Raw genomic sequence first — 144,179 nt, 5'->3', positions numbered from 1 at the left:
GCCTGTTGCTGTCTTCATCTTCTGGTGAGGTGAATTACACAGGGATGTGAAGCAGGGCGGGCTCCAGAATGTGTGAACGGCAGGGCATGGGAGGAGGGATGCACCGTGGAGAGGGAAGTGCAGCAGAGTCGCCAGTGTCCATTTTTCAGTGGGAATCCCAAAGGCTGGCATTCTTACCTACATCCTACACTCCAGAGGCCCAAAGTCTTACAGGACATCACAGAAGCCTGTGACCTTCTGGAAGTCTTATCTAGTCCTGACTGTCGAAAAGGAAAATGAAAGCCACTCTTTAACTCCAGACACGAGGCTATAGAAAAAGTGGAGTCCAGTGTGAACCTAGAATAAGAATGAGTGATGCATTTTTAAAAAAATCTGTGGCAAAAACAACAAAGAAAAAGGCCTTTTAAAAAAAAAATTCCTTTTGCTTACCACATAGTCAAAAAGTGGAAACAACTCAAGAATTCATCAACTAACTGATGGATGGATAAACAAACTCAATAAACCCATATAATTTGGCCATAAAAAGGAATGAAGTATGAACATATGATCCAACATGGAAGAGTTTTGAAAATATTATGCTAAATGGAAGAAACCAGAAACAAAAGGGCACAGGTTGTATAATTTTACTTACGTGAGATGTCTAGAATAAGCAAATGAATTGAGGTGGAAATATCCTAGTGATTGCCGTTTGAGGTGATGAAAATGTGGAACTAGGTAGGGGTGATGACTGCACAACACTTTGGATGTACGATAATGTTTACCTTCAAGGTTTTAAAAGTGAATTTCATATTATATCAATTTTATCACAATTTCAAGAAATATTTTGAAGGACTTTCACTTGGGAAATCTGATGAAATTTATTCTTTTGAGTGGAAAGGAAGTTGAGTATGAAAAAACATTCAAAATCTATTGACTGACAAAACAATAAAGCCAAACAAAGAGCAAAAATTATCAACATGCCAGGTGTCTGCGGATGGTAAATTAAATAGTGCGTTCCCGTGGGTGCTGGGCTGCACGACTCTGGGACAGGATAAATGAATACACAATGGCGAACATAAGTCATCCCCCGCTCATTAGCCAGGTGCATTGTTCTGCCATCCCCATATTTAATTGTTCCATGCAGTTTCATTTCTCTGTGACTCAGAGAGAGTGGAATGCAATTACGGTCAACACCAGCCTTTGGCAAATCAGGCTTCCTGTCCATCAGGGCGCTAAGATCCTCCCAAAGCAGAGCTCCACCACTGGCATCTGTGCGTCCCCAACCCTGGAGTCAAACCTTGTCTCTGGATGGTCCTGGGGAGAAGACAGAGGGTCACGTGATGTCATCTATGAAGTCTGCACAACACTTAGCAAAGAGAACAAGATCTGGGATGAGAGACCAGTTACCTAAACTGCAGTGTGCTTCCTACACAGAATGAAATCACGCTGGGGACCCCTGAGGGCGTGCTCAGACTGAGGACGAGAAGGAGAAAGGCACAACCATTCTAAAAGGAGGAGATTCTAAACGAGAGATGGTTGAAGTGGGCTGGGAGGAACTTCCCATGAGGGGCAGTACAATTCTGACCATTGCTTCATTTATTTGACATGCGCTTAGCTCCCACCCTCCTGTGATTGATTGACCCTGACCTTCACCCACACACTCCAGAATCTCCTTTCTTTTCTGATGTCACTGAGAAGGGCTGACTTCAGCCTTCCAGAATGTTCCAGCTACTTGTCAATCCCACAATCAAATGCATAGGGTCAGAGACACTGCGGGGCTGGAAGGGTCCACCCCAAGCTGCTCTTTGCAAAGGAGGACAGGCGCGTCCAGACGGCCAGACTTTGGACAATGTTGCTCCTGCTCATTTCTGTCCCTCAGTTGCATGTGGACATGTTCTTGGCTTTCGGCAGTGTTAAAAGATGAAATGAAGCATCTTAAAATTTTTGAGAGTTTGAGAAAAATTGGTTTGAATCAGGCAGCCTCCAATCGAGCAGGAAGGCAGGAGCTCTGAGGAGCTGTACAGAATGAAACACTTTCATAGGTGGAAGGAATGGAAACAAAGATGTTATTCTGGGGAAAAAAGAAAGAGAAAGCAGGTGGGTTGTTGCCAGGTTACTTTCCTTGAGGGGATGTCAGGCTCCACCAGGCGGATTCCCTAACCAGCGCTGATCAGGAGACCTGGTTTAAGCTTCCATTTCTGGGAGAGACAAAACTGTAATTAAATTGTCTCTGTTTGGGGCTCAGCTTAAGCAACTCCCTTTGGGACCTGTTGCCTTGTTTTTAACAGCAGACTTGGGTGTTTTCTTCCTTGATTTGTATCAGGGTTTAAAAATCACCATGGCCAACCTGAAGCTTTCCAACCATGAAGAAAAAACCAATTTCCATTTTAGGATTATTTTAGGTGCTGAAATGGGTTTTGCTTTCAGTGTTCAAACAACAGCATAAGGCTTCAATAAAATTGTAAACAAAAATAAACTGACTATAAAGTTCTGAAAACTATGAATTGATTTCTAGGCTCCTGAGGGGTGGACCCCATATTTGTCTGGAGATACGTTGGGGGGATACAGAGGGCCACCTACCCCTCTGGGCTGTTGGGTGGTCACATGGTCACATAAGCAAAGCTGTGGGCCTTCATTTTATTAAACTCCTGGGCCTCTGTGCTTGAGGGTGAGCACTCGTCCTACACACGCCCTCCACCATCTGTACACACCCTCCACCGTCTGTCCACACCCACGTGTCCACAGGAAACTTCTCCCCAAGTCTTGTTACTTCCCCCTTAGAAACCTCATCTATTTGGTTTTTTACGTTGAGTTGTTACATTATATTGGGGTATAGTTGTTTTACAGTGTCATGTTCCAGGTGGCACTAGTGGTAAAGAACCTGCCGGCCAGCGCAGGAGACAGAGGAGACACAGGTTCGATCCTGGGTTGGAAAGATCCCTGGAGGAGGGCACGGCAACCCACTCCAGTATTCTTGCTGGAGAATCCCATGCACAGAGGAGCCTGGCGGGCTGCAGTCCCTGGGGTTGTGAAGAGTCGGACACGGCTGAGCGACCGACACACAGTTGTCTTACTGTGGTGCGTTGGTCTGAGGTGTACAATGGAAAGGTCCATATGTATCTATCTGCAGATTTCTTTCCCATGTAGGTTATGGTACTGAGTAGGGTCTCCTATGCTATACAGTGTGTGCTTCTTGGCTACCTGCTCTATATACACGTGTGTATCTCAATCCCAAACTCCTAATTTGCCCCCTCCCTAGTCCCCTTTGCTAACCATGCGTTTGTGTCCATGCTTGTGGGTCCATTTCTGTTTTGTGTGCGAGCTCATTTGTGTCATTCTTTTCCATTCCACGTATCATTGATACAATATAATATTTGCCTCTCTGTGTGCGACTTACTTCACTCCGTGTGATAACATCGAGGTCCATGCATGTTGCTGTAAATGGCATTATTTCATTCTTTTTATGGCTGAATAATATTCCCTTGTATATATGTACCATGGGTTCCTTATCCATCCCTCTGTCAATGGGCAGTGAGGTTATATGTCCTGGCTATCATGAACAGCTGCAATGAACACCCAGCTCTCTCCTGGCAGAGTTGGAGTGAGGGGATCTCCTCCAGGGAGAGGACAGGACCACAGCAGCGCCCTCAAGGAGGCCCTTGCTGGGGGCACAGTCAGCCCACCAGGGCTCTCATCTCACTCGAGTCTGTTGGGAGGGTGCATGCAAGGCAGACGCAGGAAGAGGCGGGGTTTGTGCAAAGGCTGGGGCTGCCTAGGAATCCAAGGCTGCTGCTCTGCCTCGGTGAGGGAGAGCAGAAGGATTGCCAGGACTTGGGATGTGGCAGGGACACTGTGGGAACATTCTATGTTGGAAAACTCCCTCAACATGTCTGCATGTGTGGGTGGCTCTCATGGATGACATATTTAAATACATATAAACATGTACATATGTAAATTAAAAGACATTTGCTCCTGGGAAGAAAAGTTATGACAAACCTAGACGACATAATAAAAAGCAGAAACACCACTTTGCTGACAAAGTTTCCTATAGTCAAATCTATGGTTTTTCCAGTAGTCATGTACAGGTGTGAGAGCTGGTTCATAAAGAAGGCTGAGCACCAAATAATTGATGCTTTTGAACTGTGCTCCTAGAGAAGACTCTTGAGAGTCCCTTAGACTGCAAGGAGTCTAAACCAGTCAATCCTAGAGGAAACCAACCTGGAATATTCATTCAAAGGACTGATGCTGAAGCTCCGATACTTTGACACGCTGATGCAAAAAGCCAACTCATTGGAAAAGACCTTGATGATGAGAAGGATTAAACGCAGGAGGAGAAGGGGACGACAGAGGATGAGATGGTTGGATGGCATCATAGACTCGATGGACATGAGTTTGAGCAAACTCTGAGAGACAGTGAAGGACAGGAAAGCCTGGTGTGCTGCAGTCCATGGGGTCGCAAAGAGTTGGACATGACTTAGCTACTGAACAACAGCAAACACACTCAAAGACGGATGTGCGTATAAAATGCATAGTGTGCCTGCCCTAGTCAGCTAGGACTGCTGTACAGAGAACCACAAGCTGGGCAGCTCCAACAGAAGTGTGTTCTCTCACAGCCTGGAGGCTGGACGTCCATGATCAAGGTGTCAGGGGCGCTGGTTCCTGTCTTCTGAGGCTGTGCAGGAGGATCTGCTCCAGACCTCTCCTCTGGTTTCTGAGGGTTTGCTAGACGTCTTTGTTGTTTCTTGGCTTCTAGAGGCATCTTCCTGAGCTCTGCTTTCATCTTCACATGGCCTTCTCCCTGGATGCCTATCTGTGTTCAAACAAGGACAGCAGTCATATTGGATTCGGGGCCCTCCACTCCAGGGGGACCTTGCGTATGTGCATTAGTCACTCAATCATGTGCAACTCTTTGCGACCCCATGGATTGTAGCCTGTCTAACTCCTCTGTCCATGGGATTCTCCAGGCAAGAATACTGGAGTGGGTAGCCATGCCCTTCTCCAGGAGATCTTCCTGACCATTTCAAGCAGATTCTTTACCATCTGAGCCACCAGAGAACCCCTAGAGGGACCTTATCTCACTAAATACATCTGCAAGGATGGTATTGCCAAACAAGGGCACATTCTGAACTCTGTAGGTTAGGACAGAAGCTTATGAACTCAGAAGGGATGTAATTCAACCCCTGACTGTAAACACACATGCGAGCACAATACACACTCAGACATATGCAGCCCATATCCTGCCCACTTTCTTTCTAAAGAGCACATACTAATTCCCACTGTGGGCACATTTCTCTTCGTGGCCCTGGGGGCCTCTGTGCCATGTGGCTACAGACACATGTCACAGAGATGACAAACCTACGCAAATCCAGAACACACAGCTCACCCCTCGCCTTCTTCACTGCCACGTCTGTGAGTAAAACTGCCTCCCTGACCCAACCGCCAATCCTGGCGTTTCAGCCACCCCAACAATTCTTTATTTCCATGGTGATGGGGGGTTAAGGGAGGCAACTTCCAGCATTGGAGGGGGCCGAGACACACACTCTAAGTCTATTATTGATTAACGTAAAGAGTCACATTCCAGCGCTGCGCCTTGATTTCTTCACCTATTTGTGCACTGAATGGAACTCATTCATTCTGTTACATGCTCAAAAAGCTCTGACGCATTCACTACACGCCAGTTACTGGGCAAAACCCTGGGTGACAGAGAGAAAGGGGAGGCATCCTGGGGGCATCAACCTTCCATGGTTCTCTGTCTTCCGAGTCTAGTAATTCTGAGCTGGTGAAGCGGGAACAACGGGTTTCAAACAGTCCCATCGTTTGGTGGATGTGGCCACAGGCATCCTCCGAGCTCTGCTGCTTTAAAGGCTGCAGGTGTTTCTTTCAATGCCGGAGCTGAGCTGCAGCTCACGCCCTCCCAGGGACCTGGCAGAGAGACCGGATTCATGGGTTTCCGAGAGGAACAGCAGAAGGACACGTGTTCCAGGCCTATGGCCAGCTGGAACCTGACGGCCACACCTGTGCTGGTCTCCCCTTGCTCCCCCATCACCAGGCCCTCTGGGCTGCTTCGATGGGGCCCTCTGGTGGCCTGGCTTCCCCTCTGAGTGCAGCCAATGTGTGGCACCAGCAGGGGACTGGAGCGGGCAGCGGGGGCAGCAAGCTGACCCTTCTCCACTCTCTGTTCTCGGCCACGTGTTCCGGCAGGGACTGCAGCCCTTCCTTCACAGCTCCTGCTCAGATTGGATGAAACCCCTCTCCCTTTTATTAGGGAAACATTTGTTCAGGACACTGTTAGGCAGCCTTTGCTCAGAGCGACTGTGGCAGTAGCGGTAGAAACTACCCAGCGGGATTTTGCAGTAGCGGTTGGGGGAGGGTCAACTCTGAATACAATGTGGGAATTTATAGCCATGGAGTTGTTGTGGTTGCTGTTATTGAGCTGTGTCTGACTCTTGTGACTCTGCCAGGCTCCTCTGTTCATGGGATTTTCCAGGCAATAATACTGAAATAGCTTGCCATTTCCTTCTTTAGGAGATCTTCCCAACCCAGGGATCGAACCCACGACTCCTGCCTTGGCAGGCCGATTCTTTACCCCTGAGCCACTGGGGAAATCCCATAGCCAAGGAGTGGTTCTGGCTAAACTAAGCTGGTAGGATTCCTGCTGAAGGCAGGCTGGGGGCTCACTCATCACTTTGGAGTGAGGAGCCTGATCAGACAGACACCATGATCAGACAGTGGGGTGAGCCATTCCAGATAAACCAACCTAGCAGAATTGCTACTAAACTTGGGTGATGTTCAGGATCCAAAGGTCAGGATTCAGTTGGGAAAAGGGCTCTGAGAACTCTACCTAGAGTTTGATTAAAGAGAAACACTCTCCCACACTCTCCCACACTGGCCTCTGGGTCTGGGAGAGAAACAGTAATCTTCTTTTTCTGTTTCCTCCCAACAAGCCCACACTTCTGAGATCAGACCTTTCCTTAAGGTCTCTTGAATCAGCCGGGTCTGAGTTTTATCTTCTGTTAAGACCCCAGCAGACACAAGCCTTCAGTCTGGTCCCAGGCTGTAAGCACCATCAAAATTCTTGCATCTCCCAACACAAGCTAAACTGTTTTGATTCTGATGTCACCCTTCAACAGAGACCTCTCCAACACCTCCTAACAAGACACAGATCCCACCTTCAAACTGGGGCGCGCAAAAGGCACAAGCTCCCCCTGCTCTGCAAGGTGCTTGCAGAGCCTCTCAAATGAGCGGCGTGTCTGCAGGAAGGCTGTGCCACTGTCAGTCCTGCCATGGAAACAACTCTGCACCTTGCATCAGAGAGCCCCAGAGAACAAAGTCAGATGAAATCAGATCGTGAAGACAGCTGGAAAGGTGGTTCCCAGCCGGAGTGAGGGCTGCATGCGTTCTCCCTCTGATGAATGCTGATTGCTTTCAGAGACAGCCTCTCTGTTCTACACAGCGGTGCCCACACTCCCATTCCGAGCCTCTTTTTGTTGCTGAGAACAATGAAACATGAGCTCACTGCAAGCAGTGACCCATCTTTTCTTGCTGAAAGGGCCCATCAGGAGACACGCGTTAGGTAAATCTGAATTGGGAAAAATGTGAAGTTAGATGCTTGCTGGTTTTCTCACACCCAGAAAGTAAAATAACATCTTTCTTCTATTAATCTCTTTCTTCGTTGACTCCAACAGCTGAACCAGGTTAAATACTTTTCATTATGTGTGTTCAAAAGCCACCAAATGTGCCTGAAATTTCATTATATTTGTTCAAAAGCCACCTAAGGTGCCACCTGTATTTCACAGCCTGGTGTGAACCCTGAAGTTTACTTTCTTCGGAGGAGCCAGCGAGGATCCAGTGTTTTGTCTGTCCGGCCCTTCCACGCCCCATCTGTCCCTGACACTCGCTTCCCCTGGGTGGTCTGCCTCATTTCGCTTCACTTTCTGTAACTCAGAGTCAGATGCCTCCTTCTCATGATGGCAGCTGCAGTGGTTGCCAGACAAGGAGGCACTTAGCCCCCACCCTCCCTCTATGTTGAGTGAGAATTTATGCTGAGCATCTCAAAGACCAATCACCTTGAAAATAAGGACACTTGGAACCCTACTGAAGTTATTTCACATTCTAGAAGTCAAAAGCAAGGCTGAACGAGGCCTCTACTAAAGGAAAAACATGTTTGTTTCAAGGAAGATTTAAGATTTAAGTGACTAAGAGCCTGACGCTCTCAAGCCTACGCACGGTGTTGACTAGATATTAAATATCTGTGTTCTGGAGTTGACCCTGCATTCATGTGTATGTAATGTGTATTACCACAGTCAGAAGATGAAAGCATGCCAGCTCACGTCAACCATCCTCAAGAATGAGGGAAAACGGTTTCCCGTTTTTGCAAAGAAAGTTTTATTGGAACACAGCCACTCCCCTGGGTCTACGTTTGTCTGTGGCCACTGTCCCACACCAGCAGTGGTGTTGAATGGTTGTAACAGTTGTATCTGAGCTTCAAGGAAGCAAGGGGGTGCGGTGGGGGCAGAGCCTGCAGAGTTTACAGGGCAGATGGGGACACGGGAGGGGCGGCCGGGGGTCCACGCTGTGTTTACAGAGCGACCATCTCCATGCCGACTTCACAGACCATTAACACAAAACACAGCTAAGGTGGCAGGACATCCAAGTGCCCTGAACACTTCAGAGCAAAGGGGCTGCAGTGCTGAGAAAGGAGCTGTCTTTTTTAAACATAATCACAGCAGTGGAGAAGAGGTTGGTGAGAAAGGATATTAGCTTGGTGGGTAGATTTAATTACTTTCTCACACATTGCATGCAAAATTCTCATGAAACAGATCTCTCTAATATATGGTGAGAATACTGCTCTACAGGCAAGTTCCAGCTCCACTGGAACCAGACTAATCCTTCCCAGTGAAAACCCCCGGAAGATCTGAGAAAATATTGTTGAGATGTAGTTAAATATGTCAGGAAATTAATACAGCAATAAAAAAAAATTACAGAAACTAGGTTTTATGAAAAAAATAAAAAAGTGAGTCTGGCATATGTGGCCATTTTACCCTCAATGCTCTTCTTCAGCTGAAAGGGGCTGTGGAACTGTTAGAGGCGGGCAGAACCTTTGCCAGCTGCCCAGAGTGGACACAGAAGCCAGAACTCAGGGCAGCCCAGCAGGAAGGCAGTTCTGCTAAACTGAGTCCGAATGTTAGAGGGGGTGAACCGAGGAATAGGAGGAACCAAAAGTAGATAGATCCTCAGAGACAAACTGCAGTCAAGATCTTGGCCATGCTCGTCCCTCTCAGAGACAAGGTAATCCCAGCTTTCTAACCCCCCTGGTCTAGTCACCTTCCAGAAGTAGACAAACACCCTGTGTAGGAAGCGAGGTCATCCAAAGCGTTAAATTATCTCTGAAAGTGAAAGCGTTAGTTGCTCAGTCATGTCCAACTCTTTGCAGCCCCATAGACTGTTGCCACCAGACTCTTCTGTCCATGGAATTCTCCAGGCAAGAATACTGGAGTGGGTAGCCATGCCCTCCTCTAGGGGATCTTCCCGACCCAGGGATCAAACCTGTGTCTCCTGCATTGCTGGCAGATTCTTTACCCCTGAGCCACCAGGGAAGTCCTATGACTTTTCAGATACAACACATACACCCAGTGAAAAATGACCATTCATGGGGAGAAAAGAAAGCATTATTTAAAACAAAGAGAAACAGTTGACTTATAAGGGATTCAGACACAGGCTTTAAAATAACAAGGCTTAAGATGTTTAAGGGGAAAAAAAGGCCAGACAGAAATTTTGTAAAGAACAGGGAAAGATTTTGGTCCAGAATCTTGTAAAGAACTAGAAAGTATTTTTAAAAGCCCAGCTGGGCATGCTAGAACTGGAAAACCACAATGATGCCATGGTAATGGATTTGACACAAAGTCATAGAAAGTTGAAGATGAAATCAGTAGACTGAAAAGTAAGCCAGAAATAATTATCCAGACAGTGTAATGAAAACAGTAGAAAGAGCATAAGAGACACCAGGGTGTGGGAATATAGTCTAAATTACCTACAGCTGAAGTCCTAGAAACAAGAAAACAGTAAGGAGGCAGAAAAAATAATGGCAATTTCCCAAAACTAATGAAATACCTAAAGCCACATAATTCTATAAGCTTTACAAACTTCAAACAGGATAAATGCAAAAATACCACACCTAGGCACAAAACAGAAAAATATTAAAAACAAAAAAAGAAAGCAAACAGAGAAGAGACAAATTACTTCCGAAGTGATGTCTTAAGAGTTAAAAGACCCTTCCTCCTTGGAAGAAGAGCAAGGGGCAAACCTAGACAACATATTAAAAAGCAGAGAGATCACTTTGCCAACGAAGGTCTGTATAGTCAAATCTATGAGTTTTCCAGTAGTCGTGTATGGATGTGAGAGTTGGACCATAAAGAAGGCTGAGCACTGAAGAATTGATGCTTTCAGACTGTGGTGCTGGAGAAGACTCTTGAGAGTTCACTGGACAGCAAGGGGGTCAAATCAGTCAATCCTAAAGTAAATGAACCCTGAATATTCACTGGAAGAACTGATGCTGAAGTTCCAATCCTTTGGCCACCTGATATAAAGAGTTGACTCATTGGAAAAGACCCTGATGCTGGGAAAGATTGAAGGCAGGAGGAGAAGGGAGTGACAGAGGATGAGATGGTTGATGGCATCAGTGACTCAAAGGACATGAGTTTGAGTGAATTCTGGAGATGGTGATGGACAGGGAAGCCTGGTGTGCTGCAGTCCATGGGGTCACAAAGAGTTGTACACTACTTAGTGACTGAACAACAGCAAGAATTAAAGCTGACTATTTGCTGCTGCTGCTACTGCTGCTGCTAAATCGCTTCATTCGTGTCCGACTCTGTGCGACCCCATAGACGGGAGCTCACCAGGCTCCCCCGTCCCTGGGATTCTCCAGGCAAGAACACTGGAGTGGATTTCCATTTCCTTCTCCAATGCATGAAAGTGAAAAGCGAAAGTGAAGTTGCTCAGTGGTGTCCGACTCTTAGCGACCCCATGGACTGCAGCCCACCAGGCTCCTCCATCCATGGGATTTTCCAGGCTAGAAGTTATGAAATCCAGGAGGAAATAAAATTACATCTTCAAATAACAAAAACAACAAATACAAGAATTTAAGTTTCTTTTAATTCTAGAAAAGTGTATCTCAAAAATGAAATAGAAGTGGAAACATCTTAAATCAAAATGAAGAGAATATTCAACATAAGAACCACAATAGTGGAGATGCTAATGGCAGTTCTTCAAGTGGAAAAGGACTCCAGATGAAAACTGAAAGAAGCAAGAGTGCAAGCTTAAATGTGTGACTAAATCTAAGCAGAATAATCTGCAAAAAATAACAATAATGTAGAATGCAAACCAATGACGACAACAACTCATAAGGTTTATCATTGTTCAGTCGCTCAGTCACGTCCAAGTGGACTGGGGCCCACCAGGCTCCTCTGACCATGGGATTTCCCAGGCAAGAATACTGGAGTGGGTTGCCATTTCCTTCTCCTGGGGGTGTTCCCAACCCACGGATCAAACCCACATCTCTTGCATTGGCAGGAGGATTCTTCACTGCTGAGCCACCAGGGGAGCCCAGACTCATATAGCAAGAGGAGACTACATACACTGGAGGCATTCTAAATCCCCTGCATCAGGTAGAAATAGGTAAAAGGGCTGATTTCTATTAGACTTTGTAAATCAAGACTGCCTGCTGCATTCCCTAGGGTAATCACAGGCTTAAAAAGATTACACACCTATGAAGCTAATATGGGCAGGGAATAGAACGATTTATAAATATTTAACCAGTCCAATAAAAAAGACACTCTTAAGAAGAAAAACAAGAACGGAAACCTTCTCTTCCAGACATCAAGACTCACTGTAAAGTGATCATAATTAGCACACTGGTACTGACAGGAGGGTAAACACACCTTTAGAAAATGGAGTCATTATCTTTGGAAAATTATTTCACGTTGGCAGCTAAAGAGGTTCATCTGCTGGATAACAAAATGGTACTAAGGGTAGTGGCGGGGGGAATAATGGTCTTTTCAATAAATGAGTCCATTGGATGGACACACATGAAAAACAGTGAATTTTAACCCCTACCTGACACAGTACAATAAAATCAATTCCAGGTGATTACAGTCATACCTGTGAAATGCAAAACAATAAAGGTTCTGGAAAATGACATAGAAGAAAGTAGGAAAAAATAAAAACAAAAAGAGTGATAAAAAGAGATGCTAACTTAAGATAGTGTTTTCATCCAAATAGATACAACTAAGGGAGTAGTAATGAAACAGGAGGGACCGGCCCAGGGCATGACGTTTAAAAGAATGACAGGGCCACTGGGTGTGACAAAAACTGGTTAGAACTAGCGAGGTCCAGAATGGCAGAGGGTTCAACTTCCAGGGGACCTTGAGCCTCACTGCAGCCTCATTGTAATATATTAGGTAAATGACATACCCACAGGTGCCAAGACAATTCTGAGACCAACCATAAAAGGTCAAAAAGTGGGTGATGGCCCAGTTCCCAGAAAGCTCTGTCCCTGCCCTCAAATAGTTGGAATAAACCTCCCACTCATCCGCCTATGAATTTACCCAGCCCACAAAAACTAACCACACCATATTTCAGTGCCCTTGCCTTCTGAGGTGGCCCACAGTCTGTCTGTGGAGTGTGTTTCTCTCTAAATAATTCTACTTCTTATCTTTCACTTTGTCTCCCACTGAATCTCTATGACGAGACGTGAAAACCTGAGCTTCATGATATCCGAAGATCAGGTGTGTGACCTCAGTTAAAAGGGCATGAGTTTGAGTCCCAGTCCGGGTTTTGGCTGAGTTCAAGTCCTGGCACGTGGGTTCAAGCTCCAGTCTGAACTGCACGGTTTCAGTTTCAACAAGGCTGGAGTAGTACCATTGTTGTTGTTCAGTCACTCAGCCGCGTCCAGCTCTTTGCGACCCACGGACTGCAGCACGCCAGGCCTCCCTGTCCTTCACCATCTTTCAGAACTGGCTCAGATTCGTGTCCATCGAGTCAGTGACGCCATCCAACCATCTCATCCTCTGTCATCCCCTTCTCCTCCCGCCTTCAATCTTTCCCAGCATCAGAGTCTCTTCTAATGAATCAGCTTTTTGCATCGGGTGGCCAAAGTATTGGAGCTTCAGTTTCAGCACCAGTCCTTCCAATGAATATTCAGGATTGATTTCCTTTAGGACTGACTGGTTTGATCTGTCAATCCTAAAGGAAGTATTATCACATAAGCTCCTCATTGTATTATATCACATATACTATTTATAGCCTATCTAACTGCTAATGACCTTCATCCTGCACTCCGAGAGGATAACAAGGAAAACCCCAATAGGGGGAAAAAATAGAGGAGAGATTTGAACAGGCAATATCACACAACAGCATACCAAAAGGGTTAATAAACACGTGAAAATGCATTTAATCTTATTCAGTTCAGTTCAGTTCAGTCGCTCAGTCGTGTCCGACTCTTTGCGACCACATGAATCATAGCACGCCAGGCCTCCCCGTCCATCACCAACTCCCGGAGTTCACTCAAACTCATGTCCATAGAGTCGGTGATGCCATCCAGCCATCTCATTCCCTGTCATCCCCGTCTCCTCCCACCCCCAATCCCTCCCAGCATCAGACTCTTTTCCAGTGAGTCAACTCGTCACATGAGGTGGCCAAAGTATTGGAGTTTCTTAATCTTATTAGACTTCTACAAAAATATATATTTTAATACCACAATGGAACACCATGATACACCCTCCAAAACAAATTCCTGGATTGACAGTAACAAGCATGTTGCTGGGAAATGCTTGTGTCTTTTGAACAAATGCTTGTCCTATGTCCCAGCCTCGGTATTCTTTGGTTTGTATCCAAAGACAGGAATGATAATACTTGTGCAGCCTTGTTCATAAAAGCCCCAAACTGGAAATAACTCTAATAGCCATCAATAGCAAAATGTAGAAATAAAAGGTAGAATATTAATACAATGAAACTTCACAAAGCGATGAAAATAAGCAAACTACATCCACATACCGCAGCACAGCTGAACCTTGCAAATGGAAGTTGAATGGAGGGGAAAAGTACTAAAACAATCACTCTGTGTGATTCCGCTTACATAAACTCAAAAACAGGCAAAACTGATCTGAGATATCAGAGGCTCATGGCGGTTAGTTGTGATCAAGAGGTAGCGTGAATGGTGTTTTTGGGTGCCTGGCAGTGCTCCGTATCTTGAACTGGATATTAACGACATGGGGGTATTCAACTGGTAACAATTCATTGGCTGCACATCTGTGACTTGTATTTTATGGACATGTGTTATCTTTTATTTAAAAGGGGGAATTCTGTGCTTTCAAATGTCAAACTTGAAAACACAAGAACTTTAAAATTTCATAACTGGAGCTGGCAGTATGTTCCTTGGAAGCCTCTAACTTACCCTTTTGATCAGATTTTGATATGTGATTCAAAACAGGTTCTGTTTACAGTTACCAGTATTTGGTACTCTAAAAGACATGAATGTTTATGCCATAAATAAATGGAACCTTGAACATTTAATGAAAGCAAAAGAGAATATAGCTATTCTTTTGGAGTAGAAGGCGGATCCACACCAGGGAAGATTCTGAAAAAACAGGTCCTTTATTAAATCAGCCCTAGGACTAGTACTGAGCAGGACCCTGTGGGGCTCTTGGGCACAAAGCCTTTCTATGCCCCCCATTTCTTGGTTACAGGAAATAGGCTTCATTCTGCCTCCATGATCTTCCTTGAGTTCCAATGGGCAGGTTCAGAGAGTTGCTAATTAGAGAAGGGAGGGCTGCAGAGACAAGGGAGGAGGAGTCCAAAGACACAACAGTGCACGCTTCAGGTAGGGTCTTGGATCTCCCTCAAGGGACATATGTGATAATGTCTTTGAGTTATTTTGCAGATATCGAAACCTACACCAGACAGGAAGTTAACCATGCACTGCCCACACAACTGGTCTGTAGACCCCAGACCAGTTGGAACCAGAAGATTGATGCTGACGCCCACTTACCTCACCACCAACCAAATCAGAAGAACGTCCATGAGCTGATCACACCCTCTGAGAACCACCAGTATGAAACCTCTCACTATCCCCTCCAGGTGGGGACACAGTTTTGAGGGCATTAGACCACTGAGGCCCCCTTTGGCTGACAAAGCAGTATAGCTATTCTTCTCTATTTCACCCAAAACTCTGTCTCCAATATGTAATTCGGTGTTGGGGCACAGAGGCTGGATTCAGCTACAGGACCTTGTAGATTGCAGAACAGGTGTATCTTATGGCCCAGAAGCCAGCATCTGGTAAGAGGATCCCAGGTCCCTCATAAAACTGGACTCTTATCTTGACCTCTGCTCGAGAAGGGTCATCTTGAACTATGATATGAATATATATGAGAGGCAGATTTTATTTTCATGGGCTCCAAAATCACTGTGGATGGTGACTGCAGCCATGAAATTAAAAGTCTCTTGCTCCTTGGAAGGAAACCTCCAATACTTTGGCCACCTGATGCTAAGAGCTGACTCACTGGAAAAGACCCTGATGCTGGCAAAGACTGAAGGTGGGAGGAGAAGGGGATGACAGAGGATGAGATGGGTGGTCGGCATCACCAACTCAGTGGACGTGGGTTTGAGCAAACTCTTGGACGAGGACAGGGACACCTGACATGCTGCCGTCCATGGGGTCACAAAGAGTCGGAGACGACCTAGCAACTGAACAAATGTGAATATATTTATTTTTTTCATGAATTAGACAAAAGAACATGGAACTTGAAATCAAAACACCTATAGTTTAGTTTTAATGCAGCCATTAAACTAAATTTTTTTAGAAGACCTAGAAGGTAAAATATATATTATTATATTATTCTATAAAGCAAGTATGAAGCAATACAATTCCAAGGCCTTTATCATATAGATTTTAAATGAAGCATAGATGGTTGTTTCATCAGAACTCCCACTGGTGTTGGGAGTGAATGAACCACAGAACTCAAATCTGATAAAGAATCAGATGGGTCAAATGTCCCTCAGCAGTTGGTCCAGATGAGGCGTTGCTGAGATCTGGAGTGATTTCAGGGGGTCCCAGTGCATATTACAGCTCCAGGCTCTCAGAATAGGTATGTAAACCTGGCTCTGTTGGTCTATTCTGGAGAATAAGTGCCCTGAGCTCGGACCTCTCTCTGGTCTGTCAGGAGAAGCTCTGCCCGATTCAGGGAACATTAAAATCAGGATCAGCAACGATTCCTGCATCAGCCCACATCCTCACCGTAACTCTGAGTGAGCCCATCTAATCTCGGACGGCATAGAGCACGGTGAGACTCTGGCAAAGGCTGGTGTGCCAAGCCCTTTCGTCCGTCCTCAGCCTCCTCTGAGCGGTTTGTCTTTAGTCTCAACCTCTGTCTCATGGCCTGAGTGACAAGAGCACATCCTGACCTCAATTCCACACACGTGAGGGCAGGTCCGTGTGAGCGCCCTTCAGAAAATGCCATCACGGCTTCTCCAGAAGAATCATCCCACACAAGAGGAGTAAGACCTCATTGAGGAGAATTTCCAAGCCAGCCAAACCAGGCCAATAATAGGAACTGTCCCCCAGGGCTTGAGGCTTACGTTAGATTAATTCAGAGGCAGGTGCCTGAGACAGAGCGTTCTCTACACATGATGGGCCTCACCGCCAGCAGCACTGTCCTCATCACCATTGTCATCACATCACTGTTACCCTCTCCTTCGCCAACACCGCCTTCATGAGTGTTGGCAGCAGCAGCGCCACCGTCATCGCCACCAGCATCATCACATCCCCGTCAGCAGCATTAATACCGTCGCCACCACCATCGACTCCATCCAGAGCTGGGAGATCGCCTCTGCCTTCCCCATCCTCCTGGTGCTCCACCCCAGACCTGTGGATCCAACGCCGCCGGCTACGCCCATCACAGAGGCACTGGTAAAGTTGTGTGTCCTCCCTCTCCGACCACAGGAAAATGGCAGGGATACACGTCAACAGCCAACGGTGCGCTGTGCGGGACAGAAACCAGGATGCACGGCTTTGCGTTCAGTGGACGCCGAGCACGAGGGCCCCGGTCCCAGGGGCAGTGTGACTGGATGGCCGAAAATAAAGATATTAAGGAACTGGCTGCCTGTGATCTGGAAAGCACAGTGACTTGTGGCCTCAGGGAGCCTTTCGGAGACTCTTCTGCCTTGATGCTTTGAATGAAGCTCATTGTGATGCATGCCTGTTCTGCTTATTTACAGCGATGAGATGAAACCCAGGTGAGTTATTTGGCAGCAGGGAATGCTGCTGTTTTTAATCAAAGCAACTAAAAAGACAATCTCTTTATTGAAAAGATGTACCCTCAAGGCCTTTTACAGACGGCAGATGTGTGCACCTTAATCTAACATTCCTTTGAAAAGAGAACTCTCCTGAAAAGCAATCTGTATGTTCCTAACGTCACGATAAAACACTCAAATAGGCCTGTCTTTCTGAATCAGGAAAGAAAAGAAAGAAAAAGAATCATTTCTCTGTGACTCAGGAACCACTGAAAAACACAGGCCCTTGGAGTTGGCAATGCTGGTGTTCAAGAGTCAGAGTTGAACTCTCCAGAGTTTAAGACCACCAAGTCTGACACTGCTAAAAGGCAAATTTTATTTCACAACTTAGAAATGAGAAGCCAAGGCAATGAATAAGACATGCGGGCACGAAAAGATGAACAGAGGAGCAGAGCCCAGCGTGTCTGAGGAGGCGTAAGTGTCCATTTACTCAGTGTGCCGAGACTTCCCTCCATAGTTCAAGGAGAAGTCGCAGGCCACCTGGGGGATCCCACGCAGCCACAACGGCGAGTCGAGGCCAGGCCTGAAGACCAGGCAGAAACACTTCCACCTCTAAGATTTCTCATGCAGAAACCTGAGAAGACAAACGCCCTGAGAACAGCTCCTTCCCAGGCTGCAGTGGACAGGAACCAGTAAGACTTTTCATACCAACTGGGGGAGAGAGATGATCTGTTTGGTGACATTGCTAAAGAAAAACATTTGTGTTTTTAAAATATTCAGGTCACATGATTTTATAGAAGACAGATAATGTATGGAAAACATACATTGTCTCTGGATTTCTAATAAGTTTTTTTCAGACAACTAGGTGAGGAAAAATAAAACATTTGCAAATTACTCTTTGTTTTGTTTAAAACAAAGGGTTTTAACACTCTTTTATTTAACAAGTTTTAAAACTCTTCTGTTTAACAGAGTTGTTTTGTTTAAAACTGGTTTGTCTGAGTGCAGACATAGCCTGGCCTTCTTCAATTGTTCTACTATTTTCAAATGACTCATGCAATAAAACCTATTAATATTTCAAGGAAGTATCCAAAACAAAAAGAATAATTCAGTCAGAGAAGAACACAGCTGAGGGGCATCAGAACCTGAGGTCTGAGCTTAAGAAGATAAATATTTATAAGGTATAGACTGGGTAGGAGAATGTCTCCCTAAGAGCCCCGTCTGCCCTAAATCTCCTACTGTGACTTTATTTGAGAAAAGGGGCCTCTGCAGATACACTGAGCTAAGAAGTCATTCTGGCTTAGGCTGGGTTCTAGCCCAATGACTGCTGTCCTTGTTGACTTAAAAATCAGTCACAATCTGAAACCAGAGAGTTATTTTACTTGGTAAGAAGGTTGAGGACTCTGAGTCCCAGAGACAGCATCTCAGTAGCTCTGAGAAAACTGATCCAAAGAGGCAGGAAAGGAAGTCAGATTATATACAAGCTTGCAACAAAGCAGGCAGGCAGTCTGAACACCAAAGATTGTTATTAGGTAGTAAGGAAAACTGACAGACAATGAGATGGTTGGATAGCACACCAACTCAGTGGACATGAGTTTGAGCAAGCTCCAGGAGATAATAAAGGATAAGGAAGTCTGGCGTGCTGCAGTCCATGGTCACGAAGAGTCAGACATGACTTGGCGACTGAACGACAACAAGGAAAACCAGATATCAAGCTAAGGAACTTAGTGAAGATGCAAGGCTCTGGCTTCACTGAATTCATTCTTTTCACATGCGTCTCAGGATGGACTGGTCTGACCCCCTTGCAGTCCAAGGGACTCTCAAGAGCCTTCTCCATTGCCACAGTTCAAAAGCATCCATTCTTCAGCTCTCAGCCTTCTTCATGGTCCAGCTCTCACATCTGGACATGACTACTGGAAAAACCATGGCTTTGACTAGACGGACCTCACGAACACAATGACCAGTCTGAAAAGGCAAAGCAATAAAGCTCTTGTTTCCTACTCAACCCAAAACTCTGTCTCTGAGATTTAATTCTGTGTTGGGGTTCAGAGACTGGGTGTGGCCCCACACTGGAGAGTTCTTTACGTCTAGCAAGGGCAGAAGCTCCTGGAGTAGATTAAGCACTGCTGGCCTGAAGGGACCCCACTAAGGTGTGAAGTTCTGACAGACGCCCATCCCTTCCATGCACTCCGTCTGTCCTCTGGGTGGGATGCGTTTCTTTTACTCTTGATCAGGCTTAGAGAAAAACGCTCTCTTTTTCATCATCCAACCTGCATTTTCAAAGGCCTGGAGGCCGTTCAGTCGACAGTGCAGGGTTTTCAGCCGAGAGTCTGGGCTTTCCCCTGGTGTTGGAGGCTGCCCTGGCTCTCCTCCACTCCCTACATCCCCTTCCTCCCCAGCCTCCTCTGGCTCTGCCCGAGCTCCACCGAGGCTCCTCCCACGTGCACAAGGCCTCCTTCATCCTCACCCCTTCTACCGTGAATGTCCCTCCTTTGCCTCTTCAGAGCAGGTGTGTCAGGCCCCTAGGGCTGCAGTAATGGTGCTGCAGACTTGGTAGCTTAAATCAGCAGAAAGGTCTTCCTTTGCAGCTATGAAACCAGAGGAGTCAGCCGGTCCCCGGAGGCTCGGGGGAGAGTGTGACGCCTGCTCCTGCTTTCTGGAGTTGCCTACCGCGCCCAGCATCCCTTGGCTTGTAGCTGCATCCCAGCGACCTTTTCCTGTCACCAGAGTCCTCCTGGTGTGCCTCTCCGTTCCGTTCTCTCTCCCCTCATCGGGCAATGGGTCAGCGCCATCCTGCACCTACATCTGGACCTCACTCTCCCTTCCACAGGTCCCCAGGCCTTCCCTCCTTCCAGTCAGTCCCTTGTCTGGGCATCACCACCAGGGGCCGTCTCTCCAGACAGAGACCTGCTCACCACCCCAGCTGCTGGGCCTTCACTGACTCCTGCAGACTCCACAGAAAGCCCCCGTGTTTCTGAGCCCACTTGGACCGTTCTCCCAAACCTGGGCCCTTCCTCCTGGTCCTTTCTCCTACGTTGCTCAGCACCCAAAATTTGCATCAGTGATGCAGGACAGCATGGAGACCGTGGCCCAGGGTGGCATGTTTCATTGGGCACTTTTACTTTTCATTTTTCTTCCCTTCTCGCTAGGGGGAGAACACTAGAATTCTTTTTTCTGCCTTATCTCCTGGCTAACTGTTTATACTCTGCAGGGCCTGGTGGGGCTCCCGGGCACAAGGGCTTTCTTTCTCTCCCGTTTGTATAGGAAAGTCTTCATTTAGCCTCCATGACCTTCCCTGAGTTTCAATGGACAGATTCAAGCAGTTGTTAATTAGGGAAGGGAAAGTCAAAGTGTGAGTTGCTCAGTCGTGTCCAACTCTGTGAACCCATGGACAGTAGCCCACCAGTTTCCTCCGTCCATGGGATTCTCCAGGCACGAATACTGGAGTGGGTTACCACTCCCTTCTGCAGGGGATCTTTCTGACCCAGGGATCAAACCTGGGTCTCCTGCACTGCAGGCAGATTCTTTACCATCTGAGCCACTGGGGAAGCCCAGTTAGGGCAGGGAGGGGAAGTGAAACCAGGGAGAAACAGTCAGAGCAGCCTTGAGGCAGGGCCCTGGTTCCCCATCAGTGGGTATACACACAACGATATCTCTGAGCTGTTTCGCAGATACAGAAAACCCTTCCAGGTGGGAGAAGTCAATGATGAATGATGATATGCTGCCCACAAGCAGGTAGACTCCAGACCAGTTAAACCCGAAGGCTGATGATGCTGACCCCTACTTACCTCACCACCAACCATCAGAAGCATGTTCACACCCTCTGATCACAGCCTCACTTACTGTTAATACAAAACTTATCACTACCTTTCGCAAGTGGGGACGCTTGGTTTTGAGGGCATTAGCCTCTGTGTTCCCCCTTCCCCTGACAGAGTAACAAAGCTCTCCTTTTCTACTTCACCCAAAACTCTGTCTCTGAGATTTGGTTCAGCACTGGTGTACAGAGAAGCTGAGCTTTCGGCATCAATTTCATCATTCAAGCTTTCAAGACCAAGTGCAAGGCCAGTCTGCAGGAAGCCCTCTTAGCCCTTCCCCCAACCCAAACTGGCAGCAGAGCTGTCTCTGGGCCCCCAGAACCCAGTGAGCATGGCCAGCTCTAAATGGCTGCCCGCCCACCCATCTCCCTTCCTCATCTGGGGTGCCTTGTGGTTCCCAGGTGGGCAGACGCAGCCCTTCACAGGGTGTGGGCACTGGGCAAGATGAGCTGAAGGGCAGCCTGTTTCTCCTCGCCCCCCCCACCCCAGTATCCCCCACTGCCAGGCCAGGGCTGTGTGCCCAGCCTCCTCTGCTTGGTGCCAGGCTCAGCTCTTCCTGGGGGCCTCTACTGGTCTTCCAAATGAGAACTGTGATTAACAGCTCCTTCATGACAGTGGAGGGAACCCAGACCTCCGTCGCCACACTCGGCTTTCAGCCCCTTGGCCCCTCAGAAGACACAGGTGCCCGTCTTCATCAGGGGGCCTACCTCCCAGGAGGGCAGAGTTCACCAGAGTCCTCAGCTTAAAGAGAAAGCACAGTGGGACTTTAATAGGATCAGGCCACAGGCTACACCGACCCAGCTTTAGACTTCTGGGAGCAAATATCCATATCCATAAACAAAAGTCAGTTGTCTATAATGCTGACAGCCCCCCAGGGCCTCTCTGGGTGACAGCAGTCCCAGACCCCACGTATCCCCAGCCTGAGCCGTTGTGACCAGGGCAGGGCTGTTCAGGCCAGAATGGGACCAGAGCTGGGTCAGCAGCCCAAGTTGGAGCCGAGCTGTGCGACCTTTCCATGTGCTCCATATTCCTCCTTAGAAACCGTCCAGCTCTCATTAAGGCATTGGCTTCCCAGGTGGCTCAGTGGTAAAGAATCCACCTGCAAATCTAGGAGATGCCAGAGACATGGGTTGGATCCCTAGGTCAGGAAGATCCTCTGGAGAAGGACATGGCAACCCACTCCAGTATTCCTGCCTGGAGAATTCCATGGACAGAGGAGCCTGGTAGGCTACAGTCCATGGGGTGGCAGAGTCAGACGTGACTGAGCATGCACACACACACACACATTAAAACAAATTTATTTAAGTTTCAAGTAGTGATTGGGGCAGAATGAGGTGTTTCAAGATGTACCTAACCTCAAACTTATATGAGGTTATACCTCATATACATTATACCTAATAATGTGTTTTTGACGGGGTGGGGGGGACCCTTTATTTAAGAAAGTAAGATGACAGATGAGAGAAATGCAACCAAGCAAGTTACCCTGCAGAGCCTCATTTAGGACCATGTCCTCTCCAGATCCAGCCTGGAGCACAGAGTTGCTGACAGGTATGACTGGAAGGCTTGCTCAGGGTTGACCCACAGTCCCCCAGCCCCAGTCTGGTCACTCCCGGGACCCCATCAAGCAACCTGCTGGAAGGGCAAAGAGGTGAAGAAGGGCAGCTCGTTGTCAGAAGCGGCGGGGCGGGGAGGGGAGCCGCTCTGTATGAACAAACAGAGGTGTGTTCACAGACGTGGAAGAGTGGCAAGCTCTGTGCCTGGGGAGTATTTCTGCTCACTCAGAAACCACACTCCCTAAGACAGGTTTATCTCAGGGGCTCGGCACCATGTTGAGAAAGATCCTGAGGCTGGATCAAGGCTGATGACCAAGCACCCGACTGTAAGGAGAGGTACCAGCCAGAGTGCGGGTAGGGCGCGCAGCCAGGCAGGTGCTGCGTGTTCGGGCCCTCTCTCACTGCAGAGTGTGTGCAATGACAGCTATTCCGCACATCCCCCAGCATGTCGGGGACATCAGCATCTTCTCACTTGTTCCTAAAACAACCTCATGGTGCAGGTAAGACAGGCAGCATAAAGCCCGCTTTTCAGGTGAGAAACAGCCTTTTAGAAGGTAACAGGATCTGACACATCACTCCCACTTTTATGCGATTTTCTCTCTGCTGCTAGGAAGACAGTCGAACACCTGGTGACCAGGTTAAAACGCGGACGATGCAATAATATTTATAGCACTGCTCTCGGAAAACACAATCAATACTCCCTAAAGAACAGCAAGCTATCCTGTCCATTCATGTTAAGACGTGAGACAAAATATAATTAAAGGATAAAAATTATGAATGATCATGAACTTCTTTGCAAATGGAATAGTATTTGAACTTATACACAGATTTTTTTTCAGTAAATATGTACTGCAGTGCTACACAATCCACGGTTGGCTGAATTCACTGATGTAGAACTGTATATACAAAAGGCCAACTGAAAAGTTATATGTGAATTTTTTACTGCACTGGGGGCCAATGCCCCTAACCCCCACATTATTCAAAGGTCAACTGTACGGCTGATTTATGTTGACATTTGACAGAAAATTCTGTAAAGCAATTACCCTTCAATTAAATAAATAAATAAAGTCAACTGAAGCTGATGCCCCAACATGAAACGAAATATAAAAGAGATTGAAAATCCTCACGGCTAATTTCTGTGCATGCACATAAACAAGGCAGGAAAAGAGAAGTTTAGGTAAATTAAGAGTATATCTTTGAGTCACATGCTAAATGCACAGAATATGCTAGAATACAATCTAGTATGAGTTAGATTAATGTACGCATGCGCAAGTGGTAAGTCGTTTCAGTCGTGTCTGACTCTTTGTGATCCTATGGGCTTCAGCCTGCCAGGTTCCTCTGTCCGTAGGATTCAGGCAAGAACACTGGAATGGGTGGCCATGCCCTCCTCCAGGGGATCTTCCCAACCTACATCTCCTGCAGCTCCTAAATTGCAGGTGGATTCTTTACCACTGAGCCTCCAGGGAAGCAACATGAGATTAATGTAAAAATAACTAAAATCCAAGACAGGATATGATACTTGCCATTGGAGAGACACAAAGAAAACACAGTGGGAGATCACTGAGTCGGGAGATGTGGGTGTAAACATTCGGCATGATTACTGAATGAATTTTCGTAGGTATATAAAATTTACTTTCAAATTTAAGAAACCAAAGAGAGAGAGCGGCTCTCTCAGTTTCACGGGTTAACTCTGACTCCGTGTGGTTTCCTGTTTCCTGGATGAGGAGGCGGTATGAGCAAGCCCAGCCTATGATGTATTCATGTCCATTTCCTGAAACCTTTCTAGGATCATATATAATGAGCATTTGATAATAAACCAATTTAGCTTGGGACTCGTGGCATGGATTTTAATCTCTGCTTTATAAATTTTCAAAGGTTAGTAAACGAGCAAATAGAGCTTCTACAAATGAACGCAGAAATCAAGATTTTGATGTAAATCCTTCCACCATTAAATAGAAATGTTTTTAAACTCTCCAACAGGGACGATTACCCATCTTATTCCTTAACTCTCCTGGAAATGAGACACCCTCTGCTTGTCTGGAGGCTGAACTAGTCCACTCCAGGCAGAGGATGAGGGTCTTCCGTGTTATTAATTCCTAAAGTCTCTGACTAGGGACACTCTTAGGAGTGACATCTCCTCCATCTGCTATGCCTTGGTGCTCAGGTCTTTGTGGGCAAAAGAAAAAAGTCACAACTTTTTTGACTTTTGCCCCATCAAGGGATTGAGACCATGTCCTCTCCCCTCAAGTCAGGGCAGGCTTGGGATGGCTTCAGTCAAGCAGTATGGTGGAAGGGATCCTGTGTCTTCTGGAACAAGGTCTTAAAAGTCATGCTGCTTCCACGTGGTCTCCTGAAGCCAGTCCCATGCAGTGAGAAGCCCAAGCAGGGGGAGAAGCCATGTGTGGACACACCGCTGAAACCATCCTGGGGAGCCCGTGCTTCAAGCCATGCAGCCCAGGTAACACATGTCTGGGTGAGGAAGGAAACGGACAGTTCCAGTCCCCAGCCTCGGGCCAGCCCAGCCATTCAAGTCTTTCCCAATGAGACCCCAGACCTTTCTGTGTTCCATACAGTTTCCTGACCCACAGCATCTGGGAACATGATAATGATTGCGGTCTTACCCCTGCGAAGCCTGGGGTCATTTGTTACGCAGCATTCAGCCAGAACGCCCACCATTACTTCTGCCCATGTTGCTCAAATGTGTCCTGAGTCCACCTCTCAATCTACTTCTATCCTGACTACAGGCTTCCCCGGTGGCTCAAGGGTAAAGAGTCCCCCTGCCAATGCAGGAGACGCAGGAGACATGGGTTCGTGAGGAAGAAATGGCAACCCACTCCAGTGTTCTTGCCTGGAGAATCCCATGGAGCCTGGGGGGCTACAGTCTGTAGGGTTGCAAAGAGTCGGACATGACTGAGCACGCATGCATACATACATACATACACACAACTCAACTATGAATTCTCTGCCAATCCTAACACAAACTTTCCATCTTAACACTCACTCAACTTTACACTAGTGTTATTTGCATCGTAATATTTTCTTGTATTTATTTCCAAAATGTATTTGTATAGCCATTTTACTATCATGGGATATTTCCATTCTTTTCCATTATAAATAAGCCATCATAAACATCTTTGTATGTGATTTTATGCTTGAGTTTCAGATTCATTTTGAAGGGTAGATTTTCAGAAGTTCAATTACTGGGTTAAAGAGGATTAACGACTTTAGGCTCTGGAGACATACTGGCCAATTTACTTTCAGAGTTATAACAATTTAGAGCGACACCAATGATCTATGAGCATGACTGTGCTGCTCTGCCCTCTCCAGTTAAATTAAGCTTTATAAATAAGAAAAAACACTAATTTGAAGCGCAAAATTCATGGTTTTATCTCCCAAATTTATGTAGAGGTGGGGAGACAAGGGCAGCTAGAATCATAGGTACGTCACAGCACAAGATACAAAAACAGACAGAATATGTTTTAAAAGAGAAAAAGCAAAAGGAATGATTGTTGAGCCCAAGGTGGCGCAGAGAGAGAGAAAGATGGTGCAAAAGGAGATGGAAGAAGGTAGCAGAAGGGACCCTCAGACCACGGCAAGACCAGATGCATGAAGAAAAAGGAAACCAAAAAAAAGATGAATTCCATGCAGCTGTGTGGGTCACTGTGTTGAGTAAAATTCTGAGGCTCTGTCAGAGCTCCCCGGGGGTCAGGTAGCAGACAGGGCTCCATGGGGTTTTCAGCTGTGTCTGAGAATCAGACCAAGGTATTGGAGAGACCTAGATGCAGAGTCTTTTAGAGAATAAGAAAAAAAATTCTGATCAGCAGTGTCGTCATGATAAAATGTCCACCTTGTCAATCACCCCACACTTTCATCAGAGAGAAGCAAGAGGATAGAACACTAGCTTTAGATAAACAGCAAAAGGGAAAATGTTTTCAATATTCAAAATATTCCAAATAATATTTGAAATGGGAGGGAATTTGATTCAAATACCCTTACTGTTATTTTCCGAAACAATTAACAATCCATCTTTTCGCAGTTAAATGCAGTTCCTTGAACTAAGAAACGTATAAGAAAATTCCAAAGTCTTTTCAAAGAGTGTATTTTTTGAAATAGTGTTGTTTAATGGTCAGCTTGTTGCACTCTTTTATTTATTTCTTCCCAGATACCAAGGCTGGTGATAAAAAAACATCTGGTCTGGGTGAGCCTGTTTTTGGCAGCGGCATATTATGTAAATAAATATCTGCTTAAAAATGTATCACACAGTTGGAACTGATATCATCAGCTACCCAGTTTTCTAAGAACAATATGAGATAAACCACAATTAAGTCTTCTAAACAAGAAGACAGCTGCAGTTAGAATAGTCGATTTCATTTAAACTCTGCTCTGGACTGGCAGCCGGACCTCTGTAACTCAGGACACTGCAGGCTGCTGGACTTGCAGAAAGAAACATCTTTCCCCCAGACCACATTCAAGGGCTTGGCACAGACACCTCACATGTGCAAGCAAATCAATATTGTATTTCCTGCTGAGCCAGGAAACAGGCAAACTAAACACTCTACTTCATGGTATAAGTGATATTTGCATGGCAGGTGTGATCACTTATATTTGTACACTGACCTACAACGTGCTAAGGTGATTCCCTTGTTATATCCCATTACATTATCACAACAATTCTGACAAAAAGCTATTAGTATCCCCACTTTTTTCCAAAAACTGGTCTAAATAAATCCAACTGCTTACCTACCTGTGGGGAGCTCAGTGCTAAAGGGAGAAACTATACAATTACCATTTGATTCAACTTAAAACCAATGTTTTCCTATTGTACCCGGGCCCTCAGACCCCGGCACACCTGGGCCTCAGACCCGACAAACCTGAGACCTCAGACCCCAGCACACCTGGGCCCTCAGACCTCATCACACCTGGACCCTCGAATCCCACCACACCTGAGACTTCAGACCCCACCACACCTGAGACTTCAGACCCCACCACACCTGGGCCCTCAGACCCTCCACAAACCTGGGCCCTCAGACCCTCCACAAACCTGGGCCCTCAGACCACCAGCCCACACCAACCTCACCTCCCACCTCAGAGAGGGGTCTGGCCCTGCCTGAGGACCCAGAAGGCGCGGGCTGCCCTGCCCTGCTCCGCACTGCTCGCTCTGCATGACCCATGTCCAACTCGGTGTGACCCCACGGACCATGACCCGCCAGGCTCCTCTTTCCAGGAGGTTCTCCAGACGAGGATCCTGGAGTGGGCGGCCGTTTCCCTCTCACAGTGTCCACTGCAGTTACCAGGCGCTCCCCTCCCCCGTGAACCCACCACCTGCATTGCTAGGAGCGGACCCACCACAGGCCAGTGACGAACAGGAGGCCCTATGTGTGCAGGGTCTCCGGGTCCGGGGACCACCGGACCACCACTTTCTGGAGAAGCCCCCTCCCGCTTACACCTGCAGTCCACAGGAGCAGCACGGCCTCGCTCACGTCCGGAGGCTCTTTGAAGAGAGGACTGCTGTTTTCCAACCTGCTTTCCCTCCACATGGCTGAACCCTGACTTGGGAAACGAGGATTTCTCCCGGGAGCCTTGGGAAAGCCCAGCGGGCGGCTTTCTCACAGCTGCGGGGCGCTGCTTGTGGGGCGGGCCTGGGGCGGCCCCCAGGGGCCCCAGTCTCGGCAGCTCAGTCAGTCTGCACAAACGAGGCTGGGGAACGCGATGGGGCCGGAGCGGGCAGCCTGCCCCAGGCCAGCGGGCAGCGTGGGTCCAGCCCGGGGTCTTCGGCTGGGAGCGCACGTCTTCAGGGATGCTCTGTGTCATCAGATTCCGCAGAAGCAGACACGAGACGAGGGACAGAGGCGTGTGACGGGATGGGGTGTGGGCGGGAAATGAATGGTGTGAGGTCCAGGCTGGAGGAGAAGCAGGAAGCCATGAGGCGGGCGTGCCTCCAGCCTGATCCTGAGGGGCCCTGGGAGTGAGTTACCCCCCAGCGCAGTTCCAGCCCGGAGCCAGGAAGCTCCAGACCCGGAACCGGGGGTCGTGGTGGTCGGGGGGAGGGGTGGCAGGCCCTAACCTCTGGGCACTTCCTGTCTGTGCAGGTGAAGGAGAGGTCAAGGTCAGCTCCCCAGAGAAGAGCCACAGATCCACTGGGGAGGTGGGCGCAAAGGCAGGAGGGCTTTTGAATCAAGTACCAGCATCACCCTCCACAGGTAACAGGTATTTAATTACTTAATACTTGGGCTTCCCTGGTGGCTCAGGCAGTAAAGAATCCACCTGCGATGCAGGAGACCTGGGTTCGATCCCTGGGCTGGGAAGATTCCTCTGGAGGAGGGCATGGCAACCCACTCCACAGTGTTCTTGCCTGGAGAATCCAAAGGACAGAGGAGCCTGGCGGGCTACAGTCCACGGGGTCACAATGAGTGGGCCGTGGCTGAGTGGCTAACGCAACCCTTGCTGCCGGCACTGTTCCTGAGTGGGTCCCCTTTGTTCTCCTGACAACCCTCACCGCCCTGACTTCACAGAGGAGCAACCTGCGCACTCCCGCTGAGGCCATGCTCCCTGGTGGTCACACTGCCGGTGGCGGAGCCTGGCCCTGAGGCCGGGATCAGGCCTGTGTCTGCACGTCTCTCGCACAAGAGCCTGTTTCCTCCTCTGAAATAAAGGAGCAACCAGCTGGCAGGGTTGTGAGACGATCCTTATCGATTATGACACGGCCCTGCACTACCCCGGGGCGGGAGCAGGGAGAACCAGGAAGGGCAGCAGACGCCTGCAGCCTGCTCAGCTCCGTGTGGGGTGAGGCGCTGGTGCCCACGTTCATTCTGATGCTGGCTCACAGACAGAAGGGGCTCTCCAGGCGTCTCAGTGGTAAAGAACTCGCCTGCCAGCGCAGGAGATATGGGTTCAATCCCTGGGTGGGGAAGATTTCCTGGAGGAGAGCATGGCAACCCACTCCAGTACTCTTGCCTGGAGAATCCCATGGACAGAGGAGCCTAGCGGGCTGCAATCCATGGGGTCACAAAGAGTCAGGCACGACTGAAGCGAACTGAACACGCACTCATAGGCAGGTGCGACCATGCACGTTTAACTCCATTCTCTCAAGACCTCGGTATGAGGGCACCTGCTCCATCGTCTTTCACAGGATGTAACCAACCAGCTCCCGTGTTACATTTGTACATTACATCACCTCAGTCATGTTCGACTCTGCAACCCTACAGACAACAGTGCGTGCTCTACTCTGATTTGGCCCAGTAGCCCAGTTCACCAAGCCCTGGTCCAGGCAATGATATCCTTGGGGTTTGTTTTTTGTTGGAACCCCGGGTTCACGCCAGGTCAGTGCAGCTGGGGAAATACACGGCCAGGGTCCTGAGAGCCTCTCACTGATGCAGCTTTGCCAGCAGATCAAAACTGAACCTGTATCGTGTGTGCTTCTGTTTAAAGACACTTGTTTAACACATGGTTGAGTTATTCACATTGAATTGAAGCCACCATCTCTGGAGCTTGTGTCTGAGTAAAGCTCATCTAACACGTGTATTTTCAGAGCCTCTTGTTCTTAGGATTCTGGGCAGCATTTCAGTGTGATGCTTGAGGGAAATTTTAAACACTAAGGTCATCCACCAGAAGCCTAAAAACGGGGAAAATGTGTCACTAAACAGACTGAAAAGGCCACTTGTTTCGTGTGAGAGCCGAGGCCAGGAGGCAGAGGGCCTTGGTTCTGCCTCCGCTGGGACCGTGTGTGTGTCAGGAACTCAAATTCCCCACTACTCTGGGGTTAGACAGATAAATGCATGAAAGCACTGAGGCTATTGACCTGGAGCCACAGAATAATGTTAGCAAATGGGTGAATGCACGAATGCAGAATCTGCAGCCACTGAGGACAGGCTGTGTGTGATGCTGGTCACCAGGTCACTTTCACGATGAGAGATGTCGTATTGGAAAAGCTCCATGACTGTAACGCTGACATCACCAGTGAGAATGGATGCTGGTCCTACAGCACCGATGCTCTGGCCCTGAACAGCTGCAGGAAGTACAGTGCTTCTACCAGTCGAGTGCCAGCTTCCATCTAGAGAAGGGCTAGTGGAAAACTGGTGCTGGCCAAGCCCTGCCTGCAGCCTCTGCCAGCATCGCTGGTGGGGATCCACAGTTCTGCAGACCAGAGGTTTATGACACGGTGCTCAGAGGAACAGCATATAAGAAGTTGTATTATCCACAGAACTGGATCCTAAAAGCCCTGCCCAGGCTGGTGCTGTGACCTGGGTCCATGCAATGCCTGTGAAGCCTGGTGCAGGCCCAGGGCCCAAGCGGGGAACTTCATATACGTCAACACAACGAGCAACCAAGCCTGGGCCCCTGAGGCCTGGTGTCCTGGGTAAGTGACGGCGGTTCCAGGGTGATGTGGCCTCAGGCAGGCTCCTCAGCCACCCTGTGCCTCAATTTCCTGACCTAAGGCACCCGCCCCACAGGCGGAAAGGGAGAACCACAGATCCCGCAGCCTCCGAGCAGCGCGTGGAGCACAGGGAGAGGGGAGGTGTTGTCTGCCACCTTTGCTGTTACAGTTCAAGTGCTTCGTCTCTTCTCATCCTGTAAAATCCCGATTAAATGAGCTGCGTCTGCCATTCCTGATCCCAACCTGTTCCATTTCACACTCGGAAACCAAATACGCAGCACTTTGTCGAGTTACAGAACGCAAACTGAGGAGATGCCGTTCATGACGATGCGTGTACACCCAGAGGACGTTACATTCAATGCGATAAGGCAGACACAGAAAAGCAAATATCACATGGTATCTCTGATACTGAGAACCTAAAGAGGTCAAACTCTTCGAGACAGAGAGTAGGTAGCTGGTTGCCAGGGGCTGGGGGAAGCGAGAAATGGGGAGGAACTGATCAAAAGGTACAAAGTTTCAGTTACAAGATGAATGGGTCCTAGTGATCCACTGTACATTAGAGCTGGCTAGAGTTAACAATACTGTACTGTGTACTTAGAAATTTGCCGAGAGGATAGATCTTATGTTAAGCGCTCTTATCACACACACACAGATTATTTAGGAAGGAGGAGGAGGGGGGCAGAGGAGAGGAGGAGAGCAAACGCTGGGAGGCGACGGATATCTTTGCTCACAGGTGGCGATGACGGATCCGTGCGTTTTTGTGTCCATGGTCCACACCCATCAAGTGTGTGCACTAAACACGTGCAGCTGTTTACATGTCAGTTGTTGTTCAGTGGCTCAGTTGTGTCCGACTGCTTGTGACCCCACGGACTGCAGCACACCAGGCTCCTCTGTCCTGCACGATTTCCCGGAGTTCGCTCAAACTCATGTCCATCGAGTTGGTGGTGCCACCCAGCTGTCTCATCCCCTGCCGCCCGCTCCCCTTTCGCCTTCAGGCTTCCCCGCATCTGGGGCTTTGTGGCAGGGTTAGTGTCCTTCAGAGAAGAGACCCCGGGCCTCGCTTCCTGTCTGTCTCACTGTCTCTGCCACGTGAGGACACAGGCAGCAGACCGCCATCTGCAGACCAGGAAGGAAGCGGCCCTGGCCCAGTCTGCAGACACCCTGATCTCCAGAACTGTGAGGAATTGAGGTCTGTGCTTCAGCTGCCTGGGCTGGGTTGTAAAGGAGCTAGTGAAAAAGCCAGCCCTGCGGCCTTGCGCCCCATACGGCACCGGCACGTAATCCTTTCCTCAGGCTCTGCTTTCTGGAGGACACAGCGTTGGTTTCAAGTGTTCAGTTTTTAAGATGGAGATTAAAAGATCTATCTTGCATGCTTGTTCTGAGCATGAAATCACACACGTGGAGAATGAAATCACACGCACCTGCATATTCATTTATTGGGCATTAACCGTCGACAGAGACTGTCCTGAGACTTTTACAGTCACAACCTCTGGTCCTCAAACAACTTACGAGAGAAGCCCTGTGGTCACCTGTTACCCAGACGAGGAGAGGGAGGCAGAGGGATTTGAGGAGGTTTATCCAAGGGGAATTGGTGATGTACAGGGAGGCCTGGTGTGCTGTGATTCATGGGGTCGCAAAGAGTCAGACACGGCTGAGCGACTGAACTGAACTGAACTGATCCAAGGTCAACATTGCAGTGAGGTCTGGAACTGTGAGGGACTTCATACTTGGTGATCCGGCCTGGGGGTGGCACCTCCTTACCCTCTCTGCATGATTAGTGACACTAGGAAGACAGACCAGCACAGGGGAGGGGTTTACAGATGACAGCTGCTCTTGCCCTCCGTCTCTCTTTACAATCGTCATGTAGCATAAGCTGTCATTATTTCAACATAGTTTTGTAACGGGTGGTAACCCCCAAATGCATATTTCCAGCTGTGGGGAGAATTATTCCTGTGACATCCCCTACAAGAGCTTGGACTGCTCTGGGAATTGAGGTTCAGAAACAACAAAATGAATGGACTGTACAGTATACATCGTAACATTATTCTGCAAGATCCTTAAAAACGCATGAGCACCCTTCCTGATAATCACTTATCCTTGGAAGCTGGTGGCTGTTTCTGAAACACTTGCAGCGTTTTGAGTTGTGTGACAATACTGAAAAGTTATTCAACTGTATTATATTGGGTTCTTTGTGATGGTGATTGTGCAAGCAACTTTCTGATCCTCCCCCCCCCAAAAAAAAGCCAGATGAAAGCTGGCTATGGGGATGGCACAAACCACACTTGGGTTTGGAGCCACTCACCTTGTCTCCACATGAGGTTCACAGCAGAAGGACTGCACGAGGTGTGTAGTCCACCGGCCACTTTCTTTTCCGGCATTAGAGGATGTTATCTTCACTGAAAGGAGCCAGCCACGCTGTGCATCTTGCAGAAAATTTGGAACAGTTATTGGAGAAAGTGGAGCTCTACTCAGGCCCTGGGCCTCCTCAGACGCACACCTGGTGCCCGATCCAGCGGATGCTACAGGAGAACAGCAGGTCCGGGAAGGGAGCAGGTGGGGGTCTCCAGGCCAGAGCTGGGGGGCCACATGCAGCATCTGGGGCGGGGCAGGAGACAGCCTCCTCGGGGTAGGGAGAGAAGAAAGCGCCAAAGAGGGCACACCTCGGCAGTGGATTGGGAATCCTAGTGCTTGTCCAACAGACAGAGGGGGAAGGGACTCCCTGGGTGATAAAGGTGGATGGAGCACACCCAGCAGGGTGTTTAGGACAGGTGAGTGGGGATGGGAGCTGGAAGGACGAGGCTGGAGATGCAATGGGCAAGTGACATAGCCTTCCCCTGGGCCCCCCAGCCATCCAGAATGACAGGTAAAACAGAGCAGGTGATGGTGGAGGCAGCCAACTAAACACATTAATGATCCAGGTCCAGAATGAGGCCGTAGGCTCCCTGAACAGCAGCTCTGAGGCTGGGCTCTCAGCCCCACCTGGGTCCCGTCTGTGCCTTTGAAGAGAAAGGAAAGAGACGAGGCAGAGGGGGCACAGGGCAGGAGCACTGGAGCTTCTGCCTGGTGGTCAGCAGTGGAGGTGGGAGTGGGGAATGGACATCAGGGTCTGCAGGAATCCAGTCCTGATGAGGGGCAGGACCTCCTCCTCAAGCCCCCGCCTCAGGCTTCTGCTCTGCAGCCTGCATCCTATCCCAGTTTGGAAGCCGTGGGTGCAAGACAATCCTGCCCCTAAGGATTGCAGACTGCTGCTGAGACCCAAGGTGGGATCCTCGGGTCTGCATTGCACACCACATACAAGACGGAGGGTCCCATGGCTTCAAAGGCAACCACGTACCTACAGAAAGGAGCTGCTGATCCTGGGACAGAGAAGCAAAGGGCTTAGTACACCCCAAGCAGGGGCGGAGCTGCCTCCTTCCAGAATTGCGTGGTCCTATAGATGTGGTCCAGGAGGGGTGGACAAAGCCCCATGCCCCGTCACTGCCTTCACTCTGGGGTCCCAGTCACACTCAAGCAGTTAATCCCACAGTGACTCTGAGAAGCTGACCTTCACCCGCTGCTGAGTTTATGCTGGAGTCCTCAACAGCATAACAGTCAGCAGAAAGATGCACATTTTGATTAAAAAGCCCACAACCCCCTGGAGAATAGATTGTGGTTTAACAATTTTGCACCTGACCACTATTTTTCATGGGGGAAATAATGAACAGGTACATCAGGAAGAATTATGTGATGAGCACTCAGCACCCCATTCTAGGGAATCTGGATTCAGAAATATGAATGTCCTTGTCCCCAAACATGCCAGCTGGCAGACACCCTCATCCATCACTCCAGGAATATTTCCTTCCAAATAAACAACCTTTCACCCTGGGCCACCTGCTTCCTCTGACTCAGGCTGTGGGGCTGGTGTGGCGGGAAATACAGTCGGGAGTTAGTCTGGGTTCTCCAGGGACACACAGCATAGGACACATTTGTCATGGACCGTGGTTCTGAGTCTCTGGAGGACCATGCTCTGCTGATGGGTGGATGGGTGGGTGGATGGATGGATGATGGATGGATGATGGATGGATGGTGGATGGACGGATGATGGATGATGGATGGATGGTAGATGGATGATGGATGGATGGATGGATGATGGATGATGGATGGATGGTGGATGAACGATGGATGGATGATGGATGATGGATGGATGATGGATAGATGGTGGATGGTGGATGGATGGATGATGGATGGATGGATGATGGATGGATGGTGGATGGATGATGGATGGATGATGGATGATGGATGGATGATGGATAGATGGTGGATGGATGATGGATAGATGGATGATGGATGATGGATGGATGGATGATGGATGATGGATGGATGGTAGATGGATGATGGATGGATGGATGGATGATGGATGGATGGATGATGGATGGATGGATGATGGATGGATGGTGGATGGATGATGGATGGATGATGGATGATGGATGGATGATGGATAGATGGTGGATGGATGATGGATAGATGGATGATGGATGATGGATGGATGGATGATGGATGATGGATGGATGGTAGATGGATGATGGATGGATGGATGGATGATGGATGGACGGTGGATGGACGATGGATGGATGATGGATGATGGATGGATGGATGGATGATGGATGGATGAACAGATAGATAAGTAGGATTATAAATATGATCTCTTTTTATATGTATATATATATTTCTGGATCTATAGATATATGTACAGATCTCTACACCAAATATCTGTATATGCATGCATGCACGCTAAGTTGCTTCACTCATGTCCTTGCTAACCTTTGGATGTAACCCACCAGGCTCCTCTGTGCATGGGATTCACCAGGCAAGAATAGTGGAGTGGGTTCCCATGCCCTTCTCTAGGGGCTCTTCCCAAACCAAGGATCGAACCCGTATCTCTTATGTCTCCTGCATTGGCAGGCAGGCTTTTTTTTTTTTGTACCACTAGTGCCACCTGGGAAACTCCTATCCACATATGTCTATATATAATCTACGGGAATCTCTGGCGGCTCAGAGGTAAAGAATCCACCTGCAATGCAGGAGATGCAGGTTTGATCCCTGGGTCAGGAAGATCCCCTGGAGGAGGAAATGGCAACCCAGTCCAGTATCTTGCCTAGAGAATATCAGGGACAGAGGGGACTGACCGGCACAGTCCTTGGGGTTGCAAGAGTCAGACACGACTAGGCGACTAAACCAGCACTATGTGTAATCTATGCCTCTCTACGAACATCTGATCTTTCCTATCGGTTTCTTCATCTCTTTTTCATTTATTCCAGCTCTGATCTCTATGATTCCTTTCCTTCTACTTTGGGTGTTTTTTGTCGCTGTTGCTGTCTGCTTCTAATTGCTCTACATATAAAGTTAGGTTATTTATTTGAGGATTTTCTTGTTTCTTGAGGTAGGATTGTATCGCTGCCAATTTTTTTTTATTAGAACTGCTTTTGCTGTGTCCCACAGTTTCTGGGTCACGATGTTTTCATTGCCATTTGTTTCTAGGTATTTCTTTATTTCCTCTTTGATTTCTTCAGTGATCTCTTGGTTATTTAGAACTGCATTGCTTAGCCTCCATGTCTGTGTGTTTTTTAGTTTTTTTTTTCCTTGATTGATTAATTGATACCTTATGACCAACATAGACAGCATATTAAAAAGCAGAGACATTACTTTGCCAACAAAGGTCCGTCTAGTCAAGGCTATGGTTTTTCCAGTGGTCATGTATGGATGTGAGAGTTGGACTGTGAAGAAAGCTGATCACCAAAGAATTGATGCCTTTGAACTGTGGTGCTGGAGAAGACTCTTGAGAGTCCCTTGGATTGCAAGGAGATCCAACCAGTCCATTCTAAAGGAGATAAGTCCTGGGTGTTCATTGGAAGAACTGATGCTAAAGCTGAAACTCCAATACTTTGGCCACCTCAAGCGAAGAGTTGACTCACTGGAAAAGACTCTGATGCTGGGAGGGACTGGGGGCGGGAGGAGACGGGGACGACAGAGAATGAGATGGCTGGATGGCATCACCGACTCGATGAACATGAGTTTGAGTGAACTCCGGGAGTTGGTGATGGACAGGGAGGCCTGGTGTGCTGTGATTCATGGGGTCGCAAAGGGTCAGTCATGACTGAGGGACTGAACTAAAGTGAACTGAATCTCTTAGTGCTGAGGTCAGAAAGATGCTTGATACGGATTCAATTCTCTTCATTTCTGGGTATAGATACAGCTATATAGAGACATGGATTCATTTTAAGGAATTGTCTCACCTGACTGTGGGCCCAGGAAGTCTGAAGACTGTGGAGCAGGCTGGGAGTTCAGGGAAGAGCTAACCCTGCAACCTCCAGGCTGGGTCCTGCAGGGCCACTGCCTGGGACATAAGGGAGAGTTCCTAAGGCTGTCTTGAGGCAGAACTGCTTCTTCTTTGGGAAATTTCAGTCTTTGGCCTTGAAACTTCAACTGATTGGATGAGGCCTGTTCCATCCCGTTCAGTTCTGTTCAGTCACTCAGTCATGTCCGACTCTTTGCGACCCCGTGGACTGTAGCCTACCAGGCTTCTCCATCCATGGGATTCTCCAGGCAAGAATACTGGAGTGGGTTACCATTTCCTTCTCCAGGGGATCTTCCCGACCCAGGGATCGAACCCAGGTCTCCCTCATTGGAGGCAGACGCTTTAACCTCTGAGCCACCAGGGAAGCCCTGGTGAGGCCTACTCACACTATTAAGTGTTTGGATGAGGCAGTTCCCTGGTGGCTCAGACAGTAAAGTGTCTGCCTGCAGTGCAGGAGACCTGGGTTCAATCCCTGGGTCAGGAAGATCCCCTGGAGAAGGAAATGGCAACCCATTCCAGCACTCTTGCCTGGAAACTTCCATGGACTGAAGAGCCTTGTAGGCTACAGTCCATGGGGTCGCAAAGAGTCAGACACGACTGAGTGACTTCACTTTCTTTTCACTTTCAATTGCAGATATTAATCACACCTAGAAAGGACCATCACAGCAACACATGGACTGACGCTTGATCACAAAACAGAGCAGCACAGCAGAGCCACATTGACACCTAAAGCTAACCACCCCAACCAGCATCAGTTTCCTTCTTTCTGGAACTCCCTTGGGATGAACAGTCATCTTTTCCCAGAGGTCAGCTGTGCTCTTGGATTAGCTACCTGGCCGTCCGTGGACCAGAGAGAACTGGGGTGATGGGAGATTACAGAGGGAGAAGCAGAAGAGTTGGTTGCTCTGGTGATGTTCTCAAGACCAGCTTTTTTCCCCCTCTAGAAAGTTCCTTGTGATGGCAACTTCAGGCATCAGGTCTGCTTTCTCTAGGCATGGCAAAATGCCCCAAATTCACACAAGTAAAACTTTTTTGGATAAAATTCACACACATCGATGTGCTCAGACATCAGGTGAACTATTCGACAAGACTTCTATGAATATCATGACGGCCCCTAACACTTTCCCCAGAAGCCGCATCCCCTTCTCAGTGCTGCCCTCCCACCCAGAAACTGCGGGGCTCTGCTGCTTACTCCTGACTGTTTCACCTACTGAATTATATAACATGTATGTCTGTGTTTGGTTTATTCCACTCAGTCTTTTACTCTGAGACTTAAATCTATTGCTTTTGCTTTTCTATCAGTGATTGATTCCTTTTTTTTTTTTTTTTGTATGAACAAGCACAGTTCAGTTCAGTTCAGTTGCTCAGTCATGTCCAACTCTTTGCCATCCAATGGACTGCAGCACACCAGGCTTCTCTGTCCATTACCAACTCCCAGAACTTGCTCAAACTCATGCCCATCGAGTCTGTGATGCTATCCAACCATCTTATCCTTTGTCGTCCCCTTCTCTTCCCGCCTGCAATCTTTCCCAGCATCAGGGTCTTTTCAAATGAGTCAGCTCTTCGCATCAGGTGGCCAAAGTATTGGAGTTTCAGCTTCAACGTCAGTCCTTCCAGTGAACACTCAGGACTGATCTTCTTCAGGATGGACTGGTTGGACCTCTTTGCAGTTGGTCTTCTCCAACACCACAGCTCCAAACTATCAATTCTTTGGTGTTCAGCTTTCTTTATAGTCCAACTCTCACATCCATACATGACTATTGGAAAAACCACAGCTTTGACTAGACAGACATTCGTTGGCAGAGTAATGTCTCTGCTTTATAACATGCTGTCTAGGTTGGTCATAGCTTTTCTTCCAAGGAGCAAGCATCTTTTAATTTCATGGCTGCAGTCACCATCTGCAGTGATTTTGGAGCCCAAGAAAATAAAGTCTCTCACCATTTCCATAGTTTCCCCATCTATTTGCCATGAAGTGATGGGACCAGATGCCATGATCTTGGTTTTTTGAATGTTGAGATTTAGGCCAGCTTTTTCACTCTCCTCTTTCACTTTCATCAAGATGCTCTTCAGTTCTTCTTCACTTTCTGCCATAAGGGTGGTGTCATCTGGGTATCTGAGGTTATTGATATTTCTCCCAGCAATCTTGATTCCAGCTTGTCCTTCATTCAGCCTTGGATTTTGCATGATGTACTCTGCACATATGTTAAGTAAGCAGGGTGATAGTATACAGCCTTGATTTACTCATTTCCCAGTTTGGAACCAGTCCATTGTTCCATGTCCCGTTCTAACTGTTACTTCTTGACCTGCATACAGGTTTCTCAGGAGGCAGGTAAAGTGGTCTGGTATTCCCATTTCTTTAAGAATTTTCCAGTTTGTTTTGATCCACAAAGTCAAAGGCTTTGGTGTAATCAATAAAACAGAAGTAGATGTTTTCCTGGAACTCTCTTGCTTTTTCTATGATCCAATGGATGTTGTAATTTGACTTCTGGTTCCTCTGCCTTTTCTAAGTCCAGCTTGAACATCTGGAAGTTCACGGTCATGTACTGTTGATGCCTGGCTTGGCGAATTTTGAGCATTACTTTGCTAGTGTGTGAGATGAGTGCAATTGTGTAGTAGTTTGAGCATTCTTTGGCATTGCCCTTCTCTGGGATTGGAATGAAAACTGACCTTTTCCAGTCCTGTGGCCACTGCTGAGTTTTCCATATTTGCTGGCATATTGAGTGTAGCACTTTCACAGCATCATCTTTTAGGATTTGAAATGGCTCAACTGGAATTCCATCACCTCCACTAGCTTTGTTCATAGAGATCCTTCCTACGGCCCACTTGACTTTGCATTCCAGGACGTCTGGCTCTAGATGAGTGATCACACTATCGTGGTTGTCTAGGTCATGAAGATCTTTTTTGTACAGTTCTTCTGTGTATTTTTGCCACCTCTTCTTAATCTCTTCTGCTTCTGTTAGGTCCATACCGTTTCTGTCCTTTATCCAGCCCATCTTTGCATGAAATGTTCCCTTGGTATATCTAATTTTCTTGAAGAGATCTCTAGTCTTTCACATTCTATTGTTTTCCTCTATTTCTTTGCATTGATCACTGAGAAAGGCTTTCTTATCTCTCCTTGCTATTTTTTGGAACTCTGCACTCAGATGGGTGTATCTTTCCTTTTCTCCTTTGCCTTTCACTTCTCTTTTCACAGCTATTTGTAAGGCCTCCTCAGACAGCCATTTTGCCTTTTGCATTTCTTTTTCTTGGGAATGATCTTGATCACTGCCTCCTCTACAGTGTCACGAACCTCCACCCATAGTTCTTCAGGCACTCTGTCTATCAGATCTAATCTCTTGAATCTATTTCTCATTTCCACTGAATAATTATAAGGGATTTGATTTAGGTCATAACTGAATGGTCTAGTGGTTTTCCCTACTTTCTTCAATTTAAGTCTATTTGGCTTATAGGAGTTTATGATCTGAGCCATAGTCAGTTCCTGGTCTTGTTTTTGCTGACTGTATAGAGCTTCTTCATCTTTGGCTGCAAAGAATATAATCAATCTGATTTCAGTGTTGACTATCTGGTGATGTCCACGTGTAGAGTCTTCTCTTGTGTTGTTGGAACATGGTGTTTGCTATGACCAGTGAGTTCTCTTAGCAAAACTCTGCTAGCCTTTGTCCCACTTCATTTTGAACAAGCACAGCTTATCCATTAAAAGATGTTTTCTCTTGGGACAAAAAGCTACGACAAACCTAGACAGCATATTAAAAAGCAGAGACATCACTTTGCTGACTAAAGACTGTATATTCAAACCTTTTCAAACATGGCTTTTCCAGTAGTCATGTAGGGGTGTGAGAGTTGGACCATAAAGGAGGCTGAGTGCTGAAGAATTGATGCTTTTGAACTGTGGTGCTGGAGAAGACTTTTGAGAGTCCCTAGGACAGCAAGGATATCAAACCAGTTAATCCTAAAAGAAATTAATCCTGAATATTCATTGGAAGGAATATTGCTGAAATTGAAACTCTAATACTTTGGCCACCTGATGCAAAGAGCCAGTCCACTGGAAAAGACTCTGATTTATTTCCATCAGATGGAGGGCAAGAGGAGAAGGGGGCGACAGAGGATGAGATGGTTGGATGGCATCACCAACTCAATGGACATGAGTTTGAGCAAACTCTGGGAGGTAGTAGAGGACAGAGGAGCCAGGTGTGCTGCTGTCCATGGGGTCACAGAGAGTCGGACACAACTGAGCCACTGAACAACAGCTAGAATTCATTGTGTTGATCAATAGTTAAGATTTCACTATTATAAAAGTCTCATAAAGTGCTTTGCATGGACATACACACACATTTCTTTTGCACACACACCTGGCAGTGGAATTACTGGGGAGCCTTCCCAGGTGCTGCTAGTGGTATTCTTGCCTGAAGAATCCCATGGACAGAGAAGCCTCGTGGGGTACGGTCCAGAGGGTCGCATACGGTCCGTAGGGTCACAAAGAGTTGCACGTGACTGAGGCGACTTAGCGTGCACACACACACAGAGGTGGATTTGACACTTCAAGAGACTGACACTTTGCCAAAGTGGCTGCACTGCTTCACACTCCTGCCAGTGACATGCACAGGTGCTGGCTTCTGCAGAGTTCTTTCAGCTTCGCTGTGGCCAACCTCCTGTGTTTTAGACTTTCCAGAGGAGCTTGTGTAACGTCTCCCTGGGTTTTTAGTGTGCACTGTCCTGGTAACTAATCAAGTTGAAGAGTTTTCCATTTATTGACAACTTCATATTTTCCTTCGTGAGGAGCCTGTATGCTTTTGCCTCTTAAAATTGAGCTGTCTTCTTGTTATTGATTTTCAGGAGCTCTTTGCAGGTGCCGGATAGAAATACTTTGTTTTATGAACACATCCTCACAGTCTGTAACTTGCTTCTTATTATATTGACAGTGTTTTATGAGGAAGATTTCTTGTTTGTATTTGATGAAGTCTAACTTATTTTTCATTTCATGATCATGACTTTTGTCTCACAAGAAACCTTTTCTTACCCTAAAGTAACAAATATATTCTTCTATGATTTTTTGGTTTGTTTGTTTTAGGTTTTACATTTAGGTCTACAGTTTATCTCAAATAGGTTATCATTTCAAGTGAATTAGTGACTGAGGTTTTTCTTTTCTTTTTAAATGCGCCTCACATAAGCACATTTTACACCCTGCTTAAAAGGTATTGATACATAGCAACAATAAAATCTTTCTTCAACTTAGCTATTAACACAAGTTTTGACAACTTGCTTTAATACCCCTGGGAGCATTAGGTGACCTCACAAAATACAACTGCTCTTCTTGCATTTTTAAACTCCTCTGCATGGGACCACTCTGACTCACCAACCGCGTTTATTCATCACTGTCGGTCTCCTGCTGTCAAAATAGCAGCCCTTCCTACCCCTCCTGTATATAGCACAGCACATGTGTCAGTCTCCAGATGGCATCACCTCTCTTGATTTCTTCCTTTTTCTATTGTTTTAAATTATGAAACTTGCTATTCATACACATATGTAAATAGATGTGTATATATATATGCATATGTATACAACTTCCCTGGTGGCTCAGACGGTAAAGTGTCTGTCTACATTGCGGGATACCCAGGTTCAATCCCTAAGTCAGGAAGATCTCCTGGAGAAGGAAATGGTAACCCACTCTAGTATTCTTATCTGGAAAATCCCATGGATGGAGGAGCCTGGTGGGCTACAGTCTATGGGGTTGCAAAGAGTCAGACACGACTGACTTCACTTTCCTTTCCTATACATTTTCAAAAAGACACACACATTGATAAAATTGGCTCAGCTGGTAAAGAATCCACCTGCAATGCAGGAGACCTGGGTTCAATGCCTGGGTTGGGAAGATCCCCTGGAGAAGGGAATGGCTACCTACTACAGTGTTCTGGCCTGGAGAATTCCATTGACTGTATAGTCCATGGGATTGCAAAGAGTCAGACATGACTGAGTGACTTTCACAGCACACAGCAGTTCAGGATCTTTTAAATTTGTACAAATATGTACCTTTTCTGATACTCTTCATGGCTGCCTATAGATTCAAGGCTGAGTCTGATACAATTTTTCTTTAAACTGAAGAAATTGTTTTGGTATTTCTTGCAAAGAAGTTCTGATGGGGAGAAATTCTCTTAGGTTTCATCCCTAAAAATGATTTATTTTGCCTCCAATTTTTAAGGTTTATCAACTTACTTTGGGGAAACAGTGGATCCCATGACACAGTGAGGAACGCAGAGAGATTCCACATAACCTTTAGTCAGTCCCCTCCAGTGATAACACTGCACAAGACTACAGGTCGTATCAGAGCCCAAGTCAGTGGCACAGACGCAGTTAAGAGCGACAGCACCCATCCCTGCGAGGGTCTCTAGTGGTGCTCTAGTAGCAAGGCCTCTCTCCTCTGTCTCCATCACTCATCTTTGGTAACCACTCACCTGTCTCTGATGCTGGGAGGGATTGGGGGCGGGAGGAGACGGGGACGACAGAGGATGAGATGGCTGCATGGCATCACCGACTCGATGGACATGAGTTTGAGTGAACTCCGGGAGTTGGTGATGGACAGGGAGGCCTGGTGTGCTGTGGTTCATGGGGTCGCAAAGAGTTAGACACGACTAAGCGACTGAACTGAACTGAACTGAACCTGTCTCCCCACTTCATAATTTTGTGATTTCAAGAATGAAATTATAGGAGGGAACAGTTTGAGATTGCTGTGTGCTGTGAAAGTCATTCAGTCGTGTCCAGCTCTTTGCGACCCCGTGGACTATACAGTCCATGGAACTCTCCAGGCCAGAATACTGGAGTGGGTAGCTATTGCCTTCTCCAGGGGATCTTCCCAACCCAGGGATCAAAACCCAGTCTACTGAATTGCAGGCGGATTCTTTACCAGCTGAGCCACAAGGGAAGCCCAAGAATACTGGAGTAGTTAGCCTATCCCTTCTCCAGCAGGTCTTCCTGACCCAGGAAAAAAACCGGGGTCGCCTGCATTGCAGGCGGATTCTTTACCAACTGAGCTATCAGGGAAGCCTAATAAGTGAAAGTCACTCAGTTGTGTCCAACTGTTTGCAAACCCATGGACTGTACAGTCCATAGAACACTCCAGGCCAGAACACTGCAGTGGGTAGCTGTTCCCTTCCCCAGGGGATCTTCCCAACCCAGGAATCGAACTGAGGTCTCCTGCCTTGTAGGCAGATTCTTTACCAGCTGAGCCACCAGGGAAGCCCAGTTTGAGATTGTTTTATCTTTATTTTTAAAGCTATTTTTGTAAGATATGGACTTCTAGGTTGACATTTGTTTGTGTATGAGTAAGGGGTGTCTGTGTGTGTCTGCTTTATTTTTCCTGATTGATGTTTTCTGAGTTCTTTGGATGTGTGGGTTGATGTCATCCAACAATTTTATACCATTCTCAGCAAATATGAAATATTTCTTGTTCTCTTTTCTCTTTCCTGGGCTCCAATTATGGATATGTTGGACCAATTGATATTGTCCCATAAATTAAGAGACTCTGATTTATTCTGTTTTTTTCCTTTTGTTTATTTCTTTGTTTCTTTTATTGATTTGCTACTTTTTTCTAAATTCATCTGTCATCAGGTTCACACATTATTTCCTCTGCTGAACCATTATGCTATTAAAACCAATTTAATTTTTTAATTTTTGATGGTGTATTTCTCATTTCTAGAATTTCTACTTGATTCACTTTTGTAGTTTCTTTGTGTTTGCTGAAATTCGCCATCTCCTCATCTATTCTGTATGCTTTACTGATAGATCATTTAGCATTTTTCTAGCTATTTTAAAGTTCCTGTCAAATAATTTCAACATCTTGTCACCTACAGTTCTACTTTTATTACCTGTTTTCTTTCTTCATGAGATGTTAGAACAGCGGAGTCTAAAGCAAATAATAGTTCCCTTCACAAAATACTTTTCTTTCTTGTGTCAGGTCACTGGTTTGGAGTGACTGAGTAAATATATTCTATAGTCAAGTTTGGTCTAAGCTTTTTGGCAAGTTTAGTTTGTTCCAGTTCAATACCAAGCTTCAGATATGAGAGTGGGTGTTGGGCTCAGGAGTTTCCATTCTTCAGGGCTCTAGGTGTGAACACTATCAAGCTGATTCATCTTTTCCACCAGTTTTCCACACCACGTTAGCTCTGTCTCTATAGCTCTCTCTCTGATTTGCAACTTGATTGACATCTTTGTACATTGTTGGGTAGTTCCCTTTGCTTTCCAGGCTTTTGGACACCTGTGAAGACGCTGTTCCACCTAGAATACTTTAGAGGGACTCCTTTCAGGTCTCCTGCCCCACCTGCAGCTGCTGTCTGTGGAAAATCTGATGTGTCTGGGGAGTGGGAGGTTCCGGGTCTCTTGCTTATGCACAGCCCTTGGCAGCTGGAAATCCAACGTGCCTTTGGCTGACTTATCTCAGGTCTCCCCTCTTTTCGTAGCTGCGCCCTCAGCTCTGACTGGCTCAGAGAGACTGATTTTATGGCTTATGCCTCTTGTTTGGGTTGAAAACAACAGTTTCTATTCATTTTTCACTTTCTAACCAAACGGACATCTTACACATCTCTTACCTTCTATTTTCTCTCCTTCTGTCTGAGCTGTTTCTTGTTATATTCAGATACTAATATCTCATCGTTTGTAACCAGTCAGCTTCTATCCTGTCCCTTGGTTTTATATGATACTTGGAAATATACACATGTGTATATATTTGTATCTTTTTGTTTTTAGAAGTTCCAAAGTTTGTTAGTTCTTTGAATCCACGGTCTGATAACTTTTCATAATCTTCTTTTTCCTTTGTCATACTTTTACACTCCCCTTATTTTTTAAACACGTTGAACACAATTATTCCGTGTATTCTAAACCTGGTAAATAAAACAAATAAACTCCATAGATCTGACCGCAAACATGGTGGTTGCTTCTGGAAAGTCTCATTCATGGAGTAGGTTTTTGTTTATTTTTTCTCATCTGTTTTAGTACTTTTGCGGGTATGAGTATGAATTCATGCTTCTTGGAACTTTTGTCTGTGGGGATTCTTCAAAGATGGGGTTTGAAAAGATGCTTCAGTGGAACAGAACTGGGAGTACTGTCAACTGATGTGGTGGTATTGGGGCCACATAGAGGGTGTACATTTCGGCCCAAGCTCCCATGAGAACAGGCCTGTCGGTAGGAATTCTCACAGAGGACCCCAGTGAGAGTTAGCGGGGATGGGGTTGGGGTCCTGCTCCACCCGTAGCTGGGATGGTGGGGCTTTCCTATCCTACCTGCTCCTTCTGTGGATTTTTCCTGGTCTTGACCTGAAACCTCCTGTGTTTACGGGGTGGGACTGCCAGGGATGTCACATTATTCTGGCCCCAGGACTCAGCTCCACTGACCTTCCTCATGGTCTGTAAACTTCAATCTCATTTGCCTCTGAGACCAGTTTCCTCCCACCTGTCCCCATCTAGGCCAACACCCTGGATGATCCTAGGTAATCCTTCCCACTGTGGATTTTGGCTTCCTTGTCTGTTCTTACTCTCAGGAGATTCCCTTATGTTCTGCGGGCTCAACTATGCCCACATTTCAAATATCTGATTCGGTAGTTACACACTCATCTGGAAATCCACCGTGCAGACCTTCCAAAGGGGGCATCCTGCTCTTGCCTCAAACCACTGGGCCATTCCATCTTTAAAATTATCATGTGAAAGTGATTTTCATATTGGTCTTTATCTTGGTAACTGTAAATGCTGGCATGAATATAGATATGACTAAGTTTAAAGGTAAACTTTTACTACATTTTACTACATTTCATTACTACAGACTTACTGTTTTAAATTTCAAACAAGCTCATATGATTCAAAGAACAATGCTTAACAATTATTTCTAATTTTACATTAATTGTTGGGCAGAAATATACACTTAAATAATGACTAGACATTGTCTGGTGTTAATTGTGCTTGCAGATTTTTTGTAAATGGCTGAATAAGTCTGTGTAAGCTTAATAATTTAGAAGGGAAGCGCAGAATCAAAACTGGAATTACACAGAAATGTTGTGAGATTGTCTAGGGTAAAATGTATCTGATAAAGTGGACGTTCTTAAAGTGTTCTGCTTTCCCTTTCTGCAGATAAGTAATCTCACATGTTGTTCAGTCGCTCAGTCATGTCTGACTCTGCGACTCCAAGGACTGCAGCACAGCTGAGTCCTCTGTCCTCCACGATCTCCCAGTTTGCTCAGATTCATGTCCATCAAGTCAGTGATGCCATCCAACCATCTCGTCCTCTGCTGCCCCCTTCTCCTCCTGCCCTCAATCTTTCCCAGCATCAGGGTCTTTTCCAATGAGTCAGCTCTTCACATCAGGTGGCCAAAGTATTGCAGCTTCAGCATCAGTCCTTCCAATGAATATATTAAGATCTAACAAACAAACTAACAAAGCAATAGGATCACTACTGAATTACTGAGCGGAACGCGCTCTCAGCTAACGGAAGAGCTGTCTCCACCGCTGATTGTCTCCTGAGCTCAGATCTTCATAACCTGTGTGGGCATTTGTGTTGCAGGAAGGGGGACCCCTTCTGGGGCCCAAGAGTGGGCTCTTGTCTAACACTCATTATCGGAGGAGACACGTGAGCTGAAAAAGCAAGAGACTCTATCGGGAAGGGGCAACGGGGCGGAGAGCAGCTGGGGAAGGGAACCCAGGAGGACGGCTCTGCCATGTGGCTCGCCGCCTCCGGTTTTATGCTGATGGGGTTAGTTTCTGGCCTGTCTCTGGCCAATCATTCCCACTCGGGGTCCTTCCTGGTGTACTCATCACTCAGCCACAATGGATGCCAGCAAGGAGGATTCCAGGAGGTGGTAGGACACATGGACTGGCAACGATTCTCTTCTTTTGAACTTCCCTAGGTTCTGCTGGATGGTGGTAGCTCATTAGTTCTGTGTTCCTTACCAAGTTCAGTTTCAGTTCAGTTCAGTCGCAAGTCGTGTCCGACTCTTTGCGACCCCATGAATCACAGCACGCCAGGCCTCCCTGTCAGTCACCAACCCCCAGAGTTCACTCAAACTCATGTCCATTGAGTCGGTGATGCCATCCAGCCATCTTATCCTCTGCCGTCCCCTTCTCCTCCCGCCTTCAATCTTTCCCAGCAACAGGGTCTTTTCAAATGAGTCAACTCTTTGCATGAGGTGGCCAAAGTATTGCAGTTTCAGCCTTAGCATCAGTCCTTCAATGAACACCCAGGACTGATCTCCTTTAGGATGGACTGGTTGGATCTCCTTGAATGGACTCTCAAGAGTCTTCTCTAACATGACAGTTCAAAAGCATCAATTATTCAGCACTCAGCTTTCTTCACAGTCCAACTCTCACTGGAAAAACCATAGCCTTGACTAGGCGTACCTTTGTTGGCAAAGGAATGTCTCTGCTTTATAATACCGTATCTAGGTTGGTCATAAGTTTCCTTCCAAGGAGTAAGCGTCTTTTAATTTCATGGCTGCAATCACCATCTGCAATGATTTTGGAGCCCCAAAAAATAAAGTCTGACATGGTTTCCATGGTTTCCCCATCTATTTGCCATGAAGTGATGGGACCAGATGCCTTGATCTTTGTTTTCTGAATGTTGAGCTTTAAGCCAACCTTTTCACTCTTCTCTTTCACTTTCATCAAGGGGCCTTTGAGTTCCTCTTCACTTTCTGCCTTAAGGGTGGTGTCATCTGCATATCTGAGGTTATTGATATTTCTCCTGGCAATCTTGATTCCAGCTTGTGCTTCTTCCAGCCCAGCGTTCCTCATAATGTACTCTGCATATAAGTTAAATAAGCAGGGTAACAATATACAGCCTTGACGTACTCCTTTTCCTATTTGGAACCAGTCTGTTGTTCCATGTCCAGTTCTAACTGTTGCTCCCTGACCTGCATACAGGTTTCTCAAGAGGCAGGTCAGGTGGTCTGGTATTCCCATCTCTTTCAGAATGTTCCACAGCTTATTGTGATTCACACAGTCAAAGGCTTTCCTTACCAAGACCTCCCCTTTAAGATAACTCACGCAAGTGGTAAGTACAGTTCTTGGTCAGGGTGGGCAATTTCAGTCAGTGGTTCCGCTAGCATTCTTAGGGGCATCTGTCTGTATTTTCTATAGAAAAAAAAAGTTTTCAAACCTCACTGACAATTCTTGGGTGACTCTGAAATACCATCTATGGGATACCTGGCTTGTTTTATCATTGCTACCCTGAGACAGGAGACAAGACCCCGGGGTGCAAGGAGCCACGCGAAGCCACAAAAGGAAGGCAGACGTTCCCCACTGAGCCTCCACCCCAGGGACTCCAGGTCAGTGATCCCGGTGAGCTGCCCTGCAATCGGTAACAGGAGAGGGTGGACTTGGCCAGTGCTCCCCTAAAACCTGGGCGCTGGGGGCCACTTCCCAGGCCCCTCAGAAGCCTGGCCACCAGCAGTAGACGCAGCCTTTGCCTCGTGGAAACATCTTCCTTGCAAGACACCGGGAGCATGTGAAATATGCCTTGATGCCCTCCGGTTTCTTTTCTCTCCTAAACCTGCGTTTCTGTGTCTGAGTGGATGCGTGGGTGGTTCTGGGTTCAAGACCAAGGTTAGAGCGACACCTGCTGGGAAGGTCAGGCGGCTGCAGACCCCAGCTTGGAGTAGAGCAAGGGAACCGATGAGGTAACTGTATTTCCCCTGGAAAACTCTGGCATGAAGTGAAGAAGAAAAATACGTATGCATCAACTTGAGCTGGGCACAAGGATTTCGCTATTTGAAGATTTTGTTCTCCCTCTCCTTTCCATCCCCTTGGTCAGATTGTGGAATTTGAATGGAAAGGAACACCCGGTAAGGACAAAATGCAAAGCTCGACCTGTGAATAAGAAATCATCCATGATAACATGTCGCTTTTCTTAAGTCCTGTGAAAGGGGGACATGCGCACTGCTGTGTTTAACAAGGATCACCGACAAGGGCCTACTGCAGAGCACAGGGAGTGCTGCTCAGCGCTCCGCGGCAGCCGGATGGGGGGTCTGCTGTCCGCCCGAAACTATCGCAGCACCGTGGCTCAGTGGCGTTGCTGCTCAGTCCCTCAGTCACGTCTGACTCTGCAACCCCAGGGACTGGGGCCCACCAGGCTCCTCTGTCCATGGACTTTCCCAGGCAAGAATTCTGGGGTGGGTTGCCATTTCCTTCTCCAGGGGATCTTCCTGACCCAGGGATCGAACCTGTGTCTCTTGCAATGGCAGGTGATTCTTCACCACTGAGCCATCAGTTCAGTTCAGTCGCTCAGTCGTGTCTGACTCTCCGCGACCCCATGAATCACAGCACGCCAGGCCTCCCTGTCCATCACCAACTCCCGGAGTTCACTCAAACTCATGTCCATCGAGTCAGTGATGCCATCCAGCCATCTCATTCTCTGTCGTCCCCTTCTCCTCCCGCCCCCAACCTTTCCCAGCATCAGAGTCTTTTCCAGTGAGTCAACTCGTCGCATGAGGTGGCCAAAGTATTGCAGTTTCAGCTTTAGCATCAGTCTTTCCAATGAACACCCAGGATTGATCTCCTTTAGAATGGACTGGTTGGATCTCCTTGCAGTCCAAGGGACTCTCAAGAGTCTTCTCCAGCACCACAGTTCAAAAGCATCAATTCTTCGGCGATCAGCCTTCTTCACAGTCCAACTCTCACATCCATACATGACCACTGGAAAAACCATAGCCTTGACTAGACGGACCTTGGTTGGCAAAGTAATGTCCCTGCTTTTTAATATACTATCTAGGTTGGTCATAAGTTTCCTTCCAAGGAGTAAGCGTCTTTTAATTTCATGGCTGCAATCAGCATCCGCAGTGATTTTGGAGCCCAAAAAATAAAGTCTGACACTGTTCCCACCGTTTCCCCATCTATTTCCCATGAAGTGATGGGACCAGATGCCATGCTCTTTGTTTTCTGAATGTTGAGCTTCAAGCCAACCTTTTCACTCTTCTCTTTCACTTTCATCAAGAGGCTTTTGAGTTCCTCTTCACTTTCTGCCATAAGGGTGGTGTCATCTGCATATCTGAGGTTATTGATATTTCTCCCAGCAATCTTGATTCCAGCTTGTGCTTCTTCCAGCCCAGCATGCCTCATGATGTACTCTGCATATAAGTTAAATAAGCAGGGTGATCAGTTGAGTTCAGTTCAGTTCAGTCGCTCAGTCGTGTCCGACTCTCCGCGACCCCATGAATCACAGCACGCCAGGCCTCCCTGTCCATAACCAACTCCCGGAGTTCACTCAAACTCATGTCCACAGAATCAGTGATGCCATCCAGCCATCTCATTCTCCGTCGTCCCCTTCTCCTCCCGCCCCCAACCTTTCCCAGCATCAGAGTCTTTTCCAGTGAGTCAACTCGTCGCATGAGGTGGCCAAAGGAAGCCCTATTAACCAGCTATTGTTGTTTTTCAGTAGCTAAATTGAATCCAACTCCTTTTGACTCCATAGACTGCTGCATGCCAGGTTCCTTTGTCCTTCACAATTTCCTGGGGTTTGCTCAAACTCATGTCCATTGAGTCAGTGATGCTGTCTAACCATTTCATCCTCTGCCACCCTCTTCTTTTGCTTTCAGTCTTTCTCGGCATTAGGGTCTTTTCCAATGAGTCAGCTCTTTGAAACAGGTGGACACAGTATTGGAGCTAGAGCTTCAACATCAGTCCTTCCAATGAATATTCAGGGTTGATTTCCTTTAGGATTGACTGGTTTAATCTTGCTGTCCAAGGGACTTTCAAGAGTCCTCCAGCACCACAGTTCAAAAGCATCAATTCTTCAGCGTTCAGCGTTCTTTATGGTCCAAGTCTCACAACTGTACATGACTACTGGAAAAACTATAGCTTTGACTATACCTTTGTCGGCAAAGTGATGTCTCTGATTTTCAATACACTGTCTAGGTTTGTCATAGCTTTACTTCCAAGGAGCAAGTGTCTTTTAATTTCATGGCTGCAGTTACTGTCCATGGTAATTTTGGAGCCAAAGAGAAGAAAAAAACTGTCACTGTTTCCACTTTTTCCCCTTTGATTTGCCATGAAGGGATGGGACCAGATACCATGATACTCCAATATGAAATAAAAAAGTTTTTACGAATGTGATATTTAGCTAAAGAAAGCCAGAAAAAAAGGAAGTAAACCTACAGTTTCTGAAATTGTATTTTTCATTTTACCTTATTTTTTCCAATGCCAATATCTCTATTTAGAAATTAAAGTCATGCACTGCAAAATTGCATCCAAATCCAGAAAACTCATTTTCCTGTCACTAATCAAATAGGTTTATGAGCAGAAGACACATTAAAAATATTATTCTGGATGATCTGGCAAGATGGTAGGAGCTAAATTTCAGTCTCTTTAAAAATACAGAGTAGGAAAGGTCAAGAGTGAGTGCTTTAAAAATTCTATTTCTGCTCCACTGCTGATTTAATAGATTTTTCAATGTGCGCATCTAGGCTGCTTCCCAGTTGCAGATATTCAGGGGGGGATGCTTGACCCTGCAGGCAGCCCTCTGGTTCAACCCAGGTTCCCTGAGTCTCAGGCAGGAAAAACAGCTACGACCTGACCTGCAGGAGGCGCAGCCCGCACTTCATCAAGCACTCCTGCAGGATTTTAGGGCAGGACGCGGTCCAGTTTGGTTTTGTCCCTCAGCCGACGACACAGTTCCGGAGCAGATGCCATCACCCCGGAGCAGGCTGTCTCCACCGCAGAACCCAGCCCTGCTTTTCTAGATGTTTCCACAGTAACAAGACTCTGGAGGGAGCAGACACCCTACATGGGCAGGTTTTCTCCAGTATCTGAGGGTGATGGGAGAGCAGAAGTCCTGCTGGCCTCGGGATGACTGAGGGGAAGCATCTCAGTGACGGGGCTGGAGATCCAGGCCCCTTAGACCCTCTGCCTGGTTGGGAGTGAGAGCTGGCAGCTTGCCCCACTTAACAATACAAAATGCCTCTTTGTGAAAACTCTTCCCCCAACCCCTGCCGCCCAAAGTTGAAGCAAAGGTTGAAAGACATACAGGGCTATGGACAGGTCAGGAGACCTTTCTCCTGCAGAAACACACAGACACTTACCATGGTTTCCTATGAAGGATGCTCCTGGAAGTCAGTCCTGGGTTCCAAGTCCAAACACTTGTAAATGACTGTTGTTTTCTGTTGAAAAGTCCTGATCACAGGTAGGCGGCTGGTGAGCAGGCCAAGCTGGGGCTTTGCCCACTGCATGTGGGGCAGGTCCCTGACCTCTGAGGGACAAACTGGGTGAGGTACCTGGGCGGGGCTGACTGCCCGGCACTTGGGCCTTGTCTGGTCAGTTGCCCCCCCAACCCCCAGTCCCTCCAGAGTCCATGTGACCAAGGTGACTTCAGTCCAGGGGGAGCAGATGGGTGTGAATGGACAGACAGCATCTCAGCATCCCCGGAAACAAGGCGCCCTCACCAAGGACGCAGTGATCGCCTCCACGCCCTAACCCCGGAAACCTCACAAGGAGTTTTTACATAAAGAACTGTCCCCAAGCTTTAAATGTGATTGTTACTCAAAAATCACAAGGGTTACCTCCCTTCTTCCCTGGTGGCTCAGACGGTAGAGTCTGCCCGCAATGCAGGAGACCCAGGTTCGATCCCTGGGTTGGGAAGATCTCCTGGAGAAGTCCTGGCAACCCACTCCAGGACTCTTGCCTGGAAAATTTCACGGACGGAGGAGCCTGATGGGCTACAGTTCATGGGGTCGCAAAGTCGGACATGACTGAGCGACTTCACTTTTTCTCCTCCTTTCTGGTTTTGCTGCATTTTTATTAACGACGGTTTTAAGGATCTGTTAACAACTGGTGTGGGCTTGGACTTTAGGGAACCATAAAGCAAACACCCACTGAGTTGGGAGCTAAGGTGTGCAGGCTGCCTGGGGTGACAGCTGGGTAGAGACTGGACAACACTGGCCTGCCCCCCAGCTGCACCCCCACTGAACTGCAGGCTCAGGGAAGTCGGTGGAGAACAGGGCCCCGCAGAGACCACCCAGTGCTCTGTTCCCTCCAGGGGGCCAGCGGGCAGCAGCCCCAGGGCCCTCCCTTCCCCGGCCTTCCACCCTCCAGGACCACTTCCCCAGGTAGAAATGAATTCTGGAGACAGAGCCAGTGCCTAGTTAGCGGCTAACCCCGAGGCCATCAGACAGAACAGAGCACAGCAGGTAAGGTCCCTGGCGTCCCTAGTCCTCCACTGGAGCCGGGCCGGGGTCTCCGGAAGGAAATCCAGAGCCTGCTCACAGAGCTGCCTGGAACTGCAGGACCCAGGTGATGGGGTAGACAGTGTATCAGCTGCTTCAATGGTTAATTTACTGTAGGCACACAAAACCAGCAAGAAAAGATGAAAAATAAATGAAACACATTGGATTACAATTTAAACTGTCAAGGTAGACATTTAATAATACTAATTTACTTATAAACCCATGGCAGTCAAGAGGGGGCCTCCTGTGAACACTGAGGTCATGGCAGGGTTAGGGTTCACTTCTTCAGCCACCGTTTTTTTCCCTTCGTGTTTGCCATCTGAACACTCACGGTTTAGGGTGAGATCGACTCTGAGTAGCAATCAATGACAATTTGTTAGAGAAAACATATTTTATTAAAAAAATAATGTTCTTAAAAACAACATAAAGAATGAAAAACAAGGGCTTCCCTGGTGGCTCAGGGGCAAAGAATCTGCCTGCCAATGCAGGAGACACGGGTTTGATCCTCGGTCCAGGAGGAAGCCACAGGCCTGGGAGCCGCTAAGCCCATGTGTCACAACTACTGAGCCTGTGCTCTGGAGCCCGGGAACCACAACTGCTGAAGTCCATGTGCCCAGAGCCTGTGCTCCACCCGACAAAAAATGAACACAAAAAAGCCAGAGTCTTAAAAACAGAAAAATGGGCAGGGTCTAGATTCCTCTCAAAATGGAATCAAGATTGCTGGGAGAAATATCAACAACCTTAGACAAACCACTCAATGGCAGAAAGTGAAGAGGAACTAAACAGCCTCTTGATGAAGGTGAAAGAGGAGAGTGAAAAAGCTGGCTTAAAACTCAACACTCAAAAAACCGAAGATTATGGCATCCATTCCCGTTCAGTTCAGTTCAGTTCAGTCACTCAGTCGTGTCCGACTCTTTGCGACCTCATGAATCACAGCACGCCAGGCCTCCCTGTCCATCACCAACTCCTGGAGTTCACTCAAACTCGTGTCCATCGAGTCAGTGATGCCATCCAGCCATCTCATTCTCTGTCTCCCCTTCTCCCCCAGCCCCCAATCCTTCCCAGCATCAGAGTCTTTTCCAGTTCATGGCAAATAGATGGGGAAAATGTGGAAACAGTGTCAGATTTTATTTTCTTGGGTTCTGAGATCAATGCCGATAGTTACTGCAGCCATGAAATTAAAAGATGCTTGCTCCTTGGAAGAAAAGCTATGACAAACCTAGACAGTGTATTAAAAAGCAGACATCACTTTGCCAACAAAGGTACGCCTAGTGAAGGCTATGGTTTTTCCAGTAGTCATGTATGGATGTGAGAGCTGGACCATAAACAAAGTGCTGAAGAATTGATGCTTTTGAACTGTGGTGCTGGAGAAGACGCTTGAGAGTCCCCTGGACAGCAGGGAGATCCAACCAGTCCATCCTAAAGGAAATCAGTCCTGGGTGTTCATTGGAAGGGCTGATGTTGAAGTGGAAGCTTCAATACCTTTGGCCACCTGATGCAAAGAACTGACTCACTGGAAAAGACCCTGGTGCTGGGAAAGATTGACGGCAGGAGAAGGGGACGACAGAGGATGAGATGGTTGGACGGCATCACCGACTCAGTGGACCTGAGTTTGAGTGAGCTCCGGGAGACAGTGATGAAGGACAGGGAGGCCTGGCGCGCTGCAGTCCACGGGGTCACAGAGTCAGACACATCTAAAGACAACAGAGACTCACCTCCCAATGGCAGAAGGCGGTCAGCGTGCTCACCTCCTCTTCCTCCCAAACCCACCGAAATGCATCGCATGGGGGACAAGGCGGAGGCTGCCTGGCGAGTGGAGCTCTGACCTGACGGCACCGTGGACGGGGGAGCAGAGGTCGCGCCCAGTCTGAGCTGCGGGTTGTCCAGGGCAGGTTGGGCTCCTGGGCTGCAGACCGCATGCCTCTCCGGAGGCGGATGCACACTGGACAGCCCAGTCTGGTGCCCAGCGTGTCCTGGGCGAGGCTGTGCCCTCTGAGAACCACCAGTCTGGGGACCAGCCCGCCAGGCGTCCCCTCTCCCATCCCCCAGGGCACAGACCCTGACAGGTGCGAGGTAGCATCACCCTTCCCGGCTGGAGAAGCAGAGGCCCCCTGGGAGGGCTGGATCCAAGCACAGGCAGGGAACCCTGGTCCTCGTCAGGCACAAAAGCCCATGGTCTTTCGTAAAAGCAAGAGGATGCTGCCATTTTCATAAACTGAACTGAAGCATCCCTCACCACCACTCTTCAATGGTAATTCTGTCTACATGGTTAGAGCCCCTTTCCTGTGCTGAACACACTGACCTCGACACCATGACGGCTGATTCATGAAAACAATCCGTGCATACGAGGACAGAAATGTCACGCTATGAAAGTAGGGCTTCCTTAAAACCCTCTTTTAGAGGCAAGAAAAGGAACTTCCTGCTTCTTCCACCATCAAACAAGCACACTGAATTTCTCCGAGAAAGCTTCGGGCGAGCGAAGGAAATGCAAGCAGCTGTTTAACTGGGCGGCTCTTCCTTTCCAAAGTCCCCTCAATTCCCAGAGCGTTCCTCAGGGAGACCTGTGCAGCATCGCTGGCCTTAATCAGGCACGTTGACCAGATTCTGGGTCATGGCTTTCTGCACCGTGCTTCTCCACGAGGGGACGTGCTCCTGGAGAACGGAGCGCGTCCCGGGTGGGCAGGGCTGTTATCCACCTGTATTCATGGCATCGGGCCGCATCACACGACCCTCCACCACACCATCAGCACCGCCCACATGGCAAGTTTTACTTTTGTCAAAGTATTTTGTTTTAGGATCATTAGAAAATATCCAAGAAAGAATCTGACCAAACTGGCAAACATTTGCTTCGATTTTTTTTCTGGTGGTGATGATGGGAGGAAGAAGGAATTACTATGATCTTGTTATTCAATAGACAAGTCATGTCTGACTCTTTGTGACCCCATGGACTGCAGCACACCAGGCCTCCCTGTCCATCAACTCCCAGAGTTTGCTCAAACTCATGTCCACTGAGCCGGTGACGCCATCCAACCATCTCATCCTCTGTCGTCCCCTTCTCCTCCTGCCCTCAATCTTTCCCAGCATCAGGGTCTTTTCCAATGAGCCAGCTCTTTGTGTCAGGTGGCCAAAGGCTTGGAGCTTCAGCTTCAACACCCGTCTGATGCTGTTGAATACCATCTATTTCACAAGTTACCCTTTCCACACGTTTTCCCCACTTAACTCCTGGAGAAAAGGGCCCAGGCAGTAAACCCACCTCTGTTCAAGGCCACAGATGTGGGCAGATGTCTTCCAGAGAGCTGACCGCAGCCCAAGAAGTCCTGTGCCTGGGGCCCTCTAGTGGCACCACATTGCTCCTTCCCGGCCAGGCTCAAAGCCCCTTTCACGTTTCGACAGGAAATTAGTGAGTTATGCTGTCTCACCCTATCTAAAAAAACCAAGTAGGCAATGTGACCAAGCATTCCTGGCGGGGGCATTACAGGCTCAAGTGTCACCTCCAGGCTCCGAATGAAAAGCTGGGGCCTCCCTAGGAGTCCTGGGGACAAGTCCAGTAAAAGCACTGGCCATGCGTCCGTGGGGTGTGATGGGGAGGGAGGTGGGAGGGGGCGTCAAGAGGGAGGAGACATACGTGTACCTATGGCTGATTCACGCTGATGCATGGCAGAAACCGTCACAGTATTGTAGAGTAACTGTCCTCTAATTAAAAATAAAAATTAAAAAAAGAAAAAAAACCAAGATCGCGGGTCACACTGCTGCACGTCCTCCTCACCCCACTGCCCGCCCCTCGGGCTCCAGAGTCAAGCATGTGGCTGCAGGCAGAGGGCTGGGTGCCTGTTCCAGGGGGGCGGCCAGCACCCCTACGCCTCCCAGATGCCCTGACCTAGTCTGGCCCAGAGCCCCATCCCACTCCAAGTCCAAATGTTTGCCTGCATTTTTGCGTGCATCCATTTTTTTTAAAGTGATGAAACTCTACAACCGTCTTCTGCCCAGGGACCAGAAACGATCAGTTTACCAACAGTTTAAAATTGCTTCACCCTCTGAGGGGGTCACGGTACGATGGGCCCACTCAGGCATGTGTGTTCTCAGGAGTGACGCCAGCCTCCTGTGAGCAGAGGGGCAGCCACGTCAGCACCGCCTGCTCCCCACCAGCTGAGCGCGCGTGGGACTGTGGAGGTCAGAACATGACCTGAACCATGGTGGTCCACTCACTCAGCCGCGTCCAACCCTTTGTGGCCCCATGGGCTATACAGCCCACCAGGCTCCTCCACCCATGGATACTGGAGTGGGTTGCCATTTCCTTCTCCAGGGGATCTTCTCGACCCAGGGACGGAACCCGAGTCTCCTGCATTGGCGGGAGGGTTCTTAACTGTGAAAGTAAAAGTCGCTCAGTTGTGTCCGACTCTTTGCGACCCCATGGACTATATAGTCTATGGAATTCTTCAGAATACTGGAGTGGGTTGCCATGCCCTCCTCCAGGGGATCTTCCCAACCCAGGTATCGAACCTGGGTCTCGTGCATTATAGGCGGTTTCTTTATCAGCCAAGCTACCAGGGAAGCCCTCCTTACTGTGAGCCATATGACAAACCATGTGACACCAGGCAAGTTTACCCCCACATTGTGTCCCCAGCCCTGCCCTCTCCCCCTTTTACTCTGCAACCCTCCAGGCTCGGCACACCACTACGAGCAGCAGAATCCACCCACCCCGGCCACTCCTCCGGGACCACGGACCTCATGGCCTCCAGCAGCTCAGGGCCCACTGCCTGCCCTCCTGCTCCCCTGACTCGGGCCAGGGCGCAGGTGCCAATGCGCTTCTCAGCCGGCCCCTCCTGGCGCCTCCTCCTCCACCCACTCCCAGGCGTCTTCAAATCACAGGAGGCGCTAAGGAAGGGAAGTAACTTGTCCTAGGCGACCACTTGCTTTAAACACCCTCCAAGCTCTGTCACCTTTCTGACATCTACCCCAGCTCGTCCCAGCTCAACTCCTGCCTGTACAGGCTCCCGGCTGCCTCCACGTGGATGTCTGCGTCCCAGGACAGGTCCAGGGTCCGTGGCTCCTATCACCAAGCCAGAACCCCCGTCCCCAACTCAAAACTGTGGGACCCCTGACTTCTTTCTGTCCTTCATCCAACTCAACAGTTTTCACCCCCAAGATCCATGTGACATCCGCCCCTGCCCCTGCTGATGGTCTGCGCCCACCAACATCAGCCCCCTGCCCCATCACACCTGCTCAAACCTCCCTCGGGGTGTGACCGAGCCCAGGGCTGCCCAGGTCTCAGGGAGGGGCGGGGGCATCACCCCTCATAGGGCGCGTTTAGTACACCAGCCTCCTGCTGACACAGGGCAGGCCCTTCCCCTCTCAGAGCCAGCATACTTGTCCACCAGGACCATTCCAGGGTCCCTCCTCTCAGGGCCTAACTCACGAGTGACCTCCTCGGGGGCACCCTCCTGGGCCTGCTACCCTGCTCCAACTCCCCGTGTCCCCCTCACTGCACGTAACCGAAGTCTGGGGTGACAGATCACACAAGTCTTTGAGAAACTGGCCGCTTTCTTCTCCAGCTCCTCCTAGCCAGGCTCTGGCACGGACCACGCGCTCCAGAGACGGAGGGAGAAAGAAGGAACACTCGGACAGAAAGCATCCAATGGGGAGGCAGAGGTTTCTTTTTACAAATCTCCATCTGTTACAATTCCTTTAAAAACGGGGGGAAGGAATAACAAAATAGTTGTCAGAGGTAATTTTTTAAGGGGAGCATCTCTACCTAAAGGGAGACATCCAACACTGAGGGCCAGGCAGCGCGGGCGCGGGGTCTGCCGTCCCCGAAAGCCTTGGAGGACACGGCAGCGAGCGCCCCTCGGCGTCCGTGCCCGCGTCCGCAGAGGGGGCTCCCGGGCAGCGGCTCTCGTCTTTGGTCAGCACCCGGCGCTCACTTCATCTTTGGCTGGAGCAGAAGGCAGGCAAGGGTCACTCTGTACTCATCAGGACTCATGCGCGTGGCTTACTTTCACTTTTTATTATAAAAAAAAACACGTACAAGAGTTTTAAGAAATGATGACTAGCGGACAAATCAGGACCAGGGTGAGTTATTAAACCCATTTTTCTCTGTACAAATACTAAAATTCCCAAAAGTGGAATATCATCAAAGGAGAGACGCACTGTCGGCTGTCCGTATATACAGGGCACACGCGGGGCCTGCCTGCGCTGGGCGGGGCGCAGACCCGGAGCCTGGACTCCCTCCTCCCGGGCGCCCCGGGTCTCTACCCTGAGCAGTGGCGGCCCTTGCCGGCGAGGACGCTAGCAGAGTCTTCAGCTTCCGCCTCCGCCACGCTTCCTCCCGGTCAGTCGTTCGGGCACAAGGTCCAAAACTGGCTCAGGAACCAAATTAATGTTTTTGTATTAAACTCATTACAAAATGCCACTCAGTTTCAAAAAGCGACAAAAAAAAAAAGAAGACACTTTCTGCAGCAAAAAAGGGCTAAGTTCAAGTTTCTGTTGTTTGACCAAGACACACAAACTCCAGTCCGAACGTCTGTGCTCACCACAGACGGAAGGGAAACGTGCGCGGCTCGGGGCCAGCCCCGGTGTCTCGGCCTCGGCCCAGGGGGCGCAGCCCGGCCTCTCCCCGGGGCCCGGGGCCGCATCCTGGAGGCTGGCTGCCCCACGGCCCCGAGACCCGTGAAGGCACTTGTGCGCGCACAGGCGCTCAGCCTCGCCCCTCCACGCACAGTGCGCCCACCTCGTCCAGGGCGCCGAGCACCGCGGCGGGGACGCTGCGCGCAGTCTCCCTGCGCCAGGCCTCCAGGATCTTGGAGATCTCCGCAGGGTTGCTGGGGCTCAGGTCACACAGGGCATACACAGCGGCCAGCTGGACCCCCCACGGGATATCTGAAAAGCATTTCCAAATCAGTCATCACACAAGAAAAGCTCTGCTATTCACAATCTTAATGTTGTTAATCTAGTGAATCACTGTTCATATACTTTCTGCCAGCAATGGAAACTAATACTAATAAAAACAAAACCGACAGTGACAAAAAAGCTCATTAAGTCCTCCTGCTTCCCTGGTGGCTCAGAGGTTAAAGCGTCTGCCTCCAATGCGGGAGACCCGGGTTCGATCCCTGGGTTGGGAAGATCCCCTGGAGAAGGAAATGGTAACCCACTCCAGTATTCTTGCCTGGAGAATCCCATGGACAGAGAAGCCTGGTAGGCTACAGTCCACGGGGTCGCAGAGGGTCGGACACGACTGAGCGACGGAACGGAACGGAACTAACAGAAAAAACAAAACGGAGCCCAGTCTCGACAGGCCCCTGGTGATGCTGGCACCCCGGGATGGCGTGCAGAGAGGAGGGCACACGGGGAATGCCCCTCCTCCCGGACTGCAGCCAAACTCTCCAGCGGCAGTTCTGGAAGGACCACACCCTGCACTTAAGGTTCAACAGAATGTGGATCCCAAAGCATCTGTCAAATAAACGACTCCATTATACCCACTGCAAGTATTTACACATGGACTTTGGAAAGGAAAAACATGAAATGAGAGCAAAGGAGAAACTGGTTTTTAGTATGGAAGTTTGAGTCACTCAGTCGTGTCCAACTCTTTGCAACTCAGACTGTAGCCCGCCAGGCTCCTCTGTCCATGGGATTCTCTAGGCAACAGTACTGGAGTGGGTTGCCATTCTCTTCTCCAGGGATCAAACCTGGATCTCCTGCTTTGCCTGCATGCTCTTTACTGTCTGAGCCACGAGCGAAGCCCAATACAGTACAGCAAATATACTGTTACACACTAGAGCACCGTGCATGATCACAGACATGGCATTTAACTAGACTAGAGATTGTGGTACCTAAGAGTTCTCATTTAGCCTGAGGTTATTTAGGAGTTATTTAATTCAAGTTTAATTTAGTTCAATTTTAGTCGCTAAGTTGTCCCCGACTCCCGTGACCCCATGGACTGTAGTCTGCCGGCGCCTCTGTCCATGCGATTCTCCAGGCGAGAATACTGGGGTGGATTGCCATTCCCTTCTCTAATTTTAGTTAAATTCACTTAAATTATTTAGTTTAAAAAATTTAGAAGTCATTTCTTTAATCTTATTATTAACTATACACTGTTAGTGATGCAGTGTTCAACAAGGCAAATAACAAGTGTTTAAAAATGAACATCACAAAACCCATAGGTTCAGATGGTGACACTGTGGATGTAGGCAGTGCTGCACCAGCTTTAGAGTTACTTTCCCGTTTACCTACATGGTCATCAGAGAAGTGGACACAGACTAAAACAAAAAGCCTAACAGAGGAGTCACACAGGGGTGTGAAAGCCACTGTGATGAGCAGGAATGCGTGCGCAGCTGCGGCTCTGGCCTCGGGCCCGGCTGTGAGCTGGCGGCACCGTCCAGCTCGAGGTCTCTCCTGGAGTGTCAGCTTCCTGAGCACAATGCAGTCAGTGCCGCCTGGGAGGGCCGGCCGGGGAACCCGTGCTGCGCTGGGCGGCAGGCAAAAGTGAGTCCCCGCGAGCCTCCTTCTGCTAGGAAACGTCTTGAGCTGGCGGCTCGGGGACAGTCCGTCAACCACTCTCCAGCAATTCTAAGATGACAATACACCGTCTAGATGGGAAGGGAACACGGTCCAGACGGGAGGGGCACACCATCCAGACGGGAGGGGAACACGGTCCAGACAGGAAGGGAATATCGTCTAGCAGGAAGGGAACACGGTCATGGGCATTATCTCAGCGGATCAAAGAGAAAGAGCTCTCAGCAGCTCAGCCTGCCCAGCCTCACCCCGAGAGGGGAGGACAACCTGGAAGTTAGGCTCATCTGGGACGTAAATGTCCGATGTCACTGTGCATTCCTGATGGAAGCTGTGTAAACGCATTACCCCTGATGGCATAGCATTCAAATAAAAACGAGGGAGACTCACTGCTCAAAGGGTCCCTTTTTGAGTTTTAAGCTCTTCCCGAATAAGACTATAAAATTATGTGCTCTGCAGAATGCACGTTGAAGGAAACGGGTGGTGTGAAGACTGGCTCAGAGGTCTCCAGTCTCCGAGTTCTGCCGGGTGCTACAGATGGACACCCAGGCCACAGTGGAGCCGCTGCTTCACACATGCGACCCCACTTATCATCAGGACACACCTTCGGACGGGCACCGTTGGGGCAGCGGGATTCACAGGGCGGCATGAAGCCAGTGCCGACAGCTGCTGAGACAGAACGCCAGCACCAGGTCGGGAAGAATACCTTCTTCCTTATGGGTTCGCTGCCCGGCATGAGCAGTGACCACACAAACTGCAGGAAACCCACACAGGTTCTAATGCCAGTGCTGAGAGCACAGGCAGAGGGTGGCTTCATCAAACTCATGCCCGAACAGTGGGAAACGTGCAGAGCACGCACACGGTTAGGAAGGCAAGAGAGACTGGATAAGAGGAATGAAATGACCTGAAAATAAGTGTGATAAACAGAAGCTGTACCTTCATCCTGGGCATGCTGGATAAACATACCAATCACCGTACTAATGTTCTTCACTGCAGACGGGAACCCTTCCTTCAAACCCAACTGCCCTAAACGACCTAGAGGGAAAAAAAAAAATGTAAACAACCTTGGGTTAACGTTAACTTTTCATCAGAATTTAAAACTGATGTTTTCTTTTGCTCAACATTATGTGCACGGAGCTTCAGGCTCTGAAACCGGGCTATTGCTGCTGCTGTCGTCATTTGGTGCGTGTCCGACCCTTTGAGACCCCATGGACTGCAGCCCGCCAGGCTCCTCTGTCCATGGGCTTCTCGAGGCAAGCACACTGGAGTGGGTTACTGTTCCCTTCTCCACGGGATATTCCTGACCCAGGGATGGAACCTTGATCTCCTGCATTGCAGGCAGGGTCTTTACCGTTGAGCCACCAGAAAGCCCAGTGTCAGAGAAGTACACCCACAATTATTCCAACAGGCTATTAAAGTACTCCTCTCATCAACTACAGATCTGTATGAGACCGGATTTTCTCCAACCAGAGCAACGAACAGCCAGAAGAGAACGCAAACAGCTACGGGAAACCAGACAGTAAAGAGGCTTAAAACAAGATAAGGTTCCATTCTATTTTTGTTTGGAAACAGCTGTTTTTCATCAAAAATGCCATTTACAACTACCAGTATCATTTTATGAATTTCAAATGAATAGCCACATTTTTTTTAAAGTGTGAGTTCTAATTTCAACTACAGTCATTAACACACAAAACCTGGGCTGACAAAAGCTCTTTGGGGGTCTCACCAGGACAATGCTCCTCGCTGAGCCACCACTCACCTGGGGGAACTGGCCTGCTGCAGAGCGGGACCCCTCGCTCACCCAGGGCCAGGCCGCCTGCCTGCCCCTCTTCCACGGGAGGGCGCTCTCGGACAAGCCCTGGATGCCGCTGTGCCCAAGGCCCCTCCCATGTGCTGTGACCACGCGACCCTGCAGAGGCACCGCTGCATCCGCGTGCCTTCTCAGCTCCACAGGCAGCCCACAGGCCTGTTCGTGAGCCAGTCGACCCGCCCCTTTGTGCTGCACACGGAGGCACTGAGGCACGGGGCGCTACGGGAGCTCTGTCACTTCGTGTCCCCTGTAGGGGTTTGCAGTGCTGGCCACACGCACCCTGAACACCACGACAGACACAGCCCGCCAGGAAACGCCTTCTACCAGAGACTCCCCAGAGAAGGCCTAACCCGGGGTGAAACTGTGAACACCTGGATCATCTCTCAGGCAGTCTTCCACTGAGGCTGAAAAGTAACGGCTTCAGAGAATAGAAAGGTCAAGGCACCGTCACTCTTCAATACCTCCTTGTGTGAGATCCAAGTGCTAAGCGCCTGTCCTCTGAGACCATCTATGAGGAGTGTTCAGTGCACGACTCATAGCACAGGAAGGGGTAGGGTGCATGCCTCCACAGCTGTGGGAGCATGTGGCTGTGTCCCCAGGAAACACATGGCCTTCCCTGGTGGCTCAGGGTAAAGAATCCACCTGCCAATACAGGAAATGTGGGTTCAATCCCTGAGTTGGGAAAATTCCCTGCAGAAGAGAATGCAACCCACTCCAGTGTCCTTGCCTGGAGAATCCCATGGACAGAGGAGCCTGGTGGGCTACCGGTAGTCTATGGGGTCGCAAAGAGTCGGACACAACTGAGTGACTACACCATCACCACCAGATAACACCTGACTGTGTTATATTGGATCCTCTTCTTTTAATTAAAGATGCTTAATGAATTGGGTTTTAGAAGCTATCTACCAGAGTAAATCAGAGATACAATAAGAGGAACTCATGAGTCTGCGGTATGTGGTTTAGGACTTAACACTTACACATATGATGACTTGACAAAGACAATGGACAAATCTGTGGAACTGTCTTAACGAATGCATCCTTGCCTTAACATACTTGCATGTAAAACCATGACAGAGAGCCACAGGGAAGGAAAGCTCCCCCATGGAAGGAACGTGGGTGAGTCCGAGGCAGCTGGGCCACAGTGAAATTCAGGTAAGAAACATGGAGGTGACCTCAGATCAAAGACAACACTGTCCACACTCAGGGAGGCCTGAGGAGAGCTGAGGGTCATAGGGAGTGTGGCTCAGTCCACAGGGCAGGGCTCAGAGCTGGAGAGTCCCCAGGGCTCTCTGTCACGGTTTTACACGCATGTTAAGGAAAGGACGCATTCATTAAGACAGTTCCACAGAAAAGCTGAACGACGTGGCGAGACCCTGGACAGAAATCAAGCAGGACTGGCTACTGCAAGAGACGTGAAAACCCTGGCTGGAGGGACAGGGCAGTCCGAGCTCGGGGCTCCGCTGACCCCAGCCGGGCTGTTTAACAGTTAGAACGCTCTGGGGGCAGCAAATGGTATCACGTGGCTTTATACACCTCTGTGTCCAGTGGAGGCCGACTTCCAGCCTCGCTCTGCTCCCTTTCAACCCAGGACCTTAGACAGGCTCACCTCTCCCCACACTCCAGCTCTGCCAGGCTCTCCTCTCCTCCAGAGTGATCCAAACACTCCCCACGAGGCCCTGCGCTCCGTCAGCCTTCAGGCAGGTTGATGATCAGGCGTGCCCATGGCGCGTGCTCACGGTGCTGTTCACACCCCAGCCCTGCTCCACATGAGCCTGGATCGCTCAGCTTTATTTCCCAAGGAGCAGAAACCCCACCGGGATTTACACATGAGGAGTTAAGAATACAGACGATTCCAGTATTTCATGAACGCCTGCTGTGTGACTTCATTTATTACTATGAAGTCATACTAACCAACTTAATTATTCACTAAATTCTTTAGTAAATGTCAGTTTCAGAAACTGTTAAGACGCTTCTCCAACGCCTTTTCTCAGAAACGGCTGAGTGCACGGGAAGGACACCACCAGTCCCACCCCTAAAGCTCTCGCAGGATCCGCCTCGTCCTCAGACTGGGCCGCACCGGTGCCCAGCCCCAGACCCCCTGCTAAGCAAGCCTCCAGCACCTGCTGTGCATGGGGGTCAGGAGAGCCTTCAGTGCCAACAGACGCTGAGTGAAGCTTGCTGAGGTCCTCCTGAATGGTTCGGCGGCCCCCTGCCCTCTGCACACCAGTCTTTCAGACACGTGAGCTCCATCCGCCATGGTCCTCCTGTGACGAGGCAGCATTCGCCAGGTAGGCCAGACTTTGTTATTTTCCACATGACACTTGCTTCCTAATTACCCTTCCTCTGAACTAATTACATTCACTTCTACATTATCGTTTTATTATACAGTACTGTTAACTATATATTAATTATACGTTATTAATTACTCCTATGGGCTTCCCTGGAGAAGGCAATGGCACCCCACTCCAATACTCTTGCCTGGAAAATCCAATGGACGGAGGAGCCTGGTAGGCTGCAGTCCATGGGGTCGCAAAGTTGGATGTGACTGAGCGACTTCACTTTCACTTTTCCCTTTATGCAATGGAGAAGGAAATGGCAACCCACTCCAGTGTTCTTGCCTGGAGAATCCCAGGGACGGCGGAGACTGGTGGGCTGCCGTCTCTGGGGTCACACAGAGTCGGACACGACCGAAGAGACTTAGCAGCAGCAGCAGCATGGGCTTCCCTGGTACTCAGACAGTAAAGAATCCACCTGCAATGTGGGAGACCCGGGTTCGATTCCTGGGTCGGGAAGATCCCCTGGAGAAGGGCATGGCAACCCACCCCAGTATTCTTGCCTGGACAGAGTATTCTTGCATGGACAGAGGAGCCAGGTTGGCTACAGTCCATGGGGTGACAAAGAGATGGACAGGAATTATTCCTATAAGATACACAATTGCATTATATGTCACTCTTAATTATGTAAATATACATATATTACTCTAAATAATATAACATCAACTCTTATAAACTATTTTCTCAAAGTGTTAGCTGCTCAGTCATGTCCAACTCTTTGCGACTCCAAGGACTATAGGCCGCCAGCCTCCTCTGTGCATGGAATTCTCCAGGCACAGAGAATTCTCAAGAGGTACGAACAATCCTTCTTGAATCCGTAAGAGAAGCTGCTACTGAAACCAGGGTTTCCAGACACACTGATGCCTTCACCCGATGGCTAGAAACGCAGCTACTGGCCTGTCCGTGTCCTGGCGGGACACTGATCTCACAGGCTCAGGAGAGCCATGCCCTAAGAAGCCACCTGCACTCCCACACCTCCATGCTTTCCTGTTCGGAATCTTAACTCCAAGTATATGGGTTATGTCCAGTGAAACTTAGTAGGCTGTTGTCAGGACTCAGCTCATATGTTTATTTACAACGTTCCTATGTCTGCAGGTGAATGTGCGGTGCGTGTTAGCGGACACGGCAACAAAACCAGTCAAAGCTGTTAGATTTCCTACTGTGATCTACTTACAAGACTGACTGACGTGACTTAAAAGTTCTGAAACCTCATTTCAAACGGTGTTATCTTTGAGTTTTAATTAAATGCCAAAGATACAGAGGATGAGACTCTTTTGACTCTTTTTGACCCCATGGACTGCAGCACGCCAGGCTTTCCCATCCTTCACCATCTAACAGAGCTTGTTCAAACTCATGTCCATTGAACCGGTGATGCCATCCAGTCATTTCCTCCTCTGTCCTCCCCTTCTCCTCCCGCCTTCAATCTTTCCCAGCATCAGGGGCCTTTCCAGTGAGTCAATTCTTAGTATCAGGTGGCCAAAGTTTTGGAGCATCAGCTTCAGCATCAATCCTTCCAAAGAATATACAGGACTGACTCCCTTTAGGATGGACTGGCTGGATCTCCTTGCAGTCCAAGGGACTCTCAAGAGTCTTCTCCAATACCACAGTTCAAAAGCATCAATTCTTCAGCATTCAGCCTTCTTTATGGTCCAACTTTCACATCCATACATGACTACTAGAAAAAACATAGCTCTGACTAGATGGACCTTTGTTGGAAATGTAATGTCTCTGCTTTTTAATATGCTGTCTAGGCTGGTCACAGCTTTTCTTCCAAGGAGCAAGAGTCTTTTAATTTCCTGGCTGTAGTCACCATCTGCAGTGACTTTGGAGCCCAAGAAAATAAATCTGTCACTGTTTCCACTGTTTCTCCATTTATTTGCCATGAAGTGATAGGACTGGAGGCCATGATCTCAGTTTTTTTAACTTTTTAAGCCAACTTTTTCACTCTCCTCTTTCACCTTCATCAAGAGGCTCTGTAGTTCCTCTTCACTTTCTGCCATAGTGTGGTGTCATCTGCGTAGCTGCTGCTGCTGCTAAGTCGCTTCAGTCGTGTCCGACTCTGTGCGACCCCACAGACGACAGCCCACCAGGCTCCTCCGTCCCTGGGATTCTCCAGGCAAGAACACTGGAGTGGGTTGCCATTTCCTTCTCCAGTGCATGAAAGTGAAAACTGAAAGTGAAGTCACTCAGTCGTGTCCAACTCTTAGCGACCCCAGGGACTGCTGCCTACCAGGCTCCTCCGTCCATGGGATTTTCCAGGCAAGAGTACTGGAGTGGGGTGCCATTGCCTTCTCTGCTGTGTATCTGAGGTTATTTATTGATATTTCTCCCTGCAATCTTGATCCCAGCTTGTGCTTCATCTAGCCCAGTATTTTGCATGATGTACTCTGCATATAAGTTAAATAAGCAGGGTGACAATATACAGCCTTGACGTACCCCTTTTCCTATTTGGAACCAGTCTGTTGTTCCATGTCCAGTTCTAACTGTTGCTTCTTGACCTGCATACAGATTTCTCAGAAGGCAGGTTAAGGTGGTCTGGTATTCCCATCTCTTTAAGAATTTTCCAGTTTGTTGTGATCCACACAGTCAAAGGATTTAGCATAGTCAATGAAGATGTTTTTCTGGAATTCTCTTGCTTTTTCTATGATCCAACAGAAGTTGGCAATTTGATCCCAGGTTCTTCTGTCTTTTCTAAGTCCAGCCTGACCATCTGGAAATTCTCAGTTCACGTACTATTGAAGCCTAGCTTGGAGAATTTTGAGCATTATTTTGCTAGCATGTGAAGTGAGTGCAATTGTGTGGTAGTTTGTACATTCTTTGGCATTGGCTTTCTTTGGGATTGGAATGAAAATTGACCTTTTCCAGTCCTGTGGCCACTGCTGAGTTTTCCAAATTTGCTGGCATATTGAGTGCAGCACTTTATAACAGCATCATCTTTTAGGATTTGAAATAGCTCAGCTGGAATTCTATAACCTCCACTAGCTTTGTTCACAGTGATGTTTCCTAAGGCCCACGTGACTTCACACTCCAAGATGTCTGTATAGTCATGATAACTACCTTCAGTGACCTAAAAGGCCCTGACACAGCAATTGGGTGAACCCAGTTTTGTTTGCTCCCAGGAGATGAATACATGGCAGAGTCAGTTCATAGTAAAGACAGCCTTCTAATAAAGAATAGATATCATCAATGATAGTGAAATAACACAGGGAATGGAGAGCAGTTTGTCAGAGATGTGGCAAAAAAGTAAGAAAATAAGTCAGAGTAAAAAATAAAAACTTGCAAGGTGCAAAGGGAGCAGCAGAACTAAAGGGTCACTGAGGTCCTCTTTAGACCTGAGATTAAAAACAATCTGTTTTATTTAAAATACTTTAAAGCAATGATTTTAATTTCTGTATATTCAGCTTAGAATTGTAGAAACAAAATTAGTTCCAATTATGGAAGTACATCATTATCCTTACTGAGCAAGTACAAAACAAAAAAAATGGGTGAAAGTAGGGAAGATAAACTTATTTTATAAATCAAATTAGACTATAACTTATAGCAATTTATGTATCCCGGTATGTATGTGTGTATATGTGTCTGTATATTAAAATCAGTACCTGAGAATCAAGAGTTCAATTATAAATAAAATGTACTAACAAGAAAAATCTTGACTCTCTGACATAGTTGAATAAAATGTTCACTTATAAAGAGTATGAGTAATGAAAATTAAATGAGTGCAAAAGTGCCTATTCTAATGGCTGTGAAGTCAGTCACAGTGAAGTTTCAGTCCACACGTATCATTATTCCACACTTGCTCTCCCACCAAGACAGCGTCAACAATAAGAACAAATCCAGTACAAGAGACAACTCACCGATGAGCCTCAGTGCTGACGCTATGATGATGTCAGGAATGTAGGCGATGTTCGGATGCCCTTTCCTGTACTTTATCCACTTATCCATTACAGGCCACAGCTCCTTGCTACAAAACAACAACAAATATAGACACGTATGTATGTGTATGAAAGTATGCACACCCACCATGGCTCAGATATTAAGAACCTATCTAAAAGTGGTGCATAAGTGACAATCAGTGAAGAAGAGGAACTTCTAAAGATGTAACATTTTTGGCTAACAACAGAACAGACTCTGAAAACTCAGACTTTCCAAACATTCAGCATCTCAGTGCTCACAGTGGATTTAAAAAGGCTGCAAACACCCGTGCTGGCATCTTTATTCTGTTTAAACCCTTTTCACAAGGCAAAGGACCCAGTACCATCCCCAAGCTGCAGAACTGGAAGCAGCAGAGTCTGGATTTTCATGTGGACCATCTAGACGTCAGAAGCACCTGTGTTCTAGAAACCTTGTTTCCTGGGGAGGAGCAAGGACAGGCTGTATTTCATAAAAAGAACTAAACCAGAGAAAATGAACCACACTTCACAGGGATTACAGAAACTTTCTACTCAACAATGGAAATTCCTCTGCTTTCTCTTCTCAAAAATGTATTAACTTCTTACATAGTATTTATAACATTAGAAAAGTTTAATAAAAACGAAAGGAAAATGTAAATTAAAAGCATCCCAAATAACACAGTCAGGTAACTATCATTCTTTTAATTTGGGGCTTTTCCTCCCACACACGTCTATGCCTGCATTTATGTAAAAAACACGAACAGAGTGACCACAGAGCTCAGGAATCAGGGTCACAAGTAGCTTAGGCAGAGATCCTGCTACTCACCAGTCTGTCCACTCCACTAGTGGGGTACCCTGGACAAAGCGCCTCTCACTGGCACCATCCACAGTGGTCTCACCTTTCACTGGGAGAAGGGCCCTGCCCCCAGCTCCCAGGAAGAGGGGACCCAGGGTAGCCACTCGCTTGTCATTACACAGCACGGAACAGATGGCCCTGGCACCTTCTCAGTAATATACTACGAAACACTTTCATCTCCACACACACAAATCTACAAAGTGTGGCTCTTAATTCTAAAACGGTTGTACCTCATTGTATAGATGTCCCAGGATGCAATTATCTACTACCTGACATTTAGATATACCATCTTTTCCCAGTGTTAGGAGAAAAGAAGACCAAGTTTCCCCAGGATATCAAGATACATACTATCAATCCTTTGGGGACTCCTTTTCAATGTCATAAGCCCCTTTAAACCAGCCTTGCTCAGTCAGGGTTGTAAGAAAATTAAGGTTATATTTAATTGCGGAACAATTATAAATACTTGACTATTTTTCCATTCTCCAAAGATGCTGCATAGCTGATGCACCGAGAAAAGTTAGCTCATTACAAAAACAGATGCCTGAGCGCATCAGACTCCGGTCTCTCCTGAAGCCCAGTGAGAAGAGCCGCCAATGCGGAATCCTGAACAGCTCTGTTCCTTTGGCCTTTCCACAGCACCTGAACGTGAAGACAGTGATCACAGCATTCCATCTACACGAATTCGCCGAGCACCTTGCTTGAGTAGGCACAGGTCTCCAAATGCCAGGGAGGCCAGGGAAGCAAAGGCCCCCCACTCATGAGATTCATTTCCCATTGGGAAAGAGACAGGAATGAGAGCATACAATGAAAAGTAGTGAAAGGTACTATAAAAAAATAAAGTGAGGGATGTCACAGCAACACTGGCATTTTATGAGCAGTTTTATTAATTCCTATCCAAATCAAAATGTGCGTTCTAAATGGCTCAACTGCCTTAAAAGCAAAAATGATTCAGACCACAATTCAATCATGGAACGGACTACTTGACAATTCAAATAACCCAGCCTGGGTCAGTAGAGCAGCCAGTACCTGATAATGTTGTCGTGCGTCCAAACCCACTTCTGATGGCAGCAGAGCAGGTCGATGGCACATACATACTCCCAAGTGCTATCACTCAGGTCTTCCCCAAACCTTGCACTGGGCTGAAATTCTGTTTTTGGACATAACTGTATGGTCAAAAGCAGCTTAGAAACCATGAAGCCAACATCTACAGGCGCATTCTAGCAAATAAAGGGAAAAAAAAAAAGGAAATTTAGAGTTTCAAATGTAACATATCTTCTATGGGTGATCTTAAAGCACATAACGAGCATCAGATGAAAGCTGGATTTTGAAGAGGGAACTGTTATTCTAGGCATAGTACCTGTCCTACATGATTATACAATAGCAGCAGAGAAGCCAGATAGAAAGCTCCAGGCGAATGCAGAAGCCAGCCAGGCTAGAAAAGACTCCGCAATCCACGTAGGAACGCAAAGTTTCATTAACTCGAGTCAGAGAATTAAAGTTACAAATTAAAAAAAGTTTTAATATTTAAAAAATTCTTTAATAAACTCATTCGGCCATCTTTCTGACTGTATGTATCAACCTGCTTTTTCCAGAAATTAAAAAAACTGAACAAGACTGTACTAGAGTCTTTCATCTGCCTCCTTTTACAGCTGAGCGCTGTCTGGGTGTCTTTCCACGTTCTTGAGTATAGAGATAGTTTCAGCATGCCTTCTCACTGCTGAGCAGGGACCCGGTCATACCCCGATTTGGATGTACCAAAGCATGGATATACCGCGGTTTGTCCTTTCACCTACTGAAGACATGTGGCTCACTGACAGCTTCAGGCTACAGTTAATAACACTGCTTTGGACATTCCTGTAGAAGCCTTTTTGTGGACATAAACTTGAATTCCATTGGGTTCATACCCAGCAGTGGATTTATAATGTTCTTCTCTTTCTTTGGTTTTTTTTTTTCATTGGGTTTTGTGATTTAAACTGAACAAGGAGCTTTCAATCTCTGATGCCTGAAAAAGACTGGAATTAATTGGTTCTTTAAAAATGAGATTTACTGTTTGGGTGACGTCTATACACCCTTCCTGTATACTCAGTTTTCAAATATCTCTTCAGCCTTCTGTTAGCTGCACACTGGCTTCCTGCAGCGTCCGACCCTGAAGCCAGCTGACGCGTGTTTACTGCCGAGAGGCCGCCCGGGCCCAGGGCCGCCTCCGGGAGCTGCAGGCGGCCGTCTTCTCATCCCTCACCCTCTGTCTCCTCTCATCCCGAAATCTTGAATATTCCTGCTTTTCTCTTTCTACAGTCATCTGAACTGAGTTCTCTGTTTTATCAGCATGTTTTTAAAGGCAGTGTTTTTTTTTTTTTTTCATTCTCAACCTTATTACTGTTACCTTTTAAATCACATTCTTTCCTAGATTCCTTCTCAAATTTTTAATTTTTCAAGACAGTTATCAAAGAACTTTGTTTCCGTGTTAAATACTGAAGACATTTAAACTATTGCAATGAGTGTGAGTCTTCCAAAAACGAGAGGTCTCTGGTAATGAAGGGTTCCAGATACTGTGATTTTCCTTTGAGTTTCTATTTGTTCACAGGCTGTCCAGAGACTGTGCATCTCAATCTCCAGGGAATTTTTACAGAATTTTTAAATTATTTATGTCTAATTTTACTAAATCATTATCCGACAATTTTGAGTGTAGAATATTTACTTTTTAAAAATTAAAGTTCTTGTGTGGCCAAATTTATGACTGCTTTTGCAAATGTCACAGACATGAAAAAATAGCCTTCATTCAAGTTTACTTTTTGTGTTGTTGATTTCTATCTCTTTACTTATTTTTTGAGTATCACATCTGTTGAGTTCTGTAAGACAGAATATGGAAGCCTTAGACTATAATGGTATTTTTCTCCCCAGGTATTTCTCTCTTTTTAATAGCTTTGAGTTCATGTTTTTATTTGATATGATACAGATATAATACACTTTTCAAAATTCTCCCTTCATTAATCATGGCTTTTGCCACCCTACCCTGTCTAGTGTCACCTGAACGGGGTGGAGGAGGAGACCCCAGTGCGCAAGCGGGAGGACTCAGCAGGGGAGGGCGCGCCTGACCGGCAGGTGACCACAGAGGGCAGACCGCGCGCCAGCCGTGGGAGGGCTCTGCTCGCGGCCAAGGGAGCGCAATGAGATGGGACCTCACACAACAACTCGGGCCTGTGGAGGTGGACTGACGGCGGGCTGACTGCAGACCTGTTGTTTAATACTTTTCTAACTTTTTATCCACCAAGCCCTTCCCTTTTCTTTTTATAAGAAAATTAAAGTCTAATTGACAGTAACATCAGAAAGAACTAAAAAGGAAAGCACAACGGAACATAAACACTGTCTACAGGCGTAAGCCACAATGTTTTTTTAAAAAGGACAGTAATACAGTCCTAAAAAAGGGCAGAACAAAGTGAAAATCAACCTCTCACTGACTTCAGTGTCTCTTCAATACCTCTTCTTATAGCTTATCACTATCAATTCAGCACCCAGAGATTCTCATTAGAGAAGATCTATGAAAAGAACACCAATCTACATATTATATTACCACATCAGTCAGTAAAGAAAATAAAGTAATAAAAGAAAGCACACAATACTCCAAAAAACTACAAATTTCATCAATTGGAAAGAAAAACACAGATTACATTCAGAAAAATCATCAAAGGAAGGAGTTGGGAATCTCAATTTTCTCACCTAAGTACCACGTGTAGAAGCAGAGGTTTGCATCTTCTCGGGGCCCTTACATATGTAAGCGTGTGTGTGGATTTCACCAGAGGTAAATTAGTACCCGAGATAAACTCTGCTCAATGAGTACACACAGAGGGCCACAACTTCTCCCAAAGTGTCTCACGCACACTTAATGAACAAAATGCACAAGCTTAGACTAAAATGGTATTCTGAAGGATCTAACGTGAAAAATAACAGCTCTCAAATGCTCACTAATACAAAACCAAACAAAACATTCATACAAGGTCTATGTGTGCAGTACTGTACAAAATAAAACGAAACCTCACCTTCTCCCAATTGAGGAAGGCGCGCAAACAGTTGAGAACTTCCCCCTTGGCGCGCTGCCTGGCTACCAACTGCATCGCCTTATTAATCGCCGACTGAGAGAGAAACACATCGCGCCACATGTTTGCAACGAACAAAGTCAGCTTCTCAGACTCGGGAAAATCTATGAGAAAGAAAACAAGATAATAAACCTTCATGTCTGATTGAGTGAGTAAATTACAAAGCAAGAACACATTTCAACACTGCCCCCGTGCGCAGCAAGGCCGCCTGCACCTGAAGCAGAGGCAGCCCTGCGAGGCCGCAGCCTCAGCCCCTCAAAGCCACTCAAGCCCCTCCCACCCTCTCCCCCAGCCAGTGTTTCCCGTCGGCAAAGTTTCTTTAATCAAATTTGAAACCCAGCGTGAGCACACACCACTGCAGAGAAGAGCAATAACCTCGAAAACGAGCAGAGAAGACAGGCCCCTGTCTCGAGTCCATGCCCAGAACCCCGTTGCTAGTGAGTGTGCTTTCAGGCCACCCCCTGACGGATCACGGCCTCACTGCGGCGAAGGTGCAGGGCCACCAAGACGGATGGGTCATAATGTGGACTACGGACAACCCACGGTCCACTGGAGAAAGGAAGGGCAACCTATCCCAGTATTCTTGCCATGAGAGTCCCATAACCAGTATGAAAAAGCAAAAAGATATGACACCGGGAGATGAGTCCCCCAGGTCGGAAGGTGTCCAATAGGCTACTGGGGAAAAGTGAAGGGCAATTACTGGTAGCTTCAGAAAGGATGAAGAGGCTGGGCCAGCAGAAATGGTCCTCAGCTGCAGAAGTGTCTGGTGGTAAAAGGAAAGTTTGATGCTGTAAAGAACAATATGGCATAGAAACCTGGAGTGTTAGGTCCATGAATCAAAGTAAATTGGACATGTTCAACAGGAGATGGTAAGACTGAACATGGACATCTTAAGGAATCAGTGAAGGAAAATGTACCAGAATGGGCAAATTCAACTCAGATGACCATGATATCTACTACTGCTGGCAAGAATCCCTTAGAAGAAATGGAGTAGCTCTCAGAGTCAACAAGAGTCTGAAATTCAGTACTTAGGTACAATCTCAAAAACTACAGAACGATCTGGGCTCATTTCTAAGGCAAACCATTCAACATCATAGTAATCCAAGCGTATGCCCCAACCACTAACGCCAAAGAAACTGAAGTTGAACGGTTCTATGATGACCTACAAGACCTTCTGGAACTAACATCAAAGATGTCTCTTCCATCATAGGGGATTGGAATGAAAAAGTAGGAAGTCAACAGATACCTGGAGTAACAGGCAAGTTTGGCCTTGGAGGACAAAATGAAGCAGCACAAAGGCTAATGGAGTTTTGCCAAGAGAAAGCACTGGTCAGAGCAAACACCCTCTTCCAACAACATAAGAGACGACTCTACACATGGACATCACAAGACGGTTGACACCGAAATCAGACTGATTATATTGCAGCCAAAGATGGAGAAACTTTATATATAGTCAGCAAAAACAAGACCTGAAGATGACTGTGGCTCAGATCATCAGTTCTATATTGCAAAATTCAGGCTCAAATTGGGAAAACCAGCAGGCCATTCAGGTATGATCTAAATCAAATCCCTTATGATTATACAGTGGAGATGACAAATAGATGCAAGAGATTAGATCTGGTAGACAAGAGTGCCTGAAGAACTACAGAGGCAGTTTGTAACACTGTACAGGAGGCGGTGACAAAACCATCCCAAAGGAAAAGAAAGAAATGCAAGACGGCAAAGGGGTTGCCTGAGGAAGCTTTACAAACAGCTAAGTAAGGAGGAGAAGAGAAAGGCAAAGGAGAAAAGGGAAAAATATACTCAACTGAATACAGAGTTCCAGAGAATAGCAAGGAGAGAAATAGGTCATCTTTAACGAACAATACAAAGAAGCAGAGGAAAACAGAATGAGAAAGACTAGAGATCTCTTCAAGAAAATTAGATACCAACATTTCATGCAAGGATGGGCACGATAAAGAACAGAAACGGTAAGCACCTCACAGAAGCAAAACAGATTAAGACAAGGTGGACAGAATACACAGAGGAACTCTACAAAAAGATCTTAATGACCTGGATAACCACGATGGTATGGTCACTGACCTAGAACCAAACATCCTGGAGCGTGAAGTCAAGTGGGCCTTAGGAAGCATTACTACTAACAAAGCTAGTGGAGGTGATGGAATTCCAGCTGAACTATTTCAAATCCTGAAAAGTGATGTGCTACATTAGATATGTCAGCCAATTTGGAAAACTCAGCATTGGCCACAGGACTAGAAAAGGTCAGCTTTCATTCCAATCCCAAAGAAAGGCAATGCCAAACAATGGTCAAACTACCACACAATTGTGCTCATTTAGCAGGCTAGCAAGACTACTCTCAAAATCCTTCACGCTAGGCTTTACAACCAGTCTAAACAAGTTAATCCGAAAGGAAATCAGTCCTGAATATGCATTGGAAGGATTGATGATGAAGCTGAAACTCCAATACTTTGGCCACCTGATGCAAAGAACTGACTCACTGGAAAAGACCCTGATGCTGGGAAAGATTGACGGCAGGAGGAAAAGGGGACGACAGAGGATGATACAGTTGGATGGAACCACGGACTCGATGGACATGAGTTTGAGCAAGCTCGAGAGTTGGTGATAGACAGGGAGGCCTGGTGTGCTGCAGTCCATGGGGTGGGAAAGAATCACACATGACTGAGTGACTGAAGTGTGGTGAATGGTGCACTTCCAGAGGTACAAGCTGGGTGGAGAAAAGGCAAGGAAACACAAATCGAACTGTCTGCATTCACTGGATTCTAGAGAAACGGAATTCCAGAAAAGCATCTACTTCCGCTTCACTGACTACAGTAAAGCCTTTGACTATGTGGATTGCAAAAAACTGGAAAATTCTTAAAGAGATGGGAATATCAGAACACCTTATCTGCCTCCTGAAAAATATGTTATGGGGGTCAAGAAGCAATAATTAGAACCTTACATGGAACAATGGACTGGTTCACAATTGGGAAAGGGGTAGGAGAAGGCTGTATAGTGTCACCATTGTTATTTAAACTCTAGGCAGAGTACATCATGCAGAATGCCCATCTGGATTAATCACAGTATGGAATCAACACTGCCAGGAGAAATACAAACAACCTCAGATATGCGTATGATACCACTTTAATGGCAGAAAGTAAAGAGGAACTAAAGAGCCTCTTGATGAGGGTGAAAGAGGAGAGTGAAAAAGTTGGCTTAAAACTCAACATTCAAAAAACTAACATTGTGGCATCCGGTCCCATCACTGATGGCAAATACATGGGGAAAAAGTGGAAACAGTGGCAGACTTTATTTTCTTGGGCTCCAAAATCACTGCAGATGGTGACTGCAGCCATGAAATTAAAAGACACTTACTCCTTGGAAGGAAAGCTATAACAAACCAAGCAGAGACATCACTTGGCCAACAAAGGTCAGTATAGTCAAAGCTATGTTTTTTCCAGTAGTCATGTATGGATGTGAGAGCTGGACCATAAAGAAGGCTGAGCACCAAAGAATTGATGCTTTCAAACTGTGGTATTGGAGAAGACTCTTGAGAGTCCCTTGGACTGCAAGGAGATACAACCAGTCCATCCTAAAGGAAATCAGTCCTGAATATTCATTGGAAGGACTGATGCTGAAGCTGAAGTTCCAATTCTTTCGCCACCTGATGGGAAAAACTGACTCAACGGAAAAGCACCTGATGCTGGGAAAGACTGAAGGCAAAAGGAGAAGGGGGTGGCAGAGGATGAGATGATTAGATAGCATCACCAACTCAATGAACATGAATTTGAGCAAACTCCGGGCATAGTCAAGGACAGGGAAGCCTGGTGTGCTGAAGCCCATGGGGTCCCAGAGTGTCGGACATGACCTAGCAACTGAACAATGACGATGATAAATTAATGTTTAATTTTATAAGGAACTAAGTGTTTTCAAGTAGTTAAACCAGTCAACACAAATATTTGTATCCTGTTTGGCATGAAGCCGTATCTTTTTCATTTTCTCTGTTCTACTTTATCTAACGCTGCGATGTGTTTAGAAGGAGAGTAACCCAAAGCATACACTCTCTAGGCTACTTTGATCTGTTACTCGGGAAACTGTGCTTAACTGGTCACATTTCCTCCCGTACCAGGACATCACAAGCTGTTCCCTCCACCTGGAATTCTCTCCCTTGCTTCTGTCTTCACACTGAGGCTCAAAAGTCACTTTGACAAGGAAAGCATCCCAGGCCTAAGACTCGCTCAAAGCCACCTTCCACTGTACCTCTCATTCATTCAATAGACACTTGGTGGGAGTACACAACGCATTCTTCCGGGGCGAGGATGTAACAGGAACAAGAGAAACAAAACCGGTACTCTAACGGGATCTAGCGGAGAAGAGACGACAAAGGGAAAGAGAACCGTCTGACCAGAACCAAGTGGAGAGAAACGCTTCCCGAGAGAGAAACGGTTACAGAGATCCAGAAGAGAGAACGTGCTGGGAGCGTCTGAGGAAGAAACGGAGACCTAGGTGGGCCTGGCTGCCCCGCGGGGCTCTCCTCCCTGCTGCCCTCCACTGATAAACTTGCTGTGTGCTCCTGTGAGGTCATGGTCACGCGGGCACCACTACAAGGCCATACAGATACCTGGGCCGGGTCACCATCAAAGCCTTCACACTTATGTACACCCCGTGACTACTTGCTAATAAGGCGGTGACTGAAAAAAAAAAAGAAAAAGTGGGCAACCAACACAGCAGCCTCACGCACAAGTCTACACGTGGCAGGTCCACCCCGACTCAAAAATCCCAGACATTACGGTGACACAAGGTTATCAACCTCTGCACTCCAGATAAGACTCCAATACAATATTCAGTTGCATCTGCGTACCACGTTGCTATTTAAATGTTTCCCTGACGACCTGATATAAAGAATGAGGCCCATCTGCTCCCCATTAGCAGACTGAAGACACAGCGCTGAAGGAAGACTTGAAGGGCAGCACTCCTTCCCACATCTCCCTGAAGCGTCTCGTGAGCCTATGACTCCACCAGTTTCTGCTCTTTCCAGCCAGGGACACAGCAGAGCAGTCTGCTGCGCCACAATGACTCCCTCCTCCTGTGTCAGCCACATCTGACTCCAAAGCAGCCCCACAAGGAGTAACACCGAGATACAGCCGGGAGAGACCCCCACACACGGCAGGGACACACGCGCTGACCTAGGCGAGCTCCAGTCACATAAATCCTCCCACTGGAAGCCAGGGAGATGCACAAAAGACACACAGCGGCAACTTAGCTGGAAGTAGAGATGGACACGTGAGCAGGTGAAAGAGCAAGCGCCCGTTTCTGAGGCTAGACCGCCACCGCCCACGCGTACCTTCCTTGAGCAGGCCATAGCAGAAGAGGCGTGCCCTCTCCAGGTCGCCCAGCTGCCGGCAGACCCCCACGTACACCCTGCAGAGTGCGTGGATGTAATTGTGCTCCACGGACATCTTCTGACTTTTCAGCTCTGAGAGGATAGAGTGAAGCAAGCTCTCTGCTAAATGCTGAATTGGGGGAAAAAGACAAAAAGGCAATATACACTACTGATATTTATCGTTAGCCTACTAAAAACAGCTACAAATTACAAAATCAAGTCTTTGGGAAAGCTGGAAAAATAAAAGGGGCACTGTCTCGGACAAAGGCCAGCTGCCACTGCAGTGACCCGCTCAGCAGGGAAGCTGGGAGGCTCTGCAGAGAAGGGGGCAGAAGGGCGGTTCGGCTGAGGGCAGCAGGGCGCAGGGCCCACGGCCGGTCCAACTCCTGATGCCCGTCACTACCGCCACTTCAACAAACTACTATTTTTTGGGTTTTACTAAAATAATCTCTGAGTATGAAATCCACTCTAATTCTACTGTCATTCTTGTTTTCTGAACTGCAATATACTCTACACATTTATCCTGCTTAGATCTTAGAATATCGGGTAACAGTTTCCTCACTCAGGTAAAGGAGTACTAAATAACCTGATACATTCAATCACATGAAAATAAACATCCTTCCAAAGTTAGCTGCATTGCTCTTTATGCTTTCTGAAATGAACAATAAACATGCATACCACTGTGATCCCAGGCATATACAGATAACCAGTAATGCTAATCCAGGGACACTGGAAGTCACCCACCCACCATCGACATGAACACGGAAAAGGTACTAACCCAGGAAAGGCCTAGGAAACCGTGTACACACACCGACATGCTTCTCTTCCCACCTCCTCTGAAAGGAAGCATGTGTTCCTACTGGACTGGAGACCTGCATTAAGTGTGGGGGCGAGGGGGAACCCACACACCAACTTTCCCTCAAACTTCTCAAATGTGTATGGAAGACTACTGACAGAAAGGCTCTATTTCAGAGCAACTAATGCCCGGAAGCAAACCATTCCGAGCCTTTAAACATGCCAGAATCAATGGGAGCTGTGCAACTGAAGGCCTGACGGGCACCTTTTCTTCCCTTTAAAATTTTAACTCATCTAGTGAACACAGACTACCAAGTCTCGAACGTCTGACCGCTTCTCAGATATACAAACTGTTGGCTAAAGCACAGGTACTGTTGCTTACAGGGGTGACTGTCCATCGCAGACGATAACCTTCTATTCAGGGCCCACCTCGCTGGCGGGAGGCAGCCTGTGTTGGGGGATGGGCAATCCCAGGGCTCTCCGATCAGAGCCACATACCTTTTTTGTGGTGCTGAACTCGTAGACAACGTCCTTCTCCTGGTCTCGCATCACCGGCTTTGTGGAGATGTTTCCCACATACACGTGACTCCGGATGACAGGTAACAGGTCAAAGGTCGCCTCCCCGATCTTTCTCAAGGCCTCCGCGATGGCTGTGTCGGGGGACTCCACAGTTTCTTCGGGGCTGGGGGGCAACTGCGTGGGTGGGAGAGGATGCCTGTCCTCTGTGCTTGGGGCTGCAGCCTGGGAGGGATCCGTCCGGGGGCTGTGGCCTGCACCCTCGGGGGTGGGCTCCAGTTCCGGGGACCCGCTGTCCAGGCGCAGCCTCTTGGCACTCCTCGGCACGCTGGCAGACAGCGTCCTTTTCCCAGCCAGGTCCTGAGGAGGCCCCAGGCCTCCCGCCTTGTCCTGTTTGCCATCACCACCGGAGCTGCCCCCTGCCTTCACGAAGGCGGTGGAGCTGGAAGCGATGGCTTGGAAGCCTGCGATGGTGCCCACGGGCCCCGGCAGGCCCTTACGGTCGGCTGGCGGGCCACGCGTGAGCTGGATGTTCCCTTTGAGGATGTTGAGGGTGCGGGCCCGGGCGGACAGCTCCGGGTACATGGTGTCCAGGATCTTCACAGAGTTCTCCGGGGGCGCTGCCACCACAGGATGGGCGGGGGCAAGCGGGGGCAGGCGGCCGGGCACTGGAAGGGCGTGCTTTGGGGTTGCTGCGCAGAACTGCAGTGGGGACGACAAGACCCTGTCCCCGGTCGGCACGGACGACAGGGACGGGGAGGCGCATGGAGAGCAGGGCCCTGGCTCCTCCGGTGGCGGGGACGTCATAGGAGGCACTGGGGGCTCGGACGACGGGGAGTTCGGGCAGAGTGGGGACAGGGGTGAGGAGGGGCTGGAGCTGGAGATGAGGGGAGACGCTGGCCGGGACGTCCTCGGCGGCGTGGCGATCAGGGGGGCCAGCAGCGGGGGCAGCGGGGGCCCCACCTCTTGCCGGATCTTGCTCAGTGTGTCCACGCAGCAGTCTGCGGGTGTGGACGTATCGGCGGTGGCCAGGATGGTCTGCGTGTGACTTCTCTGGGGTTTTCCATGACCTCTGTCTCCTGAAAATGATGGAGAGACTTCATGCTGAGTGGCTTCAACTCGGCCTGTCGCTGGAGTCTTGACTGGCTTGTTGGACTGATCTCTGTTTGAAACCTTTGATCGATTCTTATTTTTGCCCAGTGGCTCCAGTTTAGAGTTATAATAAGTGTGATCAAATGGAGCAGTCTGCGACTCAAAATTCTGATCATATATCTCAGAGCTGATCCTCACGCTGGGTTTAACAGGTCTGTTTCGCAAACGACTTTTATCAAAGTTACCACTCAGCCCACTGTTTGAGATATCCTCCTGGGTTCCAGACACACTGAGGACACTTGGGGGCTCCTGAAGAGGTGAGCCAGGGCAACCAGCCTTGGGGGATCTCTCCACGGGAGAAGCCGAAAGGAAACCAGCTGCCAGCTCTTCTGGATGGGTGGAAAGCGGGGCGTCCTCTGGGGCGTCACACAGGATCACCTGGCCCAGTTCCGGCATGAGCGCCACCCCATTGATGATGGTCCAGTTGTCCCCTTTCTCAATGACTAGGTTCTGATCCTTGTTGATGAGCACGTTAATGACCTCAGAGGTCACCGTGGAGATCTGACATTGGAGCCTCACCTCTCCTGACCCCGCTCCCGGGTCAGTGTTCGGGACCGAGGGCTCCGTGGGTTCTGAGGGGACCTCCTCCCCATTCCCCGCCGGCGCATCCACATCCACGTGGTGCTCAGGTGTGCTTTGCTTGTTTTCATGGCCAGATCCAGCACAGGCGGGGGGCCCGCCCTGAGTGTGTACGCTGGCCCTCGGCGTGGGGGAGGCTATGATGGCTGTGTCCAGAGGCGGAAGTTGCTGCTGGAGGTGCTCTGCTGTCACGCTCTCAGGCCCTCTGAAGAGCAGCAGCCTCGCAGCTTCCTCTGCCTCGCTGTCCTCCTGGCTGGCCTGCAGCTCCTGCCCGAGCCTGGTGAGCACCTCGGACAGCGTCTCCAGGGAACAACGAGGGAGCTGACCCCGCAAAGGACAGTCCTCTTCCTCCGACTCCGCCCACTCTTCAGAGGTCTCCAGCGCTTCCTCTTCACAGAGCTGACTTCCACACCCTTCTCCTGATGGTCCGCTGTGCTTCAATTCCTCGTTCATTCCTCTATTCAGTGTCCCTTTGCTAGAACATTCTGAAACGGAGTCCGCTGAACTATAGTCTCTCAGCTGACAGCTTTCAAGAAACATGACGACCTCAGATGTGGACAGTCTGTCCATTTCAGAGAGTGTGCTGATGTTGAAGTCCTGCAGAGCTGAGGTCAGAGAGCCCACCTCGACGGAAGGCCCGGCCTCTGCAGGCCCTGCGCCCCACCCAGGGGCCCCCGGGGAGCCTTGCAGGCCCGGCTCGGGGGCGGGGTCGGGCTCGGGCTCACCCTCGCTGCCGCTGGGCACCTCGCTCTCCTCCGCCTCGGTGTCGGCTCCACCCGCCTCCCGGATGCCGCTGTAACAGCAGGGGGCAGCGCGTGGAGATGCAGTCTCGGCAGTGCCCAGGCCTTCAGGAGGCGCGCCGCCAGGACTCTCAGACTCCAGCTGCAGGCGTTCCTTTGGGCCATGCTGTAGGGCAGGCGGGGCCTGTGAAACCACCAGAGCCACCCCAGGGCACCTGACTGCGTCTCCAGCAGGAAAACCTCTGGAGAGCGTCAGCTCTGTGTCTGGACGTTTATCCACGTCCAAGCTGGCCGTGTCCACGCCTGTGGCCGGAAGACTGGGGCTCCGTTTCTGCGCCTCTTCCTGCACTGTGGCGCCTGTCACAGTGTCCCGGTTTGGGAACGGGATGTTCTCAGAAGACAGTAAGAATTTACAGTCTGTAGGATGATGGGAACTTTCTACTGGGAAAGAACCGCCTGGAGCATCAAAATCTAATCTTCCCCAGGAGGTAGGGGCTCCTGAGGCAGGGCTCCGGGCGCTGCTCTGCGCGGGGGCCCCACTCTCCCTGCCAGGCCGCGCTCCACACGCCGTCCAGCCGGTCTGGGCGTCACCGTGGGTCGCTGAGGCAGGCTCGCTCCCGGCCGGCGCCGGTGGCTCCGGGCGGGCAGGCTGCACGGGGCCTGGCCGCACCTGCTTGGTGATCACCGACACCTGGTTGGGAAGCACGGACGCCGGGGCCCGGGGTGCAGCGGGACCGCGGTCCTCGCCGGCGGATGCGGAAGCTGACCCGCCGCCCTCTGAGGACCACGTGGCCCGGGGACTTTCCTCACCGCCCCGCAAGAGGTCACTGTGGTGCCAGGAAGCGCTCCTGCCAAAGCCGAAGCCGCTGCTGACCGAGCTGGACGGAGGCCCAGGAGACACTGTGAAACCTGTCCGAGCTGGCGCGAGCTCCACCCTCAGTGCCTGCCCCGCAGCCAGGCCAACGCAGGCGGCTCCCGGGAAAGCTGAGCGCGGGGGGAACAGAGGCTGCGGGAGCGAGCGGGCATTGCCCAAGTCCTTCACAAAGGCCGCGCACCCCAGCGGGCCGCTCCTCTGACCAAAAGGACCAGACGCCCCCGACACGGGGCTCAGAGCAGGGAAGCTGCTCTCGAGACGGGCCCCTCCTGAGGCGCACCCCGGGGGCTTGGGGGGCACCTCCACCACGGTCACCCTGGCGGTGGGTGCGGTCTGCTCTGAGCCACAAGGGCTGATGGCAGGGGGAACAGTAGGACCACTGCCATCCTCCAGCCCCGAGGGAGACGGGAGGCAGCCACAGCGAGGGGAGGCGCCCAAGCCCGAGGAGCAAGACCATGCATCTCCCAGGCCGAGCCCCACAGCTCCTGGGGCAGGGGGCGCTCCTGAAATGCACCCCTGCGTGGCTCCTCTTTCCTTCTCCAAGGCGCTAGGGTGTCCCTGGAAACCACCAGAGGCTGACTGCCACCTGGATTCAGAAGCAGTTCCGTCAGTGAACGTCCACCTGGCCAGCTCTAACTTGGGTGATGCGATTCCTGGGGACGGCAGGGTCTTCCCTTCGGGTGCCCTGGGCTCCCTGAGCGGCTGCAGGCCCAAGGGAGGGGGACACGGGTCTGACCGACCGCGAGCCGCACCCTCCTCTCGAGCCAGGCCGCCCAACAGCGTCTCAGCAGGCTCGCCACCCAGGGCTGTGGGACGTGTCCACACCGTGGGCACCAACCTGTCCTTCCGCCCGACCTCTCTGTATCTGCCCCGCTCGTCCACAACGCCCTTCTCTCTTCCACTCCCGAGCTCAGAAGACATGGCCCAGAGCTGCTCCCGAGCGAAGGTGAATGACGCAGCAGGCTCCCGCAGGGTTGCTGAGAAGGTCCCAAAGCCGAGCGTGGTCCCCGCACCGAGAGCCGGGGCGGCCTCGCAGGGGTGAGGCCGCTCCTCCCATGCTCCAGCTCCTTTCGTCTCTCCAGATGAGCCACAGTGGTCCTGGGCCTCAGGCAGATCGTCTTCAGAAACAGGCTCTGAGTTCCTACGTGGGGCTGAGTCATAATCGCTGGAGTCGGCACCCTCTCCAAAGAAGGGTTCCTTAAAAACAAAGGAATTGTATCCATCAGTTAAATACCACTCCAACCAACTACACAGTTACCGATTCAATGCACTGGACACGGACACGCTCCAGAAGCATCTCAGGAAGGCAGGCCACCCCGGGCGCTGCACGGGTGGGTGGGCGGGGGTTGGGGAGCCAGCGCCCTCCCCTTCTCTCCTCAGAGAAGCCCCCCAGGGCTCTGCACATGCTCACTGCCACTCCCCGAGAGGCGTTCAGGCACTGCTGCAATGCAGCCGAGGGTTCGCACTGTCCTGACTCTGAACCGTTCTCCTCCTCATCTCAGAAGACCCGCTGCCAGCAGCCACCGTGCTTTCCTCTACCTCCACCCGCCCTCCCGTCCCCCGGCCCGGCCCGCGCTCTGGGGGCCACCCTGCAAGCCCTTCTGCCCACACCCCTCACCAAGGCTGCACCCCAGCTGCAGTTATCCCCAGACCCTTCAAGTTCCCCTCCGTGTACAGACCACTTCCCTTCCCCATGGGCTGTGACCTCCACGTCTGCTCCAGAAGCCCTCCGCGACTCCCGACCAGCCCCTCTCATCCTGAGACCCAGCCCCAGAGAGCCAGTGCACCACCGCCCTGCCCTCGGTCCTGCACTGCAGATGGACGAGCAGTAACCACTCTGGACCTAAACAGGCTCCCGCCAGAAAAGCCCTTCCTCCCGTGGGTTCCAGGGCACCCTGCTGTCCTGGCATCACGTCCAGCCTCTTCCCTCTCCCGCTGGCCTCACTAGAACTCTGTCAGGACGCGGCCCTCACCTCCTGCACGTCCTGAGGCAGTGACACTGCCAGCCCCAGGCACCCACTGCCCCCACACACGGGTGCCCGGCCCACCCAGCCCATCCCGCACCACGCCACAGACAGGACTTATGCCTCACAGGTGCCCCCGGGGAAGGCCCACCCTCCCTAATGAGGAACATTTCCTCTGCTGCCTTCCCACCCAGAGAGGCTCTTCTCTGTGCTATTTCCAGCAACCCTCACCAACCCCTCATCTCACAGCCACACTGCAAATCTCACCAGGTACGCTGCTCTCTCAGGCTGAAGGCCTTTTCCAAACCAGTGCCTACCAGTTAACTCCAGTGTGGCTACTGGGTCCAGGTGTCAAGAATGTGGGACACTGCTGATCCCAAGACTCCAGTCCACAGTCCTGCCTCTCCCCAGAGTCTCCCACTTTCTCTCCATCCCCACCGCGACTCAATGGAAACTTTCACGTGGAACCCGACCTTTAGGTTCACTTCTCTGGACCCAGAGACAGCCCCCAACTACCGTCAGGAGAAAACATCGAGCCCTTAAGACACTTATGGGCTCAGGCCCTGATGCGGGTCAACACTCCCCACGTCAGGCTCACCCCAAGTTCCATACCTCTGTGAACAGCACCGCCACCAGACACCGGGCACTTCCTCCATGCCCGCCTGGACGCCAGCATCTGGGGGCCTCTCCTATCGGTTGTACGCCTGCCTCCCGCCAGGGTGAACCCCCAGCCCAGCCCCCGGCAACGCAGACTCCACCACGGCCCCCTCATGGGTAACTGTCCAAGACCCCAGCGAGAGTGACCAGGTCCTGTCACCTCTGAGCCCACGTGTCTAGCACCATGTCCAGAACATAACAGACATGCATTACGGTTCCAAAATGAAATGAGTCAAAGAAGCCATTAATCTCTTTCTTCCTTAAGCCAAAAAGCATACAAATCTGCTCTGTCAAGACTAACTTCCTCTATATGTAATCTGCTTCTGTGTTTTCCAAGTCTCCTAGTAAGTATGTTGTGAAGTGAAAGTTGCTAAGTTGTGTCCAACTCTTTGCGACCCCATCACTTTTACAATTTAAACAAAAAGGAAAGAGAGAAAAAAAGACTAACTTCCTAAGAAATTACATAAACCATTCTGCAAATACAGAGATGATGAATTCATCGCACGAAGGTGGAGAATGCAGCAACCTAAGTTAACAGGCGTGCATGCCATACATGGACTTTCCGTCTCTGAAACACTCCAGGCCGACAAACACCTGTGTAACTCACTCATTCCATCCTTGTTACGTGTCCAAAACTAAAGAAAAGAGAAAACAACTAAGACACAGTCCTCCACAGGAGACTTAAAATACGCTGCAGATGAAGACAGTAACAATGCAGCCCAGTACAAAACAAAGACCATGGCGTGTGTGTGTGAGTGTGTGTTTGTGTGTGTGTGAATCTGTGTCTCTGTGTGTGTCTGAGTGTGTGTCTGAGTGTGTGTGTGAGTGTGTGCGTGTGTTTGTGTGTATGTGTGTCTGTGTGTGAGTGTCTGTGTCTGTGTGTCTGTGTGAGTGTGTGTGTATGTGTGTGTGCGTGTGTGTGTGTGAGTCTATGTGTGTGTGAGTGTCTGTGTGTGAGTGTCTGTGTGTGTGTGTCTGTGTGAGTGTGTGTGTGTGTGTGTCTGTGTGAGTGTAAGATACGGACCCCAGGGGCACTGGTGTGCCTTGCCAACTCCCGGGTTCCTCCCTGACACTATGTGGAGCGCGCTCACATGTCAGGGTGGACAAGGTGGCCACCTGGTGAGGCCAATACAAAGTGCCCACTCACAGGTGCAAGCAGAGAGGGTGAGACGCCCAGGTGAGGCGGCGACGCCAGCGGCGGGGAGGGCACCGGGGACAGCAGAGGCGGGGGCAGCCTGAAGAAGTCGACTGCAGCCTGGAGGTCCTCATCGAAACCAGGGCCCTGAGCCTCACTCCTCCACACCGCAGCCTCAGGATTCGGGGCCTCTTCAGAGAGGTTGTTTCCGCGACCCGCTGCTCCACCCACATCCTCACAGGCAGAGAAGTCGCCCTCGATCTCCATGGACAGTTCTGCCAGGCACGTCTGCACTGCAGAGGCGTGGACAAGGCTGCCACCTGCTGCAGGGGGCACCCCATCTTCCCCGAACTCTATGGATCTGCGGTTTTCTTGCGCAGGTTTTTCTGCGGGGGAAAAAAAGTGAATATCAAATTATTTACAGTTATCAATTAAAAAAAAACACCTATTTCAACAGTTCAAAATGCCTGTATTAAATCCAAGTAGAAACATTTTTAAAAGCCAACAATCCCTTCCTAAAGAATATCCTATAAACCTTAAAATACATTCTACAAAAGTACGCGTCCCTCAACAAGCAGATGAGAAGACAGCCGGGGGAGGGGGAGATGCCTCTGTCCGTGGGCAGCAGGGTGTGCCCGCCGAGGCTTCTGCCCGTGGCTGTGGTGATGGGCCTCGATGACACACTCGTTCCCATGGGAAGTCAGCAGTATTGGGGAGAAACAGCTTTCTGTAACAGGGCGACAAGAAACAAATTTCTCCTTCTAAAATCAACTTATACCAGGCCTACTCCATGTAGGGCCTCCCTTGTGGCTCAGCTGGTAAAGAATCTGCCTACAACGCAGGAGACCTGGGTTGGCTCCATGGGTTGGGAAGATCCTCTGGAGAAATGAAAGGCTACCCACTCCAGTACTCTGGCCTGGAGAATTCCATGGACTGTATAGTCAATGGGTCACAAAGACTCGGACACAACTGAGCGACTTTCACGAACTTCACCCCATGAAAGTATCTGTACAATACTCTAAGGGGCCTATATCACAGAAATAGTTTGCACTGTAACACAACAGAAAACTACTATAAATTGAAAGTTCTCTTTGGGTTTTGATTTTTGTAAGCAACAGCAATGCTAATAGTAAAAATATTGTGTCCTGGCAATTAACTGGAAACAATGACTTGTCACATTTGAAAGCTGTAAAAATATATGAAAGCTACAAAAACATCTTTCCTAGAAGGCCTCAGGGCTCCCTGGAGCAGTTTCTGATTATAGGGCTGGGGAGGGGAAAATACAAGCTGAGCCCAAGACAGCTTGCAGAACCAGACGTAAAGACGGACATGCCTAAGAGGCCCAGATGGTCCCAGCAACTGCACCTGGGGCAATCTGAGCGATAAGATGAATAATAAAAGTACTGGATTATAATGCACAGAATAAAACAAGTGTCTATGAGACCATACTGACAGAAATAAGTGAATAAGTGAATGAGTAAGTGCAGAAAAATGACAGTTCTTCCTCACAGAAGAATTGCAGTTAATACCTTCAGGAAAAAGAAGGAATTACAAAATCCACTATTCGACAAAGTAGTAATCGTAGCTGACAAGATGCATCAGCAGAGCTAAGGTCAATGGGCCAGGACTAGAGAGAAACAGAGCATGTGCCGTGTCACAGTGTCTCCCTCAGGTGATCACTGAGTAAAGAGGCAACAGCAACTTCACAGGAGGAACCGGGCCAACACCGCCGTCCACAAGAGATCGAGGATCACAGACCCCAGGACAAGGCAGGCCACACACTCTCTCCCCAGCACACACTAGGAACTCTTGTGGAGCATACACAGCCTCGCTCTAATATAAGAAAACATGACCCAACCAATGATCTGTATTCTCCAAAAGGGTCAGGAGACAAGGAAAGATCAGAGTCAGTCAGAGCAGCGGCAACTAAAGGCAGAAAAAAATGAGTGAAAGCATCAGTCGCTCAGCCACAGTCCAGCTCTTTGCGACCCCATGGACTGGGGCCCACCAAGCTCCTCTGTCCATGGAATTCTCTAGGCAAGAATTCTGGAGTACACAGCCAATCCTATCTCCTGGGGATCTTCCTAACCGAGATCAAACCCAGGTCTCCCACATTACAGACAGACTCTTTACCATCTGAGCCCCCAAGGGAGCCCAATTAAAGGAATCCAGGGAAGGTGACATGGGCGGGGAAACAGGGAAATGGTGAAACTTGGTCTCCACCTGCACCAGTCATACACACTCCCTCTACAAGTCCTTCCAGTTTCCGTGGACATTCCCTGATGAAGCAGCTATTACAAAATTCAAAGCCAGATGCATTCAGTGAGACTAGAAGTCACGCTGGAAGGAACAGAGTTTTGAATGATTACAAGCGCCCATCTTAGTTTATTTCACTCTTTCAACGAGAGATTCAAGAAATTAAAAACTAAAGAGGTACAACGTCCACAGTAAACGCTGCCGCTGCTGTACGAAATGAAGCTCTGGAAGCTTCCCCCTCACCTGGGATGCATCTGCCGCCCTCACCGGGGAGTCTGTGTGTGGTGTTGATGCACAGCCAGAGCTCCTTCAGAAGCAGCTTTACCTTCCCTGTGGAAAAGAGCAAGTGTTAAGAGTCACGTCATTCGGCTCATTCGGCCCAAGGCCAAAACACACTCCTGGGAAACGGATTTATCAGGGAATTAGAAAACTAGGTAACTTAAACCACCTTCCCCTCTTTCAATCACTGAACACAATTCACCAGCTACTAATCTGCAGGCATATTGACTGAAGGCTGAACACGAGCCTGGGTTTTGTGTGGAGGGTGCGGTGCACACAGGGCAGGACCCCGGAAACCCAGTGCGCTTGCTGGGAACGGTCTCCACCACCACCACGTATGCACGGGACAAATAAAGCTCTGCTCGCCGCAGTTTCCACAGACAGGGACATGTGATGGGGAGCGCAGGGAGGAAGCCCAGCTAGAAGGACTGGGATAGATCACCGCTCCACAGATTCTACAAAGAAGAGACAGTACCCTCTCAGCTCCTTGAGTTCATCAGAAATGCCACCAGAGGTGACCAGGCGGTAATTGACTTAGGAGCGCTATGGGTCTTGGGAAACTCTTTAATGGCCTTAGGGGAAGTGACAGGAGATAAACACTGGGTATAAAGACAGGGGAGGGAGAGAGAGTCAGCCATACTGCGGACGCGCAGAAAGAAGCATCGACATCCGTTCAAGGCAGGGAGAGCTGCGGGGTTTTTGAAAATGTGTTCCAACGGGTCTGAGTCCCTGAAGTGGCGGGAACCACTGGTTCAAGCTGAGAGGCACAGCGCGACTGTGACTGCATGAACGCCGTGTAGCATCGGGCGCATCGCCTCCGCTGCGCTTTTAAAGCACATTTAACGCGAAAAGTACTAATCCCCAAAATATTCCAAGCTAGAAACATTCATCAAATATAAATATGAACAGTGTGTATCAAATACACATAAAAAGACAAGCCACACTACCTAAAATTTAACTGAAAACACTATTAAGTACTTGTAACTTCAGGTCACCTCAAAATTCTGTTATAGCTCACTTGAGGTTATGAAACAGAATCATTTCTCGAAAACACTGAAATCTTTAATCCAGTTCTAGAGAGGCTGAAAAGATCAATCTTTAAACTATCGCCAAGGAATCATAAATTTTGGAATAAGACAGCCCTATTTAATGGCAAACTACATCTATAGTAGAATTCCATAATGAATAAATGAATTCCACAGAAACAGGACCAGGACAAACAGGGCAAACTTACAGAACCTGGAAAATTTGGGCATTTCCGACCTCTCCTGACCCAAATTAGCCAGTCACTGTGTGAGGTGCATCCATATTTAAGTTTCAAAATTCTATCATCAAGTAGTTTATCTACATTGTGATTAACCCACCCAAAAGCCTGCTTCCAAATACCGTGACCCCCTTAAATGACCTGACCAGGATCCCTGCTTATTACAAATACCCAAAGCAGCAAACAAGGAACCTTAAAAAAAAAAGCTCCTTCTCTGCGCTTACAGAGGCTATTAACCAGAGTTATGGCTGTCCCACTGAGCACTCCTCCATGACTTCGTCTGACACGAGAGCCGTCTGACACCAGCAGCAGAGCACAGCCTTCACTGTGGCTCCAGGTCTCGGTCGTGAAGACCTCCTAAAACTGAGCCACACGCCTTCCCCTGACCCTCTGATAAACGCCTCCATTATCAAACGCCAGGCATCTCTGAGGACAGCGTTTCTAGACCCGCCTACTCCACTGACTTGTCTGTGTCCACACGAACGGCATGCATCCTTAATCACAAAAACCTTGTAACTATATTTTAGTATCTGTGCTGGCATGACTCTGGCTCAGGGTTAAATTATTATTATGGAGTCTATTGCTTCTGATAAGCCTTCCCCATCCAGTCTTAGAATATATCTTTATAAATACATGTGGGGAAAATTCCCATCTCTGTGCCTTCACTGTTTGGATCCAGGAACACAGCATTTGTGTGCATGTTCAGCGGTTTTAGAGCTGTATTCACAGAGGCAGGCACGCTGCCTTCAGGTACTTCCCCGGGCGTCTGACTAATCTGCGGCCATTTGAGAACGAACTGTTCCTATCCCATCTGCTCTGGCAGACTCGTGATAGCCCACCACTTGTCCTCACTGTGTGCACCAGCGCTTGCCCAAGCTCCAACACTGCTATTTCTCTTTCTCTACCTAGTCAGTCCCCTCATTTAAAATGACAGCAATCTGACTCTTCTTTACTAGCACTGACAGTTCCTGCTGTGTGTGTCCGCTTGGGTGCATGGCTCGGGGTCTCCAGCGTACACAGAAAGGGTGGAAGAGCAGGCGTGCCTTGTTTCTGACCGCAACAACCAAGATCTCAGCGTTTCACCTTTCTCAAGTTCAACGTGTTGTTTTCTATTATTGTCTTGTCTTTTTTTTTTATGAGGAATGGATGCTGAGTTGAGACGACCCTATAACGTCCCTCTGAACCAGTTGTTGTGGTAGTCCTGAGATAAATTCCTCAGTCATAATTTGTCCATATTCTAAATTACTAATAGACTGAATTCTTAAAATTTTGGTATTTTCACAGCTTTATTGCTAAATGACAGTTCTGAGTCTTGAAGATATGTGTGCGTATCTTCACGTATACAATTAGTTTTGGTACACAGTTATGCTAGTCTAAAAGAATGACGCAGGAAGCGGTCCGTCGTTTTTAAGCCCTAAAGCAAATACAATAAAGACATCAGGTTTTCACTGAAGACCTGCTCACGGGCAAGGCATCCAGATCTTCCATAGTATTAGATCTTTAATTTTTAACTTTCTTACGGGTTATTTCTCTGTTCAGGATATTTCAACAACTGCTCTATGTCAATCTGAGTGTGTTTTCCTACGAAACAGTCCATTTTATAAACATGATATAATGTGAAATTTGTAAATTCAGAAATTCTCCAAATGGAGTTTGACAGCCTCCTCAGTCCCGGTGCTATCAGGTTTTTCTGCCTTCCTTTCTCGGTCAGCTTCGCCAGCACTGCAGAGACGCAGCGACTCACTCAACGGCCCCAAATTAACTGCTTGGTTCCCGTTTCACTCACTGATGTCTCGGTCTTCATCATCCCCTTCCTTCCACGTTTCTCGGGTTTCTGCTGCGTTTTCCTACCATCTAAGTCATCCATTTTCTGGAATTCCTGCGTCCCAACATCGCTTTCCAGGTAGTGCTAACAGTAAAGAATTTACCTGTGAATGCAGGAGACCTAAAGAGACCGTGGGTTCGATCCCTGTGTGGGAAGATCCCCTGGAGGAGGGCACGGCAACCCACTCCAGTATTCTTGCCTGGAGAATCCCACAGACAGAGGAGCCTGGTGAGCTACAGTCCATGCGGTCGTAAAGAGTCGGATGTGACCAAAGCCACTTAGCACACAAGGGTGTGTCTCAGAGATCCTTCCGCTGAGGCTGCCCTGTGTCCATCCTCACATAACCTCACAACATTGCTTGAGACCACGGACCACTCACTGAATACTGGCAATATTTCAAAGATTTTAATAAATGCTGCCTTATTTTTGTTTATTTCCAAAACCGTTTAGTATTTCAGCTTTTATCTTTGCTGTTATCCAAGAGCAGTTTATTATGTGTGTTCAGTTATCAGTGTTTCAGGAAGGAGCTGGGAGAGATGCTTATTAATACCTTTTCAAATATCTATAACCTAATCTCAGATTGCAGGTTTTTATTCAGTAAACAGCTTTCAGGTGTGTTTGAGAAGCAGCGTCAAGCGTCCCCAGTCTCTCAGGGTTAATGTGAGTCACCCACCCTGCGATCATGGCTCCCATGCCACCTCCCAGGCTGCTGCTTTACTCGGTTTCTACAAACACACTGCAGTCTGTCATGAAGTCAGATCTGGCTCTTTCCCCTAGAATATCCAAACGCTTCACCTAACGCAGTTTTATGCGTGAAGGTCACAAGAGCAGTATCTTCTTGATGAATTGTACTGCTCACCATTCTGGATAGTTCTTTTTAATCCAGGCAAATTCATTCCTAGGTGTGAATTATTCTTTTGCGTTGCTGCTGCTGCTGCTAAGTCACTTCAGTCGTGTCCGACTCTGTGTGACCCCATAGATGGAAGCCCACCAGGCTCCCCTGTCCCTGGGATTCTCCAGGCAAGAACACTGGAGTGGGTTGCCATTTCCTTCTCCAATGTGTGAAAGTGGAAAGTGAAAAGTGAAAGTGAAGTCGCTCAGTCGTGTCCGACCCTTAGCGACCCCACGAACTGCAGCCTACCAGGCTCCTCCATCCATGGGATTTTCTAGGCAAGAGTACTGGAGTGGCTTGCCATTGCCTTCTCCATCTTTTGCGTTACATGGTTGGTTTAGTTGCTAAGTCATGTCCAACTCTTACAACGCCATGGTGCCAGGCTCCTGTGTCCATGGGATTGTCCAGGCAAGAATAATGGAGTGGGTTGCCATTTCCTTCTCCAGGGGATCTTCATGACCCAGGGATCGAACCCAGGCCCCCTGCATTGCAGGCAGATTCTTTACCAGCTGAAATACAAGGGAAGCCCTTTGTTATATGACTGCTTTCAAATGAGAATTTGCTTGAACTGCAAGTTCTATATCCATCTCCCTCTATTCAATCTTTCTGTGTCATTTGTTTTTAAATGTATCTCCTTTGAACAAGTCAGGGATGGAAACTGTACATAAAAACCATGCTCTACAGTTGACAGGCTTTTCTAATATAACTCTCACATCAGGGTCCTGATCTGGGAAAGTCTCTGTCATTTCTTGATCACACTCTCTCTGGAAAGAGTAGCTCTGTTCTCCGCTCTGGGAAGTCCTAGGTGACCATCACAACATCTGGCTCTACAGTCCAACGTCTCAGATTTTCCCTAACACCTTTTATTTCCTTATCTTTTTATACCACATATTCAGAGATATCCACGATTAAATTCCTTGGCTCATCAAAGCAATCTTCTGTTTGCCCACTCAGCAACCCAGCCTTTCCAGTGGGTTCACTTCTACAATTGTGTTTTTAGTATCAGAGAACTGATTCGGACATCACAGCAGCGGCCTATGGCTACGCCCTCAGACGTCCTCTAAGGACTCGACTTCGGCTGGAGGCGTCTCTCCCTGCTCACAACTGACCAGTGTCCCCTCGGGGACTACTTGCTCCTGGTGTCCTTCTTTCCTGCCCCTGCCCTTCCTCAGGACAGGAGTGTCTCGCACAGCCAGAGCACATCTCTTCAGCCTCCATCCGCAGTGCGGCTCCTCTGGCAATAAACGCAGGTCCTCAGGTCGTGAACGTACAGGACACGCCTTCGCCAGGAGGGCAAGCAGAGCGAGAACAGTGAGGCCCCACAAGACGGACGCGCACCTCACTCTCTGGAAACAGGGGGCGCTGTCCTTCACGACGGCACCATTAGCCCAATTCTCCGACACCCACAGCTGCCCTGGTTCTCCCGTGTCCTAACTCATCAGAAGACTAAACCTGGGCCGCGGCCTACAGCCAGTCTGGGTCACAGCCTGTGACAGCGTGCGGCCGGACGGCGGCGGGCCTCCCACCCTGCAGCCAGTCGTGCTGCTCCTCCTCGCCCCCCACACCACCCCCGGTCTGGGGACACCTGGCTCCGACAGGCAGAGCCTGCGTTTGGAGGGCTGCGATTTTCTCTGTGACTGGGGAGTGCATCACCAATTGCCACCATCTGCTTTATACCTTCCTCAATAATTGTTAGCACTTTTTAACTTTTTTTTTAATCTTCTGCCATCTTTAGACAAGGAATGTGAAAGACAGGCCAACACAGGACTCAGGCAGTCTTTTCATAAGTGGGCTGGCCCAATGCTCTAACTCATAATGTCCTTCAGAAGTCCAGTATTAACAGAAGAAAGTGTTAAAGACAAACTTAAGCATTGGGAATTAAACCCATCAAGCTCCACAGATAAATAATCAGCAGATTCCTAAAGACTTCATTTATTCAGAAAAAGTAAAATAAACAAGATCCTTTCCCTCAGAGAAGATATGTTTAAAAAAAAACATTTTACTAGTTCTAATAAAACTAGCAAGCAGTTCTTTGACGAAAAATCAGAACGTGAGGCTAGTGAGCAACTATGGAAGGGGGGTGAGGGTTCTGTTCTAAACAGTAAGGCCTAATAATGGCTGACTCCTAAAACTGAGACGACCGCACTCAAGAGCTGGCTGTCAGCTGGCAAAGCCAAGCGCGGCCTAGCCCGTGCTTTCTCTCAGCAGCACTGGTACACAAGAGTTTCCACACCTCGAAGCAGGAAGAGCCAAAGATAAACAGAACCAGATTATCAGTAATGGTGACAAACGGGGAATCGGGGCCCAGGAGGCTGAAACGTGCCAAGTGTTAGTCTAATCTGAAGCCCTGAACTGTGGACTAAAAAATAAATAAACTAAAGGCAGGAAAACGGTAAAGGAGACTTCTGAAGATACTACACACCTGCAAAAAACAATGTGCTTTTAATAATTTCCATTTGGAAAAAACATGGATGGATGACATGAAAACACCATTATTTACTTATTAATCATTCTGAACTTCTCTCTGTCAGAAAAGTATGAGATAGCACAGCAGAAATTCATACCTTTTTCAAAACTGAGAATGAAAACACACAGAAGGGAAGTACACGGCCAAGGTCCCACAACAGGTGGGAGAGGTGATGTGAACCCGGGGTCCCCGCTTCTGGTACCGCGCCTCCACCCACGCGGCAGCGGGCGCAGCAGGCAACAAGCGGGGCACAGGGCACCCCTGCTCCCGGAGGACCACCGCACCCTCCGTGGGATGTCCAGCCTTCCCCAGGTCTTCTGTCTGCCAAAACACCCCACAGGGCTCGGACTCCATGGTCTCCCTGCCTGCCTTTAGCCACTTCTATATACCTGGCACCTAAGAAATCGAGCGTTAACCTGATAAACTGAAACCTAATGAGGAAACTCAACTTATTTATTGCCAAGTGTGGAAATTATGCCTCTCCCAGCTTTTGACTCTTTCATTCACTGGACTGTTTTATCCGATAGCAAGCTTACAGACCTAACCCATTCACTGGACTGTTTTATCCAACAGCAAGGTCACAGATCTAATCATGACAGGAAACAAGATGTGGTCTCTTCTAACAAAAATAACTTACAAGCCCTGGAATCCCCATCATTATGGGTGAGAGTAACAAGCAACCTCCCAAACCACTAAAAGAAATGCACGGAGATTAAAATTAAATTTGTAATATACTCACTTTTATCAATGCTTCCAGAAGAATCACTTGAAATTTGTGTTCCAATATGTCTCAGTTCTAAAATGTGGGGGAAAACAATTAGAATAATGTGTGTCAAAACAGCATTTTGAAGTAAACATTAACTGAATACTCACCCCTTTCATTTTTCTGTTTAGAAAATTCATCAAGTCTTTCCTGTGAAAACAAAACAGAAGCAGTGTATGCAGTGGATACAGGAGGGCAGCTGTTTTGGACGGGATGTACGGGGGTGACCCAGGGGTGCCCCTCACTGCCCTCACATCTGTGGGGGCCTCTGATTCTGCACGATGGGGACCCAGTGCGCTGAGAGAGGACACGAGCAGGCCTGGAGAGAAGGACTGAACACAAGCAGCACTGCTGTGATCTATTACCTGTGTCTTCTTAAATTCCTTTTCAAGTATTTTCTTTTCATTCCTTAGTTGCTTGAAGTCCTGAGTTTGCTTGACAGCAGCCTCTTTATTTAAAGAGTACAGTGAAGTAAAAGAGAAAAATAATTTACCAAATTTATAAGTACCGTTGATGAAATACTCAAAAAACCTACCAAAGGCTTGTCTCATTTTTTTCAAATTTGAAACATTTTGTAAAGTTACTGTTCTTTCAGTATTCTGTCAGAGTCAGGAATAAAGGCAGAAACACTTTTGATTAAACTATTATCTACAAAAACGAAGAACTATCATAGGCCTTAAGAAACCTTTCCAATCCCCAAACAAGACAACCCAGACTCTTCAGTCAAGCAAAAGGCCAACACACAGACCTGCAGAGGAGAGGCTTGGTGTACTCACTCTTCAATAGCCAGCGACACTCCAGCGCCAGAGGCTCGGAAGTGCTTCTGCTGAGCAGTGGTTCCCACCCTGCTCCCCACTGGGGGAGGGACCGCCTTCCCGGTATGGACGACACCGCTGTGCCCGCCTGCCCGGAGCTACCCCACCTCAAGGCAACTCACCCCAAGCCTCAATAACTGTATCACAGAGGCATTTCTAGCACATCTGTGTAGCTCCCCTGTGGACTGAGAGCAAACTCTTACCTCGAGTTTTTGGCTCTGAAGCACCGAAGGGTTCAACTATACTATGAAGAACCTGACCAGTTCTGACTGCATCCGAGTACGTTCATATACAATTGCTATGAGAAGTAAAATCCTATAAACACCACAGAGACAGTCCTCTCCTGATTCCTCTAACAAACCTATTTCTTCACCTGATTCTATGTCCTATCACTTACTAGAAACATGTGTGTGTCACATGGAAAATGTATTTCTGATTCAAAGGAAGTTTGTTATAATAGCTTCATACACTCTCACAGGCACTTTGGATCCCTTTAAAACAAGTCCTTAAATAGACACTTATCCCCACACACTAGTGACAGAAGGTCATATTGGGAAGAAATACAGTGATGTTGTACTTACTGCCACAATGCTTGTGCAACAACCAAATCAGGGGAAGAGTCGTTAGCAAAATATTTAGAGCTTAAGTCTGAAAAACCAGGCTCAATTTAGGCAACTTAATAACTGGAAACATATTCGGCAACGTCTATTCAAATTCTCACTTCACATTTGAAATGAAAATAAACTGTTCTCTGATGGATTCCCGGTTGCCAAGGGGGATAAGAGAGAGGTGGTGGGAGTGTGGGGTTAGCAGATGCCAACTAGTACATACAGAATGGACACCAGCAAGGTCCTACCACACAGCACAGGGGACTAAACTCAATCTGCTGTGTGAGCCGTAACGGAAAAGAAGATAAAAAAAGGGTTTTTTTTTTTTTAAAAAGAATGTTCATATTATGCCAGTCACTGTGCTATATGGCAGAGATTAACACAACATTATAAGTCAGCTATACTTCAATGGGCTTCCCTGGTAGCTCAGAGGTTAAAGCGTCTGCCTCCAATGCGGGAGACCCGGGTTCGATTCCTGGGTCGGGAAGATCCCCTGGAGAAGGAAACGGTAACCCACTCCAGTATTCTTGCCTGGAGAATCCCATGGACGGAGAAGCCTGGTAGGCTACAGTCTACGGGGTCGCATAGAGTCGGACACGACTGAGCGACGGAACAGAACAGAACATACTTCAATAGAAAATAAACTAAAAAATAAACCGCTCTCTGAGGCAGAGCAATAGCAGTGTGAAAACAGGGCCAGTGCAGGGCCAGGAAGATCCACGCCGGGCAGAGGGCACGGGAGACTGGGACCAGGGAGGGTCTGGCAGGGCTCAATGCAGGGACTCTCACAGAGGTCTCTCCATCACGGGAGTCATGAGCATCCCAGTACTCTGAGTTTCTCAGCACTAAAAGGAGAATCCTTTTCTACTAACCACTGATTTCTTCATGAAAGAATGAGAAGGCCCCACGAGATTCAGCTTTCAAAATTAAGTCCTTTGACTGACTTCTGCTTCTTACACGGAACATGTGGGCTGTGTTCTGAGTGAACGCGACAAGGACCTGCACATCTGTCCAGGAACTGAGAGGAGCGTGGTGCTCACGCTTCTGCCTGAGGGTACCCTTAACGCACTCTCCCAGGGATACGCCGTCACAAGCCAGGACTGGACCACCTGACCGAGAACCACAGCCCTGTATAGACACCAACCACTCGTACAAGGATGATGGCTCCCACCAGCGGGGTAACAGGGTGCCAATTACCTTCCAGCTTCTTCACTTTGGCTTCTAGCTTCTTCTTCCTGATAACACAATTGTACACATTCACATGGTTAGCAAAGTATTAACGGAAAAAATATATTACAACCTCACAATTTGTGATACACGTTTTTTTTTAAAGTACTGAGATTTATGCAACAAAACATTAGCCACAACAAGCATCACACACCAACTACTAAAAACACCAACTATTCAGAAGGCAGAGCAAACCACAGAAACAACAGTATGCTGTTTTCATGTAGTATTTGGAAAATGGATTTAAAATTCTGTTTATCAGGCATGCCATACCTGGGACTTAGACGAGCATGGTTCATCTCAGCCAAGCTCATGTGTCCAGGTGACATCCCGATCAGGTGAGGTTATTTTAAGGAGCATGTCTGGTGGGATCAGTCACACCACCATTTTATAGGAGATAGTGGCTAGAAAACTACACTTTTTCAGTTTTAGGAAAGATTTCTGAGTCAGAGAAGGTAGGAAACCCTCTGAGAAAGTCTCTTGAGTTACTGTGAAATAACTGTATGTGTAGTTCACCAGCTTTGTAAATGATGTGAACATAGTGTTACACTTCAAAACACTTAATCGACATTGTGGAAGAGCCCTCTGCCTTAATGGAACAAAGACACCCATTCCACATAATACGTGTTAAAGGACTGGCACAAAAAAGGAGATGACAATTGTGTTTTCTCTGTGAAAACGTGACACAGACACACACACATAGACATAAAAACTTTATGGAGTTTCTTCTTCGTGCAGGCCCTTAACACACGATGGGTATTTTATCCTGTTAATCCTTCAACACAGGATTTTCAGACATGCAGAAACCAAGGTTGAGAGACCTGTTCAAGATCCCCCCATTATTACGGCCAATAAACCCAAAGACAAAGAGAAGACAGCACTACTCATGTAAGCATTAGACAGCTTCAAGGCTGAATACCTTACTTTCACAGTAACTTTTAAATACATACTGAGCATCAGTTTTTAAGCATTCTTCTTTCACACGAGCATATTCCTGATGAGTGTCCTGATACAACTTTAGAGAACTCTGGAAAAGAAATTTTATATACTGAAATTTACATATTGAATGACATTCACCAATGTGAAAGTCACTGACCATCAGTGATAACCGATTTTGACCTTGATAAGCTAAATCATTATCATTTAATAGTATGAAATTAACCAAATGAATAAATATGTTTAGGCAGGAAACCAAAGTACAATTCATTGAACACTTTAACAGATACAACCAAACTCTCAACAGAGCTAACATGATTAACAGTCTAGTCAAACAGAGCTATAAAATTTAAAATATGCTAATTTTAAGGTAAATCCAAATCTTCATAACACTGAATAGCTAGTATTTTTGTCTCAACCAATTAGAATTCAACAACCCTAGAGCAATTTTCGAGCTTAACAAATGTCAGTTACTATTACCACTTTGGCTCAGTGGTAAAGAACCCACCTGCCAACGCAGGAGGTGCAGCTTCAATCCCTAGGTCAGGAAGATCCCCTAGAGTAGGAAATGACAATACACTCCAGTATTTTTGCCTGTAAAATCCCAGGGACAGAGGAACCTGACAACAGTCTATGGGGCTGCAAAGAGTCAGATACAACTGAGCAACTAAACAACAATTATTACCACTGTGCAAAAATATCGATCATTATACTTCCTGATAACTGGGGGACCATGTTCACACCAATCACAGGCATCCCTACAGGCACCGTGGAAAGGGAAAGGAACAAACTGAGCCTGATTACACGGTCCACCTGTGCACACAGTTCTTCAACGGCCAGAGCACGGAGAGACGGTCTTTATGACCCCTTTTACAGATGAGGGGCCTGAGGATTCAGAAGCTGAGGAATTCTTTGAAAGCCAAACTAAGGATTGACTGTTGAGGATTTATTATTCAACTCTGACTCCAGTATTAATATTTCCTCTCAGGAGTAGTTGATGACATTACTTTGTCATCAAAGGAAGACAAAATTCAGCACGATTGTTTAACTTTCACCACATGCATAAATATATAATACTTTCTAAACAGGAAAATCAATCACTGTTAAAGTAGGAAAACCTCAGGGAGGTGCACGGCATGACTTATGGCACGATTTGAAGACTAAGAGGCACGAGTGCTATCAGGTCAAGGAGACAGGAACCAGCGTGGCCCCCTCTCTCATGCTAAACACCTAACTATCGGCTGAAGAGTTTTTAATCTGCAAAAGCCATAAATTGTCTTCTAGAGCTCCAGTAAGAGTAACACAAATTTTATATTAAAAAATAAGTTTACAGCACTTAAAAGTGTTTTATTACAACTGGGTTTTGAAACGAAGAACCTAATTTTTCTAAGTTTAAGTCTGAACTTCAGCATGTTATTTTACACTTATGCGCTGTGCTTAGTCGCTCAGTCGTGTCCTACTCTTTGTGACTCCATGGACTGTAGCCCGCCAGGCTCCTCTGTCCATGAGGATTCTCCAGGCAAGAATACCGGAATGGGTTGCCATGCCCTCCTCCAGGGGATCTTACTAAGCCAGGGATTGCACCCAGGTCTCCCACGCTGCAGGCAGACTGTTTACCATCTGAGCCACCACAATGACAGAAAGAAAAACACAACAAGCGAGCAATCAGGACACCAAGTCATACAAATTCACAGCTAAAAGGTTCTTCTGCTAAACCTCTCAAAAAGCACAAGCAACTAACACAGCATTCCACTAACCACGAACAATTACTGATAAGGACCGAGGCATCAGTCAGCTAGCTTGATGTTCTCTACGGACAGCAGTACACTTAGAGTCCTGACCATCATTTATCTCTCCTTTAAGGTATGTAACGTCCCCTTATCCCAATGACAGTAAATAAGCACATCTTACTTCACTGAAAATAAACCTTTGTAGGAAAATTACTTTAGGTACCTTTTTCTCTTCTAATTCGGCTTTTAAAAATCCCAGCTCTTCCTGACATTTCTGCAGAGGAGAAATTTTTTGAAGCATCTGCTCCACTTGGTGATGCAGAGTACTATTCTCTCTAAAAATGGACAAAGCATTAACGTTATTATGAGAAGTGTCTATAGTGAATTATTAAATATATCTACTGGTGAGTTTCAATTTTTTTTCTAAAAACAAAACAAAGAAAGAATCTCTCTTCTTAAATGCATTCTATTTATTCTGATATTTTTAAATACCAAAATTATTACATATCACTTTTTATTTCTTTGACATGACTCTATTTCTAATAAAAGTACACCAAAAGCCACCTGAGAAGCAAACACCACAGGCTCTCAATGCACTGGGGAACACAAGAATACTTGGACAAGCTGTCAAGTGATGTGGCTCTTCCAATACTCAACTCATCACCACTGATTTAAATTAAATGACAGGCAACTTTGTGATTCATTTTATAACCACACTTAGCCTTCTTCTAATTGGTAAGTGTAATCAGTAGTGTTGTATACAACACTACTAAATTCTAAGTAAGACTATTTTAAATTGTTTAAAACATACAGAGTAAACAACCACATTAAACTGTCCAGTTCAGAGATGATAACTGACAGCAGTAAGCGTCATCTCAAGCCACACGGCCAGTAAAAGCAACTGAAAAACCAAACCCTAGGCCTCAGGAAGAATTCATTTAGACAATTTAATAGGAAGGAAAATGTACATCTTTTATTATGAGCACTCAAAAATGCCCACATAATGGGTCAACTCTATGTGACACTTTGTTGAATTTGTACAGAAATCTAGTCCAGTAGATGTCTACCCTCAATCGTCTGTGAAAACAGGTAGCTCACCTTCTTGCAAACTGCAGCTGTAAAACTTGTTAAAGAAAACTGTGACAACTTTATATCTACAGGTACCGGTCTGAAGATAAAACTCCCTTCAAAACTGTAATAATCTGTGTTCAATACACATACAGGTAAGATCATAATTCTTAGAAAACAACATTCAAAGCTCCACCTGTAACATATGATAAAAAGCTTTTTACTGAGCTTTCCTAATTTACAACATTACCGTTAAGTTGAAATATATACTTCTCTAAATTAAAAGATTCTTGATTAATTGTATGATTAATATGAAATTCCAGACAAAAGCAAAGACAAAGGAATAAACAACTAACGAAAACGACCCTGAATCCCCACACGCCCTGACTTTCCTTTCTCAGAGTCGCGAGCACAGTTCCAGCAAACAAAAGAGTTGCGTGCTCACTACACTCATCTGCATGTATGTGTCTATATGTTTCATAAGCACAAGCAGCCCAGACGGTAAGGAAATCAGTCTGCAGTGCAGGAGATCTGAGAACAGAAACGCAGGGGGAACAGAAACTCTGAAACACCGTTCACTCTTGCAAGCTGCAGTTTGAGAACTAACTTCACTTCCCGTCGTGTTGTCAGTAAAGTATTACCGAAGATGGCAGTTTCATCCTTAAGCTTCATCTCCTGTAAAACCCGACTCTCACAGCACAGTACAGAAATGCCGATCGGTCATAACACATCTGGACCCTCCTCTATTAGAACACCAGCTGCAACGGAGTATGTCACTCATCCTAAATTACTGCAGTCTGTGCAAGAAAGAAAACTTCACAAAAACTTATTTCTGATGAAATAAAATATACTCTCTGTCCTATAGAAAGAGAAACTGATAAACAAGACGACAGTCAGAATGACACAACAGACTACAGAAAGGAAACTAAGCAAGGTGAAAAGACAGCCCTCAGAATGGGAGAAAATAACAGCAAATGAAACACCTGACAGGGGACTAATTTCCAAAATATACAAGCAGCTCATACGACTGAAGTGACTTAGCAGCAGCAGCATACAACTCAATGCCAGAAAAACAAGCCACTCAAAAAGTGGGAAGGACCTAAACAGACCTTTCTCCAAAGCAGACATTCAGATGGCTAACAAACACCTGGAAAGATGCTCAATTTTGCTCATCATTAGAGAAATGCAATCAAAACCACAGTGAGACATCGCCTCACACTGGCCAGAGTGGCCCTCATCAACAAGTCTGCAAACAGTAAATGCTGGACAGGGTATGGAGAAGAGGGAACACTCCTGCACTGTTGGTGGGAATGTAAACTGATGCATGGAAGTGGAAGACGGCCTGGAGATTCCTTAAAAAACTAGGAATCCAAACTAGGTCACACGGTGATATGACCCAGCAGTCCCACTCCTGGGCATACACCCTGAGGAAACCAAAACAGACAGAGACACATGCACCCCACGGTTCACTGCGGCGCTACTGACAACCGCTGAGCATGGCAGCCGCCAGACGCCCATCCACAGCTGAGTGGGTAAAGCAGCTGCAGTGCACACACACAATGGAGTGTCACTCAGCCATAAAAAGGAACCCATCTGAGTCAGTTCTAGTGAGGCGGATGAACCTAGAACCTATTATACAGAGTGAAGTGGGTCAGAAAGAGAAAGATCAATCCCGTATTCTAACGCACATATACAGAATCTAGAAAAACGGTGCTGAAGAAGTTATTTACGGGGCAGCAGTGGAGGATCAGACATAGAGAACAGACTTATGAACATGGGGAGAGAGGAGCAGAGGGTGAGCTGCATGGAAGGAGTAACATGGAAACTTACATTACCATATGTAAAATAGACAGCCAATGGGAATTTGCTGTATGGCTCAGGAAACTCAAACAGGGGCCCTGAATCAACCTAGAGGGGTGGGGTAGGATGGGGTGGGGAGGGAGGGAGATCCAAAAGGGAGGGGATATATGGATCCCTATGGCTGATTCATGTTGACGCATGACAGGAAACAGCAAAATTCTGTAAAGCAATTAACCTTCAATAAAAAATAAATTAATTTTAAAAAGAAGGAGTACAGAATCAAGTCACATAAGATGCCATATTAAGCCTACAGCACTGGCACCTCAGGTTGCAGAGTAAACAACTGCATACTTGAGGTGCAATGAATATACACTGTGAGCAAATGTCAGGTGTGTTTATTTAAAAAAAAAAATCTGTATTTACCTGTAGTTGAGGCTGAAGCAGATCACCCCATTATAGGGGGAATTCAAGAATAAGTTTTATAAATTTTTAATAAACTATTCTAATAATTTTGATCTTTAAAATTTCATAAAGTTCAGGAAAGTAGCTCAATAATTTCCCTGCTAGAAGACATCTGTCATTACCTCAGAAAGTTATACCATTTCTTCCAGAAAGGATACAATGAGCACATATTTGCCTCATACTGGAATTAACTGCCTATTTCCCTATTTTGCTAATTAAAGGTATTTACTGTGTTCACACAGCCTTCAAAACCAAAAATATTAGTCTTGTAGTAACACAGATTCATAGTTAAACAGACGGACAGTTTCAATAAGTAAAACACAAGAGGAGATTTTCAGAGGCCTATTGTTTTAAATGTAAAAATTCAGATACTAAAGAGATTGGAATGCTATGCCTTGATTTTATTACTCCAATGATACAAATCAGATATGATGGTACCAACACAAACCAATAACTGATGATCACATGTGAGTTTAGGAATGCCAGAAACAATACTGAAACCAGTCTCAGGTTAGTGCAAAACCTAAACAGCAGCATTTGCTCCAATACTGAAGCTGGAGCTGCAGGTCAGTGAACCCCTAAAAATACGTATGTTTATTGTCAAAGGAGAGACTTAATTTAGGTAAGTATTAGCACAGGATGTGGCAGAACAACTGGGCACACAATTTCCCCCCTTTCAAGAAAATACAGAGGCTGATTTGCTCCAGATGGCTCCTGAACAAGTGGGGACTCAGAGCCCAAGAATGTCCAGTGGATACAAAAGTCCACTATGACTTGGCAAATATGTATTACTCTCTACAAATCACAAAGCTAATGAACGAGTTAACCTTCCAATATTCTGATACTCCTACAGTATCCTTCTTACAAAAACGCCCAAACCTTCTCACAGCATCATCTCGGCATCACATTACTCCTAAACCTAAAGAACACAGGAGATGTCCTCAGTGCAAATGAAAAAGACTGACTCTTGAAAAAGCTTACAAAACCTGAGAAAATAAGCATTCATGACAAAAACAAAACATTCTGTAACAAGGAGACGAGCAGCCTTGATTTAGCATGTGTCTAGAGCAGAACACAGCTGCTCAGTGAGCTTATTAGAGGCACTTCCTACTTTGAATCTGTAAACACCGCTTCCCAAAGGATAACCATGAAAATTCTCACATTTCTTTATATTCTTAAAAATTCAAAGGAAAAAGCCAGTAAAAGGATATCATCACATTTCTTCTGATATTCTGTTAACAAATTACTGCAAGAGAGAAAAGAGTTATGTTACTTTTCAATCTAGAAAACATACTATGTTTCAAGCATATTTCAAAATGTACAAGGCACTCTGCTTCCTAGGTTTCCTGCAACAAATTTAATTCATTAAATATACATGCGCAGGCATATACAGCACCTTAAATTCCTTAAAAGCACTGCACATATATCAGTTTTTAATTTAAAATTCCTTTGATCTAAATACAATCTTTGCCCATAAATTCCTGTAATTTTTGTTCCTTGCTGTTATGTGATATTAATGTAAAATTTAATTGAATTCTTAAAGAACACCCTAAGTTTGTTTCTGAAGCTTATCTCAGTGATCTATCTTTGGATGAAGATCAGATGCCTCATGACCTGCAACCAGGACTAAAAAAAAAAAAGGACATAATTTAAAGGACTGTCTCCAACCTGGATGGAAGGACTTTTTTCAGAAGAAACTACACTACACCAGGATGAGAAGACGACGACATCAGAGGTAGACAGCTTGCCCAAGATGCTGGACCTGATTCGTGTGATCATTTATAGTGTTTTCTTGACTTCTTAGCCCTCTGCAGATAAATCAAATGTTTTTCTACCATAGGCCTGATCCTATGCTAGTTTTAGAAATTAATCCAATTGTCGGATTTGTAGTCATGTAAAAGCTCATTCGGCTTATACAAAAACTCTGTTAGACTTGTGCCATCCTAATGGACTTAAACCATGGCAACAATCTGCTTCTAAATTGGAAAATTAAAAACAATAGCTGGAAATCAGAATCAGGGCTATGGGAAATCCAAGATGGCTGCTTGGCTTTTCCCAGCTCCCTGACAAACCTCATTTTTTATTTGATGGGTTAAAGCCTCCCTGGCTACAGGGCCTCCATGATGAAAAATCACGGAATATTAAGTTTCGTAAATTGTTAAATTAAGTTTCTAGTTTTGTTAATGTCTAGTGTTTGCTAACGGAGAAGGCAAATGGCAAGCCACTCCAGTACTCTTGCCTAGAAAATCGCATGGACAGAGGAGCCTAGTAGGCTGCAGTCCATGGGGTCGCTACTAGTCGGACACGACTGAGCAACTTCACTTTCACTTTTCACTTTCACACATTGGAGAAGGAAATGGCAACCCACCCCAGTGTTCTTGCCTGGAGAATCCCAGGGACGGCGGAGCCTGGTCGGCTGCCGTCTATGGGGTCGCACAGAGTCGGATACGACTGAAGCGACTTAGCAGCAGCAGCAGCAGCCGTGTTTACTAAGACTCACTGCTGAGACAGTTCCTTGTTACGTGATACTGCTAAAAGATTTAATTAAGTTATTAAAAAAGGACACTCTAGGTTAGTTTCTAAGGCTTATCTCAGTAACCAATCTTCAGATAAAGGTCGGATGCTCCATAATGTACAACCACGAGATTAACACCAGACTATAATCATTTAACGAATGAAGTCCGGTGACTTGGGGTATACCAGGCTTTATCTAATGAAAGTTCTTGACTCATAATTCTTATTTTACTAATAACTGCTAGCTATGGCTATATTATTTTCTATGTCACTTGTTTCACTGAGCCTGTGATATAAGGCTGAACTAACAGTTCCATATGAGATCAATAATTGTAATAATGTGACTCTGGGTATGGGAAAAAGCAACAAGAGGAAATATTTTCCTGGACCAGGAGGCTAGTAAGACAGTGGTCCAGAGACTTTTGCTGCTTGCAAGGCCTGGTCCAATTTTAGCACACTGAGTGGCCCATCACTTCCCTAGACCTGGGAATGAGCCTTCCCAGCACCACGGGACACAATGGCCATGAAATGGTGTCACATGGTCAGATATGTGGCTATGAAGGGACCCTGCTGACTGGAAGTTGGTACTTGCCAGCTGCCTCTACAAAGATTACATCATGACCATTGCAAGCTGCTGACCTTCAACACCCCCTGAAAGAAGTTCAGGGTGAAAATCAGGAATGAGGCACTCTGTGCTCTGAAAATAAAAAAAAAGAAACTGACAGAACAGGGCTTCAGATAGTTAGATATTTTCAGAAAAAGGTTTTATGAGTTCCAATTCTTGCATCTTCTCATACCTAGAAAAACACTGACGTCATTAATGGTGAAATATGCTTTGGCTATTAAAAAAAAAAATTTTTTTTACAATTAAAAGTCAAAATAAAGTATCTATGGTTCAGACATCGTGGGAAATAACTATTTTCCCAGATATCCTGAAAAATGATATTATGGGTATGATTTCAGTTTAGACTCTGTGACCTAATGTAGAACTTAATGCTCCTGTAATGCAGTTTTGCTTCTGTACTTTGCTTGCTGCTCGTAAAACCAAAGTTACTCCATTTTAAGATAAGGTTGTTTTTAAGTAAAGATTCCTAAAATTGTTTTTGAAAAAATAAATAAAATAACAATCTCACACCATGACCATAAACTACCACAAGGAAATCTATCCAGTTCTAAAGCTAAGAAGGATTTAAAGAATTTTTAAAGCTCTTGGAATTTTTAACATTTCCAGCTTAGCAGAAACTATGGCCTAGCCCCTGAGCTTTGGAGTTCCCTGGTGGTCCAGGGAGCTAAGACCCTGCAAGTCACATGGTGTGGCCACACACCAGAGAAGTGTGCACACCCGTAAGACCAGAGGCCTCCCAGAGGCCAGGCCAGGCCCCGAGGAGCTCCACTGCCCCCCAAAACCACCCAGGCCCCAGGTGAGCAACTCCAGGTCTACCCTCAGCCCAGGGCGCTGCCACCACCACCAGCTCCAACTTGTACGTCAGGTTCATGGAGTTCAGCCAAACACACAAAAACATACTCACTCTGTGTTAATAATTTTTTGCTTCAAGGTAATTAATGCATCAACATATTCATTCAAATTCTGAAAGAAAAAAAGCTGCAGTTAGCCATTTGTTTTTATAATATAAACTTTTCTGTAACATCTATGATAAAATGTAAACATACGGCTCACTACACTATACAAACACAGAAACATGTGAGTCTATTATCTACGTTGTATGTAACGCCCCAGTGGCAGTCTGTGGGACCCTGGGCCCTTGCTGCACCGCTCAGAAGGTCCTTCTTTACCTGAATGACCACACACTAACAGCAAGATGCTGACTGTGCGTGCTTTTTCACTGTGAGGGCTCAATAAGTAGTCACTATTTTAGTTCACTCACTACTATTAACCACCAGTCCACACTTCACTCTGCGTTATTTCCAAAAGGACTTAATCCAAAAACACACGTAAATTCTTAAAAACAGCAAACAATGAAAAATAACATGGGAAAGACAAGTAGGAATAACAAAATAGGGCCAAGAGTCAGTGAAGTTTCTTTTTACAAGGATCTATTTTATACTTTAGGGACAACTACAGATTTGACTCTAAATTATCGCTACCAGTTTGATGGAAAAAATTAAATGACTTTTCAAAATGTTTCTAATACTTAAAACTGAACAGATATTTTTTAAGTGACTTTTTCCTTTAATCTCTTTTTTCATTGATAAACATTTCAGAAATAAGAACTTATTTTTCATTAATTATCTCCAAAATGTCTTTATCTAACTTATTTTGAGAATTACAGAACAATTTCCCTTCATACTAACGTGCATTTTCTTTGTAATCATACATGTAACATTTATTCAAATAAGAAATCGACACATTAAAAAGTATGTACCATCTTATAATCTCAACACCTGTCAAAAGTCACTCTTACTTTTTGTATATATCTTTTCAGAACTGTCACTGTATACTTAAAACATGTTTCAGTTCAGTTCAGTTGCTTAGTCGTGACCGACTCTTTGCGACCCCATGAATCACAGCACGCCAGGCCTCCCTGTCCATCACCAACTCCCGGAGTTCACTCAAACTCATGTCCACAGAGTCGGTGATGCCATCCAGCCATCTCATTCACTGTCGTCCCCTTCTCCTCCCACCCCCAATCCTTCCCAGCATCAGAGTCTTTTCCAGTGAGTCAACTCGTCGCATGAGGTGGCCAAAATACTGGAGTTTCAGCTTTACCATCAGTCCTTCCAATGGACACCCAGGATCGATCTCCTTTAGAATGGACTGGTTGGACCTCCTTGCAGTCCAAGGGACTCTCAAGAGGCTTCTCCAGCACCACAGTTCAAAAGCATCAATTCTTCGGCGATCAGCTTTCTTCACAGTCCAACTCTCACATCCATACATGACCACTGGAAAAACCATAGCCTTGACTAGGCGGACCTTGGTTGGCAAAGTAATGTCTCTGCTTTTTAATATACTATCTAGGTTGGTCATAACTTTCCTTCCAAGGAGTAAGCGTCTTTTAATTTCATGGTTGCAATCAGCATCCGATTTTGGATGTATTCAATTCACCAATTCTCCACTGAAGACCAAGTTGGGTCCTTTTCAGTCTTTACCATATTGTTAATAATACACTGGGCAATATATTTTTCTTGCCCAGTCTTCTGGGAGACCCATGTATTTTCAAATAAAAACAGGCTCCCTGCGTTAGTGATAGCTGGAAGCTCGATCATCTCAGAGCCGTTTTTCACTTATATTTCTTCACGAGTGAAACTGAAAAATCACCCTTGTCTCTTCTGGTCATTCTTAGAAAAAATTTTAAAAGCTCTTAAAAATTAAAAACAGACACCAACTAGGATGGCTGAAATCAAAATGACAGATACTAGCAAGTGCTGGTGAGCATGCAGGGAAGCTGGATTCTCCTCACACTGCTGGTGGGACAGGAAACACACAGCGGCTGCGGAAAACAATTTCGCAGCTCCTCAGAATGCCGAACAGTCACCTGTATGAGTTAGCGATGCCACTCCAAGGCATACACCCAGAAGGGAGAACATATGTCCAGGCCAAGTTTGTACACTCTTATTTAAAGCACTTCCCAGGTGGCACTAGGGGTAAAGAACTTGCCTACTAATGCAGGAGATGTGGGTTTGATGGTTTGATCCCTGGATAAAGAACGTATTCTGGAGGAGGGCATGGCAACCCACTCCAGTATTCTTGCCTGGAGAATCCCATGGACAGAGAAGCCTGGAGGATTACAGTCCATGGCGTCACAAAACAGTCAGATACAACTGAAACAAGCTGGCATTTAAAGCAGCATTTATTCACACTAGCCAAAAAATGGAAATAAACTAAACATCAATTGATAAATGGATGAATCATCATCCGATGAAGGAAAAGATAAAATGTGGTACAGCCATACAATGTGAAAAGCTGAAAATGAGCCGGGCCCATGCTACATCATGGATGAACACTGAAAACCTGCTAAGTGAAAGAAGCCAGCTACAAAAGGCTAGCGCTGTATGCTTCATTCATGTGAACTGTCCAGACCAGGCAAAGCCAGAGAGACAGAAAGCAGACTGGAGGTCACCAGGGGCTTGGGGGCTGTGGAAGCGGATGACTGCTAACACTTAACGGGCTCTTGGAGAGGGCACACGGGCAGGAGAGACATGTTTAACAAATGGTAACCAGTTTCTGTAACTGTGAACCTACTAAAAACCACCTAACTATACATATTAAAAGGATGAACTTTATGGTATGTGAATTATACTTCAACGAAACTGTCACAGCTAAATTAAAAACAGGAAAGCAAAATAAAAGACTCAAAAATTTGGTGGTAAAGCTGGAAAAAAAAAATGTCCTCCAAACCCCTCCCCCCAAAAAAGCAGAGACATGGAAAAGAAAAATAAAAGCAATCGGTGTGTCAGTGCAAGAAGTCTCACCTGCCTGCTAAGAGTCTCAGGGAAGAATGGAAAAGATAGGGAGATTATTAAACACTGAAATTCAAGAAAAACCCAGAACTGCAGCCAGAGTTGCCAAACTACAAGGGCCCAGCACACGGATCCAAACTGGAGCCAAACCAGGAAACAGAAGCACAAAGTTTCAGAGCATGAGGCAAAATAAGGATCCTGTAAGAGTCATGAGAGAGAGAAAATCAAAGTGACACACGTCACACACAAAGAACCTGCAGTCAGAGTATCTTCCGACTCCAGCAACCATCTAGAGACCTGAGAGGGTGAGCCTTCGGCATGCTGGGGAGAATGAGTCCCAAGGAAGAATTCCGCACAAGCAACCAACCACTCACAGCGGAAAACAGACATTAACACGCACCGGCTCCGCACACTCACTTCCCAGACGGCCCTGCTCAGGGAGGCACCCAAGGACATGAACAGAGCCACCCTGATCATGAAATAAACGGAGAGAGGACGAGGCAGGCACAAAACAGAGGTCCGGAGAAGCCAGCAGGGCAGCTATGCACCAGATTGGGGCAGGCCCAAGGGCTCAGAGGGGATTTTTCCCCTTAAGAATAAAATAACAGAAGACCCGGTGGAACGAAGGCATTAAGCTGATCTGTCTAACTGACAGAGAGCAGCAAGGGAACGTGGCGTCATCAGGCATTGAGATGGATTATTTTTTAAATAAGCTCTTCCCTCCCACCCCCAATTCTCTTTCAAGTTCTTTGCAAGTCAATTTCATCTTCCCAGCCTTGCTTCCAGGTGCCATTCTGTAATGTCCAGAACTGTGCCAGACACATTGCAGAAACCTCAGGCTCTGTGGTTAGACACAGCTGGGCTTAAATCCCTCTTCCGCCACTTTCTAGAAGGATGCACTGGGCAAACCAACTTAACTTTCCCTGCCTCAGTACTATTTCCAATTCTACAGACAAGGAGACAGAAACACTGGTTTGTGTGTGTTTGGGGGTGGGTTATGTATCTGGCTTGCTATCAGGATTAAACAGAAGGAGCCACATAAAGCTTTTAACTTCGTCTCTGCCATATTAACATTTTCAAGATTAATCCACTGAATTAAGGATACAGCTATTAATCAGGAGAAACACTACAAAACACAGAGGAAAGGAAAAATAACTGTAATTAACTCCATAGTTGGCTCTAGCAAACAGTCATAATGATGTCAACTCTGAATAGGGACCTAAGTGGCATCGCAGCTACACTGAGAGGATTGTTTTTTTCGCTGGGGTTGGGGAGGAGGGAACAGGACAGAAAGACAGCTCCAGCCTCACCCTCCAAAGGCAGAAATGGAAAAATATGTCTGAAACTGAAAAACAAGAAGTAGCAACATACCTCTATTACTTAACAATATGTAACAGTGCAAACAAAACTGGTGTCTCTTGAGAACTCGGACAGGCTGGCTTGGGGCTTAACAAATTCGGTGTGTCTAGCTGTCTTTCTAAACTATGCTCACACAGAACTCTGACTTTAAAAACATAAAATAACAAAGCACAGCACTACCCAGGAAAGTAGCACACACACCGGGTGAGGACGACGCCGTGGTGGCCACCGCACCCCAGCCTGCCCCAACTCCTCCTCTGGCCCGGCTGGCTGGTCTGCCACGGTGCTGTCCTGATAAAACAGTCTCTGGTGTTTCTCTGACCCCGCTCGCCGTCAGGGCCTCTAGTGATGCGTCTGGGAACTGTGACACGCTGTGGAGCGGAGGGCGGCACCTGGGGGGCGAGGGCGGCGGTGTCCTGGAGACCACTGCCCCGCGGCCCGTGCTCTCCCTCTGGAACCCCACTCCCGCTGGCTCTGTTTCAGGGATGTCTGCCCCGGTGTCCTCTGGAAACCTCAGGTCCTCGCAGTCCCCTCTCTGCTGTCCTAGCTCCCTCCTTCGGCTGTCCTCTGCCTCCGGCCCGCGCTCTCTGACCCAGCCCCGGGGCAGCCCCCCCCGAGTCCTGCCCCCTGCTCCACGGCACGCGGGTCACGTCAGCCAGGCCACAGCCCCCGAGAGCCCCTGAGGACATGGCGCGCTGGGGAAAGGGAAGAGAAGCAATGCTCTGCGATTTCCGTCTGCCCTCAGCACGGCAGCTGTGCGCACGGGGCGGGCGCAGGCACTCGGCCAGGAGCTCACAGAGGGCCCGAGGCTGAAAGGTGGGCAGGGGGACGGCCCTCGAGCTAGGGAAGCAGCTTCAGTAACGCCCTAAGCACAGCACACAGACATCGAGCAAATAAGGAAACACACGGATGACAGCGGGCTAAGGAAACCGCCCAAGTCAGACTGTGAGCACCGATGTTTGGGGCTGACTCTGGAGCGGCCCTTCCTGCAGCGGCAGGCCTGCCACTTCCGCGGCCACTCCTCACCCCACGGCCAGAGGCTGTCCACCCCCCGGGCTGGTGCAACCAGAGCCCCGAGGGCAGGCCTGAGACTGCGGTCCTCAGAAAGGCCTGCTTGAGAGGAGGGGGGCCTTGGTTGGAATCCGGGAACCTGGCTTTCTGGAGGGTTCCTACCATTCCCTGAACTGGTAAGAGTGTTACCCAGTGGCCCAATGGCGCGACATGGCTGTTGCTGAAACCTGCTCTCCTTCTGGGAGGCCGGCGCCTGGGCGCGTAGGCAGGCGCGACCACGTGGCCAGTCCACGGCAGCCTCTGGGCTCGCGGTCTCTAATGAGCAGCCCTGCCGGACGATACGTGACACGCGTCACAACACACGGCTACACAACCCTTGGGTCAAGCGCTCAGCGGGCTTCCTCCACATGGCACCTTGCTCGCCTTTCCTGGGTCTGCTCTCACCACAATCAACCACTAATCGAACCCTGGATCAGCTTCCTGGGCGTCACCAAACCCGGGGCGGTCGTGGGGCTCGCTACTACAGGGTAACCACCCAAACGTCTCCAGACCTGGCCAAGTGTTCCACAGAGAATATGAGGCTGTACTGGAACTTCCCCACACACGAGAGAAAGACGAACGGGAAAAGGCTGCAGAGACACGACAACAGACAACACATCTCCCTGACGGGGTCTCGCACCAGGAGGGGGAAGCTACACCTGGCCGTTATCTAGGCCAGGCGGACGGGTCTACAGACAGTGACCTAAGGGAAATTGGAGCTACACAGAGAGGCCAGAGGGAAGTGCGGCACGAAGGCTTCCAGCCCAATGGGAGAGCTGAGGCTCTGCTGGAAAGCGCTCAGATCTCGAGGAAGCACACCGAGTATGGAGCAGGGAGAAAGCATGTGTATGTGTGTGTGTGTGTGTGTGTGTGTGTGTGCATGCGCGTGTGAGGGAGAGTGTGTGTGTACAGGCCAACGAGAATGTGGAGCGGGGAGAAAGTGTGTGTGTGCATGCATGCATGTGTGTGCGCGTGTGAGAGGGAGTGTGTGTGTGCGTGTGCATGCGTGTGTGTGCAAACCAACGAGAATGTGGAGCGGAGAGAAAGTGTGTGTGTGCATGCATGTGTGTGCACGTGTGAGAGGGAGTGTGTGTGTGCGTGTGCATGCGTGTGTGTGCAAACCAACGAGAATGTGGAGCGGGGAGAAAGTGTGTGTGTGCATGCATGCATGTGTGTGCGCGTGTGAGAGGGAGTGTGTGTGTGCGTGTGCATGCGTGTGTGTGCAAACCAACGAGAATGTGGAGCGGGGAGAAAGTGTGTGTGTGTGTGTGTGTGTGTGTGTATGAGGGAGTATGTGTGTAGACCAAGGAGGACCTGAACACAAACTTCTCGACCACTCGTGAACAGGATGAACAGAATACCTGCCTTCTCTGCACTCTTTCGGCAACTTTCCTGGAAGTTCTAAACTATTTCAAAATAAACTCTTTTTAAAAACCACAAATCTCTCTGATTGATGTGCTGCGTGTGACTTGGCTAAATGACCAGCTCGAATCCTGTCCGATGAGCCGCGCTTCCCCCTCCTGTTTGGTAACTTTCTACCATCTGCGGCTGAGTGGAGTCTGGTCGAGCTCCACGAGGGCTGAGCCTGTCCCGGGAGCGGTCAGCCAGGGCCCCGGGTGGTGTCCCCAGCACAGTGGGAACGCCTACCCCTCCACCTGCGCGCACCCGCCAGGACCGCAGAGCGGCTCTGGCTCGGGGGAGGGCAGGCTCCAGCCCCGCGGGCCTCTTCTTCCCCGTCCCTCCGCTTTGGGCTTGATCACTCAGAGACTCCGTTCCCCTCCTAGTCTCTGCCCGTGACGCCTCCTCTGCCCACACCACTCCCCTTACGTCTCTTCCCTCTCATTTATCTCAAATGGTTCTTCAAGCCTAGACTCACTTTCTCCACGAAGCCTTCAGATGCCCCTCCTGGATGCTCCCAGGGTGCCTACCCTGAACATCCCCTGAAGAGGACAGCTGACCTCTGACCAACACAGTCTGAACTGTGTGGGTCCCACCTCTTACTCAGATTTTCTCAGCAAGTCCTCATCACAAGACACGTACACTGTGGTTGCCATTTGATTCATCTGTGACCTCAACCACAACACACGCTCCACGCCGCTTCTGTTCACGCTCATGCTCCAACACACACCACAGTCTCACAAACATGGTGACGCTCGAAAGACACTCAGTGGCTGAATCTCAGCTCTGTGAGCACTCGCTGTAACACTCACATATCGGTGTGTCTAGGGGCAAGTATGTTTCAAGCTGCAAACAATGGAAGCTGAAACCACTGGTGATTATCAATGCAAGTCCAACACAAATTTATATAAACAATTGGCTCAAACCTACTCCAAGGACAACCAAACACCGTTTATCCTGAATCTACTGTAGTTACATAAACAGTGCTTCAAACTCTCATCTGGATTCTCCAGAGAATTAAAACGTTTTACTCTGCAATAACTAAAACTGGTTAAAAAAAAAAGCAGTGGGGGTGGAGAGGCCCTCTCCTTCACCAGAATAAAGGGGCTTCCACAAGCTTGACTTAAAACCTCTCAGCTTAAGATCTGTTTAATGGTACATAATATCATCAGTGAGGATCCACACAGGTTAGGATTTCCAGAGTTTGGCAACCCATACGGACACTGGGCTGCAGATCAGTGATCAACCATCGTAACCAGTAAGGATGAGAAAACAGACGAGATGACGTGACAGGCCAGGGAAACACGTGGTCAATCTATAAACTTCCAAGTCAAGAAGCAAAAGCAACAGATCTCTGCACTCGCTAAAGAGAAAAAGGACAGGGACCCCTGGCAGTCAGGTGGCTAGACTCCAGGGTGTCACTGCTGAGGGCACGGGCTCAATCCCTGGTCAGGGAACTGAGGTCCTGCAGGCAGAGGGCAGGGACCCCTGGCAGTCAGGTGGGTAGACTCCAGGCTTTCACTGCTGGGGGGCGCGGGCTCAATCCCTGGTCAGGGAACTGAGGTCCTGCAGGCAGAGGGCAGGGACCCCTGGCAGTCAGGTGGCTAGACTCCAGGCTTTCACTGCTGGGGGGCGCGGGCTCAATCCCTGGTCAGGGAAGTGAGGTCCTGCAGGCAGAGGGCAGGGACCCCTGGCAGTCAGGTGGGTAGACTCCAGGCTTTCACTGCTGGGGGGCGCGGGCTCAATCCCTGGTCAGGGAACTGAGGTCCTGCAGGCAGAGGGCAGGGACCCCTGGCAGTCAGGTGGCTAGACTCCAGGCTTTCACTGCTGGGGGGTGCAGGCTCAATCCCTGGTCAGGGAAGTGAGGTCCTGGAAGCCAGAGGCACAAGCAAACTAAGAACGAGAGAGAGAAGCAGGCCGGGAGGAGGGAGACAGGGAGGAAGACGTGCAGCCACGCAGAGCGCTGCTCCATGGGGACCACCGGCCTCCACGGGGCTCAGGAGGGAGCCGCAGCGCTGGCTCGGAGGCGCCAGGAGGCAGACACTCCTGATGTGCACGGTAAACTTCTGCAAGACCCAGGACTCTCAGTGCGTCAGAGCTCACAGCAGGGTGTGCCCTCTACAGACCCTCTCTCGCTGAGACAACTGCAGCCGAGACACACAACGTGCTGCGGTACTACACAACCCTGCAGAAGCATCTTTTCTGTGGGGCTGACCGCAGGCCTACTACTGGCAAACGCCTGCTCTCATCCTCCTGTCTCTCCCATCCTGATTTCCCACACACGTTCTCTTTACCTGTCTGTCTGCTGCTCCTGGCTTCATGACCCCATACCCACCTTAGTGACCAGCAGGCATGGACAGAACACACTCCGCCACTCTCCTGTCCCCACTTCTCCCCAAGTAAGATTCTCACAGTGAACTCAGAGCCCATCTGACCTAGCCACTTCGCTTTTTCCCAGGAGGGGATCGTGGTACCTGGAGGCTCCACAACCAGACATGAACACAGCTGAAACCCCTCAGGGCTTCAATCCACACTTCCATGTCTGTTCCATCCCACAAACAAGGGTTCCCCCGAGCATAACCACACCCATCCCTCCAGCGCTACCCGTGGGTGTCTCTACACCACACAGGCTGAGCTGAGTGTCGGTGAAGCAGACCACAACACCTAACTATTTACGATCCTGCTCCTTTTGGCTCCTGTACTTAGAGACCTCACAGGACGACCCCTACAGCTGCTGGCTGGCTTGAGAACCAACAGAAGAATGCGGTGCGGCAGGAAGGAGGGAGGTGCCCAGGAGGCGACTGCAACAGCCTCTGGGCCAGAGATCACAGGAGTTCACACGAGGAGGGAAGCAGTGGGGACAGGGAGAAATGGGTGGACCGGGAGAAGATGACAGCAAGCTGATGGGCTGGACGCAGGGTGTGAGAAAAAAGCGAGGAACTAAGGGGGACATTAGTTTCTGACCAAGCCACCAAGAGGATGCAGTTGCTACTCTGAACGAAGACCAGATCTTTGAAGGAGATTCGGACCCACGACTGGTCGGCGTTATTTACACTCAACGTCCTCCTACACAAAAGCCTGTGACTCACTGTCCTTTCAGAAGAAGAGCCAACATCCTTACGACAGTCTCCAAGGGCGCCCCAGTCAGCCTCTCTTCTCTCTAACATCATCAAATTCTGTAGGTCACTGTGCCCCCCACCAAATTCATAAACTGACGTATAATCAGCAATAGCACAGGCGCCTGCAGGGCGGTCCTTGCTGGGTGAACAGGTCATAGCGGCACAGCCTTAGGGGATGGAATCTGTGCTCCGACGAAGGCAACCTCAGAGCACTGCCAAGTGAGGGCACAGCAGGGAGGGGTCACGGACCAGGACGGCACTCCCATCAGAGAGCAGACCTGCCAGACCCTGGGCACCGCAGGAAGGGTCACGGACCAGGACACCACTCTCATCAGACAGCAGAGAACCAGGACGCCGCTCCCATCAGACAGCAGACCCGCCAGTCCCTGGGCACAGCAGGAAGGAGGCACGGACCAGGACGCCGCTCTCATCAGACAGCAGACCCGCCAGTCCCTGGACCCTGGGCTTGCAGCCACCGTGACTGTGAGGAGTGAATCCCCGTCGCTTATAAGTCACCCAGCCAGGGCGGCCCCAAACCAACCAAGACCCCAGCACACACTCCACCCCAGCTGCCATGCCGCCACGTCTTCCCAAGCACACAAGAGACTGGCCACCACAGTGACCTCTCTGCCGTCTGGGGTGCTCCTCTCCAAAGATGTCTCCAGAGCTTACCCTCACCCTCTCTGCCCAAAGACAACCTCCCTAGGGCCTCCAGGACTCCCTACTTCAATTCTACCAGACACTGGCCCTTTCCTCAGCCTTTTATTCCTCTCCCTCCTTTCTCTGCTCAATTTATTTCCAACACATTTACGACCTTCTCACATAACTTGCTATCTCCTCCCCCTACCTCCTAACACAGAGGCTCTAAGTGATGAAGAATACTTGCCTTTTCACCCACTGCTGTAACTACACTTCCGAAAACACAGCAGGAGATCAAAAAATATTTGCTGAGTGAATAAACAGCCCAAAGAATAAATACAACTTACAAAAGATTCCAGAGAACTTTCCTCGTGGACCTGGGTTTTGCACTCTATGAATGCCTCCGTGAGACCTCTCAGCTCAGACGGTGACCTCCCCACTAGCGAGACCTCTCAGCTCAGACGGTGACCTCCCCACTAGCTCCCACTCTATCTCAGAGTACCAGGGCAGGACTTTCTTCCCTCCCTCCCTGCTCCCAAGCCTTAAAATGTCCGGGATCAGCTCACAGATGATGCTGTCAGAAGAACGAAACCCCAAACCCTCAGCTTCTATGATGGCCTCGGGACCTACACTCCTTCCTGCCTTCACAGAGCTCTGCCTCTGCCCCAACCGGAGCTCCTCCAGTTCCTCAGACACCTCGTTCCTTTTCACCCCAAAATCCGATCCCCTGTCAAATCCTCTACCTAGGAAGCTCTTCCCACACCTTTTCCAGTCTGCTTCTCATCATTCACATGTCCAAATGTCACCAGCTCAAGGGCAACCTGCCCTCCCGGCAGCCCCCAGGGGAGACAAAAACCACCACTCCAACTCCTCCTTTATTTTCCCAACACTTCAAACCTTCTAAAGTCTTACGTTCACACATACACCTTATCTACAAGATGCTTTGATCACCACTACTTTATTCACTGCTGCTGCTGCTGCTGCTGCTGCTAAGTCACTTCAGTCGTGTCCGACTGTGTGTGACCCCATAGATGGCAGCCCACCAGGCTACCCCATCCCTGGGATTCTCCAGGCAAGAACACTGGAGTGGGTTGCCATTTCCTTCTCCAATGTGTGAAAGGGAAAAGTGAAAGTGAAGTCGCTCAGTCGTGTCCGACTCTTAGCGACCCCACGGACTGCAGCCTACCAGGCTCCTCCATCCATGGGATTTTCCAGGCAAGAGTACTGGAGTGGCTTGCCATTGCCTTCTCCGCTTTATTCACTACTATATCCCTAATGCCTAGAGCAACAGGTACAATAGGAGTAATTTAATTACATGTCACTACTGCGCTGAACTATGAGCTTCTCTGTTGGCGAAGATGGTAAAGAATCCACCTGCCAAATGCAGGAGACGCAAATTCGATCCCTGGGTTGGGAAGATCCCCTGGAGAAGGAAATGGCAACCCCCTCCAGTATATTCCTACCTGGAAAAAAACCCCATGGACAGAGAGGAGCCTGGAGGGCTACAAATACAACCCATGGGGTCGCAAAGAGTTGGAGGCGACTGAGCACACAGGCCCACGCGGTGGACAGCTCTACTTTACCCCTGAAAAATACTGACGACAGCAGCGAAAGGAGAGATTCCTGACATTAGACGGCTGCGAGAAGTCCAGCTGGGGAGGAGCACTCCGCAGGACCTGAGGCAGACGCTGGCAGCGGCTCCTCTTCTGCCGGGGGCGCGCACACTCCTCGCTACACTTCAAAGACCTACAGTGTCCGCGTGCCTTCGGGAGACGAATGACCCTCCTGGCCAACCCGCAGGCCACATGAGCACCCGCCCCCACCGCCCCCACAAGCACGAAATACGGAAGGACTGACCGGCACAGTAAAAAAAAAATCACGACCTTCTTCCCTTGGCATTCTGACCACCACTCATCTCCCTCGGAATCAGCCTTGGGGGAAACACCGGGATTGGAGAAGGGAATCCCGGGGGGCCCCCCACCCCTCCACCAGCGCTGCACCTAGGAAATGCAAGCCTGATTCTAAACCTGAAGAACGCAGCGGAAAGTGGCTGAGACATGCCCAACTCTTGCAAGCCCATGAACTGTAGCCTGCCAGGCTCCTGTGTCCATGGGATTCTCCAGGCCAGAATTACTGTAATGAGTAGTCTTTTCCTTCTCCAAGGGATCTGCCCGACCCAGGGATCGAACCCACGTCTCCCGCATTGCAGGTGGATTCTTTACCAGCTGAGCCACCAAAGCACTCCAAGAATACTGGAGTGGGTAGCCTTTCCCTCCTCCAGCGGATCTTCCCGACCCAGGAGTCGCAGCAGGGTCTCACCCCGCATGGCAGGCGGATTCTTCACCAGCTGAGCCCCCAGGGAAGCCCGAGCCGCTCCCAATGCGGGGACGGAGAGGGGGCTTCCGCTCGCCCCCACCCGCACCGCGCCCCCGCCCCGCGCGCCCCCGGCCCGAGGGGCAGACGCCTCACCTGCTGCAGGGAGGCGCAGCCCTGACAGCGCGAGAGGTCCGCCGCCGCCCCCGGCGCCGCCGAGTGGGTCTCGCCCGGCATCATGGTGCCGCCGCCGGGCCCGCGGAGCCCGCGCGCCTCAGGGGCCGGCGGCCTCGGCCCCGTCCTGCCTCTGCTGTCGCCGCCGGTGCCGCCCGGCCCTACCGGGCCGCTTCCCGCCGGGTCCGGGCGGGTCCATCCGTGCACCGAGGTCCCCGTGGAGCCGGGCGAACGGCTCTCCGAGCCAGAGCCACCTCAGGCGCTGCAGACAGAAACCGTACAGCCGGCGCGGCCCCCGAGCGTGCGACGCCGCCCCGCCAGGACCCCGCCCCGCCCCGGCTCGCCCCGCCCCCTGGCCGCGGCCGGGGCTGCCCGCCGCACCGCCTGAGGGAAGAGGGGCGCGGGGCTGCGCCGCGGCGGCGGGGGCGCACGGCCCGAGGAAACGGAGCAGGGCGGAGACGCGTCGGACGGGCCCCCTCTTCCGCTGTGTGCCGTTTATTCTTCTTTTGCCGGCTTGCTGTGTAGCCGGCTTTCGATAGACACCTAACGCCTTCGCCGAGGGGGCGGTGACCTGAGGTGACGTCACTGCAGGCGCCTCCCGGCCCTGAAGGACCCCGCACGCCGACGGGCCGGTGCGCGAGTTTTAACTCGAGCGGCGCGCTCCGTCAGGCGGAGCCCCGAGGACTACATCTCCCGGCGGCCCCCGCGCGCCGGGCGGACCCCGAGCAGTACTTCCGGCCGCCGCGGGCGCGCCTGAGGGGGCGCTTCGCCTCGTTCGACGTTGTCGTCGCCGCTGCTGACCAGGCCTTCTTCCCGGACGTCCCTCTTCTCCGCAGCTCCCCCGCCTTCCGTGTCCGCTTGCCGTCCGGCCCTGCGCTCCTCGGCCTCTTTCCCCCACTGGAAGCCCTGCCAAGCGCAGCGCCTGACCGAATCCAGGGCGGCCGCGCCTCCTGACGTCAGTGGCCGGCTGCTACCAACTCTTCTTTTTAAAATCTCTTGTAAAGGGAAAAAGAAAGTCTTCCCTTCACAGCAATTCCCGGATACACCCAAGTCCTCATGCTCTTGTCTGAGTCGAAGTTTCCCCCAATACCCGCTGCCACCAGACTTTTAAATTCCCGCTTGTTGCCATCGTTACCTTGCTCGGAAGCCTCCGACGTCGCTTCTTGAGGTCTGGTTAGGAAGTCCGAATTGTTAGCGTCCCATACAAGAACTGCATGCATTAGGGAGGCGTCCTAGACCCTATCAGCTCCTTCCTAAATCTTCAGGATGGAAATTGCAACTGAAAATACCACCCCCCCCCCGCCTCCCCGCCTCTTCCAAGAAAGCAGTCTGTGTTCCTCTCCAAAGGCCGGCACCCCTGTCCTTGCTTGCACACGCTCTGCAGTTGAAGCTGGCTGTGAAGTGCGGGGACCAGGTGTGCAGCAGTCGCTTAGATCGCCTGTCCTTGGCACTGAAGACACGCCTGTACTCGTCCGAGGGGCTAATGTGGGATGTGCAGAAAACAGGAGTAGGGTTAAAAGTGAAAGGAGGAGCTAGAAAGGGGAGAGGAGCCCCTGTGGTCCTGATGACTTTCCATGTCTGCTTTCCAGCCTCGGACAAACAGGTCTTAACAGTAACTTCGTTTTTATCTAAGGTTCCCCAAATGTTTTTTTGTTTTTTTTCCCCAGGGTATCTTAGTCAGGGAGGCACCATTTATGCTGCTGCATTGGCTCCCTCTGCACTGTCCACCGCCTACGCGCCATCCCTGCCCTTGCAGGAACTGGGAAATCACTGCTGCCTCCTGTCCCCTGCACCTGCCTGGAACGCACTTCCTCCCAGCTTGGCATTCTGTCCTCCTGCTCTCCTTCCAGGCCGCGCGTTTTTCCTCCGCGACCACAATATGTATGTCCTTGCTTGTCCCCTTGTGGTTTACTATGTCATATCCTAACTCCTTTGTAACCCCATGGACTGTAGCCCACTAGGCTCCTCTGTCCGTGGGGTTTCCCAGGCAAGAACACTGGAGTGGGTTGTCGTTTCCTTCTCCAGGGGATCTTCCCAACCCAGGGATTGAAACTGTGTCTCCTGCATTGGCAGGCAGATTCTTTACTGCTGAGTCGTCAGGGAAGCCCCTTTTTGTCTCTTAGCACTAATTTTTTTTTTTTACTAATACCACATTTCGACTTGGATAATGGTATTCTTTATATCTTAGAGGTGAGTGTTCCTTTCAAAGGCTGCAAAGTGCTTTACACAGTAGGTGCTCCATGAATGTCAGAGTGAGTCAGATTTGCTGCAGCTAATTGAAAGTGAAAAATCATAAGCACTTCCGCTCAGAAGTGAAAGTGCATTGGTTCGTCTTCTACCTTTCTCATAAGACATTCAAAGGGGGAAAAATAAAACCAACAGCAGCAGTCTGTTTTGTGTAAGGTAGCGTGGGCAAACTTTCCATAAATGGCCACACAGTAACTATTGTAGGATTTGGGGAACATACAGGTCTTTGCTGCGTATGTCATTTTTTTTCGTTTTTGAGGAACTGTCTACAGATGTAAAAATCATTCTTACCTGGCAGGCTGTGCAAAAACAAGTGTAGTTGTAGTTCACAATGGAAATTGGTGTTGGCCACTGGTTAGGGAATGCTAGAAATGACATTTGTCCTCACCCATAAGAATGGCCACCCCTACTGTGTCATACTTTAGCCATCTGATGTGAAGAGTCCACTCCTTGGAAAAGACCCCGATGCTGAGAAAGATTGAGGGCAGGAGGAGAAGGGGATGATAGAGAATGAGATGGTTGGATGGCATCACTGACTCAATGGACATGAGTTTGAGCAAGCTCCGGGAGAGAGTGAAGGACAGGGAAGCTTGGCGTGATGCAGTTCACGGGGTCACAAAGAGTCCAAAACAACTCAGCACGTGAGCGACAGCAATATTGTGTCATTGTGATGGAAACAAGCAGGCATATGTCTACATTGCAGAAGACACCGAGCAGTGGCTTTGGAACCACACACCTGACTTTAAAGCAAGTGATCTATTTGAGCTGCTATTTCCTTACAGAGGAGTAGCTATGATTTAAGGGTAAAATGAAAAGGGCAGGCCCAAGCCCATAGGCTCTACCACACGGTGAAGAGATATTCACAGTTTACTGATGGTGTTATCTAGTTTGGAAAATAGATAATATCTCCATCCAACTCACATTAAAAAATAATGAGAAAAAGGTTTGGTTTAGGGGTTTTTTTTAGCAATTTTTTAATTTTGATCAAGCTTCCAAGGAAAACTGTTTTTCTGTCATACTGTCCTAAGACCTGGAAGGATGTCTGGATTCTGGTCCTGATTTTGGGGACCCCTGTGCCTGGAGTCCAGGAAGCTATTTAGAGAATCCAACTATAATAATCTCAGCTTGCCCCACACCCTCATCATCACCCGCCATATCGTTGGTAACTTCTTAAAGTTAATGCTTTGAAGAATAACAAAATTTAAAGGTTAATTAAATTGATTATTTATTAACATGAGTCCACTGAAATGGCTAATAGGTTTTGTCTAGAAGTCAAGGCTTATATCACAAGAACTCAAAATGGAAAGCTGTTGGTTTCTTGAATGTTCTGATATTTTGCTTTATGGAGAGCTATTCTTTCACCTGCTGCATTTACCCATAAGCAAAATAGCCTATGTTTTGTCCTTCTTTTAAAATCCTGAGGGACGTGTTACGGAATAACGTGCAACTCTAGCAGTCTAAAGTTCAGTTCCGTTCCGTTCCGTTCTGTCACTCAGTCGTGTCTGACTCTTTGCAACCCCGTGGAGTGTAGCCTACCAGGCTTCTCCGTCCATGGGATTCTCCAGGCAAGAATACTGGAGTGGGTTACCGTTTCCTTCTCCAGGGGATCTTCCCGACCCAGGGATCGAACCCGGGTCTCCCGCATTGGAGGCAGATGTTTTAACCTCTGAGCCTGTTCTGTTCTGTTCTGTTCAGTCGCTCAGTCGTGTCCGACTCTTTGCGACCCCGTGGACTGTGGCCTACCAGGCTTCTCCATCCATGGGATTCTCCAGGCAAGAATACTGGAGTGGGTTACCGTAACCTCTGAGCCTGGTATTATCTAATTAAGTTGTTCTAGTTTCTGCGTCTATGATGTAATGCTAACATAAGCCCACAAGATGTCTGTCTTTCCCTGTCTGTGGTTTAGACCCAAATGGAATTTCCAACCATGTTCATGACTTACTAGCAATACTTTAGCCACCTGATGCAAAGAGCCAACTCATTGGAAAAGACCCTGATGCTGTGAAAGATTGAAGGCGGGAGAAGAAGGGGACGACAGAGGATGAGATGGTTGGATGGCATCGCCGACTCAGTGGACATGAGTTGAGCAAACTTGGGGAGACCGTGAAGGAAGGGTAGCAGTTCTGCAGTCAGTCCCTGGGGTTGTAGAGAGTCGAAAATGACTGAGCGATTGAACAACAGCAACAATCCCTTCTGGGAGGGGAGGGATGTTGAATTTCCCCAGGGGTCAGTGGTGGGCTCTATGCCTTTGCTTCTTTTTTAAAAATTATGTATATATTTGGCAGCATTCGGTCTTAATTGCAGCACACGAGATCTCCTTTGCATCATGCAGGGTCTTTTGTTGCAGGGCAGAGATCCTTTAGCTTTGGTGTGCAGATTCAGTTTGCTTTGCAGCACGTGGGGGTCATAGCTCCCTGACACGGGATCAAACCTGTGTCCCCTGCATTGTAAGGCAGATTCTTAACCTTTGGACTACCAGGGAAGCCACAAAGCCCCCGCTCTTAGGTCAAGGGGCATTACCTGCAAGATGGAGTTTACTCTTACTCAGAAACCTGAAGAACCAGTTTCTGGAAGACACCCTGAGGCCGGGAAAGATTGAAGGCAGGAGGAGGACGAGATGGGACGGACCTGAGTTTGAGCAAGCTCTGGGACTGGGAAGGACTGGGAAGCCTGGCGTGCTGCAGTCCATGGGGTCACAGAGAGTCGGACACGGCTGAGCGACTGAACAGCCTGGAAGATCGAGTTTACTCGGAAACTGGAAGAACCAGCTTTTGCTTTAAAACAAGTGTGATTTGGAGGAGAAGACAGAACTGGTGCAGCTGGTGCAGACGAAGCGCACGTTGCTGAAGCCCTCTCCAGAGGAGGGTGAGTTATTTTGTGAACATCTGGCAGCTGTAACACCCGGTCACCTAGGACTCTTCCTGTGGTCTCCAGGATTTGCTTCCTGAAAGTTCCCATCCTACAGACCCAGTAACTTCTGGCCCCTTCCAGCCCCAGGATCATCTACACAGTTTTGAGGGCTAGATAGAAGATGAAAATGCCAGACCCCTTGTTCAGAACTTCTGATGAATTCTAAGATGCAACAGCAAAGCCTCAAACAGGGGCAGGCCTCTTGTGAGCGAGGGTCAGTCTTGACAAAGGGTAGAGCACTGAGAAAGCAGCCCAGCTGGCTGCCTGTCTCGAACCAGACCTGCCCCCAGCTCCCCTCGCCTCCACCGTGGTCTGCCCTCTCCCGCACCTAGAGCACAGAGCTGTGTCCACGCTGTTGCCACACGCAGCCCACCAGGTGGTCCTCCCTCCTATCCTAGGAGACACCAGAGTCCGACCAGTCCAGAGACATCATGGGCGGACTTCTCACTTCACCAATTGCTCTCATCCTAGGCCTCGCCTCTCTCTTCCCTGTCCGTCCGTCTGTCTAGGCCCTTCGTGATCCTGGTTGCACATGGTCTCAACCACCCGTGTCGTGGGTCACTTCTGTCCCCTGTGGCTATGATTGTAAGACTCCACGGAGCCCTGGGATAACTGCAGGGTGACCCCAGGAAAATTCTGAAGGACAGCCCAAAATGTTGTTCTGTCGAAGAAAAAAACCATGTTAATTCCAACACTTGACAAAGAACAGCAAAGCCTTTATTTATGCTCTGGTGACAGCCATAGGGAGCCCTGCCGGGCTTTTGCCGCAGGAGAGAGGGCTTGGGCTCTGCGCCAGCGACCAAGAGGGAAGGTGGGGATTTGCAGCCACAATGCAGGGTGGTGGGTGGGGTGGGGTGGGGCAGGGGGCGGAGTGTTTCTAAGAGAAAACATCCAGCCTTGGGGTGGGGGTGGGGGTGGAGGCAGGGGTCCTGGCTAAAGCATCCTGACAGGACTCTCGCTGTAGGCAGGCGAGGTGGTCAGACCTCACCTGGGGGACGTGGAAGATGGGGAATGTGATCAGCCATCTCCGGGGTCCTGTACCCAGGCCTCCTGGTCCAAGTGACTGAACAAGACTCTGGCTCAGGTCCGACCAGGCAGAGATGAGCCCTGAAGCCCAGGGGTCCGGGCCACACAGAAGACAGCTCGGAGGAGGCCTATGCAGGGGGACCTGGCGGGCGGTGGCAGCCGCTCTCCCGGGCTCTGCTCCCCCCCGCCCCTCCATGTGTCACCTGAAGCAAAGTGCTCTCTCCTGGAAGAAGCCTGGGGACCTGTCTCCCAGGGCCACCGCTCAGTCCAAGAACGAGGGGAGCGCAGTTGAGGCCATTCTGTGTGTTAGTCACGCATTTGTGTCCAACCCTGTGACCCCATGGACTAGCTCCCAGGCTTCTCTGTCCATGGGGTTCTCCAGCAAGAATGCTGGAGTGAGTAGCCATTCCCTCCTCCGGGGCTCTTCCTGACCCACGGGTTGAAACAGGGTCTCCTGCATTGCAGGCAGATTCTTTACCATCTGAGTCACCAGGGCAAATCCACCAGGGCATTTCTGGATAAGAATAGCCTTTCCTGTTAGCACTTCAAGGCTGCTAGTGGGTCCCAGCACCAGTGACAGCAAAGCTGGACCCACAGTGAGAGAGGGAAGACAGAGGTCAACACAGGTCACCCGCGGCGCCTTCTGACCCCTGATCTTTTCGGGCAGATCCGAAGGAAGGGTCTCTGGCAGACACAGTCTGAGGGCAGCAGTGCTCCTTCTAAGACAGGCTTCCTTTCTCTACTTCATGGGAATCAAAGCCGGTGCAGATGTAGCATCCCCGGGGCCCAGGGAGGCTGTCCTGCCAGCTGGACACGCTCCTTTTTCCCCCTTTCCCTTCACACCTCCGCTGCTGGTTCAGTCCTCACCCTGGAATCCTGCCGGCACCTCGGTAGTGGGTACATGAAACCCTATGCCCCAATTTTTGCTGCAAGTCATACCGTGTCCCACTGCTTTATGGAGACAGTGATGGATCCACTCCCTTCTGTACCTTCCCTAGGGCCTCACCTTCCCTCCTGCCCTCTTCAGAGTCTGCTCTGAGCTGAGGTTTGGTCCTCGCAGTCCCCGCCGGCCTGGCCTGTATCCTTGAGCGCTCGGAGGGCCGACTCTGGGAGTGACGTTTGCCTGAGCTGCCTGTGATCCCCACAGCGCTTGTACACTTAGCATCCTTCTTGTCACCATTTAAAGGGACCCATCCTTGCTAATATAACCAGAACCTCTCCTAAACTGGCATGTGTGTTCAACAATGTTTCACCATCATCTTTGGTTATTAAATATGAGGTCTGGTGAGCCCCACTCGAGGTCTGACATGACACTGCCCCTTAGTGGCCTCAGTCCCATCCCAGGAAGTGTTTTCACGTACCTCTGAGCTTGCCAGTAGGCCTGGGGCCCAGCCGGGCCCTGCTCCGAGGGGCACTGGGTGTCAGCCTCACACACTGCAAATTCTCACTCCACGTTTCCCAGCCTCACCAGCTGCTCTCTTCTTGAGTTGCTGAGTCACATCCAACTCTGCGATCCCACGGACTACAGCCCTTCAAGCTTCCTGTCCTTCACCATGTCCCGGAGCTTGCTCAAACTCATGTCCATTGAGATGGAGATGCCTTCCAACCATCTCATCCTCTGTCACCCCCTTCTCCTCCTGCTTTCAGTCTTTTCCAGCATCAGGGTCTTTTTCCAGTGAGTCAGCTCTTCGTATCAAGTGGCCAAAGTATTGGAGCTTCAGCTTCAGCAACCCTGGGGCTGGATAATTCTGGAGAGTTGTGATGGTGGGGCCTTCCTGTGCACCTCAGGATATTAAACAGCAGCCCCCAGGCTGTGTACCAGACGCCAGTAGCCCCTCACCCTCTGTCACCTTTGTGAAAACTCTCTCCAGACCTTGCTCACATCCCCGGGGTGGAGGTGGGGGGTACAAAACCATCCCTCTCTGAGAACCACTGCACTACCTCACGGAAGTTGCATCTTTAATTTTCTTGGTGGCTGGAAGGGAAAACGTGGAGGTGAGGGAGCAATTTCTTAAAAGAGGATGCGCATCTCAGCCTCCACTGCTTCCTTTGTCGTAGCTGCTGGTCATCCTTTCCCCCTTCTCTGGGGTCTTACTGGGGTCCAGACACCCTCTCCCTGAACACCCCCCGGTCTGCCTTTCCCCTTCCCTGGGGCCTTACTGAGGTCCAGACACCCTCTCCCCCAAATGCACCCCAGTCTCCCTTTCCCCCTTCCCTGGGGCCTTACTGGAGTCCAGACACCCTCTCCCCTGGATGCCCCCCGGGCCCCCTTTCCCCCTTCCCTGGGGCCTTACTGGGGTCCAGACACCCTCTCCCCTGGATGCCCCCCGGGCTCCCTTTCCCCCTTCCCTGGGATCTTACTGGGGTCCAGGCACCCTCTCCCCTGGATGCCTCCCCAGTCTCCCTTTCCCCCTTCCCTGGAGTCTTACGGAGGTCGAGGCACCCTCTCCCCTGGATGCCTCCCTAGTCTCCCTTTCCCCCTTCCCTGGGGTCTTACTGGGGTCCAGACACCCTCTCCCTGAACACCCTCGGGCTCCCTTTCCCCCTTCCCTGGGGCCTTACTGGGGTCCAGGCATCCTCTCCCCTGGATGCCTCCCCAGTATCCCTTTCCCCCTTCCCTGGGGCCTTACTGGGGTCCAGACACCCTCTCCCCTGGATGCCCCCCGGGCTCCCTTTCCCCCTTCCCTGGGGTCTTACTGGGGTCCAGGCACCCTCTCCCCTGGACGCCCCCCGGGCCCCCTTTCCCCCTTCCCTGGGGCCTTACTGAGGTCGAGGCACCCTCTCCCCTGGATGCCTCCCCGGTCTCCCTTTCCCCCTTCCCTGGAGTCTTACTGTGGTCCAGAAACCCTCTCCCCTGGATGCCGCCCATCCCACAGCTGCTCCTCCTCAGTCTCTTACTGGCCCCCGGGCTGCCCCTTGCAGGGTGTCAGCGTGGGCTGACCTGGAGCGGTCCGCCTCCGCGTTCAATCCTGGTGCGGTGAACCCTGCGTCTCCCGGGCTTCCGGCCCCAGCTGACACCACGCGGCCTGGTCCACTGGCCTGAACTCTACAGGAGCAGGCCCCCTACCTCTGTGCATGCTCCCGCAGCAGGGAAGAGGCGTCCTGGCCGTCCGGCCGGGTTACCCCCGCATGTTCTCCATGCACAGGCCCAGAGCCAAGGAGGTGCCTTCCCTCCTCTCCTCTCTCCCGCACGTCCAGCTCGCGGGCAGCCAGGCCATCCAAGCGCGTGCATCCGAGGCGCCCATCGTGCCCACCGCCCTCCCCTGCGCCTGTCCCCGTTTGCTCATCTCAGCACTGCTTTGACACACAAATTCGTCTCAGATTCCCCAGCAGACGGAAAGAGTGAAGTCATGGCCGACTTGCTACCTCTGTGTTCTCACTATCCCCCGCCCCTCCCGGACGTGCCCCGACCGGCTCCAGTCACCTCCGACCCCCTTCAAGAGGCTCTGCCTTCCCCTCAACATCTGCGGGCCCACTCCCCCACCTCATCCACATGCCAGCTGCAGCCCCCTCCCTCAAGCAGAGAGTCTGCCTGGGGAGGCTGTCCAGACCAGCTTGGCTGTCAGTCTTCTGAGCTCTCATCACCACCTGGCATCACCTGCCTGTGTGCTGATGGCTTCACTCGGCTGGGACTGGCGCTTCGTGGAGAAGAAGCACTTTGCATTCATTCCGGGTGCCCAGCACCTGCAGCATGCCTCACGTGTGCAGTCACTCAACAGATCTCATTGTGGAAAGAGTTACTGAGTGATCAGTTAACAATTAACTAATCACTCCTTGGAAGGAAAGTTATGACCAACCTAGATAGCATATTAAAAAGCAGAGACATTACTTTGCCAACAAAGGTCCATCTAGTCAAGGCTATGGTTTTTCCCGTGGTCATGTATGGATGTGAGAGTTGGACTGTGAAGAAAGCTGATCGCCGAAGAATTGATGCTTTTGAACTGTGGTGCTGGAGAAGACTCTTGAGAGTCCCTTGGACTTCAAGGAGATCTAACCAGTCCATTTTAAAGGAGATCAATCCTGGGTGTTCATTGGAAGGACTGATGCTAAAGCTGAAACTCCAATACTTTGGCCACCTCATGCGACAAGTTGACTCACTGGAAAAGACCCTGATGCTGGGAGGGATTGGGGGCAGGAGGAGAAGGGGACGACAGAGAATGAGATGGCTGGATGGCATCACCAACTCGATGGATGTGAGTTTGAGTGAACTCCGCGAGTTGGTGATGCACAGGGAGGCCTGGCGTGCTGTGATTCATGGGGTCGCAAAGAGTCGGACACGACTGAGCGACTGAACTGAACTGAATCACTAATTAACAAATGAGTGATTAGTTAACAAATATCTGGATTAAAAAATATAGGTCAGATTAAAAACCAGGAACTCCACAGTTGTGCTCCATGACAGTCAGCTGAATGAGCTGAAAAATGCATGTCAGCACGTGGGTGTTTGTAACAGCTTTGTCCATAAATTGCTGAGACTTGAAAGCAACTCAGATGACCTTCAGTAGGTACATAAATAGACAAACTGCAGTCTGTGCAGTCAATGGAATACTATTCAGTACTAAAAAATGTGCGTTGAGCCATGAAAAGTTCAGTTGCTCAGTTGTGTTCGACTCTTTGAGACCCCATGGACTGCAACACGCCAGGCCTCCCTTTCCATCACCAACTCCCTGAGCTTGCTCAAACTCATGTCCACTGAGTCGGTGATGCCATCCAACCATCTCATCCTCTGCCGTCCCCTTCTCCTGCCTTCAATATTCACCAGCATCAGGATCTCTGAAAAGACGTGGAGGAGACTTAAGTGCCCATTACGAAGTGAAATAAGCCAGTGTTAGTGGGCATCATCCTGTATGATTCTGACTCTTAAGACATTCTAGAAAAGGCAAACCATGCAGACAATAAAGGCTTCCCAGATGGCGCTAGTGATAAAGAACCAGCCTGCCAATGCAGGAGGCTTAAGGCATGCTTCGCTCCCTGGGTTGGGAAGATCCGCCAGAGGAGGGAATGGCAACCCACTCCAGTATTCTTGCCTGGAGAATTCCATGGACAGAGGAACCCAGCTGGTTATGGTCCATAGGATCACAAAGAGTCAGACACTCCTGAAGTGACTTAGCACGCACACATGGAGACAGTGAAAAGACTGTGGTTTCCAGGGCCTGGGGAAAGGGGAGGTGAATAGGAGGAGCACAGAGGATTTTTAGAGCAGTGAATACACTTTTCTGTGTCAGGATATTAACGGTCAGATGTCTCATGTCTGTCCAAATCCGTAGGCCGTTTATCACCAAGAGTGAACACTCACATAAACTATGGACTTTGGGTGGTGATGACTCATCAGTGTGGCTACATTAGTTGCAACAAATGTGCCACATGGAGGAGGTGTTGGCAATGGGGAGGCTGTATGGGGCGGCAGGGGCAGGGGATGCACCTGTACTTACCACTCTATTTTGCAGAGAACCTAAAATGTCTAAAAATTTAATATATATGTGTGTGTGTGGGTACACATGTATACATATATATATATATGCAAGAAGTTTCAGGCAGTGGGACTCACAATACATCTCCGAGTCAGGGCCTCTGGAGGGCAGGGAGCCAGGGCCAGCGACACTGATTAACTGGAGTGAGGGCAGGGGCACAGACAGACCACGCAGAGTCTGGTAAGCCAGGGCAGAAATGCTTTGGATTTGAAGTGCAGTGGTCAGCCACTGGGCTTCTCTGGTGGCTCAGATGGTAAAGATGTCAGGTCGCTTCAGTCGTGTCTAACCCTTTGTGACCCCGTGGACTATAGCTTGCCAGGCTCCTCTGTCCATGGGATTCTCCAAGCAAGAATATTGGAGTGGGTTGCCATGCCCTCCTCCAGGGGATTTTTCCCACCCAGGGATCAAAGCTGCATCTCTTAGGTCCCCTGCACTGGTAGGCGGTCTCTACCACTCGTCCCGCCTGAGAAGCCTTCTGAAAACACAGATGCTAAAGAGTCTGCCTGGAATTCAGGAGACATGTATTCAATCTCTGGGTGGGGAAGATCCCCTGGAGAGGGGAACGGCAGCCCACTCCATGGGCAGTCATTCAGTTCAGTTGTGTCCGACTTTTTGCGACCCCATGGACTGCAGCACGCCAGGCCTCCCTGTCCATCACCAACTCTAGGAGCTTGCTCAAACTCATGTCCATCGAGTCAGTGATGCCATCCAACCATCTCATCGTCTATTGTCCCCTTCTCCTCCTGCCTTTAATCTTTCCCGGCATCAGGGTCTTTTCCAGTGAGTAGATTCTTCACATCAGTTGGCCCAAGTATTGGAGCTTCAGCTTTGGCATCAGTCCTTCCAACAAATATTCAGGACTATTTTCCTTTAGGATGGATTGGTTTGATCTCCTTTCAGTCCACAGGACTCTCAAGAGTCTTCTCCAACACCACAGTTCAAAAGTACCAATTCTCCAGCATTCAGCTTTCTTTATGGTCCAACTCTCACATCCATACATGACTACTGGAAAAACCATAGCTTTGAGTAGGCAGCCATTAAAGGTTTTAAGAAATGGAGTGGCCTGATAAGATTTACATTACAAACATTTCATTCTAGCTGTCAAATGGAAATAGCCTAGGAGACTGGGTGTCCTTTCCTGAGTTGGGAAAGAGTAATCAGCTTTGGCCAGAGAATCAAGTATGTGTTCCTCTAAAGACGCATGTAACTTAAGAAGTTGTTTATGGCTTCCACAAGAGAGATCACACAATAAAATTACCTGGGCCCCTGAATGACAAAAAGATTTTGAAAAGTAATATTTTGAGTTTCTTACTGGCCTTTACGTGGCTTCCCTGGTGGCTGAGCAATAAAGAATCCACCTGCCAATGCAGGAGACATGGATTCAATCCCTGGGTTAAGAAGATCTGGAGAAGGAAATGGCCACCCACTCCAGTATTCTTATCTGGGAAATCCCAAGGACAGAGGAGCCTGGTGGGCTACAGTTCATAAAAAGAGTCAAACGTGACTTGGCGACTAAACAGCTACAACAAACTGGCTTTAAGAAGCCATGATTCTCAAAACTTTCTTATTTCTGAACCTGAGGGTCCAGATTGTGAGTTGGGATGGTTTTATTCTAAGATCATGAGAATATAACACATTCCGTAATTTATCCAGGCAGGAAAGGATTGCCAAGAAGGGAAAAATGTATATATCTTTCATTTAGAATAAATGTTGAGCAATTGTTTGAATTTTAGATAAAATGATACCAAACATCTTTGGCCAGAAATTTTCCTTTGGCCTCATCCTCGAGCCCTGACATAAAGAAAAATGGTGCTAAACTTTAACAATACATTCCAGATATATGGTAGACGCTCCAAGTCTTGGAGATAATCATTCAACATATACTAGAGTGAAAAAGTAGCTACATGTTCTTCCTTAAAAAAATAGGAAAGTGTGAACTCCAAATGCCTCTAGAACATATCCTATTGAATTGGTTGTTATATTTTGAATTCCTAGTTACAAAACAACTTTTGTAGCCAGTAAGGAACGTTACAGCTTTTGAGGAAAAAAATTAAATATCTGTTTAAGCATAGGTTGAAATTTCTTTGAAAATTCAGAAGTAAAATCTGAGAAGGGCTGTTGTGAAGACAGATTAAATCCTATCTACCTCTGGAAGTAGAAGTTGCAGGCTGTCAAGTCTATCCTTGTTCTCAAGAACTAGGACATCCAGTTTTTGTGGAACGCAAGAGGCGAGGAGAGGGATGATGCTTCCTTTTTCTTTGCAGAAAATATAAAGAATCCCTTGGACTACAAGGAGATCAAACCAGTCAGTTCCGTTCAGTTGCTCAGTAGTGTCCGACTCTTTGTGACCCCATGGACTGCAGCACACCAGGCTTCCCTGTCCATCACCAACTCCCGGAGTTTGCACCAGTCAACCCTAAAGGAAATCAACCCTGAATGTTCATTGGAAGGACTGATGCTGAAGCTGAAGCTCCAATAATTTGGCCACCTGATGTGAAGAGCCGACTCATGGGAAAAGACCCCATTGCTGGGAAAGATTGAGGGCAGGAGGAGAAGAGGGCAACAGAGGACGATATGGTTGGGTGACCTCTCCGACTTAGTAGGCATGAGTTTGAGTAAACTCTGAGAGACAGTGAAAGGTGGAGGCCCGGCATGCTGCAGTCCGTGGGGTCGCAAATAGTCAGACACAAGTTATCAACTGAACAACAGCAAACAAACAGTCGTGGGGCCCTTCATGCAGGCAAAGTGATTGCATGAAAGTGTTGAAAGTGTTAGTCACTCAGTCGTGTATGACTCTTTCCAACTGAATGGACTGTAGCCCGCCAGGCTCCCCTGTCCACGGGATTCTCCAGGCAGCAATACTGGATTGGGGCGCCATTTCCTTTTCCAGAGGATCTTCCCAACACAGGGATCGAACCCAGGTCTCCTGCATCATAGGCAGGCTCATTACCATCTGAGCCAAATGACTCAAGGCCCTGCTGGAGCCAGGCAGCTCTGTCACTTGGGGATGATTCGGTTGTAAGGAACAGGAAATGTAATCTCATCTGACTTTTAAAGGAATGTCTTGGCTCCTGTTAACTGGTCTGATCCGGGGTTAGCAGATCTGAGCTTTTAACTCTGTCAGTGATCAGACAGGCTCTCCCCGCCCAGGCACGTGGTAGGATGTGTCCTCAGGATTCCCCTCACTAGGAGCAAAGTTCCTGCTCCTACAAACAAAACCTTGGCTCCCTAAGGCCAGGTGCACGCACCTGAACCAGCCTCTGCAGCTGGGAGAAGCTTAGGTCTGGGTCACACGCCTTGCTGGGCAGCCAGGCAGCTGCCCACCCCGTGGGGTGTGTTGTTAAGTTGCTCAGTCATATCTGACTCTTAGTGACCCTATGGACTGCAGCCCACCAGGTCTCCTGTCCTTCACCATCTCCTGGAGCTTGCTCAAACTCACGTCCATCGAGTCAGGGATGCCTTCCAGCCAGCTCATTCTCTGTCGTCCCCTTCTCCTCCTGCCTTCAGTCTTTCAGCATCAGGGTCTTTTCCAGTGAGTGACCATGGCCTGTGGGGCCAGATACTGAAACGAACTCAGATGCTCCTACGCATATGAGAAGACTGGATGCTGACTGTCCAGGCCTCCAGCACAGGTGGCGATTCCGGGAGACCCTCTGACTGCACTGTCCTCCGTGGGTTCCCACTTTGTGGACAGGACTGGGATGTAACCTCCTGGGTGGGCAGTGACTCCTTTTATTCCTCAGGTGACTAGCTATAGCAGGGGCTTTAGTAAAAGGAAACCAGGTTTGAAAGGGTGATTATGAAAGCAGGCTTTTTCATCTGTTCATTTATTGGGTATATCCTGGGGGGCATCACCCTCCTCTGTGGCAGGCACTGTGCGGTATGCTGGGATAAGGAGACACAGGCTCATCTTACCTTGTCCCAGGAGCTCACCTCTGGGTCACATAATTGAGAGTTAGGAGGTAAGAGTGTCTGTCATTCAAACCATACGAGAAAAAGAAGGATGTCTTGAAGAAGCCCAATGGTCACATAGCATTAGGAAATTATACGTGGATATTTATTTCAAGAGGCTTATATAGACATCAAATAAAAACCAAGGGCTTGGCCCTTTACAGGCAATTATTTTTCAAGGATAAGCAAAAATGCTTGCTCAGCACTTGTTTAGCTGACTGCCCAACAATGATTAGCTGTTCAGATTAAGAAGCTGTAAAACCAGGACACCAAAACTTACATCACGGCAATTTTAACCAGATTATAGGCGACGTGGTAGAGAAGAAAACAGCAAAATTCTCCGGTGGTCCCGCATTTGCAAATCTTTATCTGGAGTCGAGAGAAAAATGATACATATAGTAAATACATTTAAATCACACGCAAGGAAATGGATTGCGGAAAATGAGCGTAGATGCTGTTTGTTTAAAGGTGACTTCATGTGGGAGAAAGAGGTGATTGGCAATCGCGTCCTCTCGTGATCTCCCTGGTGTGTCTTTTGCAGATTAGAGGGTCTAGAAAGCTAACACGGCTATGCGTGTACGTCCTTGCAGCTAGGCTGATGGATGTGAATTAGCGTCTGCCAATTAAAAGTGGTCACACAAGAAGGAAGCGAGTGGGAGGTCATGTTTCTGCTGCTGGGACCGGGTAAGGTTTGTTTTTTATTTTTCTCCAGCAGTATTCCAGGATGCTATGACTAGTTTCTTAGCTGTTGAGAACCCTTTGCAGCAGTGATGGCTGGAACATCTGTGGACAGCTAGGAAAAGAGGTTCCTGAATACGCCAGGTTGACACCGTCCCTCTGACCCTGCACCTTCCCCACTGGGCACAAGTGGCCGTTCCTGCCGAGTCTGGGCCTGCGGTGCACTGGGCTATTCCTGGAGGCCCACCCAGCTTGGTGACACTTTTCCAGTTCAGTGTGCAACAGCTCTGTGGATTCTTTGTTTTAAATCCTTTCATGCTTCAAATAGTTGCAGTGTCTTTTATTCCTTGCAATTTAATTCTCACTCATCCAGAAGTTGGCAATCAAAGTGATCACAGGCAACAGACCCTGGGGGGCTGAGATGGGGAGACGAGCTGTCAGTGGGCAGTGAGGATTCAGTCACGGGGACAGAAACTGGACCTGTGTGGCAGGCAGCAGGAAAAGCTGCAGAAATTCTCACCCAAAGGGTCCGGGAGTAAATAGCCTGTTGAAAGCAAGACACCGGTGGGCCAAGCGGCTGCTGCAACCTCGTGGCAGAATGAGGAGCATAAGGTGGGTGGGTGGGCTGGCAGCTTGTGGCTAAACTGAAGATTTCAGAGAATGAAAGTGTTAAGCCCGGGTTTTTACATTCTCTGCTATAGTTACAGTTGAACAAGCAGCTCCTAAGTCTGTCAGAGCTTCTTTCTAGTCGTGGACATGGCCTAAATGATCACTCTCATTGCTGACTTGCAGAGTCACCTGAATTCAAAGCCTTGCCAGGGCTCCTTTGAAATACAGGAGATTGTTTAGTTAAAAGTTAGAACTGGAGAACTTTGGTTGAGAGATTTCCTTGGTAAGAGAACTTTCTCCTTGTTTGTCTGATGAGGTCAATCTTATCAACATCTGACATAGTTTCCTGGAAAGGAATGCTGGGTCTCTCCTTGCCTGTTCCTGCCTCCTTGTTGCCCCAGACCTGTAATTAGAATCAGATCCCCACATGCTTCAGAGGCAAAGAATAGAATCTGACTCAGGAAGAGAAGCCATACTGATCAATAGAATTATCACTTGTTTATACAGTCAGCCTTCTGTATCTGTGGGTTTCACATCCACGCATTCAACCAACCACGAAATGAAAGTATTTGGAAAAATATTCTAGAAATTACCAAAAAGAAAAACTTGTGTCACTCACTTTCAGCTGTGTATGTAGTATTTGCAATGTATTTAGAGGTCTTTGTATAGAATTTACATTATACTTACAATTATTTACGTTGCATTAGGTATTATGCATTAGGTCTAGAGATGATTTAAAGTATGCTGGAAGGTGTCTGTAGCTTATGTGGCAAACACTAGACCATACTACATTTACCATTTTACTTGAATATCCATAGGGTTGGGTTGCCATTCCCTTCTCCAGGGGATCTTCCCGACCCAAGGATCAAACCCCGGGTCTCCTGCATTGCGGGCAGATTCTTTATGGTCTGAGCCAAGGGGTAAAGGGAAGGGCAGGGTTAGATATCTGGGAAGGATTGTATTTAATTACATGAGAAGCCTGGGTAATATGTTTTGGAATAGTTTGGCAACATGCTAAATAAACTAGAGTAAAAGGAATATATCTTTAGTTTGGGCAAAACGTATCAGATGTTCTAGTCTCTCACTTTTGATCTATGTCAATGTTTTCATTCTCTGACAATTAGTCATAGGAAATTTGAGTATCTTACCATCCTATAGGGACAGAGGAGCCTGGCAGGCTACAGTCCATGGGGACGCAATGAGTTGGACATGACTTAGCAACTAAACCACCACCACCGCCATCATCCCTTAGGGTACCATATTTATTCAATTTGTTGATGGCATTGTGCTCATTGAACTTGGGGAGCCAGAAATATCCTATCACGTGTAAGAGCAGGCAAGATAGAACTGATGAAAAGTTCCAGGGGTCACCACCAGCAGTAAACTTGTTGCAGGTCCATGGGAGGGTAGAGCATGATTTGTGGGTGTTTGAGACTCTACCACAGAGAAGGAAGCTCAGGGCTTGGTCAGACTCTTTCTTTTTGAGGAAGAATACACTACATGTGGGTATTTTGGGGAGTACTTGTAGGAAGTAGATTCCCTTATATTCTGTGTCAGTCCCTCTGCTCCAGACCCCTTGGCCCCTCAATGCAGCCTTGACCCATTTATTTGAGTAATCTGAAAGACAACCAACTTTAGAGGAATACAAAGCAGAAGAAGGCAAGATGCTCTGATACCTGGCTTCCTAGCAGACGCAGAAGGACTGACCAAATGTGCCGTCAAACCTACTGCAGACCTTCCTAGAGGAACGGTTGAGGCCCTAAGACTTTTGCCACAAAAGGTAATGCCTTTTATGGAAATTGTTGTTCACTCACTAAGTCATGTCTGACTCTTTGTGACCCCATGGGCGGCAGCGCGCCAGGCTCCCCTGTCCCTCACTGTCTCCCGGAGCTCGCTCAAACTCATGTCCATGGAGACGGTGATGCCATCCAACCATCTCATCCTCTGTCGTCCCCTTCTCCTCCTGTGGTCAGTCTTTCCCAGCATCAGGGTCTTTTTCAATGAGTCAGCTCTTCGCATCAGGTGGTCAAAAGATTGGAGTTTCAGCACAATGTTTTTTCTAAAACATCTCTTCATTGCTGCAGGATCCCGGAAGAGATCATGGGACATC

At 48.5% G+C, this 144,179-nt stretch overlaps 1 protein-coding gene across 4 annotated transcripts; it reads right to left on the bottom strand.

Annotated features, from left to right (window-relative positions):
• Positions 1 to 60,061: 60,061 nt before the first annotated feature.
• ICE1 (interactor of little elongation complex ELL subunit 1) lies at positions 60,062 to 125,479 on the bottom strand. 4 transcript variants are annotated; one of them, XM_088827622.1, is made up of 20 exons: positions 125,160 to 125,479; positions 112,236 to 112,294; positions 109,404 to 109,438; positions 105,961 to 105,979; positions 105,086 to 105,197; positions 103,147 to 103,223; positions 102,167 to 102,204; positions 99,912 to 99,994; positions 99,657 to 99,696; positions 99,523 to 99,579; positions 92,300 to 92,386; positions 89,813 to 90,186; positions 82,682 to 87,241; positions 81,350 to 81,518; positions 75,952 to 76,112; positions 72,941 to 73,131; positions 71,023 to 71,129; positions 63,962 to 64,060; positions 61,248 to 61,396; positions 60,062 to 60,518 (listed from the first exon to the last, which is right to left on the bottom strand). In XM_088827622.1, the coding sequence occupies exons 1-20, from the start codon at positions 125,241 to 125,243 to the stop codon at positions 60,516 to 60,518; spliced, it is 6,504 nt and encodes a 2,167-aa protein (XP_088683748.1). In that variant the 5' UTR covers positions 125,244 to 125,479; the 3' UTR covers positions 60,062 to 60,515. The 4 variants fall into 4 exon arrangements, with proteins under 4 accessions (XP_088683748.1, XP_088683747.1, XP_088683746.1 ...); XM_088827621.1 differs by having other exon boundaries at positions 60,063 to 60,452; XM_088827620.1 differs by having other exon boundaries at positions 60,510 to 60,876.
• Between the last annotated feature and the right edge of the window lie 18,700 nt (positions 125,480 to 144,179).

The sequence above is a fragment of the Moschus berezovskii genome, chromosome 18 (genome assembly GCF_049115385.1).
Source record: "Moschus berezovskii isolate FMDL1 chromosome 18, NW_MosBer_1.0, whole genome shotgun sequence".
NCBI lineage: Eukaryota > Metazoa > Chordata > Mammalia > Artiodactyla > Moschidae > Moschus > Moschus berezovskii.
This window is presented reverse-complemented; position numbering and strand designations above follow the sequence as displayed.

Bases quoted from the DNA above. Each gene is read 5' to 3' on its own strand.
- ICE1 (XM_055422292.2), bottom strand. From the start codon at position 125,243: ATGATGCCGGGCGAGACCCACTCGGCGGCGCCGGGGGCGGCGGCGGAC. The intron at 102,205-103,146 runs GTATGTATTTAA...TTGTGTTATCAG, and splicing joins TGCTTAAAAACTGATGCTCA to GAAGAAGAAGCTAGAAGCCA. The intron at 87,242-89,812 runs GTGAGTGGGCAC...TTTGTTTTTAAG, and splicing joins CACCCTCTCTGCTTGCACCT to GAACCCTTCTTTGGAGAGGG.